The sequence below is a fragment of the Hesperophylax consimilis genome, chromosome 29 (assembly GCF_061612785.1).
Source record: "Hesperophylax consimilis isolate HC1 chromosome 29, BYU_Hcon_1.0, whole genome shotgun sequence".
NCBI classification, from domain to species: Eukaryota; Metazoa; Arthropoda; class Insecta; order Trichoptera; family Limnephilidae; genus Hesperophylax; species Hesperophylax consimilis.
Genome location: NC_142864.1, coordinates 8,503,749 through 8,638,384, shown reverse-complemented (window position 1 = coordinate 8,638,384; position 134,636 = coordinate 8,503,749). Strand labels below are relative to the sequence as shown.

The 134,636-nt window shown below is 34.3% G+C and overlaps 1 protein-coding gene across 1 annotated transcript; it reads left to right on the top strand.

Annotated features, from left to right (window-relative positions):
• The first annotated feature begins 45,801 nt into the window (after positions 1–45,801).
• On the top strand, positions 45,802–105,223 carry LOC149409851 (facilitated trehalose transporter Tret1-2 homolog). Its single transcript, XM_089649042.1, has 4 exons — positions 45,802–46,085; positions 84,901–85,168; positions 96,075–96,210; positions 103,072–105,223. The coding sequence occupies exons 2-4, from the start codon at positions 84,929–84,931 to the stop codon at positions 104,367–104,369; spliced, it is 1,674 nt and encodes a 557-aa protein (XP_089505168.1). The 5' UTR covers positions 45,802–46,085; positions 84,901–84,928; the 3' UTR covers positions 104,370–105,223.
• The last annotated feature ends 29,413 nt before the right edge of the window (positions 105,224–134,636 follow it).

Sequence of the window (134,636 nt, the reverse complement as noted above, 5' to 3'; positions counted from 1 at the left end):
AATTGTACTTGTTTAGTAAGAAAAAACTGCACTGTATTCAATACAAGAATTGTTATATTTTTTGGTGTTGAACACGTGAAATTATTAAAAATATCATTAAAATCGGGCAACAAGTTTGCCTTTAATAAACTTTATTATATTTTTTTAAATATATGTTTCATAAAACACTGTAAAAATTTTCACCATGAATTTTTAATTGCATTATTTGCAATATATAATTATTTTTTTATGTCGGTGACATCTATTGATAAAAATCAGAACTAGGATTTTTTTATTTTTTATTTAACAAATTTTTATTAAACATTCTTTTCTGTCAACCATCAAAATCACTGTAGCATAGCGATAAGCTTCTCTTCTTGCAGTAACTACTTGTTATATACTGAATTTGTGAGTTATCTTGAATCTATTGATCTATCATAATAAATTTGTTGTTCCTTTCCTTTCCGTCAATAGATGTCACCATCATATTTAGTTACATTCCTTTGTAAAATATACTTTTTTATTCCTTTTTGTTGCATTTTACAGTTAAGATAGAAAACTTTATTTTATTAGGTATTATTTAGTATGTTTTATATATGCAATCTGTCATTACATCTTAATGTGTATCATTGCTACATACGACAAATAAATATTTGTAACAAAACTTTTTTGTTTGTTTTTTTTAAATTTTGTGTATTTTTTTTCTTTATGTGTCATCTCACAAGCACCGTATAGTGTAAAGACGGGGTAATTAAGTCACCACCCAGTTGGCAGCGTTGTGAGAAGGGTTTTATTAATGCAGGCCTTCAAGAGGTCTCAATTATATGAAGAAGGAAAAACACATATGAGTCGCAGAAATGACCCGTTATCGTGATGTTAACCTCTCAGAAAAAGACTTTTATTTACTTTGTGTTCCTTTGCGAACTGTCAAAACGTGAACATTTTTGTGTTATTCACGAGTTTTGTTAAAAGCTTCATAACTCACGTTTTGGGAAACGTAGCCTCATTCTAAAAAATGTTTTGGAAAGATTATGAAATTCACTATCGTATTGTTTTGTTATACGTAAATATTTGCGTTTCTAAATATACATTTTCTGAAAACGTCAAAAATATGTAAAAATCGCTGACCATTATTTCAAAGCTGTGAAAAATGTACTTTTTTCTGAGTATAAAGAAATAACACTTTATACAGGGTGTATCGGCACTAACCCGACAAACTTTAACCAGCTATTCCTTAGCACATTTGGAGTAAAAAATGTTATGTACACTTTGCTGTCCGGTAACATTTTTTTTCTTTTAAAAACAAAAAATAAATAAAATTTCCACACTCCGCTACTGCCCACAGTATAGGGGTAAAATAATTGGCAACGCCGCGCTACTGTCATCTCTTTCACACATATTCTGTCTCAAGTCCCGTGTGGTTCCCGCCACCCCGTCTCGTATCAGTGGTCAGTGCTGTTTTGGGAGTTCGCATGTCATCAAGTTTCTAGTTTCGTTTTTGTTTTGTTATCTAAGTTTTTACTGTTGAAATATGCCCCTCAATTATCCACCTGCCGAGCAAGCAGATATTGTTTTTGTTTATGGATTTTGCAATGGAAATTCACGAGCAGCCGTAAGGGAGTATCGCATGAGGTTTCCTGGAAGACGCGTCCCACACCATGCTACCTTTGTCCAGGTTTGTACCCTATCAATTGTTTATTGAAACTATTTACATTCATTGATAATGCCAAAAAGCGCTTTTGAAATTTAAACTGGGAACATTAAAAACATAACAAGGGGCCACCAACTTTAAAAATGTAAATTGTACTTTAGGTGATTTGTGTTCAGTGGTCACTAAACGGCGTTTTAAAAAGTTAATTAATTTTAATCTCTAATAAATGCATCATTCACTGCAATTGAATTCACTCCCTTTCTCACCATGGGATTATTTAAATTACTTGAATTCAATTTCACCCCTGTGAATCCAAGATATCAACCGTACCTAGTTAAGAAAATTATAATTTAAAACACTTTGTTATACATTTTACTATAAAAAAATGAAATAAATGAAGAGAAAACGTAAGTTTTCTGATATGTGCCTAAAATAAGTGTTCTTTAAAAATAAAATGAGTGAAAAAGCCCGCGATTGTTTATTTGACATTATTACTGAGCTGAATAATAAAAGCAGTTGTTATTTGTTGTTTTGTTTCAGATGTATCAACAATTGCGTGACTGTGGCATCGGACGGATTGAAGGCGCCGGCGGAGGACACAACATCGTTCCTGTGGCAGTTGAGGAGAGAATCCTGAACTTAATTACCGAAGACCCCACGCTGTCCGTGCGTCGGGTCGCTCTGATGATAGGACACAGGGAACACATGGCGGTATGGAGAGTTCTGAAGAAGCACGGGCTCAAACCTTTTCACTATAGGCGCTGCCAAGGCCTCATGGAGAATGACCACTTTTCCAGAGTCGTGTACTGCAGAAGAATGCTGCATAATGTCATAAGAGATGCAGACTTCATGAAAAACATATTGTTTACCGACGAAGCACAGTTCACTAAAACAGGAGTGCTAAATGTGCACAACTTGCACCATTGGGCTGAACAAAACCCCAAGCTTGTTCGGGAGTCGTCGAGCCAGGACAGATTTTCCATCAACATGTGGGCAGGAATCCTGGGAAATCAAATACTCGGTCCAATCGAGTTGCCTCCCAGACTAAATGGACCGATGTATTTGGAGTTCTTACAAGTGCAACTGGGCGAGATTCTGGAAGATGTGAACCTCGAATTACTACGGAGAATGTGGTTCCAGCACGATGGAGCCCCACCACACTATTCGATTGCCGTGCGGAACTACTTGGATGTCGAGTTTCCTGGTCGTTGGATAGGCCGTGGAAGTCCGGCCATTGCTTGGCCACCAAGATCACCCGACCTGACCCCCCTGGATTACTACCTGTGGGGGGCTCTCAAGGAAAAAGTGTATGCTAAGCCAATAGCCTCAAGAGAGCAACTGCTCGAACGAGTGATGGAAGCCGCTGCAGAAATTAAAGCAAATCCTGCAAACTTAAATAATCAAAATATAACAAGACTACACGCTTGCATCGAAAATAATGGTAGTCACTTCGAACAAATGCTCCAATAAAAAAATTAACATAAACTACATGTCCGCATTTTCATTTATTATTTATTGGTAAAATTCTCACAATGTCATTCATTTACACATCAATATTACCTACATATCAATATTTAATAAAATCTGTAGAAGAGTATGCCCGTCGGCATTCAACAAGTTTTTCGACAAGTGTGTCGAAAAGCGTCTTCTCTCTTTCCTACACACTAAATATTAATGGTTAAAAATGAGACGACTGATGCTTGTAAGCGCGCCAATACGTAAAAACAACGAAACTCGAATAAGAATTGCCAGGTGGGTTTTTTAATCGCTTTAATCTGACTTTAAACAATAATTAAACACGTAAAAATTATTTAATATAATATTACAGTACAGTACTTTGAACCTTCGCAATAAATTTATTTGATTTTAAGTTTAGTTTGTAGAACTCCATTTCAATTTAGAGATTTTTTTTATTTTAACAGTCTTATTAAAAAATTTATAAAAACAGTGTGTTTATAAACAAGTTCTGCTAGTTGTAATTATTATTACGCGTGACAGCTGTTTCACCTTCTGACGGCATTATCAAACTTTGGTAAAGCCACTTACAGACGACGTAAGTGATAACTTTCTTTTTTTATTATTCTGGCTTTATTGATTTCCGAGTAAATTGTCGTAAATTATTATTTGCTAATCCCAATATTATTTGCTAATGCTAATAATTAAGTGAAATTTTAAACAATGCAATAATAGGATTATTGCATTGTTAATTTCACTTAATGTCGTTGGTATTTCCAACTGATGACTCAGGGGTTTATTTCCCTGAATAATTAAGTATTTTGGGGTCTAATTATTATGCATTTCATTACATCCGATAATTTAAACAATTTTTATGTTGAATTGGGGTAAGTTTTATGGCTAAGGGAAGGAGTGGAAGGTGAGGAAGTACCTGGATATTCAGATCTGGTCACCAAATACGGCTAGTCATTTCAAGCAACGTTTAAATTCTAAACCTGGATATTCAGATCTGGTCACCAAATACGGCTAGTCATTTCAAGCAACGTTTAAATTCTGAACCTGGATATTCAGATCTGGTCACCAAATACGGCTAGTCATTTCAAGTAACGTTTAAATTCTAAACCTGGATATTCAGATCTGGTCACCAAATACGGCTAGTCATTTCAAGCAACGTTTAAATTCTGAACCTGGATATTCAGATCTGGTCACCAAATACGGCTAGTCATTTCAAGCAACGTTTAAATTCTAAACCTGGATATTCAGATCTGGTCACCAAATACGGCTAGTCATTTCAAGCAACGTTTAAATTCTGAACCTGGATATTCAGATCTGGTCACCAAATACGGCTAGTCATTTCAAGCAACGTTTAAATTCTAAACCTGGATATTCAGATCTGGTCACCAAATACGGCTAGTCATTTCAAGCAACGTTTAAATTCTGAACCTGGATATTCAGATCTGGTCACCAAATACGGCTAGTCATTTCAAGCAACGTTTAAATTCTGAATTAATTAATCAATTACGAAAAAGCGTGGGGTTAAGAATATTTTTTTTAAATTATAGTTGTAATTTATTGTCGATTTTTTAAAAAAATTGCGATATTTTAAATAAAATTTAATAATTATTGTTTAAATAAATTAGCAATCTGGCAGCATTCATTTGCAGGTGGTCAATCCAATGCAGTCATGACGTTTGTGTGAGTGCTTTCCTTTGTCTCAGTGTGTTGCGCAGCAGTTTTATATGAACCGTTTTTTGATTCATCGGGATTGTTTTTAAAACTATACATTCTTTGTACCTTCAAATTAGTGGAAATAAACTTAAGTGTGTCAAGCTGCTCGTTATATTCCGGTAATTCTGGAAGGCTTTTAACATAAGCAATAATATTCATAAATCACATTCCGCGAAGTTGTAAATAACTAAATTTATTAAAAAATATACGTTGTAGGATAGCCTAGCAAGTAACATTTTGACAGAGCACTTACGGTGATTTAAAAAACAACGGCGCTGTTCAAATAATCCAATTATTATTATTGATAAGTACCTAAGTGAGGAAAATTGTTTTTAAAAGTGCTCAGAATTATTGGACTTCGATTATAAATTCAGGAAATCTACTAATTAGTTTCTTAGTTTCAAAATTAGACTATTTAATACGTGAAACGCGTAAGAGGTGAAACCAAAGCATTCCAGAGGTGAAACAATTTAGATACAAAAATAAAACTGATGTGTACAATACAAGAAGACAATCAGTGATTCGCATACGAAAAATGTGAATAATCATTATTGTTAAATAAAATATTTCTTTTCTGGTACTGGATTATGTAATACGGGCTTCGTTCGCAGCAACACGCGAGAGTTGCGATGTTGCTTTCAAATTTTGACAAAGGATAAAACAGTGGTGACATGTGGTGAAAATATGTTTAATTAATTTTTTATTAAAAAAAAACGTTACCGGACAGCAAAGTGCACATAACATTTTTTACTCCAAATGTGCTAAGGAATAGCTGGTTAAAGTTTGTCGGGTTAGTGCCGATACACCCTGTATATTGAAGAAATATAATTAAAAACTATTAGTTACCTCAAAATATTAACCGTCCAAACTAAAATATTTTTAATAAATTATTTAGAAACGCAATAAATTATGAACGAACAAGATGACAGATCCAATCGACTTAGATAATGCACCTCTACGTTCCATAGATATTCTTGAATACAGACGCGTAGCGTTATTCATTATCGATACTCTGTTTTTTAAATCATGGCAATCCGTATACTAGTGATGGAAATAAATCGATTTTTGTAAAATATCGCGCGTTTACGTGAAAAGACGTTCTAATGTCTTGACCGCTATTATCATATTTACGTCTTTTGACGTTCTAATGTTCTGAGTGGTTAACTCTGTGAACGGGTGTTCCGCAAGTGTTTGTCGAGTTTCACTCACGTTCACCGGGGCGAACCTGTCAATGCTGCTAGCCCCTCAGAGCAGGCTCCATTAAAAATACCTGTACAACAGACTCAGCATGCCCACATTGCGTGTGTGCATTAGAGATTGCAATCGGTATGTTAACAACGCCCTCCTATGCACAGAATCAAGTAGGTTTATAAATGTTTTACATTTGGGCATACATCACCTCGATAAGGCAACTTTTTTTTTCTTTTATACGGAAAGATGAACAATTCCCTGGTTACGAATAACCTGACAATATTTGAATTCTTATTTATACCATCTTTATCGATTGGTCTTGATGCAGTTGTACACTTGGTTGCTAACCAATTGTACACCGAGAAGATAGAAATATAAAAAGAAGAAAATTCCAATACTTTGGTCGCATTAGGCACTTCCACTGGGTTACGCAAGTCTCCGATACTCATGTCGCAAACAACTTGTCGCACACAGTCTGTCCACGCCACTACTGAAATCAAGAGACACGCATTGCCACCAATCATTGATGAATTGTCATCAAAACTAGAATGTTTTCATAACCTCACTTACATCCAAACACTTGCTGAACTGTTATTTTTATATCCTGTCATTCCTTGTTGACTGTTTTGTCCTAACATTGATATAATGCACAAGCATTGTTACAAAATGTATTCTATTTAATAGCTTTACTTACAGATGAATAAATAATTTACGTCCAACAGATGGCGCTGTTTAAAAAAAAAAAGTTTTTACCTCTCACAGTTGACATCTATATGATATAGGTATATAAAAACACTTGCGTATTCGAATGCAACATTGTGTCAAAATATCAAAGCAATCGATGAAGAACTTTTGGAGATTTAAGATTTTGAACAAATGAACATTTAAATTTTTATTGATTATTTTAATGCTGCAAGTGATCACGCAACTTCGCTTGACCTATCAGTGCTGTAGGGAATTTGGTGCGCCCAGTAGTTGAATTGAAACTGTCGTGATAGTACGTCGTGTGATAGCTTTCTTAATATTTTAATCCCTTCATATTAACTATGTCGAGCAAAAGAAAGTGGTCGGACGAATATGTACGAGCCCAGGGACCCCGACCTGATAGTGCCCCGGAACACATGCCCATAGAGAGGGCCGCTTAGAGGAAGGTTCAGGGAAGTATAAATCATCAGGTTCAGAGCCCGAGCAATCGCAGTACTTACGTAGTATTTAAAGCGCCCTTGAGATGATTCTGTCAAGAAAACAGCGCTATAAAAATCATCAAATTATTATTATGGTACATACCTACAATAAATTAAAAGGTTACTCGAAACATAACCCATCATCACAATAAAATTGTTGTCATGCACGCCTGTACATTACGTTCCGCCTAGTCTAGAGAGGCTCCAGCCTAGGGTTCAAATCTCTTTAACGCCCTTTTTGGGGGCTTTTACATATTATGTAGTCAAAATCAAACATTATTTATTATACATAACTAAATTGCCTAAGTAACAATATTTTGTATTTGTTAAGTGATAAATCAAAGATGTCCACTGACTCAGTATAATTATTTCCCTGCATAATTATTCTGGAGAGTGAGGAATACATATAGTGCGCCCTACTGTCGAATTTGGCAGTCATCTCTGGTCTGGAGCCCCAAAATACCTGAAAAAAACCCTTGACTCTGTGCAGAAACGGGCGGTCCGTTTGATAGATTCCCCAATCTTAACAAACGGACTGCAATCTTTAGAGCACAGGCGTCAGGTAGGTATGCTGTCCTTGTTCTATCGGTATTACAATGGAAGATGCTCTGAGGAACTAGCGTCATTGATCCCTTCGGCACCGGTGCGTAGTCGGGATACACGCCAAACGCGCGCCCAACATTTGTACACGGTTGACATTTGTCACATGAGAACGGGTCGCTTCTACGATTCGTTCTTAAGTTCAACAGCTCGGCTGTGGAACGAACTGCCGGCCTCTGTGTTTCCTCCCTCCTACAACATGGGACTCTTCAAGACCCATGTTCACTCCTTCCTCTCCACAAAAAGACCCTCCACACAGCATCCCCAAAGATGACATAGGCCCTGAGGGAAATTATTTTCTTCAGGGCCTCCTGTGTGAAGTAAATATAAAAAAAAATATTTAAAAAAAATATGGTAGTTAGTCCCAGAATTTCTGCACTGAAATAAACCCTGACTTCTAGTATTATGTAGTAGAATCTGAAAGCTTATCAATGCACGCAATTCTGGATTATCAAATGTATAATTTAGCATTTTATACAGATTAATTTTAATTTTAGTCAGTGAAATGAAAAAAATATCTAACACAAGTGTTGCCATTTTTCAAGTCTCGACGACGCGAGTTGGAACTACCTCACCCGGCTTGCCGCGGGAGATTGGCGTCGCTGACGAGCTTACTAAATGTCGGTAACACGTGCCTGTGTAGGAATCTCCGCGCAGATGTATGGCGGTAGTTACCAAGAAACTTAAATCATCTGTCATCAGATACTTGCATATTTGTAGTATACCTATGGAAAAGGTGCCTTACATTAAATGTCAAAGCCTTCTACAATTACTTTGATCTAAAATTGGAATTGAAATGACTTAGCCTTAAGGCCATGCCATACGTAATAATGCAAAATCATGTGTTTTTGGTTTGAAAATTTGGTCGCCTAGAAATGTTTCAGATGCTTTAATTAAATACTGCGAGTAGAATTTTTTTAAAAAAAAGAATACATCTTGTCCTTTGAAGTAAGCGAGTATTTTTTAGATAAGTTTTTTTATAAGCCCAGAAAAAAATAATGTATAAGGCCTATGAAAACTGCTTTAAAGTTTAAAATCTCCTACTTACGAACCCATTTTCGGTTATGATTTTATTGTATAATATGGAAAATTTAGTCATCTATAAAATGATTGAAAAAAAAAAATATATTTATGCCTCAACATCCACAAAATAAAATAAAAGGCACTTTTTGGCCATGTTTTTTCTTGCATAAATCAAAACAGGCGGATGGTGTTAAGCGGGAATTTAAACCTTATCGCCATCTATGTAAGGGTTGTTATTGATAGCAGCTCAATTTAAAATATTACACGACGTAGTGCATCGCCTTAAACTGTTTCATAAAAGTGCACATTTCAATTCTACCGTGGTTAACTTCTAGATTTGAGTATAAAGCTTGGTTTTTTCTCTTTCTGACACCATTTAGATCATATTTCTCATCAAAATAGCCTGAAAGGTTAATCCTTCAGTACTTTCGTCACCTTTGTTCAGCTTGCAATCTCTTCTGGGTATTTAAAATGTGCTAAATACATATTTGTTAGGAAGCTTTGTAGATGCACGCACAGATGGCAGTGCATATAGCTTGCGGGGAAGTCTGCAAGATGGAGCCAGTGGCCAGTTGTCGCCATGGACAATGCGAAGGCTCTCAGACAATCTCACTGGCCCAGACTCCAATTAGCCAGCTTCTAGCTAGGTCGACTATCGAGTCACCAATATAATACGCGGAGTATTAATAAATCCCTGATTAGTATAAAGAACCAATTATTAATAAAACTCCTTCCACGACAAGTTGTTTGTGCGAACACATTTTTTAATTTTCGACCAAAACAAATACTGTTTTAGAAACTAGATAAAATTATTTTTCCGGTGTATGCATTTAAAATAAACATTTCTAGGTATTTCTAAATAATAAAATTTTAATATCAAACATGAAAAGTGTTATCATAAGCAATAATTAGTCTCTTGAAATATCCATACATACAATACAATAGTACACAACTGCTGACCCTGTACAAATCGCAAGTGCGCCCTACTGTCGAATTTGGCAGCCATCTCTGGTCCGGAGCCCCTAAATACCTGAAAAAACACCCTTGACTCTGTAAAAACGGGCGGTCCGTTTGATAGATTCCCCAATCTTAACAAACGGACTGCAATCTTTAGAGGACAGGCGTCAGGTAGGTATGCTGTCCTTGTTCTATCGGTATTACAATGGAAGATGCTCTGAGGAACTAGCGTCATTGATCCCTTCGGCACCGGTGCGTAGTCGGGATACACGCCAAACGCGCGCCCAACATTTGTACACGGTTGACACTTGTCACATGAGAACGGGTCGCTTCTACGATTCGTTCTTAAGTTCAACAGCTCGGCTGTGGAACGAACTGCCGGCCTCTGTGTTTCCTCCCTCCTACAAAATGGGACTCTTCAAGACCCATGTTCACTTCTTCCTCTCCACAAAAAGACCCTCCACACAGCATCCCCAAAGATGACATAGGCCCTGATGGAAATTATTTTCTTCAGAGCCTCCTGTGTGGAGTTAATATAAAAAAAAAAAATACAAATTGAAAATATCTCCCCAGTAAAAATAAATGCCGCCGACGGGAATTTATATTAATTATTTGGCGTGTTGGAAATAAGCAGACGTAGCTCAGTGGTCTCAGAGCACCTTACCGGACATCAGAAGGCACGGGTTCATTTCCCGTCGGCGGCATTTATTTTTACTCGGGAGATATTTTCAATTTGTGTGGATATTTCAAGCGACTAATTATTGCTTATGATACGAGGCGTATCCAGAAAGTAAGTGTACTGAATTTTTGTAGGTTACAAATTTTTTTATTGAAACATAAAAATTACATGGTTACCGTAATACATATGTAAGCTATTTTTCGACATAGTCGCCATTCCTCTCAATGCAGGTGGTGAAGCGGGGTATCATTTTTTTGATGCCTTCCTCGAAGTAGTTTCCCGCCAACCCCTTCGTCCACTTCTCCACCTCCCCCTTTACCTCCTCGTCGGTTGAAAACCTTTTTCCACCCATGTACAGCTTCAAGGAGGTAAAGAGATAAAAATCTGAAGGTGCTAGGTCAGGGGAATGCGCGGGGTGGTTTAGGACATCCCATTTAAACGAAGCAAGCAGTTCCTTCGTTGCGTTGACCGTGTGTGGTCTGGCATTGTCGTGCAGCAGGCTGACTCTCTTTGTCAGCATGCCTCTCCTCTTGTTTTGAATCGCCTTCCGCAATTTTTTTAGAGTCTCACAGTATCTTGCAGAGTTGATGGTCTCCCCTTGAGGCAGATATTCAATCAAAATTATGCCTTGACAGTCCCAAAACACGGATGTCATAATTTTCTTGGCTGAAATTGTGGTTTTGAACTTTTTGGCGGAGGGTGAAGAGGGGAGAACCATTTTTAAACTCGCGATACCACTTGTACATACTCGTACGATTCATAGCTTTATCACCATATGCAATTTTCACCAAATTATAAACCTCAAACGGAGGTTTTCCCTTCCAAACGTGATAACGGATGACGCCGCGTATTTCGCACTTGGCTGGAGATTGGATTGACATTTTTCACGAAACGTGTTGTCGCGTCGACACTTCTCAACGTACTGACCATAAATAAACCAATCACTAGATTGATAACTCCGAGCTTTTGTAGGGGGAAATTTTGTCCACTATTTTTTAACCGATGACGTCATTACAGCCTTTGATTTCATAGACAAGGTAGCCGAAACAATAAAAAAAAGGCGCGGCCATAGACAATATGATCTTTCCTAGGTGCCTACCTAGGAAAGATCATATTGCCATACATCAGCCTAAAATATTATTTTAAAAATAAATGTTAGAAATGTTAACAAATTCTCTCAGGACGACAAGGTTCCAACTCACAAAGTGCGGTCCTGCAAAAATGAGCTATAAGGTATCTTTCCTTACGGCACATTTTCTCAGGACGGCGCTTTGTAAGTTGAAAATCTGTCGTCCCGAGGCCGTCGTAAAAATAGCTTCAAATTACTAGAAATTTGAATTCCTTTACTTTAAAAGGAAAAACATTTTCAAACAATTATTGTGCTTTTCTACGACAGTGTTGAATGTTAACATTTCTCTGTTTATCAGAAAAATGAAAAACTTTGTTACATGTGAAGTATTTTTATTTTATTTCACTAATATGACAGAAACAATAATGATTATCAAACAAGAAACTATAAATATTCTTACACAAGGGAGCATCGTTTTTTCGTGTGGCGACTGAATTACTACCGCTGGGTCCTACAGGAACACTTGAATCTGAAAAAAAATTATCTTTTAGATCGAGGAAAGGAATGAAAAAAGATCTGCATAATGGATGAAGACATTTTCGAATATTTCCAAGTAACATAGAACAGATGTTTACCTTCATAGTCTTCCTTAGTCCTTTTGGAAGAAGGATTCATATCTCGCAAGACGTAATAATATGGTCTTTGGTGACATCACACGGTCCTGTAATGTAGGGTCCTGGCGGAACATGATTTGCACCTGTATTTTCGTCACAACGGGTCCGATACTGTCGTAAATCCGGATAACTACCAATGCCGGGAAGATTTAAAGTCGGCAGTGCGGAACTTCGAAGTGATCCATTCGGCTTTTTGTTTCTGATGGAGAAATGGCAGCCACAAACGAATATAGGTTAAGATACGAATTCGATTCTGTCGATTCTACAGGCCCATTCGCCGAACCTGCGCTCCTCAAAGCTTCCGTGTTTTGGATATTTATGTCGAGTCGATTGTCTGTCAGTACATCCCTTCACACAACACGGCTTGATAACTCTACCTTCAGACATTTCACATATCAAACAACTCAAAACAACAATATGAACTGTCAAGATGGCGTCACATTCACATCCGTCACATGGTTTCAGGCATTTCCGGGTAGGTGGAACGTAGCCTCTCTTTCTGTTACGCTAGAGAGAGTGAGAGATCAAACCACGACGGCTTTTCATTGGTCGGGCTGTAGCGACGTCATCAAAAACCAAAAAAAGTATCGGAGTTATACCCCCCTGGTACTGACCTTGAACCGGTCTCGTTGCGGAGGGGAAGAGTCAGGCTACACGTAAGTGTAGCCAACATGTCGAAAATAAAATTCATTTGGTCATGAGAGCCTCAGTACACTTACTTTCTGGATACGCCTCGTAATTTGTTATCCTTTGTGCTATGCATAAAAAAACATTATATACATATGATTTTACTGCGATTTTGATCATCATAATTAATTATTTCTTATTACAATTTTTGGATTTTTGACAAATTTTACCAGTGTGCGTTTATGGGCGTAATTGGGGATGTATACATCTGGCGTTTAGCTTTCTCTTATTGGTTCTCAAGTCTTGTCAAGTATTCTATAACCCGTCCCAATAGGCCGCACCCCTTCCGAATTCGAAGGTCACCTTCAAGAGAATTTGGGCATATCTTTCAAATGGATGTCGATATACAATATCAGGCAAGAATAAGAAAGACAGAAACAGAAAAGAAACAATTGGCACATTTGTTTTCATTCAGTTTTCGCACTTCTAGTATTATTTTTTTATTCTATGTTATTTATGCTACGTAACAGTATTGATCAATGATGCAATATCTAGTAAAAATAACACTATAGCGATACAACAATAAATCATGTTTACTTAACGTAGAAAAAGGTCAATTCATGAGGGGTCTGGTCAAAGGTTCTTCTCACTGGGCAACAGATAAGATGCTGTTTTCCTTGCGGATTTTCAATAATAAAATTATGTTTTTATTTACAACTAGCTGTACCACGCTACGCGTTGCTGTCTATGCAGATAGAGAAACAATAACACGTTTTGCTTTCACGTCCAACAGACGGCGCTGTTTTTAAAAAAAAGCATGTTTTACCTGTCACGCTAGATATTTATAATATGATATCGGTATATAAAAACAAATGCATATTCGAATTCAAAGTTTTGTCAAAATTTCAAAGCAGTGGGTGATGAATTTCCGGAGATTTAAGATTTTGAACAAACAATCATTTACATTTTTTATTTATGTATGTATATATAGAAGATAGATTTAACAACTTATGAACCCTATGAGTAGAGATGGCAAAATTTCGTTTTAACTAAAAACGCGAAAAAATATTTATGTTTCGAAAATAGGGCATTTATAAGTTTTCTTTGCGTTTCAGGGCATTTGAAAGTGTTTCCAGTGATTTCTATTTCGCGAATTAACGCGAAAAAAGTGATTTTGGCCGTGTTTCAGCTAAATTATTATATTTAGCGAAATAGGCGCGAATTTCCCTAAAATATGTGAGAATTTCAAAAAATCGATATTTACATTACGATTTTTTATAATTTTGTTACTATTTTATGTGTAAATATTTAATATTTTTGTACTGTAGGCTAAAATTGCTTTTTGAAATTACACAAATTGTGCGAAATAAATGACGCCTATTGATGTTAATCGCAATCTGCATTTGTTGTGTTTATGTTCGACCCGTACTTAGAGTTTCCTTCCTTATTAATTTAATATTAAAATTAATTATTTATAATCTTTCACATGGAAATACTTGCAAATGAAGGTTAAACATATATTTTACCAAAAATACTTAAAATATGCGCTAAAAACATTCAGGAAATAATTTTTTTTCTATTTTGCTACAAAACGCTAAATTATGCCTCAAAATGCTATAAAACGCTAAATTTCCAATTGTTAATGCTAAAATATCTGAAAATTAATGCTAAATTTTGCCATCTCTACCTATGAGCGATAAAAACAACATTATGTGAAAGGTGAGTTCTGGCAAATACACTTTTTTTAATTTTTTATGTGAATACAAGAATCCCAACCGTCTGGAGCCAGTGAGACTATGGCATCCCCAATGTTGTGAGGCTGGGTAAGAGGAAGGTGTGGGAGTACCTGGCTATTCAGATCTGGTCACCAGACATGGCTAAAGCAATTTTAAGCAATGTTTCAGTTCTGAACGGCGGTCTTACACCAGGGCTATACTGAGAGTATCTTCCACTCTGGAAAATTCCCCAAGCATGCCATATATTATTTTTGGTTCCATGATATTTCATCAAAATTGCAATTAAACACACCTTTAAAAAGTGATATAGAGTCATTAAAAGTGATGAAACAAAAACTAGGTTTAATAGTTACCTATGTAACTTTCATTTTGATGAGATACCCGGTCACCATTATTTTTAATTATAAAACATTGTATAATAATATAATAATAATAATTGTAAAACAACACAAATTGATCTGCTGAACATGAACATAAAATGTCACTTGAGCATAAAAAACATTGAAAGTCAAATAAATTTATTTGTATTGAAGTTTTTCAATTACTAGACAACATGTTTTCAATTATGTTTTAAGGCGATGCACTACGTCGTGTAATATTTTAAATTGAGCCGCTATCAATAACAACCCTTACGTAGATGGCGATAAGGTTTAAATTCCTGCTTAACACCATCTGCCTGTTTTGATTTTTGCAAGAAAAAAACATGGCCAAAAAGTGCCTTTTATTTTATTTTGTGGATGTTCAGGCATAAATATTTAATTTTTTTTCGATCATTTTATAAATAACTTAATTTGCCACATTATACAATAAAATCATAACCGAAAATGGGTTCGTAAGTAGGAGATTTTGAACTTAAAAGCAGTTTTCATAGGCCTTATACATTTTTTTTCTGAACTTATAAAAAGACTTATCTAATAAATACTCGATTGTTTTAAAGGTCAAGATGTATTTTACTCGAAGTATTTAATGAAAGCATCTGAAACATTTCTAGGTGACCAAATTTTCAAACCAAAAACACATGATTTTGCATTACTACGTATGGCATCGCCTTAATCAATTATTCATAAGTTTCGATATCAATAAATGTAAAAGAAATAGAAAATAATGGCATTTTTACAATAGTATTAAAGTTTTATTTATAATATGCCAAGCGCTGAACGCACAATCCTTCAGCTTCCGTTTTGTAATGGCCGACTTGTCTTGGCTGTCACCGTGGATTATTATCACATTGGATAGTTAAATTACAAAACTGAAGGTGGGCGCACTGTACAGGGCCCCGCAGTTACTGCAGATAGTACGCAACTGCTAGTCACCTAACTGTTGAATTTGGCAGCCACCTTTGGTCTGGAGCCCCAACATACCTTAAAAAAACCCTTGACTCCGTGCATAAACGGACGGTCCATTTGATAGATTCCCCTCTCTTAGAGCACAGGTGTCAGGTATGCTGTCCCTGTTCTACCGGTATTACAATGGAAAATGCTCTGAGGAACTAGCGTCATTGATCCCTTTGGCACCAGTTCATAGTCGGGAAACACGCCAAACGCCCATCCAATAATAATAATAATAATAACATTTATATAGCGCACTTTAGTGTCATTTCATTTCAAGTGCGCTTTACTATAACAAACATAAAAAAAGTTATTTAGTATTAGTGGTTTAAATAACCCTACAGTGCGCCTTACCCAATACATATGTACACGTTTGTTATTTGTCACATGAGAATGCGTCGTTTCTACAACTCGTTCTTGAGTTTCTCGTGTGCTGGCCTGTGTGTTTCCTCCCTCCCACAACATGGGTCTCTTTAAGACCAATGTTCACTCCTTCCTCTCCTCAAAAATCACTCTCCAGCATCCCCAAAGATGACATAGACCTTAGGGAAATTATTTTCCTCGAGGCCTCCTATGTAGAGTTAATAAAAAATAAAAAAATCCTTTGGGGTTGAGATTTTAAAAACAATTTTTGCTGTGAACGAAGATGTTGTTGACTAGCTCTCCAAAGTAGTGAAAAAATGTTTTAAAACCTTTATTTCAATCGACCCACCTTTACATAAATATATAGACACATCACCACAACCGACATATTTGTCCTGAAGATGAACACTGTAAAGCTGTCTGAAACATCGGCCAAAGAAGGAGGAAGCTAAACACCGCATGAGGAAGCTACAAGCCAAAAATGTGTATATTCTTGGAATACCTTATATTGTAGGTAATAGGCATTAAAAACGCTTGACAAACGGAGTCTAGAAACGTTCGATTTCAAGCACAAAACTGGTTTTTATTTATTTTGTAAATAATTTTATAAGAAAGTAAAAAAGTTAATCAAATGAAACTGTCACAGATAATCTTATCTATGATACTGTATTTTTTAAAAGTTTTTTCCTCTATGCGTTCATACATTTCTAAAGAAAAAAAATTTTTTTTAGTAGTTTAATTTATATTTTTTTATTTGTATTCTACTCAAGCGAAACGATAGGAAAACCTTCAATTTATCTAAAGCACATTTTTGGTATTCATTATGTACACCAATTCGTTATAAAGATTAATCAAAATAGTGATTTAGTATTAAGCTTCGCCTTAAGCAAAAAATTAATGCTTTTGGAAATGAAAATCTCAAATCATATCTGTGGAAGAAGATTGTCGCAGGACGCGAAGGACTGAGGACAGAGGCGAATGGTAAGGGACTACAGCCAGTGGTTGAGGTCACATCCCTCCCAAGGTGTGATTTGGCTACTGGTATAGCAGGACGCGAAGGACTGAGGACAGAGGCGAATGGTAAGGGACTACAGCCAGTGGTTGAGGTCACATCCCTCCCAAGGTGTGATTTGGCTACTGGTATAGCAGGACGCGAAGGACTGAGGACAGAGGCGAATGGTAAGGGACTACAGCCAGTGGTTGAGGTCACATCCCTCCCAAGGTGTGATTTGGCTACTGGTATAGCAGGACGCGAAGGACTGAGGACAGAGGCGAATGGTAAGGGACTACAGCCAGTGGTTGAGGTCACATCCCTCCCAAGGTGTGATTTGGCTACTGGTATAGCAGGACGCGAAGGACTGAGGACAGAGGCGAATGGTAAGGGACTACAGCCAGTGGTTGAGGTCACATCCCTCCCAAGGTGTGATTTGGCTACTGGTATAGCAGGACGCGAAGGACTGAGGACAGAGGCGAATGGTAAGGGACTACAGCCAGTGGTTGAGGTCACATCCCTCCCAAGGTGTGATTTGGCTACTGGTATAGCAGGACGCGAAGGACTGAGGACAGAGGCGAATGGTAAGGGACTACAGCCAGTGGTTGAGGTCACATCCCTCCCAAGGTGTGATTTGGCTACTGGTATAGCAGGACGCGAAGGACTGAGGACAGAGGCGAATGGTAAGGGACTACAGCCAGTGGTTGAGGTCACATCCCTCCCAAGGTGTGATTTGGCTACTGGTATAGCAGGACGCGAAGGACTGAGGACAGAGGCGAATGGTAAGGGACTACAGCCAGTGGTTGAGGTCACATCCCTCCCAAGGTGTGATTTGGCTACTGGTATAGCAGGACGCGAAGGACTGAGGACAGAGGCGAATGGTAAGGGACTACAGCCAGTGGTTGAGGTCACATCCCTCCCAAGGTGTGATTTGGCTACTGGTATAGCAGGACGCGAAGGACTGAGGACAGAGGCGAATGGTAAGGGACTACAGCCAGTGGTTGAGGTCACATCCCTCCCAAGGTGTGATTTGGCTACTGGTATAGCAGGACGCGAAGGACTGAGGACAGAGGCGAATGGTAAGGGACTACAGCCAGTGGTTGAGGTCACATCCCTCCCAAGGTGTGATTTGGCTACTGGTATAGCAGGACGCGAAGGACTGAGGACAGAGGCGAATGGTAAGGGACTACAGCCAGTGGTTGAGGTCACATCCCTCCCAAGGTGTGATTTGGCTACTGGTATAGCAGGACGCGAAGGACTGAGGACAGAGGCGAATGGTAAGGGACTACAGCCAGTGGTTGAGGTCACATCCCTCCCAAGGTGTGATTTGGCTACTGGTATAGCAGGACGCGAAGGACTGAGGACAGAGGCGAATGGTAAGGGACTACAGCCAGTGGTTGAGGTCACATCCCTCCCAAGGTGTGATTTGGCTACTGGTATAGCAGGACGCGAAGGACTGAGGACAGAGGCGAATGGTAAGGGACTACAGCCAGTGGTTGAGGTCACATCCCTCCCAAGGTGTGATTTGGCTACTGGTATAGCAGGACGCGAAGGACTGAGGACAGAGGCGAATGGTAAGGGACTACAGCCAGTGGTTGAGGTCACATCCCTCCCAAGGTGTGATTTGGCTACTGGTATAGCAGGACGCGAAGGACTGAGGACAGAGGCGAATGGTAAGGGACTACAGCCAGTGGTTGAGGTCACATCCCTCCCAAGGTGTGATTTGGCTACTGGTATAGCAGGACGCGAAGGACTGAGGACAGAGGCGAATGGTAAGGGACTACAGCCAGTGGTTGAGGTCACATCCCTCCCAAGGTGTGATTTGGCTACTGGTATAGCAGGACGCGAAGGACTGAGGACAGAGGCGAATGGTAAGGGACTACAGCCAGTGGTTGAGGTCACATCCCTCCCAAGGTGTGATTTGGCTACTGGTATAGCAGGACGCGAAGGACTGAGGACAGAGGCGAATGGTAAGGGACTACAGCCAGTGGTTGAGGTCACATCCCTCCCAAGGTGTGATTTGGCTACTGGTATAGCAGGACGCGAAGGACTGAGGACAGAGGCGAATGGTAAGGGACTACAGCCAGTGGTTGAGGTCACATCCCTCCCAAGGTGTGATTTGGCTACTGGTATAGCAGGACGCGAAGGACTGAGGACAGAGGCGAATGGTAAGGGACTACAGCCAGTGGTTGAGGTCACATCCCTCCCAAGGTGTGATTTGGCTACTGGTATAGTGCCGCAATCACGGTAGAGCAGGACGCTTCGGGCGCCGATTTGCCAAGGAGCTAAGGAGCTGATCATACCTAACACCTAATAGCGCTCCCTTGAGGTTTTAACATGGCTCAGGGCCTCGATGGTGATCATGACATCAGCTTGGGTAGGGCTTCATCCGGCAGCGTACAGATAAATTGATGATTTTATCAAAATCAAAACAATAAAATATTATTATTATGCAGATAAGACTTGAATCCATAGGGGGCCGGGTGAGAAGTCAACAGATTAGATATTGTTTTTACTACGGGTCTTCAATAAATAATATAATGACGCATTTGGCTGTTTTATTACAGATAATAATTTTTGCTAATTGATTTATTGATCAATTAACCGAACACTGTGTTTATGAATGAGAAGTCAATCAAGTCAAACAGTTGTTATCAAGCGGGAATGCTGTGTTTGTTCTACCAAAGTTTCAATTGAAGGTGCTACAAGAAGTGTAGACCGTTGTATAGACGGAGGATATTGCAAACATGTGCCCGTCATTTGTACGCAGCAGGTGTATACTTCCCAAGTATGAAACTATTTAACGTCTTTTGTATTTACTTCCTCCAGAAACATGTTTCTCTTTCAGACCAACGTTTACTCTTTCCTATCTTTAAAAAGTTCCTCTGCACAGTACCCTTAAAGAAGTCAGTATTGTATTGATTAATAAACTGATAAAACCGAAAGCATACGCGTGTGTTTAATAATATGTCGCACATTAAAAATAAAAAAATAAGATAGGTTTATCTAAAAAAAAAAGACGCTGTCTAGATTGCATTTAGTTCGGGTTGATTCTTGCGATCATACATAAAGATAGTTGCCAGTAAAAAATGTGCGATGAAAAAATGAAGACAATGTTGGTAGTTCTTATTCGAAGTATGATACAGTTAAAAGTGACCGAGGAGGATAGGGTCCCATTAGCTCAGTTGGTAGAGCAGTGTCCCGGAAAGACAAGGGTCCTGGGTTGGAGTCCTAGATGTGACCATATCCTTTTCTGATTTTTCTGTTTCGGATTTTCGTTTAGAAATCACTAATATTGTCTTCAATATTTTAATAATATAGGAAACCGACGTCCTGGCAAAGCATAGCATGACGAGGGGAGTGGTGCTGTTGAACGAACTTGCAAAGAATTTGGATGTAAGTGACTGTTCTCTAAATGACCTAAAACAATTACTGAAGAGTCACTTAGCTAAATGCTGATATGATGTAAAATTGTACTGTAACGAATGTTCTGTTGTACAATAAAAAAATAAAATAAAAAATATATATGATTACTTTCTTTTTCTGCAAAATTACTACATATCACATTTCAAGAAATTTATTTATTTTTAAATAATATAATATTGATTACATTTTATGATTTTGACTGTCCAACTAGGAAGGATTCCCGTTTCAGGATAGTCAAATTTACAGGTTTCAAGTTATCCTAGACGAATACAGGATTTAAGACTAGCTAAAATAAGTATGTTAAAACGAAGATACATAAAAAGATACATAGAAAATATACATAGAGGCGTTCGTGATTTCAAATTACATTTTTTAGCATCATTTCGGAATCAGTCCTGCCTAGATCCAACAACCATTTTGTCACTCTTGGACCGAAGGATGACAATTCACACAGTTTCAGCTGAGAGGGGATTTTATTATATATTTTAGGACCGAGATATGAGAATATTTTTTGATAAGCCGCTCTGTTGCTTGTTGGAACGGAAAGGTCATTCCTTCCCTTACTTCTGGTTTGATGTTTGTGTTCGGCTGTTTTCATTTTGTTTTTATTTTTATGAAAATGGATTACAATTTTTTTTATATAGCACTGTCGGACATCTAGTACATTAAATCCTTGAAGAGAGCAAATAAATATACATTATATCTCATCTTGAATTAAGGCATTGTTTGTCGTAAAGTAAACAAACATATATTCTTTCCAACGCATATATTATGTGGTGAACAAAATTTTATTATATTTTACGCAGTACGCCAGACGGGTAGAATACAGTCACCAGGCTAATACAGTTTAAAAAGAAGAAGAAGAAAAAAAATCGAGAATTTTTGAAACTGAATCACTTTCTTGAACAGAATTGATCAATCAATTCACCGGCCATGAAATTGATACAGGATCATTTCTAGACAGACAGAAAAACAATAGCGTCCAACAGATGTTGCTGTTTTTTGCAAAAAAGGACGTTTGTCGAACAGATTACGCTGTTTTTAAAGAAAAGCTTATTTTTACCTCCCACAGGTGACAAATACATAATACCAATATAAATAAATGTTTGTTTGTTCAGAATAATAAATTACTTTGAAATTTTGACACAATGTTGCATTCATATTGACCACGTAGTCACTAACGCATCTTCTATGCTGGGTTTCATAATCCGTTCCTGTAAACAATTCAATGATATTACTACTAAACACTGTATTTCTCATACGTTCGTAGTATCCTTGAATACGCATCACAAGTGTGGAACCCAGGCTATGCAATACATAAAAATAGAATTGGAAGTGTTCAAAATAGATTTTTAAGTTACCTTAATTTCCGCTCTTTTCGATCTCATATTAGTAATGAAGACTCTGCAAAGTTCTTCAATATACAGACGTTAACTTTCCGAAGAAATATAGCAGATTCGGTAATGTTATTTAAAATTACACACAATTTAATCGATAGTCCTGATCTTCTTCAACGCCTATTATTCCATGTTCCCAATCGCAACAGCAGACAGTCGCTTACTTTTAATCTCCCTCATTGTAAGACCAATTCCTAACAAAACTCATTTATCTACAGATCCACACATTCATTTAACTTAAATTATTACCATATTGACATTTTTAACTCGACTTTACGCGACATAAAACAAAAACTCAATAATCAACAAAACTCAAACTAGAAGTTCAATTCCTATATATTCCCGTCCTTTGCCTCTTAATCCTTATCCTATATTTCCCCCTCCTCCCCCCCCACCCTCCTTTATTTTAATATTTTATAATTAAACAAGAAACTAATTTAAGAGAACATCTCTATGACATTGTACACCTTACCATTAACTATTCATCAGTGGAAAGTTCATAATTGGCATAATTAACTATATTATTATTGTATCATTGTATAATTAAAGATTTACTGTCAACTTTTCCTAAAATGTATTTTTTTTTTTTTTTTTATTGAAATTTTTTTTGATACATATATATACAGGTACATACATAATAACAAAAAATAAAAGAGAGTAACAAAAAAATCCCACAAAGGCGAGGCCTGTGCGTGGGCATTATTATTTGTATGTGGATATTTAAAACAGTGGTTTAAATAAAAATAAAATATTGTACATGGTGATTGATTTTACCGTAATTTCAGTTACTTTTACTAAAATTCCAAAAATATTTAAGTGCTCAATGAATATTAATTGGTACAACAAGTATTAATTGATACAACAAACACATAGCAGACTTTATTATATATCTACTCTTAAAGCTAATTAATTGTAAGTATAATTAATGGCTTTGTTAATAACTTATAAGAAAAAAATATCTATTTTGGCTGTTTTGAGCCAAGTTTTGATATATTTTTTATATGAATGAAGATTTTGACGAGTGGTCTCTTTAAGGGTTGAACATACTGAATTATAGATTTTTGGAGCAATAAAACTAATGTGTCTCTGGGCCTGTCTAGTTTTACAGTGGGGTACAACATACTCACAGGCGCCACATCTTCGACTGGAACGATTAGAGTTTTTAATAAAATTGTTTGGGTGCTTGTAGATAAATTTAAGACATTGAAAACTATAGGTTTGTCTAAGGTCCAAAATATCGGTTTCCCTAAACAATTGTTTGGAGGGATAAGATTTACTTTTCTGGTACATAATCTTAATTATTGATTTTTGGGCAATTTCTAATGGTTTGAGATGATTATTGTAACTTCCTCCCCAACCAATTATTCCATAGGAAATAGATGAATGAACTAGTGCATCATAAACTAATTTTATGGTTTTTATATTAACTATATTACACATTCTTTTAAAATAAATAATAAATAAATAAATTCAAATATGCGTTTGATTTTATATACCTATATTATATAGGTGTCACCTGTGACATGAAAAAACATGCTTTTATTTAAAAAACATTCTGATGGGTGTAAAAGCAATACCTGCTATTGTTTATCTATCTGCACAGACCGACTGAGCCGTAGTAACGCGTAGCGAGGTACAGCTAGTACATAAATAAATGGCAATGTCCGTATGTGTGTGCCCTATAACCTCAAAAACTACTGCACCGATTTCGCTGATATTTTCAAAGTTTGTTCTTATTAGTATCAGGAGTATTTAGAGAGTAGTTTGAATGGTAGGAGAAATCGGGGACACTCGAGGAAACTTAACGTAATATATCTGCACTGGATTGAGACACATAGTCAATATAATGAAGTTTTTTTAATAATAACAATAAGGAGAACAGTAGTGAAAGGTAGAAAAATCAGGGATGCCCAAGGAATACATGAATCAAATGTGTGTTAAAATGAGACATATGTGATGAACAAAAAAATAGGATAACAAATTATAATAAGAAATAATTAATCGCCTGAAATATCCATACAAATTGAAAATATCTCCATGACGCCATCTAGTGGAAAATTTAGCACTAACAAAGCCTTTCCTACAAAAATAAAGTTAATTGTTTTCAGGTCAAAAAATATAATAAGCTATAATTGTTGATTGAAGAACTAGTACATATTATTTTTATGACTACGAACGTAGAAGAAGCAACAAATATGTTCAACTCCATAGACATATGAATATTAGTAGACCTGCCCTAAGTGATTAAAAGCGTATTATCCCCACTCCCCATACCGGTTCCATTGGAGCCGGCTGGGCTCGCGTATGGCCTCAAGTGAAATTTGAAAACGTGACGTCATCATTCCTGTGCGAACTATGGTCGAGGCATCATCGGTTCATTTTACGAAATAACACGGAAAAATGTTGACTTGTGATATGAAAACTTGTAAAAATAGATGTGAAAAAGAGAATAAACCCAATTGTCGTATTACATTCCATAAGTAAGCATTATTTTACTTTATTTTAAGCTTATTCACACCGTATTATATGGAACGGTTTTAGAAACATATACTATCACATCACAATGTAGCGATTCTCAAGTGTGCTCATCGTTGTTTACTGGGGTAAGTAAATTATGAAACATTTGTAAAAGTGTCTTAACTAAATACTCTGAAACTAACTACGACTCTGCAAACAGAAGAAATTTACTTTGCCGAATTTGGACTTCGCAAATTAGTTCATAACGTGGCGAGTAATTTGCGCTCCCATGTAAAAATGTCTATTCATTAAAAAGCAGATTTTACTTTTAAGAACTAAATGGTGATATTATAATGCGAGATGCCTATTTACTGTCAGATTGATTTATTGACGAATCACAGTCAGCTTAACCCCCTTCGTTCTTCAACAGTTGATTTTACCCCTCGCCATTATCTTCTCGTCTATTAATTCCTATGTCTGTGTTCAACTCAAACCTTTATGATACTATTGAAAATTGCATACCAACTTCTATTGTAAAACGTAACGACTGTTACCCAAAATGGGTTAGTACTGAACTAAAAAAACTCATTCAATGTAAAAAAATTGCCCACATTAACTTTAAATCCAATAACTCCACTGACTGCTATAATTTTTTTTCTGTTTTACGAAATAAATGTAAAAGTCTATCTAAAAAATGCTATTCAGATTATATTACAGATGTAGAGCAGACTATCAAGTCAAATCCAAAACATTTTTGGAATTATGTGAATTCTCTTAAAGACAACAACGGCTGTCCTAGATCAATGTATTCAGGGCGAAAACATGCTGACAGTGATCAAGAAATAGTTGACCTCTTTGCTGATCATTTCTCAAGTGTTTATGAACAGAAAAATGATAATGTAACTATACCTGAATTTAAATACACCAATGTAACTGACATATCAACATGCCACATTTCTCTGGATGATGTTAATACAAAGATCAGATCTCTAGATTGTAAGAAGGGGTCAATCAAGGGGATAATGTATGACTTGTAATTGAATGGTTTAAGAAGTCCTGGACGCCCAAGGAAGACATGGTTCCATCAGTGATACTAATATTTTTTTCTAAAGTTTTTCATTTCTTTACCATAATATTATTTATTTTAAAAATGTACCCATTTTCAGGTACACTAAAAGAATTCACAACTTCAAAACTTTACTCCACACCGTTCATAACCCCAAGTAACGCCAAGTACACGTCTCCGGTACTTCTCTAAATAGTATAAAATAATGTCTCTATCCGCATCTGTCTGTTTGTGCGCTTAGTTCTTCTAAACTACGCAACGGATATTGATAGGGTTTTCACCATCATTGAGAGAATTTCTTCCGAAAGGTTTACATATAAAATAGATGCATATTGTATTTATAGAAAGTAGAGAAAAGTCAATGTTTTATAATCAAGTCGTAAAAATATTTTTTCGAGCGCTACGTCGCTAACCCTGGCTAAACCTTATGAGATACATCAAAATGATTTACTACGGAATTGTATATCTTAAAAAGGCCTACAGAAAAGTACAGGGTGGTGTATATCTATCTCATAAGGATAACCCACAGCAACTGAGTAAGCTGAGTAAGGAATATGCTGTCTGAAGGAAAAGTATTTCATGTACAAGTGTAAATATGTTGTGACAGTCATCTTAAAAAGTCATTAATTATTACTTAATACGTAGCATAAAAAGAATACCAGTTTCTCAAGTTCAATGATTTGTCCACTGACATGTGAACTTTGTTGATAATATATCTTAATGGTAATTATAATGGTTGTCTCTTAGTGAACTCTCAGCGGTGCAATACTATCTCTTCCGCTAATTGTTGTTTTGATATTTACTTATTATTTTCTGAAAAGTGCCTGTTTGAGCGAACCCTGCGCAGAAAAGTAAAGTTATTTTGAGGTTAGGAGTCAAAAATGTTTAATGACCCCGATGCAATGATAGCCATGTTCGATGACATTCAACTTCGGCTCCAGGAGGGTTCCAGAATACCTTGAATAATCTATGACATCAGTCGTTCGTTGAACGCTGAATAATGCATATTGAAATAAAAGAGAAATAAAGTTTGCTAAAGTAAGCCAACGGTTTGCAGCGCAGTACATTGTGGGACTTTTCTGTGCAGGGTAAAAATGAGTGAGGTGGGTAAATTATAACACATTTGTAAAAGTATCTAACTAAATAGTGTAGCAATTTTTTTTTGATTTGGAAACAAGTCCGAACTTTTGTTTACCCCAATTTTGCAGCCTGCAATTTGCACCCCATTGTAAAAAAGAGTTGTAATTTATAACCAGATTTTATATTCGCAGACCAAGCTTGTCGTCCTACTGGGTCAGTATCGGTACCGAACCGACAAAAACAGTAGAACCTATGCAGAAAAAGTAAAGTTCACTATGATTTGCAGCGCAGCCATTGTGGGCATAGTGGGACGATGGACTTAATGGTAATATTACAATGAGTTGCCCGTATACTGTAAGATTCATTTATTGGCAAATTACAGAAAGGGAGACTGTCACGGCCCCTCTATCAATTAGGATGTCTATGGTAAAAACATTTTTTTTTTTTTACTGACTCCCGTTGACGATGGCGTATCCTATGGAGGTAAGTTGTGAGACTGAAATAAGTGGGTAAGACGGAAAGGAGATGCACCTGTCTGATCTGGACACCAAACATGGCTATAGCCATTTCAAGTGACATTTCGATTTTTAATGGTGATCTATCACCAGGGTTATACTGAGAGTATCTACTAACCTGATATGCTTGATTTAGGGTCCAGATTTCCACACCGCGCAGAAGAATATAGAAAGCAATATAGCAATTCCTTTGACATGTTATCAGGGATTTACATTGTTCAATACTACTCACTTACCTACCTTATCTCATACACTGTAAATCCTTATATATTATATGTTACCAGGTCAATTCGGTAAATTCAGAACATAATACACACTACCAAGTTACTTTTTTTACATTGTCACAACTACAAACAAACAAACAAAAAAATCTCCATTTCTACTTTTCATTACTACTAAATAACTAACATATCTCTTATACTGTAAATCCGAATGAAATATATGTTACCATTTTAATCTTTAAAAAGCCACTACTACTGTAAAACAAAATAAAATTTACATATAAATATTTTTCTTCGTTACACAACTTCGTTGCAGAGAAAAATGATATTTTTTGTTATGTAATTATGTAAATTTCTTAATTAAGAGGAAGCTACAAGCCAATAATGTGTATATTTTTGGTATACCTTATATCGTAGGTAATAGGCATTTAAATCGCTTGACAAACGGAGTCTAGAAACGTTCGATTTCAAGCAAAAAAAAGGTTTTTATTACAAAGCAAAAAAATTAATCAAGTGAAACTGTCACAGATAATTTTAGCTATAATACTGTATTTTTTAAAAGTTGTTTCCTTTATGCGTTCATACATTTCTACTGAAAAAAAATTTTTTTAGTAGTTTGCATTTATATTTTTTATTGAGTAATTTATTTTTTATTTGTATTCTACTCAAGCGAAACGATAGGAAAACCTTCAATTTATCTAATGCTAATTTTTTGGTATTCATAATGTACACCAATTCGTTATAAAGATTAATCAAAATAGTGATTTCGAATTGAGCTTCGCCATAATAATATGAACTACACCTGTCAATTTTTGTCTGTCCTGGAACGGGAAACTTTCCTAGTTGGACAGGCAAAGCTTCCTAATATGTAATTTGTACTTTCTTTTGTATGTATCTTTAAATAAATAAATAAATTAACCAGGTCAAGGTCTTCGAAAAGTTTCTTTATTAAAATAATATGTTTAAGCCTAAAATATACAGTTAAATGTCACACTATGTAATCAGCCGCATTAAAAGAACCGGCAACAATAAATTTTTCATATCACACCACAATAAACCAGTTAAGATCCTTGAAAACTGAACAATGTTTACTGAAAACATCATAAATTAAATTTTTGTTCTTCAAAATATAGGTACTATGAATCATGTGAATTTGATAATTTTTTTCCGCTTTATTTAATATTTAAATAAATATTTGATGATATGCTAAAAGATAAAGCAAAAACAATGACACAATTTATTCTAAAAAAGTAGAACAACGTGATATTTTCAACAATTTTTGTGTAAATTTGGTCTCCAGCGACAAAATGTTTTACAATGCATCTTTGGAGGATTATGATTATCGCCAATTTAAAACGGTTGATGGCTAAATGATTGAGTGGTTCTCCAATCCGCAGAATCCAAGGTTGCGTGATTACTCTCGTTGTGTAAAAATGAGAATTCGAATATTTTATTTCAATTTAGTTCTTATTTTAACAAAACTCACGTTACAATAATTTTATGAACAATACAGATCGCGTACGTTAGAGGAGATTTAGGACTAAACCGGCGCACAGTGGGCTGAAAATCGCCTTTCATAGACATAGAGACTTGAATTTTCAAAGGTATTTTTTTGGCTAGAAATGGATTCTGCTGATCTATGTACATATCTATGTACACGCAATTGCTTCATAAGAAATTTTATAGCATAGTAATGATCAGCAGAATCCATTTCTAGCCAAAAAAATACCCTTGAGAATTCAAGTCTCTGTGTGTATGAAAGGTGATTTTCAGCCCACTGTGCGGCGGATAGACCACTGGAGAGAGAATGAAATATTTGCCGCTCGAGGTATCGCGCGCAGGTTTACAGTGATACCAGTCTCACATAAATGTGGGTAAAAGTAATGTTGTTATTATTTTCGGTGATGTAAACTCCCTATAATTTACCCTACACATCCTAAAAAAACAAAAACATAAAGGCCGACATTAGCATGTTTCACCTGAATACATTTATAAACAATATCGCCTATTTTAGCCCTTTGAGCCAAAGGTGTCGACTATATAATAAGATGTGAAATAGAGTGTGCTGATGTAGACATTTTCAGAAAAAATATTCTGCTATTAAAAAAAATTTGTTGGCTAATTGTGTTGTGTATAACTTGTGTCCCTCTTTGTGTCTCTTGCACCTCTTTCTCATTTCTAATTCTGCTGATGCCCTTATAATCTGATTTTACAGCAATTGAGTTGTTTCAAATTTATTATTATTTCACTTATTATTTCATTCATATTTTATTCATAATGCTTTTCGAATAAAATAAAGTGAGGCTGGGAATGCAGAAACACATACGAGTATGAAGGACAACCTAGTGATAGTACGTCGTATTCTACTACTCTGCTCACTCGTTTTTTAGCCAAGAATGAGGGTAAAAGCGACTCACTAACGGGCAAGCATGTTCGCGGCGAGCAGTCGATACAAAAATGGTCGTTGCTCGCCTGTAACATCGTGCTTGCTGCGGACTTGCTTCCTCCGTCAGTGGTCCGCTTTCATAATAATGTAGTCATTTCACCCGTACACATGTTTTTTGAATTGCTATCTCTTTCTAATGCGTTCCGTTTATTTAGGTATGTATGATGTTTTTTGTAGCTATTTCATTCATTGATACCAATTTCGTCGCGGCTATTCCTTTCCCGTATATTTCATTATTCAATTTAAATCTAGAAATAGGAATGTGCCATATTGTCTTTGTATTTATGGCAATGGTAAAAACTAAGCATAAATATATATATTTTATTTTTTTAATCTTTCGTAACAAAATACTAATAAGGTTGAGTAGTCTCGTGCAATCAGTCACATGGATTACGTAAACATTATTATCTTCAGTCTCTACTGACTACAAATTAGCTTTACAACAAGACTGCATTTATGGCGTCATAAAAAGCACAAGTGGTTAAATATATTGTCACGTTTACTCTTATTACTTTTTCAGGTAATCTACCCCAACTGAACTGGAAACTTCTGTTGTTGGCTAAACAATTAATTTTATCATGTCATCTAACATCTTATTTACTGTGGTTTATGTTTTATAGTTGACAGTTGTTGATACATTGGTGATTGTAGGTAGATATTAAGGTATATTTAATATATGTCTATGTTTTTCGCATATGTTCATCTCCTAAGGATAATCCCCAACAACGCTGGGAACATGTCACCTAGTCACTTATAAACGATCCTAGGTTTATGAAATCGTTCACCGTTCTAAGTCTGTCGAAAGCCTAATTTCGAGGTATGGAGTGTTTTTAAATATGTATATCTATTCAAATTTTACTTTTGTATTCGGTAACGATTGAATGCAAATCTTGGAAGCGGAAATTAAACTACTTCCCGACATACGATCGAGCTGAAACTCGGCAGATAGACTCGTTGTCGATGACAATACATTCTATCAACTTATGGTGGAAATGATGTTCGCACAACCGGACATATACGCATTTCTCTGAAATCCCATGAAATAACAGCAGTTAATATACAAAATAAATATCAGTCCTACCATTTCCTAGTATTTCGCGAGGTTTGTAGAATTGTCGATTCCGGTTTTTGGGTAGGAAGGTTTAATCCTTAGTCAAAACAATTTTTTTAAAGTTTTAAAAGACATTTAAAAATAGATGTGAATAAAATTCCTCAACTAGTAAAGGATTGAACCCGTGACGCCTGAGCGAGAAACCCTAGCTTTTGACCACTCGGCTACTAACTGGTGTGCTAACTAACAGGTAGTAAGAGAGGATGGAACACCACACACCGTTATGGTACATACTCCTTTCTTCGGTCACAGTTGTGTATTTATCTTTTTCTCTTAAAATGTAATTGTTATTTTTTGTATTTTTTTTATATTTTCCTACTAGATGTATGAAAAAATTTGCGTACATCTAAATAAAGATTCAAAAACAAAAAACAAACAGTCATACACACTCTTCTGCTATTCTGACTAATGATTTGACCGGTAATGACTACCAATTAGTTGTTGATACGAGTGAAGTTTTCGTTACTAAACTATTGTGAATTGAAGATAATATCGGATATAAGTTACAATGATGCAGCATTTTTAGTGTGCATTTATAAACTGGAAACTAGACCTGTCTTTATCCTGTTGTTTGACCGACCGTTTGGCATTTCATCTGTTTGTAAATTAATTTGCTGCATTCACTTTTTATTCAAGCAAGCTTTACGAGGAAGCTACAAGTCAAATATCTATGTGTATATTCTTGGTATACCTTATTTATTTATTTAATACATGTTACATTGTTTTGAAATTTAGATAAAGTAGATATAATGAATCACCATACTAGGCGGCTGCCTGTTTCATGGTGACCGATTGAGTGTAATTACTTCGTATGAAATATGAAATCTAGTGTAAATATATGAAATTAGTAACTGTAGATAAAGCTAAAATTTTGGAAAAATTGTTATAAAAAGTAGAAGATAGAAATTAGAAAGGAGAAAGAAGTAAATTAGCATTAGATTGTAAAAATGTACATAATTATATATATAATTTTTAATATGTGTGCATGCAAGCACACATGTGTATATAGCAGCAGACATAGGTACCTATATACATATAACAACACATGTATACATACACCCATATGACGCATCCTCACGCATATAAACAATATATACACCTCTATCTGAGTACTTGGAATAGGCTACCAACACTATAACAATCACCCATCAAATTATATTGTAGGTTATAGGCATTAAAATCGCTTGACAAACGGACTCAAGAATCGTTCGATTTCAAGCAAAAAACTGGTTTTTATTTATTTTGTAAATAATTTTGTTAGAGAGCAAAAAAGTTAATCAAGTGAAACTGTCACAGATAATTTTAGCTATAATATTTTATTTTTAAACGTTGTTTCCTTTACGCGTTCATACATTTCTATTGAAAAAATGTTTTTTTAGTAGTTACCATTTATATTTTTCACTTAGTAATTTATATTTTTATTTGTATTCTACTCAAGCGAAACGATAGGAAAACCTTCAATTTATCTAAAACATATTTTTGGTATTCATAATGTACACCAATTCGTTATAAAGATTAATCAAAATAGTGATTTAGCACTAAGCTTCGCCTTAAGACCCCGTAGTAAGTTTTCAGAGATGGTTTGAAAGGGAGATATGTAAATACGATTGTTAGAGGAAGCGCGCTAATATTAAAAAACGATAATTACAATAGCGTATTATCCAAGGTTGATATTTTCAGCTGCGAACTTACCAAATACAAGAGGTCCATATAAGAATATTTCTCTGATTGTTTGTGAATAATGTTTATGTCTATATTGTTTATATCTCTATTAGGATTTGATTTATATCTACAACCTCTCTCCATGGCTATAAATATTTAATAAAATACGATTCGTTTGAAATAGAGCAAAAATCTCTCAACAAATGCTTTAGTTGCATTTAAAGATACATTGTGAATTTTTTCATGCCTATAACATATTAAATAACCGAACAAAACGTGTTTTTAATAATTTTCGTGGCTTACTTTTAGATTTTTTTCTATCGAGGGAATTTCATATAATTAACGTTTCGGCATTACAAATGTATAGATAATATCTTAAAAAATAACATGTATTTTTTTTTGGAACTTGAAGAATTTGAACAATTCATCAAATTTCATCGTTCATTTTCGGGTTCTGTGAGAGTCCTATTTAAGTTCTGTTATTATATCATTATAAGCTAGTTGCTTGACAGAACTGAAATAATAACAGAACTTGAAAAAGTCTGTCACAGAACTTGAAAATTAACTTTGAAATCTGAAGAATTATTCAAATTCTCCGAAACAACCCGTCCTTAAGGCGATGCCATACGTAGTAATGCAAAATCATGTGTTTTTGGTTTGAAAATTTGGTCGCCTAGAAATGTTTCAGATGCTTTAATTAAATACTGCGAGTAGAATACATCTTAGCCTTTGAAATAATCGAGTATTTTTTAGATAAATCTTTTTATAAGCCCAGAAAAAATAATGTATAAGGCCTATGAAAACTGCTTTAAAGTTCAAAATCTCCTACTTACGAACCCATTTTCGGTTATGATTTTATTGTATAATGTGGAAAATTTAGTTATTTATAAAATGATCGAAAAAAAAATTAAACATTTATGCCTGAACATCCACAAAATAAAATAAAAGGCACTTTTTGGCCATGTTTTTTTCTTGCATAAATCAAAACAGGCGGATGGTGTTAAGCGTGAATTTAAACCTTATCGCCATCTACGTAAGGGTTGTTATTGATAGCGGCTCAATTTAAAATATTACACGACGTAGTGCATCGCCTTAAGAGTTAACGAGAAACTTGTTATAAATAAGTAGAAATTTGATATGCGGGGGCTTAGTTCCGTTATTTTTCTTTAAATTCTTACTAAAAACCATTGACGTCATCAGAATGTTAACACAACAATGTTTTGTTGAAACAATCTTGGAAAATAAAATATATTATTCACAAGTAAGATACGCATAAACGCAGTAAATAATAGCAAAAATATTATTATTATGTTATTGAAAAGAAACTGATGATAAATTATTTATTTATATTATACGCCCATATCTACGGGATTTTCCAAACATGTAATATACATAAAAATTTAGTGCAACAGTAATCGCGTAGTAAAATTTGCTATTAAAATTATGTGGAAGTCATAAAGAAGAATAGTATTATATCAATAATAGTAGTTTATCAAACTAATGTACAACAATTATATCTATTTAGGAATAAAGTATTTCAACAACCTTCCGATTGAAATAAAGAAATTAAAAGATATCAACAAACTAAAGTTTTACTTGTCAGGAATAATTAACCAAATAATTGCCTGTTTTTCCGTTTCTTTGTATTTATTATCAGTCTATATTCATCTCTACTTTATATAAATGTTTCTAATTACTCTCTTAATTGTTCAATATGTAGTATGTAACAGAATCCTATATAAAGAATTATAAGCAATAATTAGTCGCTCTGAAATATCAATACAAATTGAAAATATCTCCCGAGTAAAAATAAATGCCGCCAACGGGAATTGAACCAGTGCCTTCTCATGTCCGGTCAGGTGCTCTGAAACCACTGAGCTATGTCTGCTTATTTCCAACCCGCCAACTAATTCAATATGTACTAGTACCTCAATCAACAATTACTGCTTATTATATTTTTATACTTTATTTTTGTAGGAAAGGCTTTGTTAGTGCTAAATTTCTCACTAGATGGCGTCGAGACATATATAATCTTCATTTATTGGTGAAATATTTTATATCAGGCAACTAATTATTGCTTATAATTATTTGTTATTCTTTATGCTATGTATAAAACCTTGTCTTATAAACATTAGTTTATCATTAAAAAAGAATCCTATATATGTACACCTACACATATAGATGATCCAGAAGTTTTAATTGTTCCTATTATATTTGTATATATAATTCATAATTTTATTCTATTTTCCTTATAATTAGTGTAACTCGCTCACCAACCACAAGAACCAGTTTCTTCTTTTAGGCCAGTGCAATTAGCGATTCGCGATCGAAGTAATTCCGGTAGTCCCAATTTTTTTATATGTTATATAAACTGATCCCCTGATGTAAAATCTGATTTTCCTACCTTGGCGCACCTGTGCTCGCGCCGCCATTTTGAAAAAACTGGCCGAAATCGGGCCAAAATCTAGTTTTTCCCGAATATCTCATTTCCAATGCAAATTTTGGCTAAAGTATCTTAACAAGTATAATAGAACATAAAATAACCTACAACTTTTGTTAATAAAAATTTCTTCTATCTCTAATAGGTACCGAGGTAGAAAGTCGTAAAGGTGCGTATATTTTTGAAAAAACAAGTTTTTTGCGCGACTAGGTTTGGTTTTTTATAAATACCTCGTTTCCAGTACAATTTTATGAAAAATTTATTGATAATAATTTTGTAGAAAATAAAATTTCGTTAAAGAAATAGGTATATAATTTATATTTTTTATCTCTATTACGTATCCAAACTCTAATCCACCAAAACCAGGCCAAAAATTGAAACTGAGGTTAGGTGTTTTGAACTTGGCATTCCTTGATTTTATTTTTCTTTAACAATTATTGTTCTAAGAACATATACGTTGACAACAATCGTCATGCCTGTGTCAGACCTAGCTATAATTATAGTAGATAGACTATTTCAGCATATCGGTCGCCATACATTCCCAATGGGAAGACCACTAAAATAGGCCAAGCCACTACATTTGTGCTCGCAGCTTGGTCTGACATGCCTATCAACGTAATCACAACATACATTTAAGATTATTAATACAATTAAGATGATAAGGTACATAAAAAAGATACAAAATTGGTATTTTCGTAAAATTAACATTTATTGACATTCTTTTCTTTATTAGTTAAGTTGTCAGCATAACAAAAAATAAAATTAATGGTAGATCAGTTTAGACAGAAGTACGAGCCCTTGACTATAGTTTCTTACTTCTGGCCCTGAATAGCTTCTTCATCTGTCTTATCACCAAATTTGTGGCGACTGGGTCATCATATTCCTGTCATCGTCATCAACGAAGGCTTCTACAGCATTCTCGCAGGAGTTGCCATTATAATGAATGCAGAGTAGGGAACATTTCAAACCCGACTTTCTGCAGGTACACTTTCCAGCGCAACCTTTTTTACATTGACATGATATGAAGTTCAGCAAGGCCTGAGGTGCAGCTTCCTTCAATATTGTTACTGGAGTAAGTAACCCAACAGCATCCTTTTTCCACCCCCATTCAGTCGGATCTTTATCGTGATCAAGCCAAGTCTGCACTTGCAAGTATGTTCTTGAAGCGTGTTGCTGGACTGCATCTTTGGTGGGTGGTAGCCTGGATAAATTGAATTTGTTCTTTTTTACTCCTTTGACGAAAATGATGTACCTTAAATTTTCCAAATTTGATTTCTCGTTGCCGCCATACAAAAGTGCAAATAGTTGTTCGGCAGCCAAAGTGATTGTTTCTGTCTTTGCTTTTGGGTCTTGAAATACACGAACAAGTTCATTCACTTAGTGGTTCTTGAGAAGAATATTACAAAATTTGTGTTTGCCTTGACCGAACGGAGCTCCAGTTGTATCGCAACCACTTATGGCATGAAGTAATAAAATGTTTTCAACTATTTCAATGTGTTTAAAACATTTTTTCGAATACAACGCGTTAGAACTTTTTGGTAATATACGTTGAGAGGTGAGAGAGCTGTGAGGAGTACCAGCAGATCAATATCCTGACCAACGATTATTACTACATCATGTTGAGATGACAACGAATTTGCTGTGTTCACTATGAGAACGTCAGCATCCTCTTCAGCTTGTACTGTCGTTATGTGGGATCGTGCAAATGAGGTTCTGAGTAGGGAAATAAAACGAGACTTGTTCTTCTCATTTCCCAGAAACTTTTCATGTGGCACTTGTGGGTGCAGCATGCTTTCAAAAAACAAAACTTCAGCAGAAGTTGTAACTCTGTCACGCCGTGATCTTTCCACCCTTTTAGTGCTTTTCTTTTCCATAGAATCTGGGTATCATCGAATACCACTACTGCATTGGATCCATAGTGATTTTGTACATATCTGACATATTGCTGGAAAATTACTGAAAAAGGTTGAGCACGAGCCCCATACAACTTTGTGCAGTAAATATCCTCCATCAATTACCTGTATTTTACTGCTTCCCAGTTCTGTATTATTTGGTAGAGGGTTTAATGATGGATAAAATATAGACTTCGTTCTTTTGCGCATGCCTTCTTCTGAGAAAAGAGACAATGGTACAGGAGAGAGTTCATATTGAAAATATTATTTAAGTTCACTTTCAGACTTTTTGGCAATACACATACGATGGAATAGCATTAATGGATCTATTGACATAGTCACACCCTGATTTTTGACACTGCTGGTCACCGCCGTAAGAGAAACTATTGCATCATTACGTTTTAAGTGTAGGTTTCCAAAGTTCTTGTTGATAACTTTAGACATAGCTAATTTCCCCATCTTTTCAGCCATGTGACAAGTGACTTTGCTATCCCCGATTGTGCCACTGCTAATAGACATAATCACGTTTGTTTTAGGAAATGGTTCATGGCAAGCAAACCAATCAATGAGAGTTTGAACGTCTCGATCATCCCTCTTAATTCTTGCAAGCCTCATCTCTACATGTTGCTCTGACGTTCCTGATTCAATCCCACAAAATAACTCGATACCCTCACAAATGTTATGCAGATAAACGAATCCAGCAGTCCAACGAAGGATGGAACTGTCTGTGATTCCCCGTCCTTGGGTCAAACCTCCAGATGTTTTCATCGATCTCATCAGAGTTTGTTCGATGGTCATGTCAGACCAAATCCCTGACCAAAATTTATGAGACCGTCGGATCGTAAAGTAGCCCTCTTTTGTAAATCTTTCATACTCGATTGCACTGAATCATTTCGAACTGAACTCTGCTGTGACACTGACGCTGTCAAGCTCCGCTCCAGGCTCAAGACGTGACATGCGGCAACTGAAGGGAACCGGAGGGGAGGAGTAGAAGGGTGGGGGGTAGCCCCCCCCATACCGAAGTGCCCTCTAGTAAATTTATAGATGTTTGTATTTAAAAATGCAAAAAAAAACTAATAACGTGATAATAAACCGTGATAGATTTTCTGTGCGTACCTACCTGGACTTGTTTATTCTTTATATCGGTAAAAAACTATATGAACATAAAAACGGCACAGCTTTTTTTGAAATTTTATGTTCTACATAATTGGTATCAATAAAATTTTCATGAAATTCCACTGGAAACGAGGTATTTATAAAAAACCAAACCTAGTCGCGCAAAAAACTTGTTTTTTCAAAAATATACGCACCTTTACGACTTTCTACCTCGGTACCTATTAGAGATAGAAGAAATTTTTTTTAACAAAAGTTGTAGGTTATTTTATGTTCTATTATACTTGTTAAGATACTTTAGCCGAAATTTGCATTGGAAATGAGATATTCTGGAAAAATTAGATTTTGGCCCGATTTCGGCCAGTTTTTTCAAAATGGCGGCGCGAGCACAGGTGCGCCAAGGTCGGAAAATCAGATTTTACATCAGGGGATCAGTTTATATAACATATAAAAAAAATTGGGACTACCGGAATTACTTCGATCGCGACCCCCTTTTTGGCGCTAATTGCACTGGCCTATTTGGTGAGATTGCGATTATAAATATATTTTGTACCGATATGTAATTTATATAACACCACTGTACCCATTTATATCTCTATATTAAATAAAAATAAATGCTATACCTTCATAATAATTAAGTATTGAAGACAATATTAGCGATTCCTAAACGATGATCTGAAAAAGGTAAATACGGTCACATCCAGGACTCGAACCTAGGACCCTTGCCTTGCCGGGGCACCGCTCTACCAACTGAGCTAATGGGACCCTACCTCCTTCGGTCATATTTAACTGTATCATACTTCGAGTAAGAACTACCAACATTGTCTTCATTTTTTCTCACCGCACATTTTTATTGGCTGCTATCTTTGCAAGATTCAACCCAAACTAAATGCAATCTAGACAGTGTCTTTAGATAAACATATCTTATTTTTATTTTTAATGTGCGACATCTATTGACTTTTCTGCAAGTCTAGGAAGGCGAAACACTACGTCGTGCAGAGGCGGATTTGCCCTTAGGCCTATGTAGGCCCGGGCCTAGGGCGGCCAGATATTAGGGGCGGCCAATCATGACAAAAAAGTCACAGACGATAACAAGAAATTACTTCCTAAGTACCTAAATATTCTACGTACGAAATAGCGATATGCAAGAGCGTGTTCACACACAGCACACAGCGCGCCCCCACGCCCCGCAGCCGCCCTCGCCACACCTATCATGCTGTGAAAAAAAACTGTGAAACACTTATATATTATTGTTTGAGAATAAACCTGAAACTAGTTAAATAAATTAAACCTAAAACTGTTTTAAATGTTTTATTCAAATCCTTGAAACCTTAGAAAGTATTACAAACTAGCAGCTATTATAGTTAACTAAATTTCTTAATCGGTTTCGATAAAAGTTGTCAATAAAGTAAATTCATTATGTAGTCTATAGTCTATATCAGGGGTCTCCAAACAACGGCCCGCCAATGTCATCAATCCGGCCTGCGACAATCGACAATTATACAGTAATTGAACTAGCGAATTTAGCAAGCGTATTTTTTTACATTAATTCCACACAGGAGGCTTTGAGGAAAATATTTTCCCTCACGACCTATGTCATCTTAGGTGATGCTGTGTGGAGGGTCTTTTTGAGGAAGGGAAGGATAGGAAGTTCTGAAAAGGAAAATGTATGAGGGGTGGGTAGGAATCTGGGGATTAGTGTGTCCAGGAGTGACGGGACGTATGAATACATCCCTCCAACTGCAGTGCAAGGCGATGGGTCAAGATAGTCCGGCTGGAAAGGTCAAAAGGCCTCCCTCACCCAGTCTCTCTCGATCCGGCCCGCCACGCAGCAGGTGGGCAGACGTATCCGCCGCCAAGACCTGGACAAATCTCACCCCATGAACCATGAATGATAATGGCAGGAAAATTAAAACGGATTTGACCTTAGGAACTTACTGAAAAGTTTGGATACTCCTGGTCAATATGATGGGTACTGAGAAAGGGGCGGCTACATGGTCTGGGGCCTAGGGCGGCCAAGACTGCAAATCCGCCTCTGACGTCGTGTAATATTTTAAATTGAGCCGCTATCAATAACAACCCTTATGTAGATGGCGATAAGGTTTAAATTCTCGCTCAACACCATCCGCCTGTTTTGATTTATGCAAGAAAAAAACATGGCCAAAAAGTGCCTTTTATTTTATTTTGGTGCATGTTCAGGCATAAATATTTTTTTTTTCGATAATTTTATAGATGACTTAATTTTCCACATTATACAATAAAATCATAACCGAAAATGTGTTCGTAAGTAGGAGATTTTGAACTTTAAAGCAGTTTTCATAGGCCTTATACATTATTTTTTTCTGGGCTTATAAAAAGACTTGTCTAAAAAATACTCGATTATTTCAAAGGCCAAGATGTATTCTACTCGCAGTATTTAATTAAAGCATCTGAAACATTTCTAGGCGACCAAATTATCAAACCAAAAACACATGATTTTGCATTACTACGAATGGCATCGCCTTAATGAGTAAAATCTCAAATTATAATATCGTGACCGTATTTTTTTCTGATTTTTTGTTTCTGATTTTCGTTTAGTTACTGATAATATTGTCTTCAATAATTAAATATTGCAATTTGCGGTTTTACTCATTAAGTTATTCCAAAAAATAAAATATTCATTATAATTATTATAGAGTTATGTTATTATAGCCTTCTTGTAACTATTATTTTGTGCAGTTGAACACATTTACTAAAGTATCGCCAACTGCAGGCAATCTAGGTACAAGCGAGTATCTAAGTGACACAGGCCTGATATTGTTGTTGCAACTAAAATAATTGTCCATCGAGTAGTTCTAGTTGGTATGTTGAAGGTGATTAGGCTCAGTAAATCAGGGCTGTCCATAATTCCATTAACATTTTGTAATCGATTTTACAATCTTATCGTAAACTCCAGTCAAGTGGGATTATACATTATAACCCGTTGCTCTACTAGAATGCGACTATTGCCATTCAAGCTGCATTAAGTGACAACATTATTTAACGATGAAGAGAAACAGAGGATACCCACAGATGTGTTGGCTGATGGGTACAAGCCATTTTGCGACATTTATCTTAGATCGCCGCAGACCCAATTTCTACCCATTTATAACAAGACAAAAAAAGTTATTTTTTAAGGTAATAACTATACATTTGTAAGCCTAAACGTTAATTCTATGAAATTCCCTCCATAGAAAAAAAAATCGCAAAGTAAACTCCGAAAATTATTAAAAACACGTTTTTTCTGTTATTTAATATGTTATAGGCATGAAAAATCACAGTGTATCTTTAAATGCAACTAAAGCATTTTTCAATAGTTTTTTGCTCTATTTCAAACGAGTCGTGTTTTATTAAATATTTTGAACATTTTTGCTTTATTATTATCGTTTTAGTGCGCTCCCTCTAACATTCGTATTTACATATCTCCCTTCGAAACAAAGATATTAGAAGAACGAGATATGCTATGTTGGCCGCCGGACCGTAGCCGGAGTACTACCTAATTAGGGTACTTTGAACGGTATCGGGACGTGTACGCACAGAAATCTGTTCTATGTATTAGTGCGGATACCTTAGCGCAAGCGAAGGTGTGCAGTAGTATTGGTGAACAAAACCGGCGACACTCGGCAAAACAATTCCACTCAGTACGAACTGCGCATAGCACATCTCGTTCTTCTAATATCTTTGCTTCGAAACCATCTTTGAACGCTTACTACGGGGCCTTAAGACGGACATGACGCATTGTGAGGTATTTAGCGAATTTAATTTAAAACATTGAAAATTATAGAAAGTGTATATAATCTTGGTAATCGTGATGGTAATAGTTTGAGAACCAGTGGATACGATTAGTACTATTGATTATTGTGTTAATAGTCGTAATAGGTACTTACTGCGAGTGGTTCAGTATCGTAGTGATACGGGGGCAAAATAAAATAATTTTAACGAAGTTAATAATAATGAGCAAAAATATTTCGTCAAATGCTGTTATGCTAGTTGCTTTTAAATATACACTGTGAACTTTCCATGCCTATAACATATAAAAATTGAAAACAACTGTGCAGCCCTAACATAATTACATATTTTTCTATCGATTTCTATGGTATATTTTTTACTGTATATTCGCCAAACACATTATAATCAACACGTTAATATTTTAAAGTGATTTATCTTTGGGGTATCATGCCGTGTTGCGCTACCTCCTTTTTAGCAAACGTTTCGGACAGCATTACAGTGTCCATCATCAGGGCAGATGTGTAAAGAATGTGTCCATGAAATATGTACACATCTGCCCTGATGATGGAAGCTGTAATGCGGTCAAAAACGTTGGCTTTATAAGGATGTAACGCAACACGGCATAGTACCCCAAAAATAAATCAGTACAGCCGTGAAAATCTAAAATCATATCTATCTTAATTTTCTAATATGTTCTTTACAGGGCACTAGCTGAAGTCCCGGCATTGCACGGGCTTAACGCAAATTTTTCGAAATATTTTATTAAGCATAAAATGTGCTATATATATAAATCAAGAAGTATCAAAATTATGCTTTAAGGGGTGGAAAAGGGGACCTTCTTCTTGGTTTAAAGGTCAAGTGTGCAAAATTTCATCAATTTCGGAATAAAACTATAGATTTGTAAAAAAAACAAACCCACACCGGTACACTCATTTTTTAATAAAGAAGATAGATTTGGCGAATGTAAATTAGATATTGGAACGTAGTAATCGATAAAATAATATACTTACATCAGTGAAGCAGGCTTTTATTTTGCATTTTATTGCATAAATCTTCTATTAAGGGTGGAGATACATTACGATATTCGCATCATGGCCTGGGCACGAGAACGGTATGTCAAATGTATAAACCATATATTACCATTGAGTTATATAAAAATAGAGTCTACATTCCTTGCAATATCAGTTTAAAATATTGTTCCCGTGCGGGAAGTAGGAAGGGGGGTGTGGCGGCTGACGATGCTGCCCAAATACTTCCGACGAAAGTGACCGGCGGCCGAGCGCCGCCACGCAATTGCTCCACGAGTTTTTAACATTTATAAGTCAATTTACAAGATAAAACATTATGGTAAAACCCTACATACCGATAAAAGGTTATACCATTGCTTTCCGTTTATTTTCCAGTAGGATTTGTGCAATATCTCAGCGTGCATGTCGACATTTTGAAGTTATCGCAGCAGACCTGTGCCCGGCGAGCGCTTGTTACCGACCGATGCCCGAGATATCTCACATCGGATAATGATCCGATATGCGTGGCATACCTCGAACGTCAAAGCTTATATATGTTACCTCATTGATTTAACATGGTTTTTGTTTCATAATTTTTCGTGCTTTATATATCACCTTTTAAAGGTGTGTTGAAATTTCATTGTGTTGAGTTGTCCGATTACCGGCAACGAGATGAATTTGTCCACTAAACAATTAATCGGCCATTTTAAAGTTACCTAACAAAAACACTAAATGTATTACTTAATATCATTAATTTATATATTCCTGTCATTGCTATATCTTTTAGTCAATGATTCCTGTTTATTTATTTTTTTATTTCATATTAATTTCACAATATCACAGTCTGAAATATATTATCGTTGTAAATAATATATGATTTAGTAAAATATTACGATGTTTCAAAGTATTAAAATCAATTTTTCTAAGACATTAAAATGTTTTACTTTGTAGACTGATCGTAGCGAAGTCCTGTTTTCTGGAATATAATATTATAATATTATAATTAATAACAAATATTATTATTATTAACTCCTTTGTTTTGCATTTCTGTAAATTTGTTTGTACGTTCCGTTTCCGTTTAAAGATGGTGGCCATTTTAATAGTTCAGAAAATAATATTTTTTCAAACGTGAAATCGTCGTGTTCATTTGGATTTTCTTATTCGTGTTTTTCAATATTATGGTAGGTATCTGTGACCTGAACGAACCTGACGTTTCCTTGGACAAATTGTATAATACCTTATTTGAAATATGTATTAAAAAAATGTTGCATTAAATACATATATGGCATATACTTAACTAGGTGGGTATCTAAGTACCTACTTACAAATCTCATGATTTCAGAGAAAGTTATTTTGATTTATTAATAAAGAAAAATTATTTTTTTAATTATTAGAAACATTTTTTTTGGACGCGAGATACCAATACTAATCATAGAACTACACGGATAAAAATAACTGATATAAAATATTGCTAATTTATTAAAAATCTAGTCAAATTATTCATATTCCTGTTAAAATCGGGACTAAGTACAGGCCTTTAATGAATTAATTGACAGATTTCCTAACAAAGCATCAGTAAAACGGGATGTGTTATGAAGACGGCGGAACGTTGATAAAAATATTAATATTCGTCATTATATTTATCAGGAAAGACACCTGCATGAAAACGTCTGAATGGACCAATATTTTATCAGGAAATGGATTGCCATCAAGTTTTTAACAGGATTACAATAAATCATCCAAATTCATTTTTCTCCTTGTACTAATTTATATTGAAAAGTAGCTGAAATTTACCCGGCATTGCTCAAATTTTCTCTACTTTCTATAAATATAATATGCATTTATTATATATACGAACCTTCCAGAAAAAATTCTCTAAATGATAGTGAAAACCCTATCAAAATCCGTTGTATAGTTAAGATGAACTAAGCGCACAAACAGACAGGCGCGGATAGGGAATGTGTATACAGGGTGTATCGGCACTTACCCGACAAACTTGAACCAGCTAATCCTTAGCACATTTGGAGTAAAAAATGTTATGGGCACTTTGCTGTCCGGTAGCATTTTCTTTTCAATTAAAAACAAAAAAAATAAAAATTTCCACACTACATCACTGTCATTGGCATTGCTTTTCGTGTTCAACAGCTGTTATAAGCAAGTATGTCGAAAAGCGTCTTCGCTCTTTCGCACACACTAAATAATAATAGTTAAAAATAATACGAATGGTGCCGTGCCATTTCGCTGTGATTGTAAAAGCGCGCCAATATAGATACACACCAAAGATATTAGAAGAACGGGATATGCTATGTTGGCCGCCGGATCGTAGGCGGAGTACTACCTAATTAGGGTACTTTGAATACTATCGGGACGTGTACGCATAGAAATCTGTTCTACGTTTTAGTGCGGATACCTTAGCGTAAGCGAAGGTGTGCAGTAGTATTGGTGAACAAAACCGGCGACACTGGGCAAAACAATTCCACACAGTATGAACTGCTCATAGCACATCTCGTTCTTCTAATATCTTTGGTACACACGTACCTTATTTAACGGAATTCGAATAAAATATTGCCAGATGGGTTTTCAAACTTTGACAAAGGATAAAACAGTGGTGACATGTGGTGAAAATATGAATAATAATTTTTTTATTAAAAAAAACGTTACCGGACAGCAAAGTGCACATAAGATTTATTACTCCAAATATGCTAAAGAATAGCTGGTTAAAGTTTGTCGGGTACGTGCCGATACAACCTGTATAATCTTGGCATGGTCATTGTTATGTTCACCGCAGGTAGCTTAAAAAATATTTTTTCAGACCCCTTATCACTATTCGTCAGAGCGCTGCAAGTAGAACTATTTACAAACATTGCTTTCGGAAGGAATGGAGAAATGTATTGGTCAGTGTCAGAATTGTCAGTCGCTTACAACTTCTCGTGAAGTGAGAGCGTCTAGGATTTGACTCTCTACTGACTAGTCCAAGCTCTTCGTAAAACAGTTTCGACATTAAATTCTCATTCAGAACTGTTTTTGGACTTCCATTCAATATTTAAAAAAATACAAAACAAAACATTAATACTAAATTTTGTGAACCCGATTTTAATATAATATTTTTTAATAGTATTCAGTGAAATATTTAATTATTTTTTATTTATTTATATACTTAAGATTTAACTTTAAGTGTTTTTTAAGTATTATTTTTATGAAGTGAAAAAACATTTTGTGATTATAAAAAAAAGTTTTAATATTTCCGAGAATCGGCGAATTTCACGATAGGTGAGAATCAAAAGTGTTTTATTTAATTTATGTTAATTTTTTCTTTGTTATGAAATAACCGAATATGCCTGCAGGTTGTCAACGAACAATCAACATTTAACCTCTATCTTATCTTATCTAAATAGTATAAAACAAAGACACTATCCGCGTCTGTCTGTTTGTGCGCTTAGTTCTTCTAAACTGTGCAACGGATTTTGATAGGGTTTTCACTATCATTTAGATAATTTCTTCCGGAAGGTTTCTACATATAATACATACATGCATATTATATTTATAGAAAGTAGAGAAATGTCCAGAAACGCTGGGTACACATCATCTAGTTTCGATATAAATTATTACACGAAGAAAAATGAATTTGGCTGATTTATTGAAATCCTGTTAAAAACGTGATTTCAATCCAATTTCCTGATAAAATATTGGTCTATTCAGAATATATCGGAACACGTTTTCATGCAGGTATTCTTTTCCTGATAAATATATTGACAAATTGCGACAATATTAATATTTTATAACTGCTGTGAACTTTTAAATATATCTCTATTAAAACTTTTTTAAAAAATTGGTTTGACTGAGGATTGAACCATCCTCCCCAGTGGCTGAATAAAATCAGTGAACCGCTAAATCACTTCAGCTAAATTCTAATTGGAAAGTGCCGAAATATAATTCGTTCATGAACTGCTATAAATTTTCTTCCAATTTTAGAGAAATGCTTGTGTGTCCAAAAGTAGATAGAATGCATTGTCGTCGACAGCGACTCTATCAGCCGAGTTTCAGCTTGTTCGTATGTCGGGAAGTGGGTTAATTTCCATTTACAAGATTCCACTTTATTAATTAATTTATATAATCACTTGCTGACGTATATTCGAAGTTGCTGTACTTTTCTCTGCTTTCAATAAATATGAGATGCATGTATTATATATATAAACCTTCCAGAAGAAATTCTCTCAACGGTAGTGAAAACCCTATCAAATTCCGTTGCATAGTTTAGAAGAACTAAGCGCACAAACATACAGACGCGAATAGAGACTTTGTTTTATTTAGAGATTAACAGAAACCAATGTATTGTCACGATTACGAATTTACTAAAAGTTCATTAGGAAATGGCCTGTAATCCTATTTTTAGTTCATTATGATCTGGAAACCTTCGAGATTATTCCCGAACATTCCAGACTATTCCAGAATAATGTAAAGTAAAAATGTGTACAACGCAATTATTGTACCACACATAAATTACTGTAGCAGCATTCTATTCTTATCCAACGACGGTTTAATGAAACAAATGACAATTCTACAAAATAGAGCAATGAGAAGCATATTGAAGAAAAATAGATACACAAAAATTAAGAACATGTTGAAGGAGTTAAATATCTTGTCATTTAAACAAATTATTTACTTTAATACCATATTTTTAATCTACAAGATAATCAATGGCCATAGTCTAGTGAATTCCTAAGATAAATTGATAAACTACAGAACAAACACACACATGAGACGAGGACAAGAAATGAATTGAAACTCCCCTTCAGGAAAAAAACACAGAGTCAAAAGTCATTGATGTACGGAGCGTTGAAGATATTTGGAGAGCTACCAGAAGAAATAAAATCAGAAGAAAACATTTAAAATTTAATTACGAAAATATGTGATTGATTCATTTTAAATGTGTTACTATAATTATATGTATATAAGGATTGTATTAGGACATAGATATCTATGTACCTACTTAAAATACCGCAATAAACAATAAACAATAAAGAACATTCCAGAATGTTCCGGGATGTTCTGGAATGTTATGGAATACTCTCGAATACTCTTGAAAGGTCTGGACTGTTTTAGAAATTTCTAGAGGGTAAAATTTCCAGCCCTTATATCTACAAAAGCACGTCCTTCAGGTAAAAACGGAAATCTTCTTCATGAATGTGGGATAGAGGGCTACCACAACATATAACTCCCTTGATCATACCGCGACTCGTTTCTGAGTTTTAACACCACGCACATTGTACACTTACTTTTATAATATATATTGTTGATTAATTCGATAAAAAATATCGAAATTCAAATATATTTATTCATAAAGATTGCTTTTGTAAGAATAACAGAAGAATGGGAATGAGCGAGACGGAATATTAATGAAATACAACCATGCTAACTTGTTGGGGGAGGTCGTGTAATCTACATACCCTATTTAATTGACTCGTTCCCAATCGATTAACCGGGTCAACAACACTTACATACATACTACCTACCGCATTCCTCTATGTAAATACTATCATAACTGTATACATATATGCATAATTAATTCCATCTATACAACCAGACTACATAACGTAGGACACTAATAATATTATTCTATAAGAACTAGTATTCTCTGTCTCAGAGAGATGGTAGCTTAAAAATCCCAAAATAATCTGGTATATGGACAATTGGCTGACGTTTACCTGGCGTTGCTGGGGGTTAACCTTAGGAGATAGACATATACCATAATAGTCTTTTCTGTAGGCCTTTTTGAGATTTACAATTCCGTACTACATTATTTTGATGAATCTCATAAGGTTTAGCGAGCGTTAGCAATGTAAGCGCCCGTTTTTTTTTACCACTTGATCACAAAACATCGAGTTTTCTCTACTTTATATAAATATATTATGCATGTATCATACATGTAAACCTTTCCAAAGAAATTCTCTAAGTGATAGTGAAAATCCTATCAAAATCCGTTGCGTAATTTAGAAGAACTAAGCGCACAAACAGACAAACGCGGATATCGACTTTATTTTATAAGTTGAAATTCATCAAATACGTGTTAAACGAAGAATTTTACTCAACATTCAAATTTTTATCCACAAATATCTAGAGCACTCGCAGTCATAGCGGACAATACTCTCAGTATCGCCCTGGTGTAAGACCACCATTCAGAATTGAAACGTGGCTTGAAATGGCTTTGCGCCGTCTTTGGAGATCAGATCTGAACATCCAGGTACTTCCCCACATTTCTCTTCCCCACCTCCTTCCCCTCCCCTCTACCTTCAGCCTCACAACATACCCTGATTGGGGATGCCATAGTTTCACTGGCTCCAGACGGTTGGGAGCAGTTGGTACTCTTGTGCTGTTTATAATAAATAAAATCCCCTTTTACCCCGCTAATACCCAAGGATAATGTGTGCGTAGCGTCGTTTATCAATGCCGTATAAATTTAGACTCTCGATTCAATTCGACAATGTTCTTTTTATGTTTTTGTTTGTTTCAATCTTCCTCCGATTTTCTTTTAATTATTCTTCAATCCAAACTGCACAAGCAAGGATATATTTAAAATGATTTTACGGCAGTACATCTTTAACGTATCACTACGTCAAAGACGGATACGTGATTTGCAATCCGTGAAGGACGAATTTTATTTTGTATCAGCCGAAAGAATCCAGTATCCAATATGTATTTACCCTGCACACGACCAAAAGACGAATCATAATAAGTAGAGTACAAGTAATGTGAACCCGATCATATTGTATCCGTGTGCGTCTTTCATAAACAAAAGGTTTGTCGTGAAATGACGTATACGCATAGACATATGAATATTAGTAGACCTGCCCTAAGTGATTAAAAGCGTATTATCCCCACTCCCCATACCGGTTCCATTGGAGCCGGCTGTGCTCGCGTATGGCCTCAAGTGAAATTTGAAAACGTAACGTCATCATTCTTGTGCGAACTATGGTCGAGGCATCATCGGTTCATTTTACGAAATAACACGGCAAAATGTTGACTTGTGCTATGAAAACTTGTAAAAATAGATGTGAAAAAGAGAATAAACCCAATTGTCGTATTACATTCCATATATAAGCATTATTTTACTTTATTTTAAGCATATTCACATCGTATAGGTAATATAGATCAGTTTTAGAAACATATACTATCACATCGAGAAACGTCTGGACGCGAAACACAAAGCTGGTTGATTGCTGGGAAGTAAATTATGAACATTTATAAAAGTGTCTTAACTAAATACTTAAACAAAATATTCGACTTTATACTATTTAGAGATGATAAAAAGTTGAAATTCATCAAATATGTGTTAAACGAAGAATTTTACTCAACATTCAAATTTTTATACACAAATATCTAGAGCACTCGCAGTCATAGCGGACAATACTCTCAGTATCGCCCTGGTGTAAGACCACCATTCAGAATTGAATCGTGGCTTGAAATGGCTGAATGATCAGATCTGAATATTTAGGTACTTCCCCACATTTCTCTTCCCCACCTCCTTCCCAATTTCTGATTGGGGATGCCATAGTTTCACTGGCTCCAGACGGTTGGGAGCAGTTAGTACTCTTGTGCTGTTTATAATAAATAAAATCCCCTTTTACCCCGCTTATACCCAAGGATAATGGGTGCGTAGCGTCGTTTATCAATGCCGTATAAATTTAGACTCTCGATTCAATTCGACAATGTTCTTTTTATGTTTTTGTTTGTTTCAATCTTCCTCCGATTTTCTTTTAATTATTCTTCAATCCAAACTGCACAAGCAAGGATATATTTAAAATGATTTTACGGCAGTACATCTTTAACGTATCACAGTCAAAGACGGATACGTGATTTGCAATCCGTGAAGGACGAATTTTATTTTGTATCAGCCGAAAGAATCCAGTATCCAACATGTATTTACCCCGCACACGACCAAAAGACGAATCGTAATAAGTACGAGTACAAGTACTGTGAACTCGATCATATTGTATCCGTGTGCGTCTTTCATAAACAAAACGTTTGTCGTGAAATGACGTATACGTCAATTTACACGATACATGACTACGTTCGGACGTGTGAACATAGTTCTTCGGCCTATTAAAAAAAAACCTTGCGTTATAACTTGTAAGACTGCCATTGGAACGACTATCAATTTCTAAATGGTATAAAACAAAGTGTTTGTGCGCTTAGTTCTTCTGATCTACGGAACGGATTTTGATAGGGTTTTCACTATCATTTAGATAATTTCTTCCGGAAGGTTTATACATATAATACTTGCATATTATATTTATAGAAAGTAGAGAAATGTCCAGAAACACCGGGTACACATCATCTAGTTTCGATATAAATTATTACACGAAGAAAAATGAATTTGGCTGATTTATTGAAATCCTGTTAAAAACGTGATGGCAATCCAATTTCCTGATAAAATATTGGTCTATTCAGAATATATCGGAACACGTTTTCATGCAGGTGTTCTTTTCCTGATAAATATATTGACAAATTGCTTTTTGAAAGTTATGATTTACAACATCAAGACGAATTATTTGTTTGCGCCCGTACATACGCAATATGAATATGAATAAATAGTTTTGTCGGTATAAAATATCAATTCCTTCAAGAAAGGCATACAAATACAATGTTATATGGGTTATTCAATCCAATATTGTAACGCTGAAAATCCTCTATCCAAAACTTAGTTCCCCTCAGCACAGGATCTCCTAATAGACTCAGGACTAAGAAAATACTCTTTTATAATAATAATTCATCATTTAACATTTCATTACATCTTCTGAAAGTTTCAAAATTTAAATACAGTACAGTATATTAGAAATAAAAAATTACAATATATTAGAATCAAAACATTACAATATATTAGAAAAATGCATTACAATATATAAGAAACAAAACATTACAGTATATTAGAAACAAAACATTGAAATATATAAGAAACAAAACATTATAATATATTATAAACAAAACATTACAATATATTAGAAACAAAACATTACAACATATTAGAAACAAAGCATTACAATATATTAGAAACGAAACATTATAGTATATTATAAACAAAACATTACAATATATAAGAAACAAAACATACAATATACTATAAACAAAACTTTACAATATTTTAGAAACAAAACATTATATTATATTAGAAAAAAAATATTACAATATATTACAAACAAAACATTACAATATATTAGAAACAAAACATTACGACATATTAGGCCAATGTTACTGCCGAAAGCGTTTAAGTTTTTTAAAAGTACCTATTTATATTTTTGGATGTGGCATTTTACGAGAGACTGTATCAAAACTTGTCAGTGCTGCATTAATAGGGGAACTATGTCTTCAGCCGGTTGGGTGACGTTGTTAGGCGGGTTAAATAGAGGAAGGAAGGAATTTTATAATGCATGTCTTGAAGAGGCCATGGACAAATAATAAGAGAAGAAACACGAAAGCCAGTAGCTCCATAAATAAGATTAAAATTCCTCACGCAATTTCTCACGTCGCGCCGACAAGTTATACACGAACATTTGTAAAGTTAGTACGCAGTGAGGTTCTTAGATAGGATATTATAGCAATGGTTTTTTTACTGTCGGAAAAAAAAATAAGAAAAAAATTACGATAATGAAGGTATTTTACTATTTTTTTTTAAATTGACAAATATATTTTGTTGATTTAAAATGTGCCATTTTCAAAACTACATATTCGTTTTTATTCGTGAAGTCGGCGGCGTTAACGTTACGCCGGGTGACGTTGGTGACAGCTTTCATTGGCGTTTTTTATGTTTTAATGACGTTGTAGCCAGTTGGAACCATTTCGAAATTTACAGTTGAAATGTTATTGTTTTTGAAATCAATAATTGTGAATGGAAATTTTAATTTATGTTTTTAGTTCGATGGTCATAATCATAAAATTAACTGTAATAAAACTTACACATGTTGTTAATGCTATTCATAGTTTGTTTATGTTCGTATTTTTCCATAGAAATAATTATTTATCGTTAGTATTCTTATACCAAAACATTTCATTTAAAAAACTTGAAGGTTTCTTTAAAAACTAAATAAAATTGTTTGGAATTGAACGAATATTTTTTTCTTCTGAATAATCTAAAACCCAACAACAAAAAAATCTGTTCTAGAAAATATCAGAAAACAAAAAATATTCTAGGCAATCCTCTGATTTTAACCAATTCTTTATTTAATCCATAAATCATAATAAACCATAATACGGACATGTGTCTAGTGTGGTAGTCGAAAAGCATGTAAAAAACCTGTATCCAAATATATTTTTATGAATAAAGAAAAAAAAAATTGTATTCTTCTTAGTCATTATCAAATTATTTTCATGGCCATTCTTCCGTAGGCTTTGCATAAATAATTATATCGTTTGTTGACTGACAAGCTAAAAGGGCGTTAGGGACAAAGCGATTTCGGAACACCTAAAACAGTGAAAAAAAAAAGTTGCTGTTATTTCAAAAATAATTCCACCGCTTTCAGAATTTATACCGATTTATAACGCACTAGCTGAACTCCGCCACGCTTTGCTGTGGCACCGTCTGACTGTGCAGATAGAGAATCAATAGCGCATGTCGATTTAATGTCCAACAGATGGCGCTGCTTTAAAAAAAAAATGTTTTTACCTATCACAGATGACATCTATTTAATATAGGTATATAAAAACACATTTGTATTCGAATGCAATGTTTTGTCAAAATCTCAAAGCAATCGTTGAAGAACTTTCGGAGATTTAAGATTTTGAACAAACGAACATTGAATTATACCTATATTATATAGATGTCACATGTGACAGATAAAAACGTGCTTTTAAAAAAAAAACGCCATCTGTTGGACTTAATTGAGACGCGCTGTTGTTTCTCTATCTGCAAGATAGTACAGCTGTAGGATACAGCTAGTTAAGAATAAGATCTTGAAGATTTCGTGTTTTTTTTTATAATCCTGAATAATCGTAAAGTCATTTATCCTAACATAAATATTCATTTTTCTAACTATTTCCACGTTCTAGTTTCTAATTAATAATATTTGCTAAATACCTTACTAATAGTTATGTGAACAGTGAACTTCGCGTTTACCTGACGTTTCTAATACTCTCTTATTAAATAAATCAAATTAAGGACTTAAATATTTACCCACTTAACTACAGGGTTTTCCAATATGAGATGTTATTTTGAATAGCCCCCTATTTCGGTAGATGTTACTTTTGAAGCTGTCATTTTTTGATATTTGACAAGTAGAAACTACGCCATTAATTAAAATGAAACGATACACGCTTCAACAACGCATTGAAATTATTAAAATTCACTTGAGTGAATCAAATGAAAAATCATCTTGAGTGATGAGGCCCATTACCACCTCGATGGCTTCGTCAACAAGCAAAATTGTCGCATCTGGGGCTCGGAAAACCCAAGAGTTATTGTTGAAAAGCCTTTTTATCCTCAACGTGTGACTGTTTGGTGCGGTTTATGGACGGCGGAGTCATTGGACCTTACTTTTTCGAAAATGAGGCTGGAGCAACAGTTACGGTGAATGGATTGCGCTATCGAGAGATGATTAATGATTTTTTATGACCGGAATTGGATGGTATTGATTTGGACAACATGACGGCGCTACGTGCCACACAAGCAACGAAACCATTGATCTTGATTGAACGATTGAATATCAAAATAACACATCTTATTGGAAAACCCTGTATGTAACATAATATGATATTTAGTTTTTATATAATTTGTCCAAAGAAAGGTCGCTATCTCAATTACAATTCTTTTTTCCAAATTTTCTTCAGCCAGGGAAGTAGGTAGGTACCGTAATATTGAAATTCTCAATCAAGGTAAATCACCTAGTCATAGTTAGCCAGCTAGTCAACGTAAGGCTTGCTTGAATAATAAAGTGGACAACTCTGCGGAACTCCACTCGTACCAGTTAAGTATGTTTCAAAGTCACGAAGTGTGACGTCTTCCTTCGCTACGTACCTATCTTTTGGGTGAAGACTTGAAACGGGCAATATCAGTGGTGTGGTATGTTTGTCTTGGTAACTTTCTATGACTTTGTCCTTGAAGATGTTCCGTGTACGTTGCAGCGTTTCGCAACGCGTCTCAGATCGCTTCATCAGCCGGTGAGACATCGGCCGTAACGTGGCACAATCGTTACCTTCGACAATCTGACTTATTATGCAATTTGTACAAATGCATTTCATTCTGAAATAAGATATTGTTTCCTTTAAGGCTCCGCAGTAAGCCTTTAAAAAGAAGAAGAAGAAGATGGTTTTAAAGGGATATACGTAAATACGAATATTAGAGGAAGATAAGGCAACGACTCGTTTAAAATAGTAGAGTAAAAAACATGTCAAGGCCCCGTAGTAAGCGTTCAAAAATGGTTTGAAAGGAAGATATGTAAATAACATTAAAAAACGAGAACAATTTAGCGAAAATTGTGAAAATATTTAATAAAACACGACTCGTTTGGTAATAGAGAAAAAATCTCTCAAGAAATGCTTTAGTTACATTTAAAGATACGCTGTGAATTTTTTCATGCCTATAACATGTTAAATAACAGAACAAAACGTGTTTTTTGATAATTTTCGGAGCTTTGCGATTTTTTTCTATCGAGGGAATTTCAAATAATTAACGTTTCGACATAACAAATGTATAAATATTATCTTAAAACATTACATATATATTTTTTAGAACTTACCTAATAAATTAAAGATTCAAAGAGAAATTTGCTATAAATCGGTAGAAATTTAGAATACGGGGACTTAAATAACAGAATAAAATATGTTTTCAATAATTTTCGGAGCATACTTTGCGGTATTTTTCTTCATAGGAAATTTCATATAATTCAGCTCTACAAATTTACAGATATTATCTTCAAAACAACATATATTTTTTTAGGAACTTAAAAACTTAGTGTTCAAGACAAATATGTTATAAATTTTATCAATATTTTCAACTTTACAGGAAAATTAAAAAAAAATAGCCATCTAGTCAAAGTAAGGCTTGCTTGAATAATAAAGTGGCTTCAGCAACAACGTTACAATATAATATATAGACACGCTGTAGAAATCTCAAAATAGCAAGCAAAAAGTAAGTCAATTGTAGATTTTTTTTCAAATCACTGTGAACATAAGACAGAAAGTCAAGTCACTGAGCCAAACGGAGCCTGGCGCGAATTCAATTTTGGCGCCCCTTGTCATAACCTGTAGACGCCACGATATGACTGTTATCATTAACGTCTCGACGCCTTGGCAATTCGGCGCCCGAAGCGAACTGCTCCAATTGCGCTTGCATAGAGCCGGCCCTGGTCAATGGGGACATTCTGGGATATATCAGTGTTATCATGGACTAAATAGAAATGATTCACCAGGACAATTAATTTGTAATAGCTAAGGAAAAGTTACTTATATATTGCTACGCAATTCATCATAATATACATTTCTTATTTCCAATCTAATCCGCATCGTGTGCAAATATTTCCCAGCATTAAAACATCTGTTCACCTTCAAGAATGATAAAATAAATGAACGATGTAACATTGTTCCTGCTTCTCATTTCGCAAAATTTATATAAGTGCATTACCAGATGAACTTTGTGACAAGGCCGAGTAGTTGGAACTTTACTATATCTTTTATCTTTATCTATAAATGAACACTGCAGATTTATGATAAGATGCTTTGATCTGAATTGTTTTCTGCTGATAAAATGGTCTGATGATAAAAGATAAACTACAGATAACAATAAGTGTGTCATTTATTATTATCAACAGCAAGTATCTGTAAAATTGATCAACGTACGTTGGTGTACTCAAAATGATGTTTAGAAATATTGATAAATGTTGCATCATAACCCTCACTCGTAACAGAAGACGAAAGGATCGTGCATATTTCATTATTAATGTTTAATTAAATTCAGTCACCACTATTAGAGATATAGGAATCACAAAATTTAAGTTTGATATACATATGAGTGATATCACGAGAAAATCCTTGAAAACGATGGGATTTATACATAGAATAACGAAACCATTCAAAAATCCCCAATCCATTATAACATTGTATCACTCATTGGTCAGAAGCAAATTAGAATATGATAGTGTTATCTGGAACCCACAATACTTGAAATATTCAAAAACTATTGGATCTGTACAAAAAAAAATTCTAAGATTGTTATCATTTAAACTTGGACTAAATGCCGTACTCCAGTCTTACGAGGAACGACTCCAATACTTTAACTTTACGACCCTGGATAAAAGAAGACAATTTGCTGACTTAATATGTCTACACCATAGACATATGAATATTAGTAGACCTGCCCTAAGTGATTAAAAGCGTATTATCCCCACTCCCCATACCGGTTCCATTGAGCCGGCTGGGCTCGCATATGGCCTCAAGTGAAATTTGAAAACGTGACGTCATCATTCTTGTGCGAACTATGGTCGAGGCATCATCGGTTCATTTTACGAAATAAAACGGCAAAATGTTGACTTGTGATATGAAAACTTGTAAAAATAGATGTGAAAAAGAGAATAAACCCAATTGTCGTATTACATTCCATAAGTAAGCATTATTTTACTTTATTTTAAGCTTATTCACACCGTATTATATGGATCAGTTTTAGAAACATATACTATCACATCTCAATGTAGCGATTCTCAAGTGTGCTCATCGTTGTTTACTGGGGTAAGTAAATTATGAGACATTTGTAAAAGTGTCTTAACTAAATACTCTGAAACTAACTACGACTCTGAAAATAGAAGCTGCCTTACTTTGCCGAATTTGGACTTCGCAAAATTAGTTAATAACGTGGCGAGTAATTTGCGCTCCCATGTAGAAATGTCTATTCATTCAAAAGCAGATTTTACTTTTAAGAACTAAATGGTGATATTATAATGCGAGATGCCTATTTACTGTCAGATTGATTTATTGACGAATCACAGTCAGCCTTACTCCCTTCGTTCTTCAACAGTTGATTTTACCCCTCGCCATTAGCTTCTCGTCTATTAATTCCTATCTCTGTGGTCTACACATAATTATTTACGACAAGCTTGAAGCAATATTGTGTGAGCAATATTCTTATTAAAGTTCCTAATAGACGTAATCTAAGGAGTCAGAATATATTCCATCTAGAATTATTTAAGAACAATATTGCATACTTCAATCCATTGTCTTGAATGTGTCGTCTGTACAATTCTATTGAGTGTAACTACATACATAGATATTATATGCAAATAGTCTCGCTTATTTAAAAAGCAAATTTTCAATAGATTGTCAATGTTTCTTAGTTTTTTTCATTTACTCTATTTGTTTTCTGTTTTTTTTTTGCTTTTGGTTTTTTTGGATCATATATAGATTTGTATTTTTTTATATCTCTTTTTTTACCTTTGTTCACGTTTTGCTGTTTATATTTTTTGTTGATACATAGTGTATAATGATACTTAAACTGTGCATGATGTGAACATTTTTAAGTGGACTGATGACATCTAAGCTTTTTGCAGCGCTTATCAAATGACTTTTTCATTTTAATAGTCTGTAAATGTTCCTAAACAATAAATAAATAAAGTATTGAACTGTGAATATGACGTGAGAAAATTATTTAAGTTCATGTTTTTACTTCAAATAACAATTTGATTTATTTGCACTCTTAGATTGAAGGGTGAGGAATACATAATTATTGCAAAAATGGCGTTACGTCTACAAAACAATGGTTCACCTAAAATTTGCCTTCTCGTGATTTTTCACGGGTATGCGCTTGATAAAAAAATATCTTAAAATAATAAAACATATGCATACATGGTACACAATAAAATACACAACCTTACCTCATTTTTATTGCCTATACTATTTAATTTAATTACCTTTTCATTTATTTTTATTAATTGATATTTAATTCGTCTACAATGTTTTTCAATAAAAATAAATCACAAATGCGTGTGCCGCGTGAGTATTTTAAATCCAATTCCATTTCATAATTCAGAACATTCAGTAAGGTAAAGTTGTTTACGATTTTATAAAATAATATTTGCCAACTGTTTACGTACACTCAATGAATCAAATTTTGAAAAACAGGGTTACAAGAAGATAATTAATTATAAGATCAATTGTGAAATTTATTTTTTAAATTACATATTATGTTATATTATAATATGTAATGCATAAATGAAACCATCATAGTCAATGCAAAATCTTAATTCATGCATATGAAAATTATAATCTTTTGTATTTCTTGTTTTTGATCCAGGTATTTTAACTGCCTTGTGTATTATCTGATAGCGTTACATTTATACTGTCCCTTACTTAAGAGATTATTGATCTTCTAACAATTATTATTTTTTTAAATCTTTTCTTGAACCATAATACTAAATAAGTGGTTATTCTGAGAACTAACAGATAGCTACGCTAACTATGTCACCTGTAATTTGATAATAACGGTTATTTATGGGTTTGTACAGATTGGCATCAATGGAAAATATTATTATATTTCATTAAGGCGAAGCTTAATGCTAAATCACTATTTTGATTGATCTTTATAACGAATTGGTTAACATTATGAATACCAAAAAATGCTTTAGATAAATTGAAGGTTTTCCTATCGTTTCGCTTGAGTAGAATACAAATAAAAAAATAAATTACTCAATACAAAATATAAGTGTAAACTACCAAAAAATATTTTTTTCAATACTAATGTATGAACGCGTAAAGAAAACAACTTAAAAAATACAGTATTGTAGCTTAGATTATCTGTGGCAGTTTCACTTGATTAACTTTTTTGTTTTCTTATAAAATTATTTACAAAATAAAAAACAGTTTTGTGCTTGAAATCGAACGTTTCTAGACTCCATTTGTCAAGCGATTTGAATGCCTATTAAATAAAAATATAAGGTATACCAAGAATATACACATTTTTGGCTTATAGCTTCCTTTTATAATACGTCATTTTAACATTATTTAAATTTTATTTTATTTCACATAATTTCATTTAATTTAGTTTATTTCATTTATTATCATTTAAATTTAAAGCATTTCATTTTCATTTAAATAATTTATTTCCATTTAATATAAGTTGGTAACTTATACAATTGGGCCTCAGCAAACATATAGGAACTATAATAATGATTTAAAGTCCTAAATTAAGAAGCGTGCTTGGTACGGAATGTCAAAACAACACCGAGTACATTATCGCCCTAGAATGAACCTTTGATTAAATAATCAATAGTTACGAACGCTTGTGATGAGTGAAATGATAATCATTTTGTTGATGTAAATTTTTATTATTAAAAATAAAGATATAATTTGAAATATTAAATTTTGATTTAACAAAATTATTGGAAAAGAAAAAAATTACTAAAAGAAAGTATTTTACTAGAAAAATTTATTACACACTTCATTGTCAGCTTACTTAAGGCAATGCACTACGTCGTCTAGTATTTTAAATTGAGCCACTATCAATAACAACCCTTACGTAGATGGCGATAAGGTTTTAATTCCCGCTTAACACCATCCGCCTGTTTTGATCTATGCAAGAAAAAAATATGGCCAAAAAGTGCCTTTATTTTATTTTGTGGATGTTCAGGCAAATTTTTTTTTTTTTTCGATCATTTTATAAATAACTTAATTTTCCACATTATATAATAAAATCATAACCGAAAATGGGTTCGTAAGTAGGAGATTTTGAACTTTAAAGCAGTTTTCATAGGCCTTATACATTTTTTTTTCTGGGCTTATAAAAAGACTTATCTAAAAAATACTCGATCATTTCAAAAGCCAAGATGTATTCTACTCACAAAAACACTTGATTTTGCATTAGTACGTATGGCATCGCCTTAAACTAATTGATAAAAAAATCACGAAGTATCATAATTTTTGTTCAAATTGCAGTCGCAACTTTTGGTTCCATAGAGGTGTAGGTACATTTTAATGCTTTTGTGGTTAACTTCTAGATTTTAAAATAATGCCTGGTGTTTTCTCTTTCTAACATCGTTTAGTTCATATTTCGAACGATTTATGTGAGACCATGTGAGCTGCTCCCAAAAGCGAACAAATTATAGGATGTATTTTTTCATGCTACAGAAAAGTGTGCAAATTTCACGACGTCAGAGTTCACCATTAGAGAGTTTTTAGTGCATCACATTATGACTGAATCGCTTTAGAAAGCGGAATAAAAATACATCGAACTGTTTACCCGAAGTAGGATCAATTTTATCTGACTTCTGGTGAAATTGATCGAACATTGAAATTATTTCTTGAAGAAGTAAGTAATCAATTTCATTGGTCTGTCTGGGGCCTAGGAGTCGAAAGGTTTTATGTACTTACTTACCTAAATTGGCGATATCAATTACCTTTCAAATAGATATAGATCACATTTCTAGAGATTTTCTCTTCAATGCCAAAATCGTAATCCAATAATTTACCGTAAAATATGATGCCTTCTGTGTCGATATTTTTAGAGTTTTCACATTTCTATGTTAACTTATTGAATTGACAAAAATTATTGGTCTTTTGGGTCGCTAAATATAGCTGTAGTGTAACTTTCTTATTTCTCACAGAATTAATGAAACTAATGTGTATTAGATAACCTGAATAAGGCGTCAGACAGTAGGTAAACCTTTTAGGGTACGTATACATTTGCGAACCGAAACGCGAACCGTACCACGAATTATGGGAAGGGAACGAATCAATTGCAAGCGGCGTTTCGCGCTATTTGCGGTTGCTTCGTTTCTTTCCAATAAGTTGGGGTTCAGGTCGGCAGTTCGGCTCGCAGAAGTATACGTAGCATAACGTGATCCTAATTCCATAATATGTGAAAAAAAAATCAATACCTGTTTAGTTTGACCGTTTTACCATTGACAAATTTCAGCTTCTTTGGACAGTTAGATTGAGTTACAACTAACCTAACATAACAAAACAACAAGACTTAATTTTTGACCACTTAGACAAGTATAAAAAAAACATAAAAACTCCGACGGTTAACACAAGCTTTGGACAAAATACACCACAAATATTTTATTGAATTTTATTAAACTGTCAAATGGGGGCGAATAGTAAAACAGATAGCGTCTTTATTAATAAATAATTAAAGACGCTATCTGTTTCTATCTATTTGTGCGCTTAGATCTTCTAAACTACGCAACGGATTTTGACAGGGTTTTCACTATCACTTAGAGAATTTCTTACGAAAGGTTTATATGTATAATTCATGCATATTATATTTATAGAAAGTTGAGAAAAGTCGATGTTTTGTAATCAAGTCGTAAAAAAAATTTTTTCGGACGCTTACACTGCTAACGCTGGCTAAATCTTATGAGATACATCAAAATAATGTACTATGGAATTGTATACCTTAAAAAGGTCTACAGAATAGGTGGTATAACTCAGCTAGTAAATAATATTATTGTATCAATAAAAAATATTAATGATAAAGAATCGTAAAGGAGATAATGTTACCTACTTTGTAGAGAGATTAACATTTCGGCTAGATTGTTGAAATCATCTTTCACAAGTGACCAGCAAACTTCACAGAAGCTAGAGCCAAATTGACCTCTCAGATGGGTCTGTTCAACTGCATAGGGCCCGCAGATACGTTAATAGTACACACTACTGACTACTGTACAGATCGCAAATGCATCCTTCTATTGTGTTTGGTGTACTGGAACCCCTAGATACAAACTAAACAATATGTTTCTCAAAAAACCCACTGTTCATAATCTCCTATGACGACTTAGGCAAACCTCACTGATTGATTGAATTATCCATTCGAGCCGGAAGATACGACAAAAGCATATACCCTAACATTGGATCTCTTGATCTGTCGCCAAAAATAAAATAGGTCAGTGTTTTGTTTGGGAAGCTAAAAACTAATCCAATTCTAACGACTCTGGTTCAAAGCCAGTCTGATCCAAGGTCGATTTCGTTTAAAAAAATAATATAAGTGATTCAACATTACACTTCCTGATTGTTTGGCGAATCGTGAATTAATATGATTTATGATCGACATTTCAAGTAGCTATTGTTGCCATGTGTATACGATTGCTATCTTGAGTGTTCTAAATATTTTGTGATAAGGATAATTTACATACACAGATACAGACACATTGTAGAATGTTTTAATTTTTCTAATTCTATAATGAGGGAATAAATAACTTAACAAACAACATTTTCAAGGATACTAACGTAAGAAAGTATCTTGATTGTCTTTCGAATCTTTAGGTCTAAAAATGACAACTTTACTCTTGAAATGAACAAATTCAGGATGTGACAAGGTCTAAGGACGGATGTTTTCACAGAATTTTAACAATTCTACAAATTTCAAAGTTGTTGTTTTCTAGCTCTGTGAAGGTTCCATTCATGATCTATTATTATATTATTATTGACCAGTTGCTTCACCAAACTAAACTAGTAACAGAACTTGGATAGAGTCTTCACAGAACTTCACTACAGATTATTTACTTGAATGCTTTTCCTGGCTTTTCGGTTCTTCACTATTACCAGGATTAATTAGTGTCAGAGTTCTCGCTATGCTATTCTAACCAAGTCTGTTTATTAACGAATTCTGCTTTCTGTTCTCCATTAATCGATTTTCCTGCCGTTACCCTTCTCTCCTTATCAGCCTCTTCGCCTATCGCAAGAACACTTGATACCATTTAACTGTTGCAGGTAAAATAGTACCAAAATGCACAAAATAAATGACAAAAATTATTCATGAAAATTTACTCATGTGTTCTTCTTGGCAGTAGAAATAAAGATCCCAAAATAATGCGATGGGATAACCTCTGGATCAACCATTGTTATTTTCTTTACTTTTTCATTTCTATACTAAAAAAACCTTTAAGTCACCAAATATTGATTCTATTGACATGGAGGTGCTCTCTTTCGATTCAGCATGTATTAACACATAGTAAACGATACCTAACATCGCAAGGCCGGCCCTGGCATCAAAACGGCGCCTTGCGCTAATATAATTTTTACGCCCCTTGTGAAAACATAAATTGCTTACAACAATCCTGCGAAGTACGAGGGAGGAAGTACTACAAAACAATCCGGACCGGCCCTGAGCCAAATGACACCTGGTGCTACTGAAAACCTCAAGTTATCAGAGGATATATTAGACTGATAATAATTAACTGGTTCAATTGCGGCTGCACAGAACCGGCCCTGCTCAATTGATCTAGTTTGTAAACATGTCTTCTTATTTGTAGTCTGTAATCAATATTTGACATAACTATTGGACTAGCCTTTCTTGCCGGGACCGCCCCGTGATAGTGGGGTAAACTGCCCTCGATACGCGGCTTGTATATTTTTATGTTTCAATCATACTTCCACTTATAAAATTTGTGCTCCTTATTTATTATTTAATTTTAGATGCCAAACCACCAGGCGAACACATTTCATATGTGTTCTTATTTTGTGTTACTATTAATGTAAGTATGCATACATTATTTCGTACTAACAATCATGCATGCAGGGACATTGGAGGGTCTAGATTCGTTTTAAAATAAATGTAGCTTCTTTTTACAAAAAAAAAAATTAGAGTCCTGACGTGTGCGGCTAAGGAGGTTAAACAATCAGTTTCCTCACACAGCCGTCGGGAAAGGGTGGGTCCCCTCCAATGGACTAGCTGTGGTTAACAGTTAGAATTGGAAAGGATTCTGACTTACTCTTGGTCTTTTCAACTAAGGGATACTGGTTGGTCATCACTACAGAAGCTTCCGTAATAGACTGGAATTAAACGCACCGAAGGGATATGTTCACTGTACCGGTTTTCTTATCACACTTGTCGAGTATAATAAATTCTTGCAATGTCACTGACGTGGATATGTAGATACTCCACATTGTCAGACAGGGACAGGTAATCTTGTGGAGGAATACAGGGACATATGTTAAAAGGAGATGTATATAGTTGCGTCAACAATGTCTATAGTTTGTAATGTCATTGTTGCAATCCGATTATTCATTTAATTTGATTTCATCATTCCTTTGCTAGTTTAATGCCTTACTGCCATCAGGGTTGGCTTCAGAACTCCTCTTTGGACTACTGCTAGCCTTGCTAGCGACTAATGCATTCAGTCCTTCAATAATAATGTTTTTAAAAATGATACAAATGCATAATTACCGCCGTAAACAGACCATGTCATTATATAGATTTGCTATTTAAAGCGATTGTCGGAAACTGAACGCGGTGAACACGGTAATTAATATTCGTTAGAATACAATGTTAATTGGTTGACGTTCTGATGTGGCATTAATTGCAATTCACTCGTATGTATATATTCATATTCATGGCGAGTTTGAAGGATCTTGTTAGTGCTCGTGCTAGTATTTTATGCTCAGCACAAAGTCGAACATGCTTAGCATAAAGTCGAACATGCTTAGCATAAAGTCGAACATGCTTAGCATAAAGTCGAACATGCTCAGCATAAAGTCGAACATGCTCAGCATAAAGTCGAACATGCTCAGCATGATGTCGAACATGGTTACTGGAAGGTTTCGGTTTCGCGGTTTACTTAAAAACATTTAAAAATATATATAATACAGCTATTTTTATTAATAGATATATTTAAAAGTAAATAATTTTATGTTTTGGTTTGACTGAGGATTGAACCCACCTCCCCAGGGACTGGCTCTTAATTACTGTAAACTTTTAAATTGTCTTATGAAACTTTTTTTGGTTTGACAGTGAATTGAACCGTCCTACCCAGGGACTGTAGTCGTCAACTCTAACATGTTTTTGACGTTAAAAATAGAACAGAAAAAACATGTTTACGAAATATCGAGTTCTCTCAGTTTTTCGAGGATTGGAGTTAAAAATTAAGTAAAAATGTGATTAGCGTTTTTGATAACATTTTTCACTTTGATATTTAAATTTTATTATTTGGAAATAGTAATGTTTATTTTAAATGCATACAAAAGAAAGGTCATTTTATCTAGTTTCTAAAACAGTATTTTTTTTTATGAAAAATTAAAAATTAATATGTATATAGCGCTTTTTAAATACGCAGAAAACATTATAAACTGAACAAAAGTGATAATAGTGCTGAATAGATTTAGGTGCAAGCGATCTCTAACATACAACACAACATAAGACAACATACAACACAACATAAAATACAACACAAGACTGCCAACTGCCCGAAGCCTGTGAAATATTTCTGGATCTATGATAAGATAGATATATCACGATCAACAATAGCATGATATAGATTTCATGATATGGTTGATTGATGGATGAGTGTGCAACCAGAGCAAAAGTCATTTTAAAAACTAAGAATCGATTATCATCTTCTGAAATATATGCGGAAGCATCAATTTTGATATCACCAATCAACAAGAAACATAATCTCATTACTGATATTATGTTTATTGTTATTATTTTAGGTATAGAGACCAATTACTGAACCCCTCGTGTGTAGACAAAAAAATTACGTCATCAAATTAATATTCCACCTCAGATGCTCTGAGGAACTAGCGTTATTGATCCCTTCGGCACCGGTGCGTAGTCGGGATACACGCCAAACGCGCGCCCAACATTTGTACACGGTTGACATTTGTCACATGAGAACGGGTCGCTTCTACGATTCGTTCTTAAGTTCAACAGCTCTGTGTTTCCTCCCTCCTACAACATGGGACTCTTCAAGACCCATGTTCACTCCTTCCTCTCCACAAAAAGACCCTCCACACAGCATCCCCAAAGATGACATAGGCCCTGAGGGAAATTATTTTCTTCAGGGCCTCCTGTGTGGAGTTAATATAAAAAAAAAGCTTGACATTCAATTTCAAATAGTTTCGTTGTTTTTGAAGGTACGCTAAAATGAAAAACTGAGAGTTTTAATAAGTTTAGTTCTTTCATCAAGTGATTGTAGTTCAATTGGTAGACCGAGTTATATACAAATGGAAATATTATGCATTAAAAAATAAAATATGTGTTTTGGGCAGCGTTGTGAGGCGGGTTAAGGAAGGAAGGGATTCATTAATACGGGTCTTGAAGAGGCGAAGGAAGAACATATATGAAGAAAACAGATGTTGGTAGCTCGTTCCACATAATAGCCGACTTACACAAAAACGGGTCAAATAAACGACCCATTCTCATGAAGCCAACATCAACTGTGAACGGGTGTTCCGCTCGTGTTCGTTGATTTTCACTCACGTGAACCGAGATCAATGCTGCTAGCTCATTAGAGCAGGTTTCATTGAAATACCCATATAACAGACTCAGGATGCCAAAATTGTACTCCAATCTGGGATTATATTATGTTCCAGAAGCCCAGATTTAAAACATCGAGGAATGCTCTACACGGACTTAAAAAAAAATAATGAAAAAAGGAGAGCTGGGTGTTATACCATACAGATCTGACAGATGATATGCCGTGATCTGTTAGCCAGGCGAAATTTGAAAATGATCAATTTAGGGAGCTGCCGTGATCACGCGGCTGTCAGCTGTCAAGATGACAGATCCCATACATAGAAATGATATTCCGCGGCAGCTCCCCAATTGATATGACCCCCTGCCGTAGGGATAGGAAGATTATAGTCTAATGGCACACCTCAACATATAATCTGTATAGTCCACGCCCAAGTAAGCGCTGATGCGTATAGCGTAATGTGTTACTAGCCTAACGAAGACGTGTCGTTTGGTGACAGTTGTAGCAGAAAGGTGAGCATCAAGGTATATAGCACGGTCGATTGATAAAGGTTTTATCGATACTATCGGTAACTTGTCATTATTTGAATGCAGATCGCCAGCTAACATACAACAGTTAACTACGACTAACTGTTCTTAATTTATTTTATGTGATCTGTTGTTTTAAGTGCTCGGGAACGATGACAAGTAACCGATATTATCAATTCAACCTTTATCGATTGACCGTACTAGATAACCTGGACCCCCTATATATTACCGTGATTATACAATCTGTTTGAACCATACATGTTTGCAAAGACGATATTGTCAAATCACAGATTATATCGTGAAAATATTTATTATCCAAAAAACCAATTGCTTGTAGCACAAGAGCAGTAATGATGACATTCTAAAAAAGGACAAAGTAGTACTATTGACTAACAAAAATATCACAAAATTAATATATTTATCGTCGTCACTTTTCTTCTCTGAGTAATCAACTTATCGCCGTTGAAGGTTCAATAGATGCTCTTGGAATAGTCTGTATTAGATTTCACATATAATTGATGAAACGATTGCTAGAAATGTTGCCAAAACAATCTTCAATGAGAGTTTACGAGAAGCTGGGAAGTTTTATATACTTTTTATGTTCTTTTTCCAATTTTCACATAACGTAAAATTTTAATTTAAAAATAATGACGCACGTTTATGACTAATGTCGTTATAATGTTATTATCTGTTATTATGTTATTAATCTGTCAAGGTTAAACGTGACGCTCTTAATATTCTACGTGTTAATTTAGTTTAGTAAAAAACGCTTTTCGCAATGTATTGCTTTACAATATTAAGAAAAAATATTTGTTTGCGCCCGTACATACGCATATATGAATAATAATAAAGAGTTTTGTGCGTAAAAAAACTCAATTCTTTCGAGAAAGGCATACAAATTCAATATTGTATCGATAATTCCATCTAAATCGATTTATTTCATGGGTATAAGTCAAACTTCAATCTTTTTTTCTTCTACCATCATGTATATCACCTCCTGAAGTTTTTACGCTTTACCCCCGGACGGCCTGAATTATTCGACGTTTGTGTAATACGATAACTTTTCACGCATTATATTTATTTATAGAGCGGAGACGAACGAAGAAAGAGGGGAATGTATGGATTGGAAGAGCATAGTTGAAGAAGTCAAGGACACAACAAGTAAAACAAATACTCACTACATTACAATAATATTATTTCCACCTTAAAAATGCATCCAGTTGTCAGGTATGCTAGAATTCATCAGCTAGTTGCATAGTAAATACTTATCACCAGAGATGTGCAAAATGGGTACCCAAAACCATTTGAAATGCAAAATGGAAATGGGTCAAAACTTTTCCATTTGAAAATGCAAAATGGTTTTTAGAAAACCATTTCAAATGCAAAATGCAAAATACCTTTTTTCAAAATGCATTGAAAATGCAAAATGGTTTCTCAGGTCAAACAATTAAAATAATTATAGAATTTTTAAACCATTTTTTCATTTAATAATGGACCTCAATGTAGAACAAACATATTACATGATGGTAAATCCAAAAACACCACGACTACAGATTATGAAACTACAAAAAATTTGCGCGGGACTAATGTTGCCAACGTAAAAACATAGAAACTGCTATCTAACATTTAATATTACAGCGTCATGGCCCCATGTTCAGTATTTGAATCAGTATTTTTTGTAATGGTATCACTCAATTGACAGGGCTCCTACCAGGGAGCAACTTGACAAATGTAAATTATCTCTCATAGCGAGGTTGAGGACCGACTGATATTTGGGGCTTGTGAAAAAAAGATGAGTGGATAGTAGGAAAAATGTTCCAAAAAGCATTTAAAATGGAAAATGCATTGAGAAAAGCATTTAAAATGCAAAATGGAAAATACCCATTTCGCATTTTGCATTTCCATTTGAAATGGATTTATTTGAAATAAAGCACATCTCTGCTTATCACACAATGTCAACAACAACTCCACGTATTGTTGAGATCTTATAACTATTAAAATCCGTGGCTTTTGGCCAAATTCACAGCGCAAGGTCGAATCATCTCATTTGGTCCATCGCAATCTCAACTTTCTTTATATTAGTAATAGCAAGCAGTTTAGTGATGGTTCATAGAGTAATTTCTTCAAGTAAGCACTTATATCATTTTACTATAATACGTTGTAAACGTGGTCATTAAATATTATAATTTTTACAATTGTGTCCTTGTTTTAAACTTGTAAACGTGAACTTGTTTCCAGGATCATTAAAAATCTTAGTGAGTGAACTCGAGAAATCTTTAGTTTTAGTCATATAGTTGAGAGAGTTTTCGTTCAAATCCAAGATTTAATTTAATATACAGCTTTTTAACTGAAAGTCGTACTCCTCAAAAATATATATTTCCAACACAAAAATGTAACACCACTTTAGCTCAACATCATTACATATATCTGGGAAAAAAATACTTCAACAGCCTACCCGAAAATATCAGAACAATAGAAAACGATAATCACCAACTAATAGCAATTAAAAGAAGTTCAAAGTAAAAATACCAAAATTATGAAACTATCTTGGTAATTAATTATAAATTTTAATATTCATAATTACAAACACAAAATATTCTACGTTTTGATACTCACCACTCTTCTAGACACAAGCGCCAGCTTCTATAGAAGAGGAACATTAAAAAATCAAAAGCAGTGAAAACTAATTGTATGAATTATCTTTGTTAACATATTGATTATAAAAGTATTTTTCACTAGCGCCTATTTGCCGTAATCATTAGGGCACAATTCCAAAATTAGACACTTTCGTACAATAGTAAGATAAATGACGACACTTTCGACCAATGACGATATCATGACAACACTTGATCTTTGCGACTGCGTGTTTAGTCTGTTTACGATATCAGAAATATTTTTCTAATTTGGAAATCACTGCTCTGCTCCACTATACACTATGTTTCAGAAATCTAACTGTCTGAAAACTACAAACACCAAGTGATTTCAATTATTAAAAACTTTGTATTATGTTTACTTGCAAATCCTTACATGTATATTTCACTGTATTCTAGACGGTAGGACCGTAATTTAAATACATACATATATACTATATAGATCTCGCCTGTGAAAGGTAAAAACATGTATTTTTTTAAACAGCGCCATCTGTTTGACTTAAAAGCAGTAATAATAATAATAATAATTAGATTTTTTAAATATTTATGTTGAGCGATCAGTAGGATTTATAGGCCCTGTTAGAAGTTCTACCGAGCCGAACCCCCTGATATGAAAATATCTGGAGTCGGTGAATTATTTTCCCATTTGATCTCTGGTGAGTTGACGTGTTGTTCTTGTATTGTTTTGTATTTATTTTGCTTATATAATGCACTTGCATAATGTTGATTGACTAGATGATCATTTGTGGAAAAGTGTGTGGAAGGGTTTATTTTTCCTATGGGAAAGATTTAACCCGGACATAAAATCAGAAGTTATAAAAAAATAAAATAATAATAATTAAATAATTAATAATAATTAATACAGTTAAATAACTTACAATTCAATTCATCAGCAAGATATCAAAAAACTATCAAAATCCCAAAACTTAATACAAAGCACACACAAAATACCTATCTCTATCTAGGTATAACATATTTTAACATCCTTCCATTATATCTAAAAAATATTGAAGATATTCAGGAATTTAAAATAAAATTAAAAAATTACCTAAAACTACTATAAAAGTCCATATCTTACTCTTATTATTATTTCCTTCAAATCTTGAAACTGTATTTTTGATAAATCTTGCCTATTTCTTACTTATCCCTTTGGTTTTGCAAATATATTATTTACTTACTTACATGATTCCATATAATTGAGCTAGGATTCACTCACCAAACACAAGAGCCTCGTCTCTTTATGGTGAGGAAAAGCTATTATTATTTACCTTGATAACACTGTATAATATGTATAATTGTATATTTATTGTAAAAAACATACAAATATTAAAAAAAAAAAAAAAATTGGATGTCTTAGCGCCGTTTTTGTGCAAAATCACCTCAAGGGCGCTGTACAAATTTATAATACATTTCTACAGTGATCTATGTTATTACTTACTATTTATGGAGATAATATACAGTACAATACTTACCTGGTAGGTCACTTGAGATTAACACTTAACATTATCTAATTGTTTATTAGCGAAATTTAGATACTGGATTTAGGGCATAATCGGAAAATTGAATATAACTGGACTTTCTCTTAGGAATGGTATATTTAATTTAAGGGTATGACAGCTTAAAAAGATAAGATTTTAGTTTAGACCTGAATTCTGTTGGACTTGTTATGGATCTTAGTTCCGGAGGGAGTTTATTCCAAGCCTTCGTCCCAGAAAGCGTGATCACAAAACTTAGTATTTGGCTTGCGCTTAGGTTCAATCAGTCTGCCTACAGCTGATGATGTTGCTGATCTAAGAGTTGACTGCCTCAGACCAGTGTTTTCCGGGACGCATAGTTCAGAGATGTAGGGTGGGGCCATTTCATTGATGGATTTAAACACCATCCAGCACAATTTGTACTGGATTCTTTCAGGGCACTTGAGCCAGTGAAGGTTACGAAGGTGTTCTGAAATGTGTGAATATTTAGAAACCCCGGTTATGAGCCGTGCTGCTGCATTAAACACTGACTGAAGTTTGTCAATTTGATATTTTGGAAGCCGCTGAGCCACAAGCCGCGGGGCACAGCTAGTCTATATAAATAAAAATGGAAATGTTCGTTTTTTAAAAATCTTATACCTGTATTTTTCTGTATTCTGAAAACCAGGGCCATCTGTTGGACGTAAAAGCAACACGCACTATTTCTCTATCTGCGCAGCAACGCGTGACAGGGTACAGCTAGTTCGTTAGTAACTTACATAGAATATAACAAACTCGTATACGTCATGTTTAATGTTCAGTTCGTGAGAAATATTCAATGATGCAGTAATTTCTTTAATATGAACTAACATTAATTGATATTTTTCAATGCTGTCTTATTGATTGGTTATGTCATGAAGGCAGCGTGTTTATCGCCAACTGAAGGTTGTTGAAGCCATTGTTTGCGTTTATTGCCATAAATTATTGTGTATTTTCCAGGAAGTTATTTATATTTGTTTATCGTGAATATTAGGATGAGTCGTATAAATTTCGTTTCTATTTAGTATTTTAGATGAATTTTGCATGAAAACCTTACGATTTAATTTTTATTTTATTATTTCTTGCTAAAGCAATCCCGATGAGTTATAAAACTCATTTTATGACAAGAAGAACTTAAAATACATAGATGAGAGTTAATAGGTACAATTTTACATCGGTATTTTGCTATCAAAATTATAAGTTTCACATACAAAACAGTACACAAATAGAAAAAGGAAGGTTAAGTAGAATAAAAAAGAAGACACAAAAAAAGAAACAGACAGGGATACACACATAAGCACAGAGCCAAGGTAGGAATTTAGAAGAAATAAAAATTTAATAGCTCTTTAGTTCATATTATGTCTCTGCTTTACTTGCAGATTTGTATGTTGGAAACTCTTTGATAAGTAAAAGGTTCTTTTACTATAATTTTGTTTATTTACGTAACTATTAAGTCTGGATTTTGCTACACTGTTCATTACCCGAGGGTTGGTAATTCTCTGTTTCTAGAAGCTTGCTGTCTGTCAATAATATCCCACAGGCAATTGCTACACTCTTGCGACATCTGTCGGGCTCTGGAGTAAGCTTTATGACTAGTGCCATCTATCGCTTGAAAACCCAACTTATTACCATACATCACAGTTCATTATGCTGAATATACAATGTTGGTCTTCCAAAACTTTTTTTTGATTTGTCTGAGGATTGAAACATCCTCCCGAGGGCTGGAATCAACCATGCTTACAACTGAGCCAAATCGCAAATTGGGTAGGACTGACATTTCTTTTGTATATTAACTCCTGTAATGCTATCCAATTTATGAGAATTTCGTATGTGTGATTGCCACCAATTAGAATGAGAGAATGCATTGTCATCGATAACGAGTATATTTGCCGAGTTTCAGCTGGGATAATTTCCACTTCCAAGATTCCACTTCATTCATTCATTCAGGTAACAAAAGTGAAGTTCAGAAAGATGTATTAAAACATTGGGGAGTGGAAAAGAGATGGCAAGTGAAGGATGGGAAGAATCTGGCTATTCAGTTATGCTCACTAAAAACCAGAGATGTGCTTTATTTCAAATAAATCCATTTCAAATGGAAATGCAAAATGCAAAATGGGTATTTTCCATTTTGCATTTTAAATGCTTTTCTAAAAACCATTTTGCATTTTGCATTTTAAATGCTTTTCTCAATGCATTTTCCATTTTAAATGCTTTTTTGCAACATTCTTCCTACTATCTCCACTCATCTTTTTTTCATAAGCCCCAAATATCAGTCGGTCCTCAACCTCGCTATGAGAGATAATTTACATTTGGCAAGTTGCTCCCTGGTAGGAGCCCTGGCAATTGAGTGATACCATTACAAAAAATACTGATTTAAATACTGAACATGGGGCCATGACGCTGTAATATTAAATGTTAGATAGCAGTTTCTATGTTTTTACGTTGGCAACATTAGTCCCGCGCAAATTTTTTGTGGTTTCATAATCTGTAGTCGTGGTGAGAGTGGTATATTTATGGTCGTGGTGTTTTTGGATTTACCATCATGTAATATGTTTGTTCTACATTGATGTCTATTATTAAATGACAAAATTGTTTAAAAATTCTATAATTATTTTAATTGTTTGACCTGAGAAACCATTTTGCATTTTCAATGCATTTTGAAAATAGGTATTTTGCATTTTGCATTTGAAATGCTTTTCTAAAAACCATTTTGCATTTTGCATTTTCAAATGGAAAAGTTTTGACCCATTTCCATTTTGCATTTCAAATGGTTTTGGGTACCCATTTTGCACATCTCTGCTAAAAACATAGCTTGAGCCATTTCAATGGTTTCATTTTGAATGGTGCGCATTAATCAGAGATTTTTGGAAGATTTCTCTACCATTCTAGAACGAGACACACTTGTAGGTAGTAATGATAATAATATTTGGCTAATTTATATAGCGCCGTTTTCGTGAAAAATCACCTCAAGGGAGCTGAAGCTGGGAATGGTCATTATTAGGTAGTGTACCTATCTATTCAGATCTGGTCATTAAACTTTAATGCTTAATGCTCCGTAGTAAGTGTTCAAAGAGAAGACGAAGATTACTGAAGATGGTTTGAAAGGCTATTTACAAATATTAAAAGAAACGATTGTAATTTAGGCATAAGCGACTGTTTAATAAAATACGACCTATAAATCGTAACATTTAAAAAAAACATTCAGTTTTACTTATTTTTCATACAACTCGGCTAATAAATGATCTATCTTTAAAAAAACATATAGAGATAAAAAAACATATAGAGATTTAAAAAAAACATATTGAGATTTTAAAAAAACATATTGAAGTTAAAAAAATCATATAGTGATTTAAAAAAACCTATAGAGATAAAAAAAACTTATAGAGATAAAAAAACATATAGAGATAAAAAAAACATATAGAGATTTAAAAAAAAACATAAAGAGATTTTAAAAAACATATGGAAGTTAAAAAATCATATAGAGATTTAAAAAAAACTATAGAGATAAAAAACATATAGAGATAAAAAAAAACATATAGAGAAAAAAAACAATCTTTCAAGAGCTGTAAAATAAATTATTTCGGTTGAAGTAACGAACACGAGCTTCAAAAAACGTTTCGATTCTAAATTATGTTTTTATCAGTGCGATGGTAAGAGTTTCTGCCATTCTAGGATATTGCATAAGTCTGGCAGCATAATTGTAAGTAAAGATTCGTTTCTATTTTTAATTCTTAAAATATTCAAGACGAAGCAATTTATAAAATTACACCACAAAATGCTTCAATTTAATTGCAATGAAACAATTCAACTAGAAATGTTTCGCAATGAAAATAGGTAGATTATTCAGTAACTATCAAGTACTTATAGTAGCAGTCCCAGAGAGAGGTCGTTCGTGAAGTCGTCGATAAAGTTTCTTCTGTCTTTTTCGTTTATATGCAAGATGTGTGAGAAGGAAGATTTTTTGTCGATGATAAATTTGATAAACAACTTTGAAATGGGAAATAAGGTTAATTCAGGCTCAGTGTACCTACCTATCAAAAACATTTTCGGCCGTTGTTCCCAACTTTTTGAACGATCAATCTATGGCTCCGATCAGCCAAGTGATTTGTTCAGTGACGTTCGATTCGCATGTTTCCAAACATCTTGATTATCTTTAGTGGCCCCGCCCACTTTCATTGTCAATAGAATGACATCAAAGTAAAAACTTTCAATGTTAAATTAATATTGACGAATTAATTATTGCATTTATTATTAATGATAAATATATTTTTTTAAAAGGTACTCTAATACGTAAACCGATATTTTTATGTGTTTTTAAACAAACGCGCGTAATATGTTAAAAATAAAGTGCTAGCTTGACTTTAATGCCACCGTGTCGAATATTTTTCACTCTGTCGACACTTTTTATAACTAGTCATTTACTGAGGCAAGCTTAATCCAGTAGTTTGGCTTCCTAAAATTGGTGGATCGCTGAGTCGCCATTTTTCCGTTAGAAAGCGCGTAGTTGTGCATTTGAGCATTGTTGAGCCAAAATTTCGGCTCAACACTTGATCAGTAGGATTGGGAACAACAGCCGTTTGTATCGTAATTTATACTCAGTTTTTAATTCTTGGATTTGTCAATCTCACTGTCTGCTGACATCCCGAACGTTACGTATGACTTATAACTCACCTGGAGATTTAATTTTGATTTTCAATAATAATTTATTTTATTATTGACTAGCTGAAGTCCCCGTCGTTGCCCGGGCTTTACACAAAGTTTTTCGAAATTAAAATGAAGACAGTCAACTTCTTCTTGTTTTCAGAGTCAAGTATAATTGTCAAGTGTTCGTCCATTGTACTTCTACCCGCACAACATGTAGAGTTGCTTTCTCTGAGACGGTCTAATTATCTACTCTATATTTGATTTTTATACAAAACTACAGTTTTATTCCGAGATTGATAAAATTTTTCACACTTGACTATCAAAATAAGAGGAAAGTCACCCATTTTCCTACCCCTTAAAGTAGAATAAAACCTGGGCAACGCCGGGTACTTTGTTGTAAGACCGAAAATCAAAATTGAAACTTTACTAAGGCGAAGCTTAATGCCAAATCACTAATTACATAGATTAATCTTTATAACGAATTGGTGTACATTATGAATACCAAAAATATGCTTTAGATAAATTGAAGGTTTTCCTATCGCTTCGCTTGAGTAGAATACAAATAAAAAATAAATTACTCAATAAAAAATATAAATGTAAACTAATAAAAAAAATATTTTTTCAATAGAAATGTATGAACGCATAAAGGAAACAACTTAAAAAACTACATTATTATAGATAAGATTATCTGTGACAATTTCACTTGATTAACTTTTTTGCTTTCTTATAAAATTATTTACGAAATAGATAAAAACCAGTTTTGTTCTTGAAATCAAACGTTTCTAGACTCCGTTTGTCAAGCGATTTTAATGCCTATTACCTACAATAATGCTTGTAGCTTCCTCTTAAAATAGCTTAAGCCGTGTTTGGTTACCGGATCTGAATAGCCAGATACTACCTCACTTTCCTCTTCCCCATTTCCTTCCCATTTCCACTAACTTCAGCCACACAACATTGGGGATGCAATAGTCTCACTGACTCCAAAGGATTGGTAGCAGTTGGAACTGTTAGCGGTATTCATATAGAGTATAAAAAAGCCCTTTTTTTGAATGAACATGAACAAACATTGTGTGATATAAAAATAATGTCAATGTTTCGTCCACAGATGTGTAACAAAATAAAAAACGTAAAAGGTTATCGTCGATGAATAATCGCTATGAATTTCTTGCAAAACTGCTGCGAGAAAAGAAAGTTACGTTTGGCTGAACAGTACGCAGTTATGCAATGCAACACACCAATGCTTCTACAACTGTGGATTATACTCAGATACAGTTATGTTTTATTTGTATTGTAGTTTATTAACCCTAGACAACTAAACTGTATTCATTGTTTCATTGTAACTACACTTTCGTTGAGTGGACTACGTAATAAAATACTAGAAATAAATCAAAGATATTTAATTAAGATAGGAACTTGTTACATGGTACAAAAGTAAGGTTTATAATGAACAAATTAATATCAAAATATCAGTCTACACAGTGACCACACATGTCAACATTATGTGGACCACAAATAGCCTTTCTACATCTGGTGCAACGGTGTTTGGTCATCCTCCGGGCCTTGGATGGACACAGGTAGCAAATTTTACGCACGTTTGACGTAGATGGAACCGGAGCTTCTATTGTAGAAGATTCGCCAACATTAACAATAAATATAAGAATATCTGAATCCTATAATTTCTATACCCGCTATATCCGATTTTTTGACAAAATGATCTGAGTATGACATCTTGTTCACATTTTTGCGAGCAACAAGAGGAGCCTAAAATTGAGTTTCAAAACCCTTCTTATCGCGACCAAAAACCATGTTAAAACTGCGAGTGAGAAACCAAATCCGCTATATCATACAGAAAGTTACTATCAAAACCCGCTATATCGGATTCAACGAATCACAAGCAGTTATTTTGCCAAAATACAATATGGCCGCCGCTCTGACGCCACGCTCGTGTGTCAAAATGATCTACGCGTGAGTTTCTAAACCCGCCATGTCGGCTCAGTTGACTTTCAAAATCACGAAGTGAGTATCAAAATCCGCTATATCCATTTTATTTATCGAAATTACTTAATTATTGCTAGACATATATAGAAAAATAAATGCTTTTCGAAATTTTATTACTCCAATTCATTATGTATATAAAAAATTGTAATGCATTTACTTATGTACGCTAGAGATGTGACAGTTTTTTGCGGTTTTCTCCAAATCAATGAAAGTTGATATAGCGGGTATAGAAATTACACGACTCATATGAACGTACGTACCTTAAAAATAAAAATTGTTGTTATAACTAAAGTTTCGTCCAGCGGACGACGAGATGGTCATAGGGCACGTACTAGTATGCGTGTGGCCGCAATCGCGTCACGTGCTGCACTGTTTACTCAAATTAGGAAGGTAATGAAAGAGCCAAGGTCGGGGAGCGGGGGGAAGTAGGTGATTTAAAATTTCGCGGTGTAGCGCGTCGTCGCCTCGACGAGCGATTAGTTATCTAGGGTTAATTTACACAACAGACAGAGGGTTAACCAAAGGAATTACAAAAAATATCCAATAACGGTCTACAAAAATGTCTCTATTATCTCTAAACAATATAAAACAAAGTATGATTCGCGTTTGTCTGTTTGTGCGCTTAGTTTTTCTAAACTATGCAACGGATATTAATAAGGTTTTCACTATCATTAAGAATTATTTTTCTTGAAGGTTTATATATATTATACATGCTTATTTTATTTATAGAATGTAGATAAAAGTCAATTTTTTGTAATCAAGTCTTAAAAAAATTATTTTCGGGTACTTTACATTGCTAACACTGGCTAAACCTTATGAAATACATCAAAATAATGTAAAACGGAATTGTATATCTTAAAAAGGTCTAAGTACATAAAAGTCCTTGATGGTATATTTCTATATTCTAAGGATAACAATGCCGGGTACACGTCAGCTAGTAGTAGTAGTAGTATCCATAAAAAAACGTCGCTATTTGCATCTCTCTTTTTGTGCGCTTAGTTCTTCTAAACTATATAGATTTTGATATATATAATACATGCATATTATATTAGTAGAATGTAAATTAAAGTCAAGCTAGTGAACTGGATTCTCCTGCATATTTATTTATATCCCAGGGGGTTAGTTTGTGGATCTAGAGAATTTAAAATTATCCATAAATTTTCCTAGAATATTTTGAATTTCCCCAGATTTTGTGCTTTTTCCCTTTCCCTAAACATACCATCACTGTGATCCGTTGCTCGCATTTTCGGGAAGTTCTGAAGAAGAAGAAGAAGAGATTAATCGATAGAATTGTGTAGTGGGCGTGTCCGTGCGTTGAAAGTAAGCTAAATTTTATCTTACTTCGGATGAAATTGTTTTTATGTATCGCCCTGGTGTAGGACCACTATTCAAAATTGAAACTTGAATCTTCAAATGGCTTTAGCCTAGTTTAGTTACCAGATTTGAAGTGCCGGACACTTCGCCCATATTTCTCTCCCCCATATATTCCCCTCCCCACAACAAATCGTTTAGTGAGTCATAGTCCCACTGGCTCCAGACGGTTGGGAGCAGTTGGGACTCTCGGGCGGAAATCTCATAATTCTGTTGTTATTCTGGACTTCTCGAGGCGCTGAGGCGGAATCCGATCTGCAGGCGCTGACTCAGCACATTATAAACACCAATGATCATATGATATACCTACCTACCTAATGTTTTCATAAACACTCGTTAACACTGTAATGTGTGTATGAAAGAGGATGAGTGCAAGCGAGAGAGAATGCTTACAGATGTTATATGAGGGTCTCGACATATACAAATCTACCTACACGCTCTTCATGTAAATACATTACAAACACAAAAAAATGATAATTAATTTTAATAAGAGTATCACAGTTTTAGAATCTGTCATTTTAATATGCGGAACTGGATGGGGAAAAGGAAGGAATGTTTTACAATGGTTCTCCACCTTCTGTTGCCATCTGATTATTTAATACTTTTATAATCAATATAATTATCAGAGTAGGCTTGCAAAGTAGGCTTGCTCTCATTTCGTGCGTAAAACAAAATTAAAATGATTACATTTTAATGAAAATATATCGATAACTATAATCATTTCATGGCAAATCAACACTTTTGAGAAGAGATATAAAGTCATTAAAAGTGATGAAAAACAGGTCTATAAACTTTACCTTATTTAACCTGGTTCTTTTTCCATAACTTTTCATGACTTTATATAACTTTTCAATAGTATGTTGAATTGCCAATATCCCAAGTTACCCGATTACCATAAATGGCTCCACGGCAACTCAGGACTGTGGCAATTCAACCTAACCTAACGTATTTAACCAAGTTTTTTTTCATCACTTTTCATGACTTTATATCACTTCTTTGTTAAATTGCCACTGTCCTAAGTTGCCCGTTTACGATACATGGTTCTATGGCAACTCCAGATAGTGGCAATTCAATACACTTTTGAAAAGTGATACAAAGTGATGGAAAAAAGCATCTAAGCCTTACCTAACCTATTTAACCTGATTTTTTCATCACTTTTCATGTCTTTATATAATTTTAGTATAAGTATGTTGAATTGCCACTATCCTGTTTTGCCCAGTTACCATAAATACACGATGTCCTGAAACTCGTTGTACAAATGAGCACGGGTATTTACATCACATTTGAAGTCGATTATGTTTTATAACTTTTTTTAATTCGAGCTTTTGTTTTCTAGTACATCATTTTCAGAGTTGGAAAATTTGAAAAAAATCGGTCAATACGTTATTACTATCAGCCGAAATATGAATATCATTCAAGGCGTCGAAGCCTCCGAGGTCGAGAGGTAAGGCTCTTGACTAGTAAACGTTAGGTTGCGGGTTCAAATCCCGGCGTGCGAAAATAAAATTTTACTTGATAAATTTGTGTTACTTCATAAATTACTCATTTAAAATAATATATAGTATATTTGCGGCACGTTCCAGAGTGGAAGATACTCTCAGTATCGACCTGGTGTAAGACCACCATTCAGTATTGAAAAGTTGCTTGAAATAGCTTTTGCCGTGTTTGGTGACCAGATCTGAATAGCCAGGTAATTTTGACACCTTCCTCTTACCCATCTCCTTCCCGTCCCTACTACATTTAGTCTCACTACATACCCCCAATCGGGGATTCCATAGTTTCACTGGCTCCAGAACAGGTTGGAGGCAATAGGAACTCTCATGCGGTTTTGTACGATGTTCTACGTGTTTCCTGCTTGTACTACGTTTTTCCGGACACCATGAATAGATATCAAATTCAAAAAACATTTATTGCACAAAAATACAGAGTACAAAGGGTATAGCTTATAGGTTACATCCTATTTCTTCCAGCTAACCCAACAAATACACATTATATTACATAACCCAACAATTACATGTTAACAAACGTATGTAAATAATAAATAAAAAAACAGAGGTATTTAATTTATGTAAGGTATTCAATATTCATTTAAGGTGTAGTGACATTTGTTTAAAAGAAATGTTTTTAGTGATGATTTAACTTTGAGTATGTCGGTTATTTGTTTGATGCTACGTGGAAGGTTGTTATATACTTTAATGGCCATGTAGTGTGGTCCTTTTTGAAATATAGTTTTGTTTGCTTTTGGGATTAATAAGTTTTCTGTGAACCTTGTAGCGTGTTTATGTGTTGAGTTTTTTTAAGAACTTTTCTGTAGATGATCGAACCAACAGGCATAACTCCATTATATATATGTCCGTCACTGCCAGAAGTTTGAGTTTTTAAAAATTGGTCTACAAGAATCCAGGTGATATCTATACTTACCTATAATATATACATATGTGTATAATACTTACAAGTTGATTGCAAGTTACCGACAGGGCCGGCTTTGTGCCAAACGACGCCTTCACGCTGAAAAATGGGCATATCGTAACACGTGTTCGTGCACTTACGTTTGTATCCATAATATACAGGGTTTTCCAATAAGAGGTGCTATTTTGAAATTCAATCGTAAAAGATCAATGGTTTCGTTGCTTGTGTGGCACGTAGCACCGTCTTATTGAAAGTTAACGTGGTCCAAATCAATACCATCCAATTCCGGCCATAACAAATCATTAATAATCTCTCGATAGCGCAATCCATTCACCGTAACTGTTGCTTCAGCCTCATTTTCGAAAAAGTAAGGTAAAATGACTCCGCCGGACCATAAACCGCACCAAACAGTCACACGTTGAGGATAGAGAGGCTTTTCAACAATAACTTTTGGGTTTTCCGAGCCTCAGATGCGACAATTTTGCTTGTTGACGAAGCCACCGAGGTGGAAATGGGCCTCATCACTCAAGATGATTTGCATTTGATTCACTCAAGTGAATTTTAATAATTTCAATGCGTTGTTGAAGCGTGTATCGTTCCATTTTTATTAATGGCGTAGTTTCTACTTGTCAAATGTCAAAAAATGACAGCTTCAAAAGTAACATCTACTGAAATAGCGGGCTATTCAAAATAACACCTCTTATTGGAAAACCCTGTATAATGACGAAATGCGAAAATTTTTCTGAATACGTGTTTCGAAATCGTGAAAATACATGGACATTTTATCAGGAAACGTTTAAAATCATTCGTTAAGGGCCTGTAATCCCGTTTTTAACCAGATTACGAATAATTTGAAGAGATTCTTATAAAAATAGCAATATTTTTTATCAGTAAGTTTTCTCCGTGTGGTGCTAGTTAAAACCACAAGGGCGCTGTGATAGGTATCATCAGCACCTTGTTTCCTTGGTTCCTTGTCGTTTTGGCTCATTGACCCATTGGCAAGCAGTCCCTGTACAGCGCCGGCCCTGGTTACCGAATAAATATGCATAAATATTTTTTTAAGATGGGTGATTATAATATATTCGTTTCTTGTTGTTCGTTGTTCGCAATCAGTTATATAAAATACGTAATCGCAGCAATAAAACATATCCTGTATTTAATATACTTTATGAAGGTGCTTTTAATTATGAATTATTTTTAATAATTATAATAGAATATATTATTTCCAAAAATTGCGGAAACAAAGTTTTATTAAATAGAAATTGATTTTATTTTAACGCTAAATAAATTAATCTATAATTTTTTTGGAATTAATTTTGATTCCGCTTCTATTCTTCGACAATTCGAGTGGTTAAGATCTTCGAATGGAATCCGGAGGTCGCGGGTTCTAATCCCGGCGTATAAAAAAAAAATATATAATTCGTATTAGGTAATACGAATAAGGTATTTCACAAATAATGTGTGCACAGTATACTGGTATATACTGGCTTTCCTTCAGAATTGAAACGTAATTGGTCACTAGATCTGAATTGCCAGGTGCTTCCCAACCTTTTTCTCCCCAAATATTTGCTCTGTCCTTCCTTTCAAGCCATCTAAATACCATAATTGAGAATGTAATAGTCCCACTGGCTGCGGGCAGTTTTATTTTAGGTTTTATGCACAGCCCGGGCTTTTACATGCATTTTTAAACAGAATATATCTAGTAAGCTATCGAAAATTATACAAAAAAACAATTAAAGCTAATTAATATAAAATAATATTAGTAAAACATGTAACAGTAACATAAAATATTATAGAAACTAGAACAATACTACATATAAAACAAATCACTAAAACTGCATTACCTATGCTACTCTAATTTGTAGGATTCAACCAAGTGCTGGTATAGATTACGCTTCATTCTATAAATGGAGTCAATAAATATATCAATAGCACCCCCATACTTGTTGCCCAGATCATGCATCTTATTGGTCAGTGAGTGTGTCTGATAGTTGGCTGTGTATGTATTGCAGAAGAATATTATATTTTGTCTTGTATTCCTAGTCGGCACATGGAATTTAATAGTGGCAATGATGGTAGGACTGTCAATTAAGTTTTTAATGACTCTGTGTAACTCAACCAGGTCTGACTTAATTCTCCTGTCAGACAGTGTTATTAGATGAAATTGATTCATCCAACTGACATAATTAATGTAATGAATTGGAATTGGAATGTTGAGACTCTTGTCCAATTTTTACAATAAAAATAATGAAAAGATGAAGTTTCTGGAAAATATCTGTTCAGATTCGGTCAATAAAGGGTCACACAATAGCCGTGAAAAATCTTGAATTCTTAACAAATCAGTTACAATTTTGAAATAAAACAATTTAAAAAAAATTCTCAGTAATATATTATCAGGTACTTTATAGCTTGTCTGAATTCTTCAATTAAACAGTTTAAATTTTGAAAATGTCACTAATATTCAAGTATTTTTAATAATATATTTTTTAATTTTATGAGCAATAATTATTAGCCTGAAACACTAATCCACATTGAAAAATCTCCTGATAAAAGATACATGACGCCAACGGGACTTGAACCCGTGTCCTTTCGATTTCCGGTCGACAGCTCGGACCACTGAGCTATGGCGGCTTATCTCTTATCCGCGAAATAATTCAATATATACCGTTGGCGTCATGTATCTTTTTTCAGGAGATTTTTCGACGTGGAAGAGTGTTTCAGGCTAATAATTATTGCTTATAAAATAATTGTTACCCTTTGTGCTATGCATAAAAAATCTTGTCTTAAACATTAGTTTACTAAAAAAAATAATAATATATTTTTTGTTTCAGATAAAATACTTTCCCAAAGGAAAAACAAATGACGGCTTTGGAAAAAGGAGGCGAATGCGCCTCAAAAACCAAAATGGCCGATGTCCCAAACTCAAAAAGCCTAGAAATGGTGTCGGCCCCCAACAGCCTGACCTCCAACCTCAAGAAGAACATGTCCCTGGTCTTCGAGAAAACTGCATCTGATGGCTTCACGAACAAAGAAAAAGAACTCTCTCTGGTGTTGGATAGTACAACTACAAACAAGCGATTTTCTCCACTACTAAGACAGGTAACGAAAACTTTTTCAATTTATTACATTTTATTCTTGACGTAAATGGTTGTTTCTGGGAAATCAAATTGCGCAGAGCGCGGGAGGCGGCGTGACCGTCCCACTTTCGGTGATTTGTCAATAAATGAATCTGACAGTATACAGGCAACTCGCATGTTAATATCACCAACAGGTTCTCGATAATAAAATCTACTTACGAATTACTCCACCTTTTTGCAATGGCACACAAATTGCTGGCTTCGTAAAACCTTAATCACATATTTATTTATTTATATATAGAATTGATACATAATACAGTGTACATAGGAGAATATCTGTATTATACAGGAGATACTTACAGTAAATAGATGTAATCCATTGTAAAGAAGGTGCAAAATACACAGTTGTAAAATTAGTAACATAAAGTAAAAAAGAAATTACAACAACACTACATATAAGACAAATAATTAAAACTAATTTACCAACGCTACTCTAATTTGTAGAATTCGACAAAGTGTTGTTATAGATTAAATGGAGTCAATAAATAAATCAATAGCACCCCCATACTTGTTGCCCAGATCATGAATCCTATTGGTCAGTGAGTGTGTCTGATAGTTGGTCGTGTATGAAGAATGTTATATTTTGTCTTGTATTCCTAAACGGCACATGAAATTTAATAGTGGCAACGATGGAATGACTATCAATTAAGTTGTTAATGACTCTACTGTGTAACACAACCAGGTCTGAAATAATTCTCCTGTCAGACAGTGTTATTAGATGCAATTGCATCCCCATTTATGTGTTGTATTTAGTGAATACATATTCCAAATCGGATAAACAAAAGTTCGGAATTGTTTCTAAAATTGAATACCTATATTGTTACACTATTTACACTTTTACAAATGTGTTAAAATTTGGCCACCTCACAAAATTTCAAGGTTCATTTAAAAACAAACATTCCGATCCTTCAATCTGGTGCTTACCGTAAAATTAGCGGTAAGCACCAGATTTTATTTTTCTTCGTTAGTAACTTCCTGAGTGATCCTCTATAAACTACTGAGTTTTTAGTAATACGTTTATCAGAATCAATTAAAATATACCCCGCGGGAAGATCATGGTGGGAATTTTTTAATATTTTTTATTAATTGTGTTTGATTTGTTTTGGCGTTTTTAATATTTTGTTCGGATACTTTTGTCATATTGGGCAAGTTGTTTTGTGGCCGCAAATGCCGGCTTAAAAACTTGTTTTTGAAAGAATTCTCTCCAGCGGCAAAGGGATGACAGTCTTTTTGATTTTGGGATCTGCTAATCTGCACTAATCGTCTGATCGCTTTGTTTTGGAGGATTTTAAGTCTTATTAAAAAATAATTAAATGTATATTTTTAATATATGATACAAAATTTTACATATTTTAAAACGTTATTGATAATGTTAAATTCAATTCACCCGCCATAATACAGGGTGTTCCCTAGCATGGAGGATGAAATATCACAAAAACCATATGTACCATATGGCGCCCGCGGGACGATTCGTATGTGCCCGCCACTATTCGACAGTGAAATAATTTTTTCATAAACATTAACTAAAAATGTGAAATATTTTTATTTATTTGTTTTAATTTTTTTGAGTGCCTAGGTTTATTAAATACGTTCGTATTTTTGCGATATTGTATGTATGAGTGGTTCCTTTGCTGACAGTACTTGCACTCTTCACGCTAGCCTGGAACGGAGAGTTCTATTTGCACATCACTCCTTGTACACGCAGAAAACCCGAAGTGAACGAACGCCGCGAACTAAGCCTATGAACGCCGAAGGCGCCAAAACACATGGCACATGACTCTGCCAGCTCTGTCTGTCAGTGAAAGCAATAAGCATGGCCCCGACAGCCAAACTGACAGTAGTCACGTGCTCGTACCGTCCCGATCGGTTCGGCGATCATCGGCTCACTTCGGGTTTTCGTCGTGTACAAGGAGTGATGTGCAAATAGCATTCCCCTCCTGGAACCGCGTTGTTGTCATTTTGATTGCGGTTGCTGCCCCGAGTTTGTCTATTAAAAATAGGTGGTGCCCGCCACCCTACCGATATTTTATAATGTGCTCTAGAGTGATTTCGGCAAAGAGGGAGATCAATGACTGTCTGGTGCAATTTGATGGGAGCACTCTCCCCAATAAAAACTCCATTGAAATGCTTGGAGTTACTATATCAGACCAGCTCAAGTATCGGGGATCCATAGAAGCCCGAGTAAATCAGGCCTCCAAAAAGTTGGGCGTCTTGTACAGGGCTAGGAGATTCTTCAACAGTGACCAGCTGCTGACCCTGTACAAGTCTCAAGTCCGCCCAACTATTGAATTTGGGAGCCACCTTTGGGCTGGTGCCCCAAAATACTTGATAAACCTGCTTGAGTCTGTGCAAAGGAGAGCGATCCGTCTGATTGACAATCCGCTGTTAACAGACCGATTGCCTTCTCTAATGCATAGACGCAATGTAGGCATGCTGTGTCTGTTCTACATGTATTTCAATGGAGCCTGCTCCAAGGAGCTAGCAGCATTGATCCCTGATGCACCGGTGCACGTGCGCGAAACTCGACGGACACGAACTGAACACTCGTTCACGGTTGACGTTGGCTTCATGAGAACGGGCCGTTTTTACGACTCGTTTTTGTGTAAGTCGGCTCGTATGTGGAACGAGCTACCGGCATCTGTTTTTCCTCCCTCCTATAATCCGAGTCTCTTCAAGGCCCGCATTAACAAATCCCTTCCTACAGCCCCTACCTTACTCCGCCTCACAACGCCGCCCAACCGGGTGGTGACATAGTTCCCCTGTCTGTGCACTGCACAGGCAGGGACACTCTAGTGAGGTGTCACATAAAAAAAAAATAAAAAAAAGAGTACAAATAGGTTGGGAACCCCTGCTCTAAGTCTTGTATTAGTAAAATAAATAAATAATGTGGACCTGACTGGGTGCTTTACCTATGTTGAAGGCCCCCATAATACAATCTAATAATATTTAATAAAATACAATAAATATATATATATATATATATATATATATATATATATATATATTTATCCCCTCTCGTACTATGTTGATCTCGCGCGACGGTACGCCAGGTATATGTTGATCCGTTTGCATTTGTTGATCCACCCCGGATATGTTGATCCACTACCCAAGCTGGCATACATATGTAAATCCCTACAGATCAACTTGTGTCATCGAGATTTTGCTGTAAGCCACGCCCATTTTTCGGTCGCATATACATTTTACACGATTTATTTTGTTGATCTATATATTTCTGACAAACTTGACCGCTTGCATGTGTTGTAACTTGTAACCGCCAATTTCGCGCGCGTTGTGGTACTTTTTAGATTCCGTTAGAACATCCATATTCTATGAAAATGACTCTGTACTTAAAGAGGATAGACTGCCTCACGCGTATTTATATTGAAATGGAACTTTCAAAAACGTCAAATCCATGCTTAAAAAATCTTTTGAACTTGATTAAACAAAAATGTAACTTTAATGCATCATTTACTACGTTTCGTGACTTAGCAGGGGTGCCCGGGTTCATGGGGTGAGATTTGTCTAAGTCATTTTATAAGAGAAATTTTGAACATTGATTGAATAAAATTTTATTTTATGTATCTTTTACCATCTCTCCTGACGTAAGTTTCTTGTAATGATTAAGTTGAAACAAAGCGTAATATCCATAAAATGTGCCTATTAAAATTGCGGTGATTAGATTGGTGAGAATTAAATTTTTCAAATTTTAAATTGAAATTGCTGAAAAATTTATTCCAATTTGTTTTTTACTAAACATGGCTAAAGTCATTTCAAGCACCGATTCCAACCAACGATGTTTTAGTATATGTTCGTCAATCAACAGGAGCCATAATGTCTGTACATCAGAGCCCTCGAGAATTATTACAATTATGTGTACCGCCGCCCCGGGAGCCATTTATTAGATAACCAATACACCTACCATTAGTCACCGCCAACGATTTAGCGAGATAGTTGTTTATTTTTTGTATTTTTTTACATCGTCTCCACACAGGAGGCCCTAAGGAAAATCGTAACCCTTAAGGCCTATGTCATATTTGTGAATGCTGTGTTGGGGGTATTTTGAAAGAAAGGAAGGTCAGTGAGTTCTGGGAAGGAAATAGGTATGGATGGGTGGGTAGTATTCTGGGGGTCAGTGTGTTCGAGTGATAAACATAAGATTCCAACTCTCCTACTGCGTTGCAAGGCGATGCGTTGAAAGAGGATTAATCGATCCGGCCCACCACGCATTTGGTAGGCAAGCGCATCTGCCGCCAAGAACCGAACAAACCTCACTCCATAAACTCGGGCACTCCTGATAAGTCACCAAACATATCAAACAACTTGAGGTGGCTTTCGACTAGCAATCCGAAGGTCGCGGGTTCAAACAAATTTTATTAAAATTAATTTGCACTATTTTACAATTAGTGTTTGGTTATATCTGAATAGCCAGGTACTCTCCCACCTTCCTCCTCGTCATCTCCTTTGAGGTCTCCTTTGAGGATGCCATAGTCTCACTGGCTCCAGACGGAAGTTTTTGTAAGTCTCCATATTCAAATTCAGCGGTATGATTTTTTTATGTGACACCTCTCACTAGAGCGCCCCTGTCTTTACACGTTAAATACATAGAAACTATGTCGCCAACCGGTTGGGCAGCGTTATGAGGCGGGTTAAGGTAGGGGCTGTAGGAATGAATTTATTAATGCGGGTCTTAAAAGGCCCGGATTATATTGATAGCTCGTTCCACATGCGAGCCGACTTACGATAAAACGAGTCGGAGAAACGACCCGTTCATATATGTATAGATAACATCAACTTAACTGTGAACGTGTATTCCGCTCGGTCCGTCGAGTATCAAGCACGTGCACGGTGAACCGGGGATCAATGCTGCTAGCTCCTTTTAACAGGCTCTAATAAAATATCTGTAGAATAGACACAGCATACGCACATTTCGTCATACATGATTTTATCGCACATATGCCTCAGGGATCTCATTTCTACAGTATTCTGTCTACTTTCAGCCTTCTTCTGCCAATTCCATGCCTCATTTCCATATATTAGGGTAGGTACCAGCACTCCATTGTGGACTGCTAGCTTCGCTTCTTTGGACAGTTTTTAGTTAGCTCCAACCGCGTCCAATCATCCACTAATTACCCATTATAACCAAGAACCCGGCCTCCCCTACTAAGTCACGAAGCGTAATCAGGAGAGATGGTAAAAGATACAAGTTCAAAATTTCCTACATAACATTATTCCTTTTGCCGCCATTTTGGATTTTTATGGTCGAAAGGTATCCCTCAACCAGTTTCTTTCGATCCGGCCCGCCACGCAGTAGATGGGCAAACGCATCCGCCGCCAGGACTTAGACAAACCTCACCCTATGAACCCGTGTACCCCTGCTAAGTTATGATTTTTTTATGGATTTGTTTTTGCGAAATTTTCGTTTCAATCTACATACGCATACATTTCTTATAAACAATTCAAGAAACACACGTCATTTTGATTTGAAACGGTACCATCTCACAGTCATTTCATGCGATATTCGACTCTAGAGACTAATACTTTGAGTTCAATATCACAAAAGATTACGGAATCACATAAAACCTTGTGATGAACAGTCCACCGATTGCCCCCTTGATTGGTTCATTTAGTAAAACCATATATAGGGACACAGATCAACTTTGTCTAATAACTTCTTACCTGGATCAACATACTACGGGAATAGATCAATATATATGAGATCAACAAAATCTTTTGAACTTGATTAAACAAAAATGTAACTTAAATGCATCATTTACTACGTTTCGTGACTTAGCAGGGGTGCCCGGGTTCATGGGTGAGATTTGTCTAAGTCATTTTATAAAAGAAATTTTGAACATTGATTGAATAAAATTTTATTTTAATGTATCTTTTACCATCTCTCCCGACGTAAGTTTCTTGTAATGATTAAGTTGAAACAAAGCGTAATATCCATAATATGTGCCTATTAAAATTGCGGTGATTAGATTGGTGAGAATTTAATTTTTCAAATTTTAAATTGAAATTGCTGAAAAATTTATTCCAATTTGTTTTTTACTAAACATGGCTAAAGTCATTTAAAGCACCGATTCCAACCAACGATGTTTTAGTATATGTTCGTCAATCAACAGGAGCCATAATGTCTGTACATCAGAGCCCTCGAGAATTATTACAATTATGTGTACCCCCGCCCCGGGAGCCAATATATTAGATAACCAATACACCTACCATTAGTCACCGCCAACGTTTTAGCGAGATAGTTGTTTATTTTTTGTATTTTTTTACATCGTCTCCACACAGGAGGCCCTAAGGAAAATCGTAACCCTCAAGGCCTATGTCATCTTTGTGAATGCTGTGTTGGGGGTATTTTGAAAGAAAGGAAGGTCAGTGAGTTCTGGGAAGGAAATAGGTATGGATGGGTGGGTAGTATTCTGGGGGTCAGTGTGTTCGAGTGATAAACATAAGATTCCAACTCTCCTACTGCGTTGCAAGGCGATGCGTTGAAAGAGGATTAATCGATCCGGCCCACCACGCATTTGGTAGGCAAGCGCATCTGCCGCCAAGAACCGAACAAACCTCACCCCATAAACCCGGGCACTCCTGCTAAGTCACCAAACATATCAAACTACTTGAGGTGGCTCTCGACTAGCAATCCGTAGGTCGCGGGTCCAAATAAATTTTATTAAAATTAATTTGCACTATTTTACAATTAGTGTTTGGTTATATCTGAATAGCCAGGTACTCTCCCACCTTCCTCCTCGTCATCTCCTTTGAGGTCTCCTTTGAGGATGCCATAGTCTCACTGGCTCCAGACGGAAGTTTTTTTAAGTCTCCATATTCAAATTCGGCGGTATGATTTTTTTATGTGACACCTCTCACTAGAGCGCCCCTGTCTTTACACGTTAAATACATAGAAACTATGTCGCCAACCGGTTGGGCAGCGTTATGAGGCGGGTTAAGGTAGGGGCTGTAGGAATGAATTTATTAATGCGGGTCTTAAAGAGGCCCGGATTATATTGATAGCTCGTTCCACATGCGAGCCGACTTACGATAAAACGAGTCGGAGAAACGACCCGTTCATATATGTATAGATAACATCAACTTAACTGTGAACGTGTATTCCGCTCGGTCCGTCGAGTATCAAGCACGTGCTCGGTGCACCGGGGATCAATGCTGCTAGCTCCTTTTAACAGGCTCTAATAAAATATCTGTAGAATAGACACAGCATACGCACATTTTGTCATACATGATTTTACCGTACATATGCCTCAGGGATCTCATTTCTACAGTATTCAGTCTTCTTTCAGCCTTCTTCTGCCAGTTCCATGCCTCACTTCCGTATATTAGGGTAGGTACCAGCACTCCATTGTGGACTGCTAGCTTCGCTTCTTTGGACAGTTTTTAGTTAGCTCCAACCGCGTCCAATCATCCATTAATTACCCATTATAACCAAGAACCCGGCCTCCCCTACTAAGTCACGAAGCGTAATCAGGAGAGATGGTAAAAGATACAGGTTCAAAATTTCCTACATAACATTATTCCTTTTGCCGCCATTTTGGATTTTTATGGTCGAAAGGTATCCCTCAACCAGTTTCTTTCGATCCGGCCCGCCACGCAGTAGATGGGCAAACGCATCCGCCGCCAGGACTTAGACAAACCTCCCCCTATGAACCCGTGTACCCCTGCTAAGTTATGATTTTTTTATGGATTTATACCTAGGTACATTTCTTATAAAAAATTCAAGAAACACACGTCATTTTGATTTGAAACGGTACCATCTCACAGTCATTTCATGCGATATTCGACTCTAGAGACTAATACTTTGAGTTCAATATCACAAAAGATTACGGAATCACATAAAACCTTGTGATGAACAGTCCACCGATTGCCCCCTTGATTGGTTCATTTAGTAAAACCATATATAGGGACACAGATCAACTTTGTCTAATAACTTCTTACCTGGATCAACATTCAACATACTACGGGAATAGATCAATATATATGAGATCAACAAAATCTTTTGAACTTGATTAAACAAAAATGTAACTTTAATGCATCATTTACTACGTTTCGTGACTTAGCAGGGGTGCCCGGGTTCATGGGGTGAGATTTGTCTTAGTCATTTTATAAGAGAAATTTTGAACATTGATTGAATAAAATTTTATTTTAATGTATCTTTTACCATTTCTCCCGACGTAAGTTTCTTGTAATGATTAAGTTGAAACAAAGCGAAGTAATGATTAAGTTGAAACAAAGAAACGGCCTAGATGAAAGCGACACTCAGAACCGAAGAAGATATAACCTGAGAACGAGAAGAGCCGACCCCAACAGCCTACCTAGGCAATGAGTTGGGATAGTGCTAGGAAGAAGAAGAAGAAGAAAGCGTAATATCCATAATATGTGACTATTAAAATTGCGGCGATTAGATTGGTGAGAATTAAATTTTTCAAATTTTAAATTATGATTGCTAAAAAATTTATTCTAATTTGTTTATTACTAAACATGGCTAAAGTCATTTCAAGCTACGATTCCAACCAACGATATTTTAGTATATGATCGTCAATCAACAGGAGCCATAATCTCTGTACATCAGAGCCCTCGAGAACTATTACAATTATGTGTACCGCCGCCCCGGGAACCATTTATTAGATAACCAACACCGCTACCATAGGTCACCGCCAACGTTTAGCGAGATTGTTGTTTATTTCTTATATTTTTTACATCATATCCACACAGGAGGTCCTGAGGAAAATCGTAACCCTCAGGGCCTATGTCATCTTTGTGAATGCTGTGCTTGGGGAATTTTGAAGGAAAGGAAGGAGAGTGAGTTCTGGGAAGTAAATAGGTTTGATGGGTGGGTAGTAATCTGGGGTTCAGTGTGTTCGAGTGATATACATAAGAATCTAACTCTCCTACTGCGTTGCAAGGCGATGCGTTGAAAGAGGACTAATCGATCCGGCCCACCACGCAGTTATTAGGCAGGCGCATCCGCCGCCAAGCCCCTCACATACCTCACCCCATAAACTCGGGCACTCCTGATAAGTCACCAAACATATCAAACAACTTGGGGAGACCTATGGCAGAAGTGTGGGTTATCAAATAAATGGTTCCCGGGGCGGCGGTACACATACCCTCCTCCCAAATTGTGATAAACTTCTACTTTCAAATGTAAAACATAATTTAAAACGTACCTAAATGACGGCCTCCGTTATCGAGGGGTAAGGCTATCGACTAGCAATCCGAAGGTCGCGGGATCAAATAAATTTTACTAAAATAAATTTGTATTATTTTACAATTAGTGTTTGGCAACTAGATCTGAATAGCCAGGTACTCTCCCAACTTTCTCCCCGTCATCTCCTTCGAGGTTCACAATATCTTCAGTCTCACAACAACCCCAATTGGGGATGCCATAGTCTCACTGGCTCCAGACGGTAGCAGTTGGGACTCTGGTGCGATATTCATTTTTTTTTATAATGAAAATAGAAATATTGGTTCAGTATTATAATCAGATAATGATTAATACATCAGTGAATAACATTCATTTAACATGACCACCCAACGAGAGGCTGATTTGTTTCACAGTTTATGGATGACATGTGCAGTGCTATACTAATAGACAGTTTTTAGTTAGCTCCAACCGCGTCCAATCATCCATTAATTACCCATTATAACCAAGAACCCGGCCTCCCCTACTAAGTCACGAAGCGTAATCAGGAGAGATGGTAAAAGATACAGGTTAAAAATTTCCTACATAACATTATTCCTTTTGCCGCCATTTTGGATTTTTATGGTCGAAAGGTATCCCTCAACCAGTTTATTTCGATCCGGCCCGCCACGCAGTAGATGGGAAAACGCATCCGCCGCCAGGACCTAGACAAACCTCACCCTATGAACCCGTGTACCCCTGCTAAGTTATGATTTTTTTATGGATTTGTTTTTGCGAAATTTTCGTTTCGATCTAAATACGCATACATTTCTTATAAACAATTCAAGCAACACACGTCATTTTGATTTGAAACGGTACCATTTCACAGTCATTTCATGCGATATTCGACTCTAGAGACTAATACTTTGAGTTCAATATCACAAAAGATTACGGAATCACATAAAACCTTGTGATGAACAGTCCACCGATTGCCCCTTGATTGGTTCATTTAGTAAAACCATATATAGGGACACAGATCAACTTTGTCTAATAACTTCTTACCTGGATCAACATACTACGGGAATAGATCAATATATATGAGATCAACATAAGTATGCCAATTTGGGTAGATCAACATACTACGGGAAAAGATCAATATATATGAGATCAACATAAGTATGCCAATTTGGGTAGATCAACATAAATTATGCATCCGATTTCCATACAAATTTTGAAAATTTTACTAACAGTATATCAAATGGTTTTTCTGGCAAACTGGCAACAGTGATAATTATTGTACCACTGTTGTCAATTCATTCAGATGTATTCCATAATAGCCAAGTTATATGGTGTTAAAGGTGGATCAACTTAGTCTAACAACTTCTTACTGGATCAACATAATACGGGAAGAGGACAATATATATATATATATATATATGATGCGTGTATTGTGTATTACGTATGTATTTGCGATATAAAATGTTAGAATATATTGTTGAATGTTTATCTTGCCTGGTATTTGTGGTGTTTTTGTCAAAAGCTTGTGTAAACCGTCGGAGGTTTTTTGTACGCCTGTCTAACGGTCTATTAATGATAGGTTATGTTTGTTGAAATTAGTTTTTTTTTCATTGAAATGGAGCTGCATTCCCCAAATTGAGGCTGCGTAAGTGAAGATGTACCTGATGAAGGCTTTGTGGATGAATTAATGATGGTGTTTATGTTGTAACAGGCCCTCGCTGCTTCCGGTTCCATCATAGCGACCCTCTCAGCTGGTATGACCTCGGGGTACTCCGCAACGCTTCTGCCGCAGCTTGGCATGCCTGACAGCCCCATACCTCTGACGGTGGAGACCTCTTCTTGGATAGGTAAGCTATCACTAAGTTCCGTAGGACAAGTAGTTGTAATGACTATTGTTGTGTTCCCACAAACAGTTCTCCAACTCGTCGTGGAAGGAGATTATAAATAAATGGTTCTTTGTGATAAATCAGGGATTTATTAATACTTCGCGTATTACAATGGTGACTCGATAGTCGACCTAACTAGAAGCTGGCTAATTGAGAGCTGAGAACAGTAAGTTTGTCTGGGAGCATTCTCACTGGCCCTGGCGACTACTGGCCACTGGCTGCCATCTTGCGGACTTCCACGCAAGCTCTATGCACTGCCCTCTATGAGTGCACATGTGAAGCTCTTACTTCCCAACAACTAATGAGCTATTTACACGATGTTTTTTTTCACACTGATCCACATATGGAAACTATATCGGGACCCATATGAAAAATATCTTTTTACATCATATTTTTTTCATACTTACGTTTTCATACAGATAGTTGCCATTAGTAAAGATAATAATTAATCGTCTAATCGAACTTTCTAGGTCAAATCGAACCGTTTACTATGATCGCTCTTTTAGTGTAACAGGCCCGCTCATCTCGAATAGACTTCCCTCAGCTCTTACTAATCTCCAGAATTTGGCTGAATTTAAACGGGCTTTAAAAACAAGATTATTTCATAAATCTTAACTTCTTTTCAATATTTTATAAAAAGCCATTTTCTAAAATTTCCTGTAATTGTTTGGTTTCGGCTGCCTCCTTATTGTACCTTTTTAAAATGTCTGCTCAGAAAATTCTCATTTCTGAGCACAAACTGCCTTCTGTTTTATATTATGTTTTAGTTTTAATATTCTTGTTTTGCCCTGTCCTGCTGTTATTGTTATTCTAAGTTTTTTCATCACTTTATATAAACATTGTATTTAGTGTTATAATATTAGATCTGTATTAGGTAAGGCACACTGTAGGAATAATTTTAATAACATGACCACTAATACTGAATAACCGTTTTTAAGTTATAGTTAAGCGCACTTGAAGTGAAATGACACTAAACTGCGCTTTATAAATCCCATGTTATTATTATTATTATAGACTTCGGGAAATTTGAAAAAAAAATTGAGAGCATTGTGGCCCGGCATATTAGTTGATTTTAAGCTTGGCTTGGTTGGAACATGATCCGTGTATAGGTCGTAAGTCTAGATATCAGCAATATTAGACTATAGTCTATGATTTTAATAGAGGAATGTGTTTCTTTTTTCAACGTTAAACCAAATCAATGTCTGTGTAGTGGTATATCCATGCTCTATACTGTCATCTGGATATCAAGAGATTTCAAATCGTCAAATGTTTCAGGCGGGTTAAATTTACGAGTTAATAAAGCCCATTCTTCATACGCGAGGTTACTAATTTTAAATGGTATTTGTTTTGCCGGAGTCAACGCACTATTTATGAAATTATGACGAACAAACCGCTGAAAACACTGTCCTGACGTTGAAAAATCCCTTTTACAATACCCTCATCAGACTATTTTTCTATTATAGATTGATTATCAATTAAGGCGAATCTTAATGCCAAATCACTATTTTGATTAATCTTTATAACGAATTAGTGTACGTTATGAATTCCAAAAAAATATGATTTAGATAAATTAAAGATTTTCCTATCGTTTCGCTTGAGTAGAATACAAATAAAAAAATAAATTTCTCAGTAAAAATATAAATGTAAACTACTAAAAAATATTTTTTTTCAATAGAAATGTATGAACGCATAACAGAAACAACTTTAAAAAATACAGTATTATAGCTAAGATTATCTGTTACAGTTTCACTTGATTAACTTTTTTGCTTTATTATAAAATTACTTACAAAATAAATAAAAACCAGTTTTGTGCTTGAAATCGAACGTTTCTAGACTCCGTTTGTCAAGCGATTTTAATGCCTATTACCTACAATATAAGGTATAGCAAGAATACTCATTTTTGGCTTGTAGCTTCATGAACATCAACATTCCTCATCGCTCTATGAATATAATAGTCCATACTGATAAAATTAGGTAATTTAAGAAAATTTCGTTGAGATACGTAATTACTCAGGCAAACGTCATATTTGTAATTTGTTACTGCTAGCGCCTCGGCGTCTGAAAAGGGAACTATTCTGCGGCTTACCAAGTTCGATTTTGTCCATTTAAATTTGAGCAAGGAATGCCGCACATAGCGAGGATGCGGACCAACTGATATACCGGGCATACAAGAGGCGCTGAGATGCTTTCTCGCAACCTTTTTGGTCACGTCTTCTATATTCACGTAGACCAAAACATATGTTCATGCATACCAGAAAACATATATTCATACTGAACCAAAAACATATGTTCAGCAAGACCATAAAAACATATATTCATGCAGACCAAAAAACATATCTTCAAGCAGAACAAAAACATATATTCATGCAGACCAAGAAACATATCTTCATGCAGAACAAAAAAACATATGTTCATTTACTTCAAAAAACATGATAATTAAAACAAAAAACATATGTTCATGCCAAAAAAACATATGTTCATGTCGACCAAAAATAATTTCATGTGTACCAAAACACATATGTTCATGTGGACCTAAAAACATTTATTCGTGACGATAAAAAAAACGTATATTAATGTGGATCAAAAAACATATGTTCATGTGTACCATGTAATGGTCTAAGTAGTTGCCTTTGAGTCGGAGAGTGGCTGGTTCGATTCCTAAACAAGTATGAATAAACCGAATCATTAATTTCATAATTCGATTAGTGTAAATTCCTTAAACCAACATAACGCAAGCCTTTAGTTTTTAAATGCATTCGGAAACATCCTTAATGTAATAATCTAGTACTGTACTTATTAAATGGCGTAGTTTTGGGCTTGCTACAATCGTAAAATTAACACCAACCTTGATATTTATTTTAAATTACGAGTACGTGAATACTAAATTCATGGCTATATCATCGACTTTATTTTTATTTCAGTGTTAATTCATAATTGTTATAAATTGTAAATGCGTATTAATTATAGTCCTTCAACCTTTACAAACTGTTGAAATTTTTTTAAATGAAAAACAAATGTTTATAAGACAAGGTTTTATGCATGGCATAAAGCAGTGCTCCGCAACCTTTTCTCACCTACGACACACCAAATTTCTTCCTAGAATTCCGCGGCACACCAAAAGCTAAAATATATAGATGTGAAATTGATACACAAATTTTACAATAATTTCTTGTTTTTTATTTGAAAAGTATACATATATACATATAACTTTAACATATTTATTTTTACGCAATCTTAATAATTATTATAAAATAATAATAAATCAATGAGCGATTAATTGTTAAATTAACCTGCGCTTGTTTCAATGAACACAAAAGTTTTATATTCGGCTCGATTTTTGACAACGCAATCCGAAGTTCTTGGTCAAGACCTTTTAAACATGACCACTTATCATTTTTAATTAATACAAGCATTGAAAAACTTTGCTCTCATAAATATGTCGTTGAAAATGGAAGTAGTGTTAAGAATGCTTTGACGGAAATGTGAGGATATTCTTTTTTAACGTAAATCCAGAAAACATCTAATTGATCTTGGTAGAGGTGAAGTTTTAATGTCATGTCATTATTTGAATCTGTAAATTCCACTCGAATTTGCAGAGGCAGTGCTTCCGTAGAATATATTGCATTGGTTGCATAAGGATATCGAATCCAATCGTATTGTTCCATATTAATGGAATAAAAATATTGATCAAATTTCTGCTGAAGCATACTTAAATGTTGTTGGGCCAGATCCACAGTTAATTGTTTGTTTTCAATTTTACTGTGGTTGATCCTTTGGTACATTTCCAAACATCCTTTTTGCAACTCTTTCTGCCAAAGTTCGTTATTAATTTCATTCAAATGCTCGAATATATCAGCCATGTATGCAAGTTTGGCTATCCAGTAATTATCATCGAGGTGCTGATATAGTTTGGGCATATTTTGATTAAAAAGAAACTCACATACCTCGTGACGAAGCTCAAACAATCTAGCCAAAACTTTGCCTCGGGATAGCCAACGAATTTCAGTATAAAACAATAAGGATTCATATTCGGCTCTCATTTCTGCACAGAGTATACCAAAGTTTTGCGAGTTTAGGGCACTTGATTTAATTATGTTTACGATTTTAATGCATTCATTCATCGTGTTCAAAAGTTCCTCATTCAGTAAATTTTTGACCATCAATGCTTCTCGATGTATGCAGCAGTGTGTAAATTGTAACGTTGGATTTTTTTGTTTACACAAGAGACAAAACCCTTTTTACCGCTGTTTGCCGCAGCGCCATCCGTGCAAACAGCAATGCAATTGCTCCATTTAATATTAAATATTTTGAAGAAATCATCGGTTACTTGAAAAAATTCTTCACCGGTAGTTCGCTCTGGAACCTCCTTACAAAATAAATAAAGTTCGTCAGCGAAAAGTACAATAGCTATAAACTGTTTTTTTATTTATTTTTAATATCGGTTGTTTCGTTGATCTTAAGTGCAAATTTTTCAGCCAATAACAGTTTTCTAATTAGTGTTTCTAATATATTGTGAATACGTCTTTTAACAGTATCTGCAGACAGTGAAAAATAGAAAAATATTATGAAAAATATTTTGTCATTGTGTATTAAATACGTAATGATATATTGTAAAATGTGAAATACATTGAATTTGACCGCGGCACACCTGTGTCCGACTCACGGCACACCAGTGTGCCACGGCACACCGGTTGCGGAGCACTGGCATAAAGGATAACAAATAATTATAAGCAATAATTAGTCGCCTGAAATTTATTTTATTTATTTTATATACATAAATTGCAAACAATACAAAACAAAATGAACCTTTGTCTGTCCAACTGGGAAGGATTCCCGTTTCAGGACAGCCAAATTGTGTATTTAGTACATAATATTCTTACAATGGAATGGCGATGCTGTCAAAACAAATTTTGAGAACATTGTTGATTGCATTCGAAGTGACAGGATGGTTTCTTTATCCTTAAAAGAATCGCAAAGATGTAATTTATTACCAGGGTCAATTTGGATAACATTAGTAATTGCATTCAGAACAGATTAATGGTTTCTTTCGTGACATCACAAGTCTGAGATTCTTTCCACGGCATTTTGGAGAACATTTACAATTGTATACCTAGTTAGAATTTCCACATTTATAAATCAGTATAAGACAAATGAATCCTATAGTACTTTTTTTAGAATTTCTTAGGTGATCGAAATTACACATTACTAGACAAGAATATATGCCGTATGACATATGAATTTCCAAATATAAATACAAATTGAAAATATCTCCCGAGTAAAATAAATGACGCCAACGGGAATTGAACCCACACCTTCTGATGTCCGGTCAGGTGCTCTGGACCACTGAGCTTTGTCGGCTTATTTCCAACCCGACAAATAATTCAATATGTACTAGTATATATTGAATTTTAATAAGCAGTAATTGTTGATTAAGGTACTACTACATATTGAAATATTTGGCGTTTTATAAGCCGACATAGCTGAAGAAGGCACGGGTTCAATTACCGTCGTTATAATTATTTATTGAAGTCTATTTAATTTTAGTAAATTTATATTCCTGGCGTTACCCGAGATGCTAATCTAAAGCACTGAAATAAAATAGAATATTAATATTTAATCATTGAAGACAATATTAGCGACTCAGTGTATCGATTCTCCAATCCAGACCGCTTACAATCGCTGTCGAAAGTACATATATTGGTCGAAATTCTTATTCTTGAGTCTCGTCGAAGGTACATAATACTAATAACATACGCCAAACATCAAAAGTCGTTCCACTCGAACAACGTGTGGGTCGAACCACTCGTTGTTCGAGTGGAATGACTTCGTCGAGAATCGAAGTCCACGACCGCAGAGTATATATATATTATAGATATTGTTAGAGGGATTGTGGAGCATTGCTTAACCACTGAGCTCATTCGACCCAAATAAATCATAAATCCCACTTCGGTCACATTCAACTACTGTATTTTATTTATATAGAAGATAAACAGATAGATTACTTGAAACTGAAGAAAAAAATTCTAATGGTTTGTTTTCTTTAAAATTTGAAAGAAAAATAAGTTAAATAATAATAATAAAAACCACTCTGAAACACGGTTATTTAAAAATCCATTGCTCAAAATTTTCTTTTGCATATTATTTTGTCTAAGTATAACATGCACACTTGAATTGAAATGACACTAAACTGCGCTATATAAATGCTACGTTATTATTATTATTATAGGCTTTCGAATAGACAGTCGAAATTCACGAACTTCCGAAAAAAATTTACATATAAAATGAATAGATTTTAAAATAGCAGTTATGTTTTTGTTTGAATGACTTTGAATTATGTAAACAACATATGTACAATCTCTTGTTTTTTTAATTTAACTTGCCCTTGGAGAAGTTATGCTAATATTTAATTAACATTCGAAAAGTAAAACACAAAATAAGTTACTTTTATCAGTTTGCTTTAAAACAGTATTATTTATACCACAAAAATGTGGGCGGATTTTATGAATATTTTACAAAAAAAACGTCAGTGACTTTGAAACATCGAAATGCAATCGACTAACCAAGTCCTTGGGTTTACTGCAAAACTATTTCCGTAAAAAACAGCAAAATGACATCTACGTTTTTACTCCAAATATGCCCAGGAATCGCTGGTTAAAATCCTTCCTCGTATATTAGGTACTATCAATGCAGATACAGCATATTTTGACCTTTTAAAATTGCATATAATCTGAAATATCGCTATTTGGGTAGTTTCACAGGCCACATTAGTCAAATTATTAATTCTTTTACAGTACATATTTTTTCATTAAATATTTTTTCCAGCTTCCATGGCCGCCCTCCCCATGTTCTCCGGCTGCATCATCTCAGGACTCATCATGGAGCCTTGTGGAAGACGTCTCACCCACCAGCTCCTCGCGGTACCCTTCGTCATCGGCTGGGTCCTCATTGCAACAGCCCCTAGCCTACCACAACTCCTGGTAGGAAGATTCCTCACTGGACTATGCGTGGGGCTCCTCGGACCAGTAGGATCCATCTACATTGGCGAAATCTCCGATCCGAAATACAGAGGCTTCTTACTTGCTGGGATATCGCTCGCCATATCTTCTGGATTGTTACTCGTTCATATCATTGGCACATTTTGTCATTGGCAGCTCACTGCGGCTATAAGTTCTGCTATTCCATTTGTAAGCTATCTGATCATGAGTTTTGTTCCTGAGAGTCCTTCTTGGTTGGCGTCTAAAGGCAAAACAGAAAAGGCTATTAAGTCGTTTAAATGGTTGAGGGGGTCTGACATTAAATCCATGGAAGAACTAGATGCTATGCTTAAGAAACAAGCGGAAGCAGCATTACAAATGCAAACAAGACTACCGGTAAAGTTTTTCAGCATGCAAAAATTGAAAAATTTAAAAGAAACGTTTAAACGACCAGAGTTTATCAAGCCTCTTTTGATTATGATTGCTTTCTTCTTCACGCTACAGTTTTCTGGAGTCAACGCTATTGCTTTTTACTCTGTTTCAATCATGAAGTCAACGCTTGGAGATGGATTCAATGAGTATGCAGCCATGTTGATCATTGATGTTGTAAGGCTCGTTGTATCAATGATTGCTTGCATCCTTTTAAGAACTGTTGGGAGACGTCCACTTGCAATCACAAGCGGTGCTTTTACAGTAATTTCTCTTATTGGACTAGCTACATTCAGATACGTAACGGCCAACAGTTATACTGAATATGCCAACATCTCTTGGGTACCTTTGATGTTTTTGATTGGGTATATCGTTGCTACAACTGCAGGTATAACTCCGTTGCCTTGGGTGATGACTGGGGAAGTCTTCCCTGTTGACTTGCGAGGAATTGGCTCGGGTATTTGCACCTGCATGTGCTTTGTCGCTTTCTTCATCGTGGTCAAACTGGCTCCTGCCATGTTCACCGGACTTGGCGTAGAAGGAACGTTCCTGAGTTACGGAGTGGTAGCTCTTCTGGGAACTATCACAATGTACTTCTTCCTCCCGGAGACCAGGGGCAGAACGCTTCAAGAGATTGAAGAAGCTTTCATATCGAAAAAGGCCAAACCAAAAAGCGAGAATGGACCAAATGGAGAACAACAAAAAACATCTGCTTAGATAAATTGGTTTTAATTATAATGTTTGTTGTTTAAGTCAAAAGGTGATAAGTGCAAAAATTATATTTCTGTGATGTGTACATAAATGATTGGTAAATATTGCCATTTGTCAACATTGTGAGGCGGGTTAAGGTAGGCATGTAGGAAGGAATTCGTAGCTCGTTCCTCACGCATGCAGTTTTACACAAAAACGAGCCAAAGAAATGACTCGCTCTCATGCAGCCGGCATTAACTGTGGACGTGTTTGGTTGGTTTGTTATTATAATTGTATAAAACGAAAGAATATAAAACTTAATTAAATCATTACTTTTATAATGAGCATTCTGCTGATGCGCTCATAATCTGATTTTACAATAAGTTTATAACAGTCATTCAGTTGTTTTAAATTTCAAAATAATTTAATCCTTCTTTTCTCGAAATAAGAATCCAATCAATCCATTGGTTTATATTAGAAGTAGCGATAGACATGTTGTGGAAGTTTATTCCATGCTTCCATCACTCTCTTTGCAAAGAAGTGTTTCCTAGGATTGGATGTGTTTTATCTGTCTTTATTTATGCAGACTTTGGTTGTTGGGAACTCTTTAAATTAGTAAAAGGTTCTTAGTATAATTGCTTTATTTACGTTACAATAAAAGGTCTGGTTAAACTACACTGTTCGTTACCCGAGGGTAGGTAATTCTCTGCGCCCCAGGAGCTTGCTCTCTGATAATATAATCTCGCAAGTACCTGTTATGACTACCGCCATCTATCGATTAACACTCAACCTAATTGCCATACATCACAGGATGCAAAAGGTATTTTGTTAATTTTGTTTAGTGTCCACGGAGATTAATATTTTATTGATGGTGAATGTAGAATGACGTACTTATTACAAACATACAATTTGTGCACTTATCATTTTTTGATCAAAGACCATATGAGTATGTTATATTACATTTTGTATTACTACTATTTAAGTTATTTTAAAGTAATTAAAGGAAAGATTAAAGTCTTCCCTTTAAGGTTACAGTGCAACTGTGATTAAAATTGTCCTATTGGCAAACAATCATCAATTATTGAATCATGTATTCTCATTTTCAAACAACTCTTACCAAATACTTATGTAGGAATTAATTGACATTAATTTAGGTTAATTTTGCTCATCTTAAAAAATAAAATTATTGTTCTGAGTACATATTTGATTTGTTCGTTGCATGCAGAAGTATTAATGTAATTTTCATTGACTTTGTTCCATGAACAAAGTTCCACATTTTGCAAACGAATTTATTTTATTAAGATGACGAAATGAGGTTTGAACACTGAGCCCAAAAGAGCGAGGAGAACAAACCAAGGCACCTCGCATTGTAATATCACCATTTAGTGAGCGGAAATCAAACCCGCTTACGAGTTAATGGTTCTTTTTACAAATGGCGCGCAAATTATTGAGAGCGTTGGAGGTCAATTTGAGGTAAAAAAAGGGAACTAATTTTTTCGCTTCGTGTCTCATCTAAATATAATGCATCAATGTTATTAGTATTTAAAAAATATATTATCATTAAAGTAATATAGTTTAAATTTTATAAATTAAACAAGTTTTACTTATATAGGTACATAATTTTTTATTATTGTTTTTAATATGAATATTGCATAAAAGTCCCAACTGCTCCCAACCATCGGGAACCTGTGAGACTACGGCATTCCCAATCGGTGGCTGAAGGTAATGGGAAGGGGAATAAAATGGAGAAGAGGGAGGTGTGGAAATACCTGGCTATTCAGATCTTGTCATCAAACATGGCTAAAGCCATTTTAAGCAATGTTTTAATTCAGAATTATGGTCTGACACCAGGGCGATACTGAGAGTATCTTCCGCATTGGAACGTGCCGTAAATATATAATTTTTAAATAAATTTAATTAAATAAAAAGTATAATATTATTATAAAAATAAAATTTACTTGCGCACGCCAGTATTTGAACCTGCAACCTTCGAATTGCCAGCCTTCCCTCCACCCCATATTTTTCCCTATGAAAGATAAAAAGCTTAAAAAACTAATTTACCTATTTTTTTGTATTTTTTACGAATTTACAATTTTTTCTACTTTTTTTATGTTCCTCATTTTTTTAATTTATCAATTTTTTTTAAGTGTTTCGCAATAAATATTAATTTATGCGCATCGCTATGTTACGTTGAGCATGTTAGAATATTTTTGTACTAGTAGAATAACTTATATTTATTTAAGTATAGTAGCCTCAGACAGAGGTCGTAGAGAGGTCATCGATGAAAAATCTTAATTTTCTCACGTTTTGCATGAAAACAAAAAAGACAGAATATATATTATAATTATGACGTAACTTACGACCTACTCTCTGGGACTACTAGGTAAATTCCTGTCTAAAATTCGGTATTATCATTATTAAGGCGATGCACTACGTAGTAATTTAAAATCATGTGTTTTTGGTTTGAAAATTTGGTCGCCTAGAAATGTTTCAGATGCTTTAAATAAATACTGCGAGTAGAATACATCCTGGCCTTTGAAATGATCGAGGATTTTTTAGATAAGTCTTTTTATAAGCCCAGAAAAAAATAATGTATAAGGCCTATGAAAACTGCCTTAAAGTTCAAAATCTCTTACTTACGAACCCATTTTCTGTTATGATTTTATTGTATAATGTGGCAAATTAAGTTATTTATAAAATGATCGAAAAAAAAAATTATCCTGAACATCGACAAAATAAAATAAAAGCTTTTTGGCCACGTATTTTTCTTGCATAAATCAAAAAAGGCGGATGGTGTTAAGCGTGAATTTAAACCTTATCGCCATCTACGTAAGGGTTGTTGTTGATAGCGGCTCAAATTAAAATATTACACGACGTAGTGCATCGCCTTAAAAGCGATGATAACCTAACATGTTAACCTTAACCTAGCTTTCCCCTCCAGCGTTTTAAGGTCAAATATGACCGGTTTTTCATATTTTATAAAAGTATTTTTATTTATTTTTTTCTATCATGCGGAAATATGTAATTTTTTAAAGTTAGAAAGATAAATAATAATTCTTTCCAGTTTGCCTCAACTGGAATCCATTAATAAAATCCTAAAAAATAGCCAAAATGAATAATTCATAATTCGCGAAGTTTTCGTAAAATTCGGTTTAACATTAAAAATTGTTTATTGTTATCAAGTTTAATTTGTAGAACTCCATTTTAATTTTATTTTTTTATATATTCAATAATATTGTTTGATAATGCCTTCAGAGGGTGAAACAGCTGTCACGCGTAATAATAATTACACAGCAGAACTTGTTTAAAAATAAACTTTTTTTATAAACCCAATAACAATATTATTGAATATATAAAAAAATTAAAATTGTTTCTTATTTTTTATTATATGAACGAGATAAAAGTGAAGTTACAGTTTATATAAAAATTCTCCAAAGTAAAAGAATGTGTTTTTGAAGTATAGATTTCTCTCAATTTTTCTATGATTGGAGTAAAAAATTAGAAAAAATTGTGGTGTCCGTTTTTGGCAACATTTTTCACATTTAATATGATAATTTTATTTAGTTTCTAAAACAGTATTTGTTTTATGGAAAATTAAAAAAATAAGATATAAGGCATTTGAAATACACAGAAAACATTGCAAACTGAAATGTGATGAATATATTGAGTTATTCGGTCACCGTTGACGTATGTAGAAATATATAATATTCTAGGCCAAAAATGCATAAATGAATTAATAATCTAATTATAGACCTGTGATGTAGAATTAGTTGATAACAATGTATTTTAGCTAGAAGTGTTGATCATTATTGTATGTTTATCTTTGTAGACCAATATTACGTATAAAATGTATTTTCTTAATAAATATACACACTGCGATTTCTGTTTAACTTTCACCTGACACCTTATTAGTATTTCTAAATATTAGCAATGCCAAAGGTGTACTCAAGTACCCGATTATCTTAAAAACAGTGGTGTCCGATGATTTTTCCTGAAAGAGCAACCGAGCCGATTCCCGTTTGGATGAGGCCAACATTTATTGCTTATGCTGTAATGTCATCAAAAGAGAAATGCGTATTTGTCCGCGTGTATGCATGATTGCCATTAAAAGTAAGATATAATGCATTGTCATTTACAACGAGTTTATCTGTCGAGTTTCAACTCGATCGGATGTCGGGAAGTGGGTTAATTTCCGCTTCCAAGATGTATACAGATTTAAAATAAATTTTATGCCTCCTCGATCAGAGAGAAACTAGCAAGGATTTACTTGGATTTACCAGGATCACAAGATTGTTAGGAGGTGAATAATCAAAATTATTTAATTTAATTTTATTAAAAATCACGAGATAATAATTTAATCATAAATTTTAATTTCAATAATGTACTGAAAATATAAGAATCATAGCGCAGACCGCAGAACCGTGAACAATCACGGGATATTATAATTTGAAAAACGCCATTTAAAAAATAATTTTCTATTAAGATATCTATTAAATTAAATTAGGTTACTTTATCGCCTGTGTGCATTCTTCACACATTTGATTTCAATTTTTTAAATGACACTAAAAGAAAAATTAATTCATTGAACGTGAATAATTTCATGCGGGAAGAAATTTCACTTCACGACCCACAGCCAAAATTTGTTCGGTTTTTGAGTTTTGTGTTTTTGTTTGGTCGAACAAATTACGTGTCGCCACCCGGAGTGCAGAAGTCGTAAGAGTATACAGAATTTATACGCGTGAATATTAGAGCCTCGTCCCACAGGTCGATAAAGAATCGACCAAAACCGAGTGCCGAGAGCCCACCGATCCATATATTTGTATCGGTGCCTGCAAACAGTGCGAACGGGTCGGGGGACGAGAGAAATCGATGTGATGCGACTTATATTAATATGTCAAATTACGTGTTACAATAAAATTGTACCCTTAAAGCATCCGTGAGTCAAGTTGGCGATTATGAGATAATGACATTGAGCATAAAGGCTGTAAATGCGAAAACAGAAATCTGCAATACCGACAGAGATCATGCAACATGCATCGCGCAATATTGCTCGCGTCTTTACAGCACTAGATTTTTGTCGTTTCCTTACAGACCCGTGGGACGAATGCCTTTATTCCGTACAAAATTACATAAATGTTATGAAATAATTTTTACTCTTTCAACTTCTGTGCTCCTGATACCGAGACGGTTATTTAGGTTTGTCCTTAGAAAATAATTATTTGATTTACTGATAAACCGCGCGTCAGAAAGAATATTCGTAATTTGAAATGTGATTTTCAAAACGTTGTTGAAAATTGCCTGAAGCAAAACTGATAATTAGGTATGTAGCAATTTCAGATTTTTGTAAGGACAATGAGTACGACAACGTTGAAATTTCGTTACATAAATTAACCTGAATTGTGAATTAATTTATAATAAATATATTCTAAGAATGATCAAAAGAAAACATATTTTATTTAGATAACTTTCTTGACCGTTTTTAGACTTGGGTTATGTTATTTTCTATTAACTTTCTCATATTTGCCTGACTACGACACTAAAATAAACATATTCGAAGACTGAAAATCAATGAAAATTGGCAAATCTTAAATTAATTCTTCGTATAAACTTAATGAACTAAATGCAGACAAAAGTTAGGTTAGATTGGTTTTCTATTTTCTCCTGCTAAAGACGGATTGCTTCACGAATATTCAAATGTAATAAACATTGGAATAAATAGCTGAAGTACCTACCCACTAAAGTATCTGTAAATTCCAGGAAATTAAAAACGTCCTGTACAAAAAAATACTCAAAATGCGTCAGGAGAGTCGCAAATAAAGAAACACAATCAGACTAAATTAATTTTAAACACTTTAATTTCTTTATTACCAAAAATATACGATATGTTTTTGTTTTGTGGAAAAAATTATGTCTCGCTACCCGGAGCGCAGAAGTTGAAACAGTAAAATACTAATAAATTCAATTTAATTTATAGAATCAATTCTGTCCAAAATGATAAAAATACTATGAATTAATCATTACTCTCTTAACTTCTGTGCTCCTGATACCGAGACGGTTATTTGGGTTCGTCCTCAATTTGCATAGCGTAGAAAAATTAGTTTTTATTAAACGACTTCAGAAATACCAGAATCACAGAAATATCATTAGGTTTCTTGTTGTTATAATTGTCATATTATTTCTCACTAGCTACGGCGTTGCTCAACTTTTCTCTACATTCAATAAATTTTTTCGTCACATACATATCTACTCTTCTATTATTCTGACTCTTGACATGGCTCGACTCATGTATCTGATTAACTTGATCGTGCCATGTCTTCCTCGGGCGTCCCCGACTTCTGCCACCCTTCGAATACGCGTGTTTTTATATACCTATGTCAATAAAGATGTCACCTACTTTAAACAGCACTACGTAAAGGCAAAACACGCTATTGGTTCTCTATATGCACAGACTGACTGAGCCATGACAAAGCGTGGCGGGGTACAGCTAGGAAATAAATAAATAGATATGTAATGCGTAGGTCATTTTTGCGTACGCTTAGCGGAGATAAATTCATGATTAGTAAGGAAAAATGAGATAACTCTAGGCATTAGGCTTTCACCAGACATTTATTTCAGTTTATCATAGTCACATGCCGACTCTGCCTAAATTAATTCATATCTAATACCTTCGGTTTCACGGTGAACTAGGGCTTACGAATTTCAATAAGAATGTGGCATTGTGAAAGTACAAATGATATTAACCTCTGGACCAAATTCACAAAAGAAAAACATAGAATCAATATATTACACCAAAACATTAGATCGATCAATAAAAATTTTGATGAATTTTTTATATACCTCCAACAGCTTGAAAATAATTTTGATGTCATTGTACTGACAGAATGCTGGTTGAATGACAACTACATACCAAAAACAATCAAAAACTATAATACACACCATACAAAAATACACAAAAACCAAAATGATGGTATAGTTATATACGTCAGTGATAAAAATAACACAACCATTCAAGAAATAAACATAATCGACTCCAACTGCATACAAATTACATATAGAAAAGAAACATGTATCCTAGCTATGTACAGATCTCCATCCAAAAACAACATCACAAATTTCTTAACTGATCTTAACAATACATTAAATGATCTCAACAAATACAAAAATATCATCATCATAGGAGATCTTAATATAAACATTCTACAAAACGGACACCCACAAAACATAGAATACCTAGCAATACTAGCACAACACGGACTGGAGCCAATAATAAAGGTCCCAACACGGGTCACACAAAACACTAAAAGCTGTATAGACCATATAATGATCAAGACAAAACTAAAAACCAAAACAGTAGTACTTGAAAGCACAATCACTGATCACTACATGAATATGATAGCAATAGACACCGAAAACACTACTTCGAAACAACATAAAATATTTACAAAAAAAATAATTGACTACTCAAACTTAAAAGAAAAACTCCAAAAAATAAACTGGAATACATTATACCAAATAGATAATGTCGAGGAAGCCTGGAATACATTTACAAATACGCTAACGCAAGAAATAAATAATTACACTACAATAAAACATATAAAACTTACACACAAAGCAAAAAAAATTAAACTATGGATAACACAAGGAATATTAAACTGTATTCGTAAACGAGACAAAATTCACAAACAAATTAAACAAACACCGTATGACATGGAACAACTTAATTACTATAAAAGATATAGAAACATATGCACGAAAATTATTAGAGTAGCTAAGGAGATGTACTGCAAAGAAAAACTTAAAAAAGCAAACAATTACCCAAAGGAAATATGGAAAATATTAAAGGAAGTTACATACCCACAAAAATACAAACAAAAAAATACTATCGAACATCTAAATATTAACTCGAAAATAATAGATGCCAAAACAAATATAGAAATGATGGCAAACCACGCAAATAACTTTTTTGCAACTATAGGGAAAGTTTTAGCGAATCGTAAAAAACACAGCACAAACACACTAACACAAACAAACAGATCAAACATCGATACCCAACCAACACAACACAGATTTATATTAAAAACAAGTTCGGAAATGGAAATTAACAAAATAATAAATACATTAAAAAACCAGATTGCTCCTGGATTAGATGAGATAACAACGGATTGCATTAAAATAGTAAAAAATGAAATATTAAAACCTATAACACACCTAATCAACCTTAGCATAACACATGCCTGCTTTCCTAATACTCTTAAAAAAGGACTGGTAATCCCTATGTATAAATCCGGAGATAAAATGGAAATAACTAACTATAGACCAATTACTTTGTTAAACTCTCTATCAAAGATTTTCGAAAGACTATTAAAAAACCAAATAATAAAATACCTGGAAGAAAACAAATTAATCTCGGACAAACAATATGGATTTAGAGAAAAAAGAAGCACAAAAGAAGCTTTAGCAAGTACAATAGATTATATACATAGCAACTTAGATCAAGGGTTTAAATGCATAGCGATATATTTAGATTTGGCTAAAGCCTTTGATTCAATATGCCACAAAACACTTTTTAAAAAATTAGAAAATATGGGTATCAAAGACAAAGAACTACAACTATTAAAAAGCTACATGAGCGACAGAACACAACAAGTCAAAATTAATAACTATACTAGCAAACCACTGCCGATTACACACGGAGTTCCACAAGGAAGCATACTAGGGCCCGTTCTTTTCATAATTTACATAAATGAACTTTGCAGCATGGAAATAGATGGAGAAATAATTAGTTACGCAGACGACACAGTTTTATTATTTAAATCTAAGGATTGGAATAAGGTTTATAACATAGCGAATCTAGGAATCACGCAAGTGAAAACATGGCTAGACTCAAACATACTTACACTTAACATATCAAAGACAAAATTCACAACATACAGTATAAATAGCACGGGACAGCCAAAAAACAACACAAACACCATAAAAATACACGAATGTTTAAACACCAACATCTGCGATTGCCCTCCTCTAGAAAAAAAAGAACAAATAAAGTATCTAGGAATCGTAATTGACCATAACCTTAGATGGATACCTCACATCAAACAAATCACAAATAAACTTCTCAAAACAATACACATTTTCCTAAACATAAGAAACATATATAAAATAAAACAATTGAAAACAATATATTATGCACTATGCCAATCAATAATAGAATATGGAATAATTGCTTGGGGAGGAGCAACAAACGCAGCTATCGCTCAAATAGAAATCGCACAGAAAACGATATTAAAAGTAATACTCAAAAAACATAAACTAACCGACACAGACCAAATATTTAAAAGCTGTGACGTACTTGATATACGCCAATTATATGTTAAAACACTACTAAACTACATTTTCGACCAAAAAAACAAACCCCAACAAACACAAAATATCACTAATAGACCGGTCAGACAAGCGTACAAAGAAAACATAAAAACTCCGACGGTAAACACTACCTTTGGACAAAGACACCATAAATACCACGCTATTAAAGCATTCAACAGTCTTCCACTTGAAACAAAAATTGAGGAAAATAAAAATAAATTCAAACACAAAATAAAAAAATGGATTAAAGAACAAAAAGACAATATTACCAAAATACTATAACATAAAAGAATAAAACATATACACGCAACACAAAAAAAAATATATAAAACACGCAACACGCACAAACACATATATCATTATAAATGCCGATTTACATTCTCTTTTGATATTTTTCTTTTAGTGTTATAATTATATTTTAATTTTTAATCTTTATTTTTTATTTTAAATTTATCTTTATTTTAATGTTGTTTTTCTTTTATTTTTTTTTAAATGTATAAATTCTTAAATTATAAAATGGGGGCCTCAGCACGGGTAAACAACCCAGTGAGGCCAACATTACTAAATTGAAATATGAAATATTGTAAAAAAAATGTATCAACAATAAAAAATAAAAAATAAATTGTGGTAGGTACTACGAAATTCCACAGCCGAAGAATCATTCACTGTCTTCATGGTAACAAGCAGAGTTGGAGACTTGTTTAGGGCGATCTACTTCGCCGTGTAATATTTGGAATCGGGAGAAATCACGTAAACCTTACGCAGATAGATAAGGCTGAAATACCTGTTTAACACCAGCTACCTGTTTTGATTTTGATTCTGTAAAAAATATCAACATTAAAAAACAATATTTTTTACTAAATACTTCTATTTTTATTGATAGAATAGCTTTACCCCGCCACGCGGTGCTATGGCTCAGTCTGTATGTGCAGATTGAGAAACAATAGAGCGTTTTGTTTTCACGTCCACCAGATGGCGCTGTTTTTTACATAAAACATTTTTTTTGCATAAAACATGTTTTTACATAAAAATGATTATACATAAAACATATTTTAAAATAAAACATTTTTTTCATAAGCCATGATTTTACATAAAACATGTTTTACATAAACATGATTATACATAAAACATGTTTTTACATAAAAAATGATTATACATAAAACATGATTTTACATAAAACATGTTTTTATATAAAACATGTTTTTTATATAAAACATGTTTTTATATAAAACAAGATTTTACATAAAACCTGTTTTTACATCAAACATGTTTTACATAAACATGATTATACATAAACATATTTTGAAAATAAAACATTTTTTTTACCTAAAACATGATTTTACATAAAACATGATTTTACATAAAACATGTTTTTACATATCATGTTTTTACATAAGAAATGATTATACATTAAAGATGATTTTACATAAAACATGTTTTTATATAAAACATGTTTTTATATAAAACATGTTTTTATATAATTTTATTTACATAAAACATGATTTTACATAAAACCTGTTTTTACATAAAATATGTTTTACATAAACATGATTATACATAAACATATTTTAAAATAAAACTTTTTTTTTACCTAAAACATGATTTTACATAAAACATGATTTTACATAAACATGTTTTTACATAAAACATGTTTTTACATAAAAAAATGATTATACATAAAACATGATTTTACATAAAACATGTTTTTACATTAAAAATGACTATAAATAAAACATTTTTTTACATAAAAATGATTTTACATAATACATGTTTTTAGATAAAAACATGTTTTTAGATAAAACATGTTTTACATAAAACATATTTTACATAAAACATGTTTTTACATAAAACATGTTTTAACTTATATATACGTGTTATAAAAACACAGGCGTATTCGAATGCAACGTTTTGTCAAAACTTCAAAGCAACCTGGGAAGAACTTTCGGAAATTTAAGATTTTGAATAAACAAACATTTACATTTTTGTTTATTTTAAAACGGGTTCTTTTTTTTACATTAGATACACAAAGGAGACCCTGATAAATAACATGCCTCATGAAAGGAACGAAAAATATATGAGGGGTGGGTGGAGGTTATGTGTCCAGAAGTGACGGACGTACGAATTCATCCCTCCCACTGCGGTACAAGGCTATGGTTCTCCCTCAACCAGTCTTTCCCGATACAACCTGCCAAGACCTATACAAACCTCACCCCATGAACTCGGGCACCCCTGCTAAGTCACCAAGCATAGCGAAGCACTTGGGGTGATCTATGTGCAGGGGTGTTGGTGATCCAAGAAATGGTTGCCGGGCAGCGGTACCCATACAAATTGATAATAAATTGGATTTCATCCAAAAGCCACATTCTTGTAGTTCATAAACGTAATTAAGGCGATATAAGACTCTAATAACGGGGGTTTACTTGATGTTCACATTTTAATTATTTCTTACAGCTAGTAAACCTTCCGGAAAAAAATCTCTAAATGACAGTAAAAACATCATCAAAATATGTTGCGTAGTTTAGAAGGACCAAGCACACAAACATACAGACTCGGATAGCGACCTTTTTTAATACTATTTAGAGATGAAAGTATTACTAAAATCTCAAATATTTCTAGAGGGATCCCTACGAATGTAAGTTATTTATATTTAAGATTAATAAAACAGGACCTTGCCATTAAAATATTTTGTGTATAACGGTTTTATTAAAATTTTATAAAACGTTTTTCATCTATAAAATTACGCCTCAACAATTTAGAAGCACTCGAGATAAAAAAATCCCTTAAAGTCAATAAAATCAATTTATTAAATAAACAATTAGATTTAACAAACAGCCCCATTTTAAATATATTTCCATTCCCTGCACCTATGTTTACCCCCTCTCTCCTACCTAAGTCTTCCACCCCCACCAAAGTTGATGTTCTCTCTCCCTCTTCCAGCTTAACTATAAGTACCCATACACCTCTGTAAATAATTTTTATTAGCCCTGATGAAGGTTCGGGTTGAACTGAAACCGGTTGGTTATAAATATATACAATAAAGTGGTATTCAAACAAAGTTATTTTATTTTAATTATTATAATTATGTATACCCACAAAGTGTTTGCTACAAGTGAAAAATTATAAAATTAGCTTTAAGCACTAGATTTTATTTTTCTAGACGAGGAATTGGCAACTTCCCTACGGATTCCGAGAGAAATATCGATTGTCTACGCTAAGGCAAAGTCGACAGTAGGTGCATCGTTTTTACGTGACATCATCACTTATGTCGTTAAAATTCCCACTTTATTTTAGAGATTTGCTAGGGAAAATTCAACCGCAGGTCTGTTCAATACACCAGGGCCGCACGTCGCATATTTATGTGCACCGCTGCTTCACTTACGTCGTTAAGATTCTGGCTATATTTTAGGGTATTGTCTCGTCAAACGTATATCATGCGATCGGCAACTTGTACCAAAATTTTTATTAATTATCATCTTGTAGTGTGTCAAAACTAATTATTTTTACAATGACGAACCTCCGATGATGTATTTTAAAAATAATATGAGTTCATCAGAGAGACTTTAATTAGCAAAAGCACGCAAAGTTATGTAGATAAAGTAATAGGAAACTTTGATCCCCGAAGTTCTTCAAAAGTTTAGGATCAAGACTTTTTGTTTCGGTTGATATTAAATAAAAAAATATTAGAATCTTTATCTTTATCTTTAAGAGGAAGCTACAAGCCAAAAATGTGTATATTCTTGGTATACCTTATATTGTAGGTAATAGGCATTAAAATCGCTTGACAAGCGGAGTCTAGAAACGTTCGATTTCAAGCATAAAACTAGTTTTTATTTATTTTGTAAATAATTTTATAAGAAAGCAAAAAAGTTAATCAAGTGAAACTGTCACAAATAATCTTAGCTATAATACTGTATTTTTTAAAAGTTGTTTCCTTTATGCGTTCATACATTTCTATTGGAAAAATATATTTTTCATTAGTTTACATTTATAATTTTTATCCAGTAATTTAATAGTTTAATTGTATTCTACTCAAGCGAAACGATAGGAAAACTTTCAATTTATCTAATGCATATTTTTGGTATTCATAATGTATACCAATTCGTTATAAAGATTAATCAAAATAGTGATTTAGCGTTAAGCTTCTCCTTAATCTTTAAATAGTATAAAAGTCACTTTCCGCGTCTGTCTGTTTGTGCGCTTAGTTTTTCTAAACTACACAACGGATTTTGATACAGTTTTCACTATCATTTAGAGAATATCTTCCGGAAAGTTTATAGAATAACATATGTACATCATATTTATAGAAAGTAGAGTTTCGTGTACAAGACGTAAAAAAATATTTTCGGGCCCTTACATTGCTAATGCTGGCTAAACCTTATGAGATACATCAAAATAATGTACTACGGAGTTGTATATTTTAAAACTGTCTACAGAAACGTCAGCCATGGTATATGTCTATATCCAAAGGATAACCCCCAGCAACGCTTAAGAATAAATTTAATAATCGGATTTGTTGTTTTCTCTATTTACGTCATGAAAACTGTAAACTAAATCAACCTTCGAAGACAGAAAGCCTTTGAAATTTAAGGTTCTATATTAACTCAACATAATGACAATTCTACACACCTTTAAAAAGTGATATACAGTCATTATAAACGATGAATAAAAACTAAAATATTAGGGGGTGATATATTACGATTTATTTCAAAGCGATTTGTGTAACTCTATATTGCTCGCCATAGAATCTCATACATACATGTTACATCTAAAAAGATGATGTGTTATAAGTTATAAGTGTGGGCGTGGCAACGATATGCGCTGTAATCTGCTAGCCAGGCTATATTTGAAAATTATGCGACCCCCTCTCCTACCTATGGCAGGAGAAGGGGTCAGAACATTTTACGGAGCGCCGTAATTACGCGGCTGTCACCTGTCTAAGTGACAGATTCCAGACAAAGAAATGATATTCCGTGGCAGCCCCCCAATTGATCTAACCTCCTCTTCTGAGTAAGGTTATAGCGTAATGTGTCACCCCAACATATAATACGTATATGCCACATGTTTAATAACAGAACAACGTGTATTTAATAATTTTCAGATCATACTTTGCAATTTTTTCTCTCAATGGAATCTGATCTTAATGACTGTAGTTTAGGATTGTTGTAAACAGAAGTGGCGCTCTCTGTTATTTAAAAAAACAACCGTTGAAGTTTTCAAACCGCGGTAGCAGGTTCTATATGCTAGTTTCGTATAATTACCGTTTTGGCTCTACAAATATAAACTTGAAGTGTTCGGTAGAAATGTGTTGTAAATCGGTATAAACTTGGAATGCGGAGGCTGAAGATTGCCCTGATGGTAGACAACATACAATAGGAGACGACACTTGAAGAAGAGTAATAACTGACAGAGTTTAAAAAAATATTGTGACCAGTGGCGGTTCTTCCCTTAGGTCAATTGGTGTTTGACCCCCCAAAATTATAAGACAACAATAATAAATATAATAATCAATTATGTGCATCAAAACATTTAAAATGTAACGCGAAACAGCGGCGGCGGCGAGTGACTAGCAGTGACATCTGTTGTCTCTAATAGAAGCTTTCATTCACAAGTCCACACGATTCGCTGGGTCAATTTAAAGAATGTCCAATTTGGCATCTTCTGTCCCTACGCGCGCCATAGAATAAACGAGATGGCACTATATTTTTCGTCGAAGTAAAAATTAGCTTCCGAAGAAAGTTTAGGGACGCTTAGGTCATGACCGTGGGGGAGACAACACGGTGAATATTATATGTTTTACAGAGATGGTGACATAAACAAATGTCGTTTTTTCATTTTACACGCTTGTAGTGTGTGGAACAATGGTTGTTTTTCAATTGCATAGTTCGGGAAAGGATTAGAATAATTATTTATGTTGTTATCGATTTAGAATGAAACAAAACAAAAAACGTAAAAAATCATTGTCAAATAGAATCAAACACTGATTTTATTTATTTTAATGTTGTGGACAACTACATTAAAACTTAATATCTTAAAAATAATTTGCCGTAAGTACATGGATTGTGTATTTATTTCCAATTTATTATATTAACATAATATTTATTTAGAGTCCGCGACTCTAAAACTCTATAACAAATTGATATAGTTAATAATATATGGGCATTTTTCACAATATCAAATAAAGATTAGTCACACATTTTTTTCAAATGACCTACCACGACTGAATCCCTAGAGCCGCCTCTGATTGTGACCACCAATCATTAGGACATGGTTTTAAGTTATTATTTTAACAGAAGCAATATAATCAACCAAGTCAATTGCCAATTGACTCCATTATTTAAACAGTAAACAACTACATAGTCACATTATTTATTATTAAAGTTTCCTTCTTCGAAGTTCTAAGTAACTGCTAATTGAAGCGTATGGCGTTGATGATGATTGTAAAGATAAATGAATAATGATTGCAATTATAAATAATAACTCCAGTCCGTCATCTTTTAATGGTTCTATTATATCAGAGGTTCCCAAAGTGGTCTGTATGGAACCCCAGGGGTCGATATCGGCTTGCTGGGGGTCTATATCAGCGAGAAAAAAATTTGGGGTCCATGAGATTCAAATGGGGGTACATACGAGCTGATCCCCATTTACCTCAAGTCAACATTTAGGAGTTCCGTAAATGACACAATAGACCTAACACAAATATAATAGACGGAGAAATTACTTATTTGATATTTGTATTTTTATATATCGTAAAGTTGTTAATTGAGGTATATAAATAGAGTCTACGTTCATTTTCTCGTCAGAATTAATACATTCAAGCAAAACATTGCACATTGGAAGCCGCGAATTTTACTAGTTCCCCAACTTGTTTTCGAAAAACGTCCAGGGCAATAATGACGTTCAACATTTAAATGCACTTCACACAGACTTCAAAAATAAGTCTGAGGTCATTTTGACTATCGAAATGAAACGTTGAAGAATCGGAAAACATGTGACAAGAAGAAATGACCGGAATAGTTCTGTAGGGCTAGCTACAGAAAGAAATTCCCGTTGCTTATCCTGCTTCATTTTCATTTGGTGTAATACCTCACAAGGGTGCCCCTGTCTGCACAATGTAAAGACAAAGCAACTATGCCGCCACCCGGTTGTTGGACAGGCAAGGGAAGGGAATCTTTTTACTAAAAAAATAAATGATTATCACATGGAACGTTAATAGTTTTAGGAAAATTCAATATTCGGCAGACGGAAAAAAAAATATTTGTCAAGTGGTAAAAAAGTTTGGGAACCTCTGTATTAAGTGGAAACAATTTTCCTTATCAATAATAATAATGTTATGTTAAGAAACGATTGTGTAAATTATTGTCAACAAAGGTATACTTAAAGATACTTAATGCAAACAAAGTCACTAGTAATAATAGTCTTAGTTGTAAGTTACTTACCAGCTTAGATGTAAGTAACTAATATTTATAAGTTTCTAGTGCTTCGCTATTAGTAATGTCTTTCTCGAGCTTTTCCGACTTCTTCCGCCATTAATTCCTGTCTGGTCCTGGTACACTCAGGGCCTATGTCATCTTTGGGGATGCTGCGTGGAGGGTCTATTTAAGGAAAGGAAGGAGAGAAGCGTCTGGAAAGGAAAATGTATGAGGGGTTTGTAAGAATCTAGGGATCATTGTGATCCAGGAGTGACGGTCGAATGAATATATTCCTCCTAATGCGACGTAAGGAGATGGGTCTAAAGAACAGTTGGAGAGATCAAAAGGTCTCCTAATACCAGCCTCTCTTGATCTAGCACGCCACGCAGCTGGTGTATACCACAATTTTACTGTTAAAAACTACATTGACCTTAATTCGATTCCGTGTAGGTATCATTCCGGTGCATAGATATTTCGTTAAACATTCCTCGGGCGCCCCCGACTACTTCTATCATTCAAACCACTCTCAAAACACTCCTGGCACTAAAAAGAACACATTTTTAAAATTTCAGCGATATCGGTCGACTACTTTTCGAGTTTACTACATTACTACTAGTATCAAAGATAATGTTGTTAAATGTTGGCATTATTTCAATTTAATACCCCTATAAAAAAAAATCCCACAAATCTCGCGGAATCCCACGGGATTTCTGAATTCTATCCCGAAATCCCGCGGGATTTGAATAAGGTGCGGGATTTACAAAACCCCGACCGTTACTTCTTCATTTTCAGTGTCTTTGTCTGTTTCATGTTTTCATTAATTGACTTCTTCAGTGATTAAAAGTTTATACGAGTCGTGTTAACTTTGTCCACGTGTGCATTGAGAATTGAGAGATAACATCCGATTTCAAAGACTGAATTGACAGCATTCCCGCATAGAGGTTGCTAGAATAGCTGGTGGCACTGAACATACTATATCTAGAAGTGTGGTATACTTACTCTGATTCGAGAGAAAACGGGTTTCGCCAATACACATACTTTACATTTTACATTAGATACATTTAAAGCAGACATAACAGTAATAATATAGCATAATGAGAGCATATATTTAAAATGAGTAGGTACAAGTGTTATCACTTTTTGATAGGTTGAATTTAGTTCCCAGCTAGGCAGATTGCCTGTTCTAAGGAACCAAATGTTTGTGAAATGCTAAATGTAATTTAATTTTTAGGGGAAGGGAGGGCAAGATGGAAGGAGCGGGCAAGATGGAAACTATCTACCTATCGCCAACCACGCGACAAAGTGCCCATGTCTCTACGCACACAGATATAAGCGGCCATGTTGTATTTATGTCCGGTGACTCGGTTCGGCTCGCGCCACCAAGCGAATTGCACGCGTGTTTTGTATTTTCGCGACGAATTATTACAAAATCAGTGGACTTTAAAAGTGTGATTACTCATAGAAAGTAAGTAATACTACCATTTTGTTTTTATAAACACTAACTATAAGGAATTGATTGTATGAATTGATATTTAAAGAGGAAAAAAATTAAAGGATTTTATAAGAAATTGATATTATTATTGGCAGTTAGCTTGTGGGCAAGATGGAAAATTGCATTTTAGGGCAAGATGGAATAGTTTCCATTTTGCCCGCGAGCAATTATTTTGATTTCTGTTTTAATTTTTTTCAACTAATTGAGAATGATGCTCTTTATAGATGGTGTTCAAGTATATTACAAAGAGAAACATAGGATCTTGAACTGAAGAAACAATGCAGATAGTGATGGACGAAGCTGTAACTACTACAATACGCGCAGCTTAAAGCTACAAATATTTATTGAGAAAACAAGACCAACAGCAGATAGACTTGTTTAATTAATTCCAGATAATCATGTTACTCATCAAAATCTAGAAGCTTTAAATTTAGCTCGAGAAAAATATATATTCATGGTCAGTATTCCCCCCCCACCAAGCCACAAGCTGCAACCATTGGACGTCTCGGTTTACCGTTCATTCAAAGTGGCTTTTGAGCAAGCCCTAGACACTTTTCAAAATAATCATCCTGGAAGAAGATTAAATCAGTTTGATATAACTAGGCTAGTATGCATCGCTTATGAACAAAAGTGCTACTGTGCAAAATGCCACTAGTGGGTTCAGAAAGGCTGGCATCTTCCCATATATAGCCATTTGTTTACAGATTTAGACTTTGCATTGGCCACTTTTTATGAAAACGCTCCAGCAATTGAAGGCGAACAAAATTTCACTGTGACTGATGAGGGAGACTAAAATACCGACACAAATGATTATTCGTCAATAAACGTCAATATTGTAGACAATATTACCAATGAAACATCTACTGTCCATGGTGGTATGAAAAAAAACAGGATGAAGAAGTGCTACTTAATTTTGATAATACACAGAATACGATGTCAGATGACAGTATATTTAAAACAAGTTTAGGTGTTATTGAAAAGAGTTTGGAACAACCATCCAACTCGTACTAAATTTCTCCAATTAAAATACTTCCATCACCAAAAGTTACTCCTACAATAAAGAAGCGAAATTGAGATGTAAAAAATCAGAAATCCTAACTAGTTCTTCATTCCAAGAAACTATTGAAAAAAATAAGGAGCTGAAAGCGAAACCAAAATTAGTCCTTAATACGGTCATCAATGGCAAGGAAAACAAAGGAAAAGGCAAAGGAAAGGGTAAAAGAAAGGGGAAATGGACAGAAAAAGATGAGAACATACTACAACATCCGGAGCAGTCAACACAAGACGATGTGTTGTGTGTATTATGTGGAGAAGCATATGTGGAACCGCCCACAGAGGACTGGGTACAGTGTCCACAATGTTGTTGTTGGGCACATGAACTATGTTCAGACATAGAAAACGGTTGTCTTTTATGTGTCAACTGTAAAATGTAAGGATATCCTATTCATTCCATCTTGCCCTTATAAGCTTTCCATCCTGCCCTCAGGGTTAGGGCAAGATGGAATATTTCCTGTTTTTCTTTTATGGGTCCTAACAGATTTTATACTCAATTTTAATTATTTTTAATAACTCAATTTTATAAGCATGTAAGATCTCTCTGAAGACTTATTAAAATAAATGATTGATATTATGTTGTTATATTTTTTTTTACATCTTAACGTTAAGCCTTCCATCTTGCCCTCCCTTCCCCTACTCTTTTTTTAAATTAAGTATAATTATATTAATTTTTTACTAAAAGTGACATTAATAGGTAAACATGTATAGTTTTAAGTGACATTATATAATAGTTTTTCAGTCTTATATTAAGTTTTTACTAAAAGTGACATTAATAGTTAAACATGTATAGTTTTAAGTGACATTATATAATAGTTTTTCAGTCTTATATTAAGTTTTTACTAAATGTGACATTAATAGGTAATCATGTATAGTTTTAAATGACATTATATAATAGTTTTTCAGTCTTATATTAAGTTTTAACTAAAAGTGACTTTAATAGTTGAACATGTTTAGTTTTAAGTGACATTATATTATAGTTTTTCAGTCTTATATTAAGTTTTTACTAAATATGACATAGGTAAACATGTATAGTTTAAGGTGACATTATATAATAGTTTTTCAGACTCCTCCCTACCTACCTAAGCCAATCAACCATTTGGTTATTATTGAACCGATGTAGGACATTTTGCATTTTTTTTATTTAAATCTGGTGGGATTTTATTATATAATCTCGGTCCCAGATATGTATAATATGTCTTTTGATATTTTGCCGTATTGCTCCCTGGGACCACGAGATCTTTTCTGGTGTGACTTCTTGTACTATATTTATGATCAATTTACTTAATCTGGGTTTCCACAAACAATACCTCAAACATTAGCGGAAACATTTATAATATCAGGAATTGAAAATGAAAGACAGATTTGGTTTAGGTAATTTTATCCGCGTTTGTGAAATTGATTTCGAAGAATTAGTTTTACTTATTCGCACCAATGTTCTTCAAAATTTGGCAAAATGATGTCACTTCACCAGAAATGTGATTTTTTTAAATGTGAATACTGCACAAGAGTCTCAACTGCTCCCAACTGTATTATGCCAGTGAGATAATGGCATCTCCAATTGGGTATGTTGTGAGGCTGAAGGTAGTAGAGACGGGAAGGAGATGGTGAAGACGAAGGTGGGGATGTACCTGGCTATTCAGATCTGGTCACCAAACACGGCCAAAGCCATTTAGAAAACGTTTTCAATTCTGAATGGTGTTCTTACACCAGGGCCATGGTGAAAGTATCTTCCACTCTGAAACGTGCTGCAAAAATACTACTATTTTATTTTTAATTAATAAAATGTGAAATAACACAAATTCATCAAATAAAATTTATTTTCGGAGGCCAGGATTTGAACCTTCGACCTTCAGATTGCTAGTCGAGAGCCTTATCCCTCGACCGATAATATTGTCCTCAATTAATTTTGCCGAATATTTGTTCATTTTCACCAGATGTAGGGTAAATTTGAACCCACTTTTGGCACACGGACACGTCCATAGCTCACTTCTATCTACGAATCACATCATTGGCCGCTGGTTTGACCTACACACTTGTAGAATAAAGAGTAACACAATAAATGCTTAAGAGGAAGCTAAAAGTCAAAAATGTGTATATTCTTGGTATACCTTATATTGTAGGTTATTGGCATTAAAATTGCTTGACAAACGGAGTTTAGAAACGTTTGATTTCAAGCACAAAACTGGTTATTACTTATTTTGTAAGTAATTTTATAATAAAGCAAAAAAGTTAATCAAGTGAAACTGTCACAGGTAATCTTAGCTATAATACTGTATTTTTTAAAGTTGTTGCCGTTATGCGTTTAAACATTTCTATTGAAAAAATATTTTTTTTAGTAGTTAACATTTATAATTTTTACTGCGTAATTTATTTTTTATTTGTATTCTACTCAAGCGAAACGATAGAAAAATCTTCAATTTATCTAAAGCATATTTTTTGGAATTCATAACGTACACTAATTCGTTATAAAGATTAATCAAAACAATGATTTGGCATTAAGCTTCGCCTTAATTAATAATCAATATATAATAGAAAAACAGTCTGATGAGGTATTGTAAGAGGGTTTTTTCAACGTCAGGACCAAAGATATTAGAAGAACGTCAGGACAGTGTTTTCAGCGGTTTGTTCGTCATAATTTCATGAATAGTGCGTTGACTCAGGCAAAAAAAATACCATTTAAAATTAGTAACCTCGCGTATGAAGAGGGGGCTTTATTAACTCGTAAATTAAACCCGCCCAAAAGTAGTTTAGATTTATTTTTTTTACTGAGTATATTTTTTTATTTATAAATAAAATATATATTTATACTAAAGCGAAACGATAGGAAAACCTTCAATTTATCTAAAGTATATTTTTTGGTATTCATAATGTACACCAATTCGTTATAAAGATGAATCAAAATAGTGATTTGGCATTAAGCCTCGCCTTTTTACACGGGTTGATTTTAAAAAATAATAATAATAATATTATATAAAATTTTATTATTTTTTATTGTGTTAAATAAATAATAACATAACGAGAAAATGTAAATTTTTTTTAATGAAACAGTACTATTTATTGTAGTGTAAAACCTTGAAATACAATTATCTCAAAAATTGCATTTTTTTAAATTTCATTGTTTTCTCCCGACATCTTTCATTTCTAGTGTTTATTTTCTATTCAGTGCACAGACTAGATCGTGGTTTTTATATCTTCCTGTCACTAGAGCAAACGGGTCTATCTAAAAGATAATTAAAATTTACATCTCGCAATGTGTAACGTACGGTTTATTTACCTGAGCAAAGGTTCTATTTGACTTTAACAAGTCGAAAGCGACGAGAACTGGTTTTAAAGCAACTTCAAATACAATGTAATTATAACAATATGTCAGTCTGGAGTTGAATGCACGCAATTCAGTTTGTTTTAATGATAATATTACTGATAAAATAATGGCGTACGGTTGTCTACAATTAATTAAATGACACGTGTAGTGTGTAGGTACTCGAATGGCATACTGTGGCAAGTTTGCAAAACGTCTTGAGTGATCGTTTGCCATAAGGTGCCAAATTTATAGAACCTAAATGTAAACGGTGAAATCCGGATAGATTCATTGGTCCATAATAATATTTCGATTTGGTCATTCGATTTAATCGATGCAGTAAACTAGTTTTCCATAATAATGGCTTATCAGCTTTGCTTTGCAGCTCAGCTGTTACTTTGGATGGGTTGTTTCGGAGAATTTGAACAATTCGTCAAATTTTAAAGTTCATTTTCGGGCTCTGTGAAAATTCAAAAAATATTTATTGCACAAAAATACCGAGTACAAAGGGTATAGCTTATAGGTTACATCCTATTTCTTCCAGCTAACCCAACAAATACACATTATATTACATAACCCAACAAATGTATGTAAATAAAAAATAAAAAAAAACAGAGGGATTTCATTTATGTAAGGTATTCATAAGGTGTAGTGACATTTGTTTGTTTGTTTGTTTTTTTTTTTTTTTTTCTTTTTTTTTTTGTGCAATTATTTTTTACAATTTATGTTTTCCAGTAATGTAGGCCTCTCTGGGTGGCTTGCCTGTGCTGAGGCCTTCATTTTATAATATGAAAATCTAATCTACATATTACATATAAAGAGAAAATAATAAATTTGAAAAGAATTTTTTTTATTTTTATTTATTTATTTAATACATGTTACATTATTTTGAAATTTACATAAAGTAGATATAATGAATCACCATACTAGGCGGCTGCCTGTTTCATGGCAAAAAAAATAAAAATACGAATTACATAATAATACATTTAAAATTAAAAAATAATACAATGAAAATAATCTTGTGTGTTTGTGAGTGATGTGTGTTTATATTGGTTTTGTGTGTTACGTGTAGGTTTTATTTTTATTTTATGCTATGAAATTTTGGTAATATTGTCTTTTTTGTTCTTTAATCCATTTTGTAATTTTGTTTGTAAATTTATTTTTATTTTATCAATTTTAATTTCAAGTTTTACACTGTTGAAAGCTTTTATAGCATGGTATTGGTAGTGTATTTGTCCAAAGCTTGAATTTACTGTCGGAGCTTTTATGTTTTCTTTGTACGCTTGTCTAACTGGTCTGTTAGTGCTATTTTGTGTATGTTGAAATTTATTTTTTTTGTCAAAAATGTAGTTTAGTAGTGTATTAACGTATAATTGGCGTATATCTAGTACGTCACAGCTGTTGAATATTTGGTCTGTATCAGTCAGTCTATGTTTTTTTAGTATTACCTTTAAGATCGTTTTTTGTGCGGTTTCTATGTAATTAATAATAATAATAATAAATTTATTTCACATAAAAATCATACAATAAAACATGCGGAAACTTTGACTAGCCAACTAGGAATGGATCCTGTTTTAGGCCAGTCAAATTGACAAGTTTAGTTCATATTATAATTTAGTACTTAATATAAAACAAACCGGTAAAGTAAATAACAGCCAGATAGTAGTAATAAAAAGACAGATCACCACAGGAGTAGTAAGGTAGAAAAAAGGTAGAAAAAATTTAGAAAAAATAGGAAGGGTAGTTTATAAGTTTATAATATAGTTGGATGATTAGAAAATAATCGATAGCATTGATAAATAAAGTACAGATTAATACAGAATTGACAATTGTGTTCAGAGGTGATAAATATGTGTTTTTGTATTGTATGTACTTTAAAAAATTATGTATCAGTGTTTTGACAATAATTTACATATATATTTTTTATAATGAGATTATCTATTGATCAACATATCTTCACTTTTTACCCTCCCTAAATCAAGGAGCCAGTCGTTGACCAATTTGTGCAAAACATTTATACTTTTTAATTGATAGCCGAGTTTGTTGCTCCTCCCCAAGCAATAATTCCATATTCTATTATTGATTGGCAAAGTGCAAAAAATATTGTTTTCAATTGTTTTATTTTATATATGTTTCTTATGTTTAGGAAAATGTGTATTGTTTTGAGAAGTTTATTTGTGATTTGTTTGATGTGAGGTATCCATCTAAGGTTATGGTCAATTACGATTCCTAGATACTTTATTTGTTCTTTTTTTTCTAGAGGAGGGCAATCGCAGATGTTGGTGTTTAAACATTCGTGTATTTTTATGGTGTTTGTGTTGTTTTTTGGCTGTCCCGTGCTATTTATACTGTATGTTGTGAATTTTGTCTTTGATATGTTAAGTGTAAGTATGTTTGAGTCTAGCCATGTTTTCACTTGCGAGATTCCCAAATTCGCTATGTTATATACATTATTCCAATCCTTAGATTTGAAAAGTAAAACTGTGTCATCAGCATAGCTAACTATTTCACCGTCTATTTTCATGCTGCAAAGTTCATTTATGTAAATAGTAAAAAGAACGGGCCCTAGAATGCTTCCTTGTGGAACTTGTGATGAAAGGCTTAAATCACAGTGAAAACAGATAAACCGTTGCTTCCCACTTCGCGGATTAAAAATATATGAATTATTTATGAAAACCGTCATTCTAGCGACATCTTTTGATTTAAAATTGATCCAGTTTTGTTTGCAATAGGCATCTGTAATAGTTGGAATTATATCGAGGTTCTAGGACGAAAGCACAGAGGTCGTAAAATCGTCTAGGGCGAGAAGGATTCCCCTTGTCTAGGCTTAAAAATATACAATGAAGGTTGTCAACCAATTAGATCTAGACGAAAGCTATAAAATTTTGAATAACCAATCAGTGATCGGAAAGGCGTGTATCTACGAAAGACAAAGAAATGAACTTTGGACCCGGCGATAAAAAAGATAAGTAATGACCCTATTATTCTCACAGAAATTAGAGGTAAACGCACTATAGTGTAAACAATCGATGTTCAAGGGAACAAATCCTGGGAATGTTTACAATAACTGAGACATTTATGAGATAGCGAACCATTGAAATCGAGGGCTTTGGGACCTTTTCATGTTGGAAAAAAAACTGTGATGAAAGGCTTTAAATCACAGTGAAAAAAAACAGATAAACCATAGCTGCAAAAAAATATGCAAATTATTTATGAAAACGGACATGCTAACGACATCTGGCGGAGAAAGAATTGATCCAGCTTGCTTGCAGTAGACACCTGTAATAGTTGAAATTAAATCTAGGTTCCGGGACGAAAGCAGAGAGGTCGTAAAATCGTCTAGGACGACTGGTACTTCCCCTTTCCCAGGCCTATAAATAAAAATTGAATTTTGTCAACCAATAGATCTGAACAAAGAGCTATAAAATTTTGAGTAACCAATCAGTGAACGAAGGGGGGTGTGTCTACGAAAGACAAAGGATTGAACCTTGGACCCGACATTAAAAAAGATAATTAATGGCTTCTTCTTTCCCACAGAAATTAGAGGTGAACGCACTTTAGGGTCAACATCGACTTTCAAGGTGACAAACTCCTGGAAATGTTTACAATAACTGAGACGTTTATGGGGTATCGAACCATTGAAATCGGGTGCTTGGAAGTCTTACAAGTTGTAAAGCGCACACACAAAAATGCAATGAAAAAAATTATAAACGTGATAGTATAAAAAAAGGACGGGAAAAGCGAAGGAAAATCACTGGCAGAATTTTCAACTGTAGTACAATTATTTATGATAGGAGGAGGGTGTCATGTTCGATAAAAATCGTACTAAAGAGAGGAGTGAGTGTTGGAAACAATGGAAATTAATCGTTATCAATTTAAGATGAAACGGACATATTGGTAAATCAATCTTGAATGAAAATCTCGCAAAAAAAATACACATTTTAAAAAAGTGCGGCGATCGAATGGAAGGTTAATACAGATATTTTGGACTGCTACGAAGGTCCTAGGGACGTGAAAATCGAGTAGCAGAAGAAGACAGTAAAACTAAACATAATAGCGATAGATTAGATTCAGGAAAAGTAGACATTTTACATAATTATTAGGTTAGATATATATTAGAGTTACCCAATATTACGGAGGGATCGAAACAAGATAAAAGGTTGGCGGTCTCATGTATATTTTGAAGGATAAACAATCAAAATCCGAACATGATTTTTATTTACGTTAAGGTAATAAACGATTAGAAAAGCGATTAACTTTAACGTGGACCTTATGGAAGTATTTAGATTAGACAAAAGAGATTAAAATTAATAGGTTTGAAATTAAACTAAATTTACGAGTCTAGTACCAAAATTTTAAACATAAACAGATGTCAATGCATATGTTTTATGTGAATCCTGGTATGAGAAAGATAGAAAATTGGGCGGAGATTGGGTCAGGCAATAAAAATGACAGATATCCCAGAGTCTAATTAGGTATATCTCCCATGGAAGTGTGGAAAACTATATATTAATTAATAATAAATGAAGTATGAAATTTCCCAGCAGACTACACACATCGGGAAAAGTGGAGAAAAGATAAAAAGAAGGGTAAAGAACGGAGATAAAGAATAATCCAAGTGGAAAAAAGTGATACAATTCGAATTTATCCGTGAAATTAATAAATACGACTTGGAAAATGAGTAATTATAAGAGTTATGAGAAATGACATAAGAATCAAGAAGAATTGTGCAAGAAAACGTCGCGGATAAAAATAAAATTCAAAGATAAAGGAAAAACTCAAATCTGCGTCATGGAGATAGAAAGTACGAGTGGAAATGGAAAAGCTCATATAAGTAACAATAAAATTAAGTAGAATTTAAACAAATCGAAATTCAAAAATGCGTAGTAAAGATTTCGACATGGATTTAAACAATTTTCGCACGAGATGCATAAAATTGAGATCTGTATATATGTTATTGAGGACGGACCTATCGCGAATTGAGAAAAAAAAGGAACGCAAAATCATGAGATTCTAACTACATTTTTGTATGAACAGAGGACAAAGGGAGCTTGGGCGATTAACACAGACTTACCTGATTCGGACCCTATCGACTTAGATTTGTGAGATGGAAACTGAACACCGCCTTGAGCCGGAAAGCAGAACATCTTATGGAACCACAATCGATATTGATGGGAGGGATGTTCGGATTTGCGAGTTGGTAAAAGATAGAATTGATTACCAAAGGAAATTCAGATACGTCTTTTGGAACCTGAGAGGGGTATAAAAGATGGAACTCATCAGTCAGGAGGCAGTCGCGCCGAGGGTTTGAAAAGTTGTTACATGGCAGTACTACGTCTATTGGTAAAATTCTAGTGAAATAATCTAAGTGTTAAATTCTGAACAAGTACCTGGACTTAGAAAGTTTTGTAAAAAGTCTTAAATTCAGTTTCTAAATTCTGAAAACCCCACCAGTGAAGTTTTGTTAAATCAGTTTAATTTGGTTAAACAGTGAAAATAAATATAATTTAAACTCAGTGCTTAAAAGTGTTAAGTGAAGTGCAAAAAGTGAATTGTGAATTAATTAAAAATTTAAAAATAATTATTTCATTCAAAGTGAAAACATTCAAATTAAATTTAAGAGTTTGTTATCGTTAATCTAAAGTGAACGTGATCGCGTATTGATATTTAAAAATAGATTATAATTTAACGTCAATTTGGTTAAAAAATAATAATAATAGTAATAAATACTTCATCTTAGGTTAAAAGAAACACAAAAACAAAAAAAAGGATTCGATAATAATAAACGTTTAAATCTTTGTTCTAAAATTAACAGTTAGAAAAAATTTAATTTATTAATAGTCGAGTAAATTAAAAGTTTGCACAATTTGGAATAAATTTTCTTATCAATTTATATAAAAAGAAATTTAGAATTAATAAATTGTTCAATTAAAATCCATCGTGCGTATAGCGACAGTGTTAAAAGTGTTTGTCGTTTTAACCGGAATTTTAATCATCAGTCTATCATTTCGAAAAAAGTATTTTAACAGCTATCATTCAAAAGCTTAAACTAGAAAAGTGTTATTAAATCAACGGGTTTTCTGAATTAGGATTTTGTTCGGAAGAAAAATTAAATATCAGCTAATTTATACGATTCAAGCGGGAATAAAAAATTAAATAGGAATAAATAGTCGAAAAGATTTATTTTGAAATTAGTTGAAAAATACAATTAATTAGGTAGGATTTCTTCATCAAGGTTGTTGTGTACTACCCGACCGGAAATACCTTGACGTGGGTGAGTTTTCCTTTTATAAATAATTTTCAGGTCCCAGGAGACACAGAAGGGCTGTGAAGTGGAAGTATATCAATTGAATATTAAATTAAAACAACAAAACAAAGAATTACACATTAATATATGTATATTGTATATTTGTATATATATTTATAAATATAAAGTAAAATATTGTATATAAAGAATATATATATGAGTTTGGCACTGTCAAATGTGTCTGACATCTGTGTTGTGAGAAGTACCGAAATTCTATTACCTGTCGATGTTTACCATCCACCACTAGAAATATGCATGTCCAATCTTAAACCAATTCCTATCGTAAAAAAGGTAGTAGAAACTCGAAATTTCAAAAAAGCTGACTATGTTAAAATTTCAAATTTCCTTAAACAGACTGACTGGTCATTCTTTGATAGCGACGATGATATTAATGTACACCTTAAAAAATTTTACTTCATCGTTAATTCTGCAATTGAACAATTTGTTCCTTTAACGACTTACAGAGAAACTCTATACCCAAAATGGTTCTCAAAAGACCTGATAGACTTAATTTACCTCAAAAAATTATCTCATAAGAGATTCAAACAAAGTCGCCTGGCCATCGATTATACTGCGTTTCAAAAATTGAGGGCAGAGTGCAATAAGCTCTCCGCAAAATGTTACAAAAATTACATTAGTGATGTCGAAGGCTCTATCATGGACGACTCAAATTTCTTTTGGAAATATGTTAAATCCCAAAAAGAAAATGGTACTTACATACCTAGTAGTGTGTCATTCGATTCTAAATTATCCCAAAATCTTCAGGAAACTGTTAATCTTTTTGCTGATTTTTTTAGCGGCGTTTACATTAATGCAAGTGAAGACAGCAATATTTCGTGCTTTGATTTGGTTGAAACTCTTGATATATCTGACTGTAATGTAACCATAGACGATATTATATCTAAGCTGAAGAGTCTTGATTCCCGAAAATCCGCAGGACCTGATAATGTTCCGCCCAGGTTTTTAGTAAATTGTATGCATACATTGTCATATCCTATTCATAAGTTATTTACAAAGTCACTCTCATCAGGTGTATTCCCGGACCTTTGGAAGTTTAGTCTTTTAACGCCCATTTTCAAAAAAGGTAATAAGAGCGAAGTAACAAATTATAGGCCAATATGTATAATGTCTACTTTACCCAAACTTTTTGAAAGCCTAGTACTAGATAAGTTGATATCCCGAATCAATCGAACCATCTCTCCCCTTCAACATGGATTCATTAAAGGTAGATCTACTCTTACCAATTTGATATTGTACACGAATGATATTGTTAATGCCCTTAATGCATCACATCAAACTGATTCCATATATACTGACTTCAGTAAGGCATTTGATAAAGTAAACCACAAAATATTATTACGTAAACTAA

Coding starts and splice junctions, on each gene's coding strand:
- LOC149409851 (XM_089649042.1), top strand. CDS start 84,929: ATGACGGCTTTGGAAAAAGGAGGCGAATGCGCCTCAAAAACCAAAATG. Junction 85,169..96,074: donor TTTCTCCACTACTAAGACAG/GTAACGAAAACT, acceptor ATGTTGTAACAG/GCCCTCGCTGCTTCCGGTTC. Junction 96,211..103,071: donor GGAGACCTCTTCTTGGATAG/GTAAGCTATCAC, acceptor TATTTTTTCCAG/CTTCCATGGCCGCCCTCCCC.